Genomic DNA, 144,179 nt, shown 5'->3' with positions numbered 1-144,179 from the left:
AATACATTCTTCATCGGTTGCGGGATGAATTGACTATCACCTAGATCAGGGGTGCCTCAAACTTTTTGCGCCCCAGAGCACATTCAAGAATACCGGTTGGACGGCGAACACTATTTATTTTTTCAAGGTGAATTAGTAGTTATACAATATAATTTAACATATAAAAAATATTGTTGATATTCTGGTGTAAAATAAGCAATGTAGAAAATCTACAACCTATAAAAACTCATTATGAATCTCAAAGTTAGTACGATTTTTGTCGAATTTCATTGGTGTTCTATCCGTACCTGAACAAGATCTGAAATATATGCAGATAGTTCAGTTAAATTTACTTAGTAAGTAAAAATATTTATCAGCGATGAACATCATATATGCTTTTTGATAGCTAATAGTAAAAATAAGAACATTTTAATATATATAACATATATATATATATATATATATATATATATATATATATATATATTAATTGAAGCTTTTTTATCGCTGTCATTGAACTTGTTTCCATCTTTTTTAATCGCCCAGTAGATTTGAAAAAATATATGGATATAATGAAAAATCTCCAATGTCATGGCTTACTACGTATCTTGGCTATGCTTAATTTTCATCGTCAATTACAGGATTTTTTTAAACTAAGCAAGGTGCTTTTTTTTCTTTCTTTTACACAATAAAAAAGAAATACGGTACATACACTCAGTTTTAAACATTTAAATAACTTAAAATTGTATTTGAAAATAACAGCAGTAGTTCTGTAAAAGCTGCTAAAATAATATTGTAACTTAAAAAGTGCATGATTTGTTACAGTTTTTAAATAAATATTTAAAGTAAACAACTTGTTTACAGCGAATATTATGCTGGTAGTTGTAAGTAAAGCATTTTGAAGTAACATCCGTAATTTAACAAAAGTTGCTAAAACAAGGTTGCGGCTTAAGTAATAGGATATCATTCAAAGTGTATGATTCATGAAAAATACTTCGAAAATATTAGCAGTATGTTTTGTTACAGGGAATGTTATGCTAGTGGGAGAGAGTAAAGTTAAAGTAATTTAAAGAAAAATGTAACGTAAATATATTAAGATACTTTGTAATTCAAAAAATAATAATAATAAGTGAAGTTCCTCCAAAGAAAAATTTGAAATCTTAACGCAATTGTTTCAGTTATTCGAATTAAATTTATTTTACATTGTTTCTTACGAAAAACTTACAGTATCCGTCGATTACTTTAAGCAGTCTAATGCATGTGTGTTGAGTTCTTTTTATGTCAGTGCAATCTTCAACAGTTTTAATAACTGTTAAACAGTTTAAATCTTCAATTGCTTAAATAGTAAATATTTCTTATTTTTCCAATTTAGATTCACCAACTATATTGAAGACCGATGCTAATTTCCAATACCAAAGTGTTGTTTATCTTGCTTATGCATTTTTTGGCAATAAACGACACAGAATGCGTAAGCATGACCGTAGGTAAGTGCATTTGGCAGAGCGACATATAGATATTTCCTTTTTCGTTAATAAATTAATCATTAAGAGAAGTTTCTATGAATTCCTTGTTATTTGACTGTATAAAATATTTAAAATAATATGTATTTTAATTTTTTTTTCATTTCATGCGGAGATTTTACAATTTTTAATTTTGACTGTTAAAATGTGAAACGAACGGCTTTTTGTCATAAGAAACGCCCATAAAACAATTTTATTATCAAACTACTAAGTATTTGACTTGATTTAGCACATTGCGTTCCGATAACTACAATTGATTTATAATCAAACATGCGGATGATCAGCACATAAATGCCCGAAATTTAACCTTTCAGAATATTTCAAATAATTTTAAGTAATATGTAGCCCCGTCATTTTGAGATTTTCCATAAGAAGGGCAGGCAAAGGGTATGTAATCGATGCTAATTATATCAAAAATTAGCAAAAACCACGTCCTGCATGTAAATGCATTAATTTCTCAAAGCCTATATCAGCCCTCAAAGCCTTCTCAAAGCTCTATTGCCCCTCTTGCCCCCTAGCTGACGGGTCTGGAATAATGAAATAATGGTAAGTGAGAGGGTAAAAAATCGTTCGGAAGACAACGTTAGTCATGAAGCCTGCAGCGAAAACATGTCATTGCATGAGGCAAATTTATGAAGGAGATACAACTGATTATAGCACAAGTTGTCCATGGTTTCAATAGTTTAGTAGCAGAGACTGAAGCTGTGTGGAGGTAAGGCAATATGTAGACATCCTTGATTTATTGGAGAAGAGGATCAGGTTATTAAAATTGGAATGAACACAACTCTGCCACAATTAGCCGACACTTTTAATATCCACAGACCAACAATTGAAAGACGATTGCAAACGATGAATATCAAAATACAGTTGCTACCACGGGTGCCATTGGGATATTTTGCAAAACTCAAGACAAAATTTCCAAGATCTAAGCAAAAACCTAACATTATGTAAGATCTCCTATATCTCCAACTTTTACTTTATCGGTCGAGCTAAATGTGCTGAAGAGTTGTCATGTTGAAGACTATTGACCAGTATTCAATACCGCACTAGCATTGCAGTTGTTTGCTGCAACTTTCAACGTCTACAGTAGAACAATTTAAGATAAACTGAAAAGGACCTAGTCCCTGGAAATTCCACTAACTGCATGAGCTTGTCCGTCCTAAAGTGACGATAGTTGACTATTTGATTCAAAGACTGCACGGGGATGCTTTCCCCCGACCGAATTTTGCAGAAATATCCATTTTCTATCCACCATCTATTTTGTTTCATGCAATAAACATTGTTCCATATTTCATTCCCCCTTAAATCAGCGGTTTAAGTTTTTACAATAAAAACGCACATTAAAAGATACCAAATCACATACACTCAAATCTGTTTTTGTGCGGTCTTTTTCATGTGCTTTTTTTTTTTTTTTTTTGTGCGGCATATGAAAATTTTACACAAATTGGGACTCAATTGACTAAATTATCTTTAAAACAAGTGCTTAATAGTGTAATTTTGAGCGATTTTTTTATGCAATTATTTATCTACCACACAAAAACAGGTTTGAGTGCACAAACATTGTGTTTAACTCAATAATCTCCTTAATTCACCTAGTTAAATACAACTGATTAAAAATATATTTTCAAAAAAATATTTTAATAGAAACGAGTCGCGTGTAAAATGAACGCAACTTGAAACCCCCAAATTTAAAACATGATTGAGTAGTATCAACTGTTCACTCAGTAAAAAACTAAATGATATTTTATTATTTTTTTCTTTTCAAGTTGATGACTGAACATTCTTTATAGATTGCAATGAAGTTTGAAAAAAAGAAAAAAAAGCAACTAGCATGTCCTTTCCTTATAATATAAAACTTCAAAATGAATGGTAATCTAATGTGTATAAGTTTTTCAAATTTCACTTGGTAATATTTCATCTAGCGTCTGACTTAACATTGTATCTGCATTATTGTCGCTTATAAATTATTATTATTGCCTCATGGAGCTGCATTATTTTTGTTGGCATGACAACTGCCATATTGCAAATAAAATGTTACGTGTATTTCAGTACAACAACAATTCTATTGTGTGAGCAATATTCGAAATGAAATTCTTGAAAGATTTTAAACATAATTTAATCTGTTTTCTTTATCGTATATTTCAAAGCTATTGCTGCACTATTTAGTGAACAGATGAACATAAAAAAACAAGTTGAGATTTTTTTGCCTTCATTGATAAAATTTCATCACAATAAGATTTTTAGTGTTGACAACATCACATGCATGTTACTTACAAGCTGATTTTAGCAAAGTTTTTACAAACAAGGATATTGGAGAACGCGTGGTCATATTCCGCAAAATTAAACAGCTGATGTTACATCATCCAAATATGTCCCGGTGTGATTCCAGTAAAGAAACATTCCTTAAAAAAGTAGTGTCATTACTTCGACAGCGTCAAATATTACGAAGATTTACCTGAAAACAATATCTCAGATTAATTATGAGTTTCGAATTTTGTACTTTTGAATTGTTTACTCATATACGTATATTAACTCACAATGTATCGTGAGTAACTTAAATGTCAAAAATATCTTTAGTAAAACAATCATATTATTTTTGGAAATCAACCCTAAAAAATATCATTAACAATTTTTTTTAACTGATCAAATTAATTTAAGCGTAAAGATTAAAAACTTAAATAACAGATTTAAAATGGCTAAAACAATTTCTTATCACGTACATTTTCAAATGGAAAGGAATTACAATATATATCTGATCAGGATCGCCATTTAAGGGATCCAGGAGGGGAAATTGCCACCTCCCCCTGGCTTTGGCAATTTAATGTATTTGCACTCAACTGAGAGTAATTCTGGTGCGTTTTCATACTACACACCATTTAAAGTCAACGAAAAAATTCGAATTAACGGGCCAATTTCGTATCTAAAACCCTTTTAAGAGTGGACTTTTCGATACTCGATGTTGATAAAGTTATTATGTAAGTTTTTTTGTTATTCTTCATTTCATTACTTTTATTATTATGCCATTTATTTACAAATCAAAAATAACGTAATCTCCCAATCAGTTCAAAATATTTCACAAATAAATAAATAACATCCAACGTGGTTAATCGATTAATACATTTCCTCTTTCAGACGTTAAAGAACTATAATAAATTAATAACTGGAAAACTACTGATCTTTAGGTTATGTTTAAAACCATAAATAATTATTTAAAAACAAAACAGTTGAATAAATTATAAGTAAGCTCGCAAGTAGATTGAAACGCATATTGGGAGATATATATTTCGTAGAATAAGAAAAAATTCAAGTTATTGCTTTAGCTTCCAAAACGTTCAAATTGGAAGAGTTATCTCTTTGAGAAATTCTTCCCCTTCATAATTACTTATAAGATGCATTTTTATTTGTTCAAACTCAAAAAAAAACTTACGAGGGTTGATCCAAAAGTAAGGTTTCCATTAATTTTAAATTCACAGTATTGTCTATTCTCATTGAATATTATCACTGGAAATAAGAATCGTTGCTCTATTTTATAATACATAATCACCATCTTTTTCTATGCATTTTTGTAGAAGGTGCTTCAAATTTGTATCCCATGTCATAGAAATCCGCCGCTATGCCGTTGAAGAAGCATTTCACTTTTTTTTTGACATCGTCGTCACTCCAAAAGCGTTGACCTTCCAATTGTTCCTTAAACTTGGGGAACAATTAGCCAAAAAACTGTGTTTTAATGACGATATTATGTGTTATAACTTAAATATTTAATAAATGTAACTTTTTAATAAATAAACTCAAAACCCAAAACATTCGAACAAAGTCTTAAAAGAACCCATGATCTCATCTAAAAACTTCAAGATCTTGGGGGATAACCCAAGCCCTGGCGATCCTGTAACAAAACCTTATTTGCTGCCAACCAACCATAGCACTAGTTGTCCGCTTTTTTTAGTTTTTTAAAAAATGGTTTCTAGTAGTTGGAACGAATTGTCGCAAATCATAAGGCAACATCTTCCTCAATATCGAAATAATCATTCATGTATCGCACAAATGTGCTTAACTACGCATTGTCTGTAATACTAATTTTTAGTCTAAGTTCGTCGTTGGTACTGTTATAATATTGTAGTTCAGAAAATTTAATGTGCTAACCTCCTTGCCCATATCATCTATACGACGCATGACTTGATTTCAAGATAAAGATATTGTATCGACCATGTCATTATGGTTATTATTGTAGGGTGATTTTGCCAGTGGTTGACCACCTGCCAGTAGTTGACCACTCGAGCACTAATATGTACAAAACAAGAATAAATAAGTAGATATTTTTAATCTGATTGCTGGAACTAATATACAGCATCCCATGAAGTGTTCTCTTATAATTTATATTTGTAACTATAAAGTTTTGAATGGAGGTTAGGACGGTACAATTACAAACATATATAAAAAATTTCAAGAAAATCACCTTTCCTACTAGTGAGAATTGTCATGAGAAAAAATTATTAATCGTATTCCTCGACGTTACATTTTATTCTTCAGGTTCATTTAATGATATATGCTGATCGTCCATGTTTATACTAAGTTAATAAAAAAATTACATCAATTTACTAATCATTTATGCTGGGATTGAAGGGTGGTCAACAGTTGGTTGTCTAAAATGCAATTAATGTTAGTAGTTGACCAGAACGGTGAAGTAATGAACTTATGTTGGTTTTAAAGCTTTTTTCTCTAAACCAAAGTGATAACAAACATTTTTTAGCTTAAGATAAAATATAATGCTACTTTTGTTCAAAAAAAAAAGTATTTTTGCAAGTAATTAACTAGCCGCCTGTCTGCTGAACCAATAGAACCAAAATTTATGATACGGTTATTTGAATAGATGTTCTCCTAATTGCGAAAATTTTTAACAACGTAGTACTAACACAGATTAGGTTATAGTAAACTAATTTTGGAAATTTCGAATTGCAAAACCCACATTTTTCTTGCGCAAATTGATCTGCGTATTGAAAAACCTCAAATTGCGTCGTAACGAGTGACGTGTGACAAAAAACTGCAAAGATGAAAATTGTTTATCCTAGTGACAGTATAAAAGAGAAGCATTTTGCATAACTCACAGGGTGAGAATAGTAGAAGCACCAACCACTAAACATAAACATCATGTGCAAAGTGTAAGGAAAAAATCTTTGAAATGCAGAGTGGAAAGCGTGTTTCTTCAGTCGGTGCTTAAATTTTCGAACAAACAATTTTCGTCACATGTCGATCGATCCAACGCCATTTCTGGTAAATCAATACACTGATCAATTTGCGCAAGGAAAAATTTGGTGCTGTCTTTTGAAATTTTTGAGATTGTATCACTGTAACCTCAGCCCGAGGTATTATGATATCACTGCGTTGCTTAAAATCATCAATCTCAAACGCATTCCTTGAAATAACCGTATCTAATATTTTGGACCGATAGGTTCAGCGAATAGGACGCCAGGACTCCGTATATAGGGAAAGTTAATTTTGGACACCCCGTAAAAACTATTAAATATTTTTCATGTAAGGGTTACTCAACAGTAATGTTATAATATTTAAGCATTATTCTGGCAGCTATGCCGAATAGATTCGGGTCGACGGTAACGTTCGGGTCCTGCGGCGATTTACATGATGGTGAGGTCATATCTGCTTGGAGTGGCTGCTATGGACTTGGCGAAAAAATAAAGAGATATCGCTAAGTTGGCATCATTTTTGGCAGCTTATTTTTGGCGCCAAATTTGGTAAGAAATTGCTAAATGTGGCCAAATTTAGCGACTTTTTAAATTTAATAGGTTATTGCTTGCAAAGTTTAAAAGTATGTGCGAGTGTGGATTTTTTTAACTATCGCTTTTAATTTATTTTGAGTGTTATCCGCAAAATTCACTTATCCGCGGTTACTATGTCACCCTATTCTACAGATAATTGGGAGTTTACTGTACTTGCACTGATCACTCATAATACCAATGCATTATTTTTAGTAAATACTTAAGCATTATACAAGCGGTCTAGGGTGGCTAGATTCTCCGCCTGAGGTGCCTTCGGCGTCCCATATATCAATGACGTCATATGCGTTTGTAGTCTATAGATTTGGCAATAAATTTAAGATATAATGTAAAGTTGGCACCATTTTTTTGGTGATTTAGTTTTGGTTTAGTCACGAAGTTTTCACGACAGTTTAACCTATTAGTCATCACTGTCGTGTAACCATCATCAAAGTCACGTGATATATGTCATGACGTCATCCAATCAACAAGCAATCAGGGGCGACCTTTAAAGGAGCATAAGTACATACAGGCATGCATCCGGTCCGATTTTAATAGTGTAGATTTCAGATTTAATAGTGTATAAAAAGTGGTCAACTACTGGCAGATGCTGGTCAACTACTGGAAGTAAGTGGTCAACTACTGGCAAAATCTCTTTTTTTAACTTCTGTTCGAAATAACTTGAAAAATAGTAGGTAAAACAGAAAAATGATTAGTAACCGTTGATCTTGATAGTTTTATAGACACATAGAATTTTATTAAATTTTTTTCCAGTTTTTTTCCTGTGAAGTTAAGTAGAACTTGTAGAAAGTTCCACTAAATGGTCAACTACTGGGGAATCACCCTATTTATATTAGATAACAATCAATCATAAGTATGGTTTAAATATTTTCTTCCACTAAGTACGGTTTTTAGAGTTTGAAAAAATTCCTGAAAACAACAATTTCTCAACTTTTGAAATTGTTGAATTGTTTTCGCGTGCCACTACTAATACTCCGCCGTGCCACATGGCCATCTCTGCAAACACAAACGCCAGCAATTTAACTATGCTACGATCCCTAATATTCGTCAGAAGATTCCAGTCTTTTATGGAAATATTTCCATGGCAGAAATAACGCGGAAAGCACAATGCAAACATCGTTCAAAACGTTCGTGACATGTTAAACAACTGCCTTATTACTGGGAATGTATGTTCCATGCCGCTATTCAAATGACGTCTCGAAAACAGTCACATGTATTGCAAAGCAGAATATGAATGTCTAACATGATATTTGTTGGTTAAGGTACTCAAACAAATAATGTAAAACAGGACTCTCACTTCGTAATTCTTGCCCCAATTTTTCAAAGAATCATTAGGAAGACCACGATGTTCGGGAAGAGAAATATGCTTGCTTTTATGTAAAAAAAAATACTGGGAAGGCACCCTACTGCATTTTTTTTTTTTCAAAAAATTATTTTTCATCCATTGCTATTGCAGCTTTTTGTCACATAGCATCCGGAATAAAGGGAAATCAAGTGGTGAAAGTCGGGCGGGTATGGTGGGTGAGGCAACCCCCCGATTTTTTTTTTTTTTTTTCAAATATTAGTCATCAGCAGTGCGGTATTGCACTTTCATGTTTCAGAATCACTCCTTTTCCGTTGACACTCCCTAGCACCCACCACTTCGTAGGAGGTCTTAGTATAGTTATTGAAAACAATCGCTCATTTTTATTAGAAAAAAATTAATGTTACGTTAGTCTTCAACTTAAAAAACCCCAATATAAACCAATTTACTGGCCATTTCAATCTAAACGGAGTGCATGACTTGAGCATTCTTCGCAAGATGACTTTATTAATCATATAGGCAACAATGCATCGATGTCGATTGTGATGCTTTTATCTTTCCTATACGCATTTGTTTTGATCCAAAACTAAAATTACAAAAGCCACAAGATATTTAATTTGCTCTAGAGAGTCATTTTTCAAGTTGGTTATTTTTTCTTCAAAATTCTTTGATATTCTGCTGTGAATCTAGGTGAATTATAGCCTTTTTTATTTTCTGTCGTTAGGAATAGTTATTTTAAGCATTCCAATTTGCGAGACGAACTTTGAGCAATTTTCTCTTGTGAAATCACTTACACGCTTAAAAGCCGTGCCAAAATCTAAATTATGCAAAAAAAAATTCATATCGTCATTAGTAATTTCAGTATTAAATGATGAAATATCATTTTCGAAAACACTCCAACTACTTCTGGAGATCAACGTATCTCCGCTTCAAATTTTGAAAAGATTCGACCTAAAATATCTGTACTTGAAAGAAGCATACGCATGGATTGATAGGTGGATTGATAAACGGAGAGATAGATAAATAGACAGATGGATAGAAAAATGCTTAAAGACCAAGCATAAATACATACATACATAAATACATACATTAAAAATTACGTGCATAAAAACAGTCGTTGCTTTATTTATATAGAATACCCTATCGTGTATTCGTCCTTAGTTTTTAACTTTTATTCGGTTAGTCAAAATTATATATAAATCTGCCACATAAATACGTTTGCAATTTTTTTCATCGCGATAGTTTAAAAAAAATGATTTTGAATAGAGTGAATCAGGGGATATCGCCACAACTGGAATAGATACGGAAACACTCGTTTTTCTTGCAATTATTGGTATAAAAAAGTCAAACGCGCGGTATAGGTGCAAAATAATTTTTTTTTTATATCAGTGTATGGTATGGGTTCCGACTAGATGAAAATAGTTTTCGCCCTTTAAATATCGTTATTATGCATGATTTTGAAGTCAAAACTACGCGTAAGGTTTGTATCGAGTAAAGTTACGTCACCAGTCACAGACATCCTTAAGACATTGCTCCCTGGTTCTCTGTAAAAAAAAAAAGTGTAAGGTCAGCAGTATTAATGGGTGTAACGTTATACGAGTTCTGAAGAGTGTAGCATTAGTGCTTTAAAAATTCAAATTGTTGGAGGAACCTTGCACTATGGTTTCAGTAGAATTCAACGCGCATGCGCAAAGATCAGAATCGGCGTAGAGCAGGTAAGCTCTTATTAGCGGAACGTAAACCGACCTTTGTAAGCCGAGTGGTAAAAGATCCTGCTGTGCGAGGTATGTGAGATTTGCTTTCAGGGTTCGAACGTGACTTAGGTCACTTCCTCTCTTAGTGCAACAAAAATGTCATGTTTGTATATTAAAATAAAAAAAAATTGGTGTATATTGGTTGTTAAAAGGCATGAACTTGATAAATCGTTCAAGAAAGTCAGATGAAAGCTTAATTTTCGGTAATGTGTAACTTTTCAAGCAATTTCTCTGCAAGAATACAAAAAAACTCTGATGATGAGAATTCAAGCACATAAACCATTCTTCGGAGACACACTATCGGCAAATAGAAACGCCCCTTGTCTGAAAATATCAACGCAATTAACATATTGGAAGCTGACGCTTCCTCAACGAATCCGGAGGAATTGTGACGTAAAAGTGCTTGAAAGTCGAAGAAAAAATAATAATTTCCAAAATAACTTTTTGTACATTAGATCACCGCTCATTTCATTAACGCGACAGAGACTGCAAATATTCACTGCATATTGCATTCAGCTGTTTCGAGACTACTGGGAGTTAAGGTGTATATACAGGGTGTTCCGTTTTAACCTGCAAGACTTCCAATTGCAAAAATGTTCAAAAAATAATTCCAACACAAAAAATTTGGCATTAATACGACCAATATTCACCGAGATATGAAACGCGGCGTTTCGTGACTTACATCACTTTACACTTGTCGACAATAACATCTTTTGGGGGAACATATACGAATTAACAAGTGCTGAAAATTATATGTGTACATATTGTGTTGTTTTTCAAATCGGTTTAGGTTTTGTAGTGTGTTTTTTGCGTATCATGGTATCAGGGGCGGATACAGGCTACCATTTTAGGGGGGGGGGTCATGCTGATAAAGCCCCCCCCCCCCAAAATAAACCTGTGGTTTTGGGTGCGAAAATTTTCTGAGACTGCTTGGGTGTCAATAAAAAACACCAAGTCGGCTAGAAATACAGCACCAAGTATGACATAAACTTTACTAATTAATTTTACAAACAATTAAAAGAAATAGTATTCCAACTATTTACTTTTAAAAATAATCAAGGAATTGAAAAAAGTATCAAATCATTTCCATTTTATTCATAAAGACATGGGAGCCGGTTCGCCAACCGGTTCTCATGTCTTTGTGTTGAACACAATGTGAACGGATAATATGGTCGACGTTTTAGGGGGGGGGGGTCATGACCCCCATGATCCTCCCCTTGTATCCGCCACTGCATGGTATAGCATTTGCATTTATTTTTGAATAGCAATGAAAAATTCAAACACTATGTTTTTTTACTTCGACTACCTGTCATTCTTCTGAAAGGGCGATAAGTTCTGATCTCATCTTCTACATGGTCCCTTAAAAACCTTGAACTCGAATATATCCTTGAGTTTTGGTCGCACAAATGTTAGGGGAACCGACAATGTTTTGGGAAATTCCCTAGAAATTTCCACATGATGCTTCAGAAACGCAATTTTAAGACTTATTTTTTCTTGGTAATTTTAAGGGGAAAGAGTGGGAGATTTGCAGAGATTCTTCTCCCTCCCGAAGGCGCATTTCAAATCTCACTTTGGTGATGTTAAAAATTTAGAGGAAGCACTTGTTCCACACCAGAAGTTGTTTGTAGTTGAAGCTCTAAAAGTATCATTGCATTCTATGTTTGCCCCAATTAGGGGTGAAATGGTGAGGGAATTACAAACAAGTTTTAAAGTTTCCTCTAGACATTTTTGGAAATTAAAACGCTAAAAATGCAATTTTAAGGTTTTTTTTTTTTTTTTTTTTTTTTTTTTTTTTGACGTTAGGGACGGAGGGTGGCGAGGAGTGCGGGAGTTCTCCTTTGAAAATTTTCTAGAATTAAAGGCCTAAGAACGCAGTTTTAGGCTCTCTTTGTATTCTTCAAGGAGGTCATGACCCCTTTTTATACCCGCAATTTTCCGCCACACTTGAACTTGAGGCCACGTTAGAAGCTATCACAGGAGGCACGTTCCCCGGGGTTTCTAAGGGAGAATCTGTAAGTTGGCTGAGGTATATTTATATATGACTAATACCGAGCCCTGGAACTACCGCGTAAAAGGCACAGAGCTCCAAACCACTAGACGACATTGGACGGCTGTGAACTTTCTAAAGGCCAAATCATTGTCAAATTATGTTTCGAATATCGGAATGAATTATTACCAAGTGTATAAAACAAATCCTTAAACTTGCATAGTCCTGCTCCTTGACATGATTTTTCACAAATAATACATGAATGCAGTAACCAAAATCTAAGTTAAATTTGAAATTATACTGAATTTTATGTCCTATAAAACAAAGTCAGGTAAACAACGTAGTTTGAGATTAATTCATAAACGCTAATAATTATTCAAATAATAGTGTCGCGTAAAATGTGAATTGTTATAGTTCCTATGGAGATGATAACAGCCAGAAACTTTAATTTCTTTATCGGTTTTCGATTTTAGAGTGCATTTCCTCCATTATCAACTATTTTGAACGTGGATACTGATAATGATTTATAAGCTTCATTTGAAATGTATGAGACGTTAGTCTTGAGTTTGGAGTTGTTTTTGATTAATCGTGCATATGTTTTCACATCTATTATCTAAAATCTCGTGCTATGAAATCATTTTAATGTGAAATCTAGAAATAATACTTACAATAATGATCTCTTTAATGTTTCTTTTAAAAATAGTGCGTCACATTTTGATGACATCTGCTGTAGGAAACGTTTGAGACTCCAAACGCCTGTTGCCAAAAGACAAAAGTTATTTTACTGCTCAAAAATTGAATAAAAATTACAATTGAAGATTCAATTAAACTACCCTAATTATTAATCTATCGAAAATGCGTTTGAAGTATGAGTGATACTACTGGTATTTCTGCAAGATATACTTTTTTTTTGAGCGTTTATTTCGTGCATTTACACTCATGCGCAAGATAAAGTAAGGAAATAGCAGTAACTTCACGAAGCGACACTAGTCTGTAGGTAAAAAGGGAATACTTATAAAACACTATTTTAATGATAACGCTTGTTCATAATAATTAAGTTACATTTACTGAAAAATTATTATTTAGACACGAATAAATTAACGCCTACATGTACTTATAGTGGGGTCAGGTAGCTGAAAAATATTTCACAGCTGGCTACTAGTACGATCTTTTGGATTCAGATAGTACATGGGTAGACGAGTCCAAAAAGCCCGGGACACACACAAATTTTTTTGGCCCTCTAGCGACGTTGATGACGTCAACAATATGGCCGACAAGTTTTGTGATGCGAGTCTACATTTCCCTCTGTAACTCAGATTTTTATTCTGATATTAACATATATTATTAGTGATTCTAAATCAGTAGAAAACATGCTTTCTAACGGTGTGTTTGACATTATCATTCGTGCTCAAAAACCCAGAAATATTTGAAAGTTTAAAAAAAATTGATTTTTATTTTGATTTTTTGAGACATTAAGATAACTTGGAATTCGGTATATGTAATAAGCGCCATCCTTCAGGGTCCGAATGATTGCAAGATCTTCTCGGTTTGGTTTGCCCTGAATGACGTACGTGTTTATTTAATTAGAAAACAAAAACATAATTACATGATAAAAACATATAGAGACACATGATCCTGGTTACAAAAAAAATCGTGACTACATATGAACTGAATTCAATGGCCAAACAGTACCAGTTCTATGATAAGGCGGGAAAAAGAAGTTGCTTATTTTGGAAAAGAAAGTTAATAAGCGAAAGAGCTTTCCTGTAGGCCTCTTTATCGATGAAGATGAAGCGCTTCCATTGCGCTCTTAAATTACTTGAAATCACAACATGGAAATTTGAGGTAAATCTGCAGTGGAAGAAGAAGTGCTCAAAGTCTCCAAGTTCCCCACAAATACAGTAGGGAGATTCAAGGAGGTTTCTTGTGTGGAGGTAAGAATGGGTAAGCCCATGGTTAGTGGTGAATTGGTTTAAGGGAGAACTTTGAAGTCGAGACAAAGAGACAGTGTTGAAAAAATCATACGTCCAGCGACCATTAGATGAATGGTCCCAGTATGATTGCCAGTCTTTGAGGAGAAATTGTTTGATGTCTTTTTTGAGTTGACTCATTGGGAAGGGAGTAATGAGGTCAGTGGCTGAGTTAGTGGCATCTTTAGCGAGTTGGTCGGCAAAGTCGTTTCCACTATTGTTGGAGTGGCCTTTTATCCAGGAGATAGTGACAATATGACGGAGATTAATTAATTTAGACTGGAGTTGAAAAATGAGCATGGACTTGGGTTCATAGTTGAGGAGGGCTTTGATGACCGATAAGCTATCGGACCTGATGTGGAATTTATTGTTATAGCAAAGTGATCCATAGAGAAATGATCATGAATCCAATCGATGGCGAGATGTATGGCTTGGATTTCGGCCTGAAAAACAGAGTTGTTTGGACGAAGGGTCTTAGAACTTGAAAATATAATGTCCATTTCCTTCATAGCGATGAAAGCGCATGCTGTACCTGCATCTGTCTTGGAACCATCCGTATAAACATTAATAGGAGAATCATCATTTGATTCAGTGATAGTGAGCGGAAGAATAAATTGGTGAAGATTGCTGTTGTAGTTATGTTGATTCCTTGAAATTAATTCGTAATCATCAGCTTGAATGGTATGGTCGTTCAAAACTGAGTTGATGCGGAGTCTTTTAGTTTTGAAAGTGATAGCGGTGTATTTCAAATGAATGTGGAGAGGAGGAATACCGGTGAGAACATTGAGGGCACCAGTTGATACTGATCTGAAACATTTAGCAATTTTGAGAAGAAAGGGCCTTTGCATTGAAGAGCGAAGCCTGTAAGATGATCTAGGAACATTGTCAAACCAGATGCCACTTGCATAATCAATTATCTTAGAGATGACGTTGTTGTAAATAAATGTTAAAATAGTAGAAGAAAGATAGCCTTTAAGACTTGAAACTCGACAACATTTTTGGAGTGCGGAATGGGATTTTGTCCGTAGGTGATAGAGGTGCTGGATAAAATTAAGATTTTGATCAAAAATAACGCCCAGATATTTAAGAGAGTCGTTGAAACGAATAGAGTGTTCGCCAATCTTGATTGTAGGTGCCCTTTTAAGTTTTATGGAATGGTTATACTGAATATGATAAGAGTTGGTTTGTTTGCCGAATAGCAGGGCGGAGGTCTTTGAGTGTGCAATAGAAAGATTTAATTTGGAGATCCAGGAATTAAACAGTTCGAAGGAAATCTTCGCAGTGTCTTCAAAGCACTTTCTGGTGGTCCCGGAGACAAGGAAAGCTATGTCGTCCGCATATGCTTGGACATAAACATTTTGAGGATATTGGTAGTTGAGAAGGATATTGGTAAGAATATTCCAGAGAAGAGGGCTCACACAAGATCCTTGTGGGCATCCTTTCAGAAGCGTGTAGGAAGCAGAGTGTCCTGGTGTCCATATTTTAAAATGTCTATTTGTAATGGATTGAAAAATGCGAGAATTAAACGTAGGATCTATGTCATACTGAAAACGTGTAGATTACTTTTTGATCATCAAACAATTACCTTTCTAATGGTATATATAACTTTTATTATGTTAAAAACAGTTGCTGTTTTCAAAATAGTATAGCATAGCACATAAAGTGAATATAGTAACAATGAAATTAATACTGGTTCCAAGTAGAGTAGCTTCAATAATGCTTAAGTAACTAATGTAAGTATTGTAATTTTTAATGTATATGTAAATAAGTTCTAGCTTATTTAGGGGTATTCGTAGGATTGGTTTCAAATAATGGGTACAAGAATAAGAAAAAAAAAAGAATGTACACTATCATCCAGAATCAACAATACATTGTCAGGAACAGAAATGTAAGACATCCAAATAAAATAACATCTTGCTGATATATGCAATAATAAAAGAACTTAAATAAACGTATAAGGCACAAATTATCTAGAAAACTGTATACACGTGTTTCGGGGTTATAAGGAATGCTTTTCAATGCTGAAGATGTGAGCTTATGGAAGAAAAGACATCCGACAAAAGTTTTGTTAGATGGGTAAAAAGAGAGTCCCTAATAACCCTAAAACATCTGTATACGATGTTCCTACTAATTCTTGCCTTTATACGCTGTTTTATATTCTTTTATTTTTCAAGCACAGAAGTATTTGTTCAATTTTTATATGCAATAATAACTAAATGATTTTTGAAAATTTTCTTGCAATCACCAATCGCTTTAGCAACAATGGCCTTCACATAGACAAAGTTTCGTACATCGTATGTCCATTTTAACACATTTACAAGATGTGCATCGCTTGCGGCAGATACAGGAGGTAAGATGTATAGAGTGTTTTGAAAGTTCTGGAATTGTTGTTTACACATACGTTTTTTAAACTTCTTTCATTATTGCATACATCAGCAAGATGTTATTTTATTTGGATGATTTACATTTATGTTTTTGACAATGTATTGTTGATTCTGGATGATAGTGTAAGAGAAAAGAGGGCACATGTGATCATGGTATGTTTTACTAGGATAACGTCAAGCAAAAAATCTTGAAAAATTCTCAAGTAATGGATACCAGTTCTACTTCTTGACCAAGTTTTTAGAGCAATAAGCCAGTTTATATTCCTCTGGTGACAACTTCTTTATTATTATTAATTAAAGACTTTTTCTGTACCTGCTTTCTCCGTCATAATTTTCACACTTTGCTTCCGGTTGCCGGGTTAAATTTAGCCCGGTGAAACTTAACACACTTCCGCTTTTCAATTGTTGTCAGAAACAATGAAATAATAGTAATCATAAAACTAAAGTTTTGTCGATAAATTTCGTCTATAAATTTCGAGGCTAAACCTAAGCAAGCACACATTTGTGGGTTCTGGCAATTAAATTATTATATAAGCTAAATAAAAGCCTTTAAAATAAATATTTTTACTTATGTGAGATTCCTTGCGTGCTAACGGCACAATGCGTCAGGCCGCTCCGCTGTAAAGACGTTTAGAACGGACTTTTGGAAGGGACGTGTGGTAACAGGGCGAGAGACGAAGATATTGGAGGTGGCCAGCGGAAGAAAGGGTTAAAATATGGTGTTTGTTGAATGTAATCGCTTTCTCTATTGGTTTAAAAGAAAGAACTGTGCTTATATCTTATTGGAAGAGACATTTGCAGCTTTCCACGGAGTTCGCGAAATCTCTTCTTTAATCCACCATCGGACTTAGGAGAAAGCTTATTGCTAATTGAGAAACATCATTGGATGCTGAAAATCTGCCCTCTATTCTATTTAAAGAGCCACAGTCTTGTTTATCAGGTCTTCACTACTTTTCTTTATGTCTTGCTGTATGTGTGTCCCCATGTTTCGTATTAAACGTATTTGTTTATGTTCAGCTGTCTGAATCTCTGCTTTACACAACCTTTCAACAGCAGAGCGTGGTTAGTTCTACGTTTCACCCAGCTACTAAATCACTGCAGTAGCTTAGTAACATGGGGGACGAGATAAAATATTCCGTTGAGCCTTTTGACGGAAGGAATTTCTCTCTGTGGTGCAGGAGAATGGAAGCGGTTTTCGCAGCAAAGAATTTAGAGGTGTATTTGGAACGTGAAGCGGATTCTTCGAAAGCTAATGAACTTTTAGCGAGTAAGAAGGCCTATGCCTTGATGTTATCATTTCTTAGTGATAAAGTTTTAATTTCGCTTTCGGAAGAAAAGACTTGTGCTGAAGTAATTGCAAAATTGAAATCGATCTATGTTCGAGAAGGAGCGGTCAGTCAGATATTGGTTAGAAAGAGAATTTCAACTTTGAAAATGAAAAAGGACTCATTCATGCAGGAGCATATTGATGAAGTGAACAGGCTCGTTACCCAACTAAAATCGTGTGGCATGAAAGTGAGTGACATGGACAGTATTGTCTATCTTTTGATGTCTCTTCCAGCAGAGTATGACGCATCGAAATCTGCAATAGAAAATCAGCCTTCGGAGAACTTGACTTTAGAATTTGTTTGCAGTCGTCTTCTGGATGCTGAAGCGCTGATGAGAGATCGTCGAGTCTCGGAGCCCAAATCGTGGAAAACAGAGTCATCGAATGGTGCAGCCTTTTCTACAAATCATCGGGTAGTGTGTAACAAGTGTCGCAAAACAAGGCACATTGCGAAATTTTGTAGAAGTAACATAGTTTGCTACCAGTGCGGAAGAAAAGGACATTTTAAGAGGAATTGCACAGTCCAGACAGGAAAAAATACTTCATCAAAGGATGGAGCAGTTGCAGTGACTTTCGCTGTTGGCAAAGTAGAACATCGATCATTTATAGTGGATAGCGGATCTACAGTTCATATGTGTGCACATCGGGAATGGTTTGAGGAGTTAAAACCATCCTCAGGAACTGTGTCATGCGCTGCAAAAACCAGTAAACTGGAAGTAAAAGGAATAGGAACTATTCGCGGTGTATTAAGTGACGGTGTGCAAGAGATCCTACTGAAAGATGTGCTATATGTTCCAGAACTAAATGGAAACCTCATTTCAGTGAAACAGATACAAAAAGCTGGATACACTTTGAGCTTCAAAAATGACGAAGCAGTCATTGAAAAGGGAAGTACAAACTTCGTTTTGTGCAAGCTGAATTCAAAAGGTCAATATGCAAGTGATTTTGTTCCCTTCATTTCAAATTCCTTTGTTGCAGAAAAAGATGGAGATGAACTGTGGCATCGCAGGTTAGGACACTCCGGAAACCATGTTCTGAGCAAACTAGGATTACCAACAAGTAATATATTTTGTGAAAACTGTGTTAGCGAAGCAGTCCGCGAACCCTATAGGAATAGGAAACCGAAGAAGAGAAAAAGCTCCCATGATGACAATCCATTCTGACCTATGCGGTCCGGTCAACCCACCAACTCAAGCGGGTGAAAGGTATGTGTTAACATTAGTTGATGATTATTCTCGTTTTTGTGAAGTTCGTCTTCTTAAAAAGAAAAGTGATGTTCCCGTGGAAATCAAAAAGTTTCTCAAATTGAATGAAAGCGTTCGAAAAATTCGTTGTGACAATGCTCAGGAATATGTTTCAGGTGAACTTAAAGTGATAGCAAATAAACTCGGAGTTACGATAGATCCCTGCCCCCCCCCCACTATACCCACGAATTGAACGGAATTTCAGAGCGAATGAACAGATCACTTTTTGATAAAGCCCGTGCACTTTTATATGATGCAAATTTACCTAAGAACTGTTGGGGATATGCCATTCAAGTTGCAGCATATATTCATAACAGAATCCCTAGTTCAAGCATAAATGATATGTCACCCTTTGAACTAAAATATTCCCAGAAACTGGATTTAAATCAAATTAAATTATTTGGTTGTGATGCTTATGCCAAAATTCCTGATACTCGCAGACAAAAATTAGATCCGAAATCTAAACGAATGATCTTCATTGGATATTCTAGCATTGGATATCGATTAATGGATCCTGATACGCACAGAGTTATTGTGTCACGTAATGTTCGCTTCATTGAAAATAAAGTATATGTGCAAGATAGAAGTAATTCACCAGACGAGTTCCCGAAAGGAGAAAGAAAAGACGAGGAAAAACACGACACCGAAGTAAATAAAGAGATAGGAGAAAACGAAATCAAAGTTCCCGCATCTACACCCCGACGATCAGAAAGAGAAAATAAGAAGCCAGAACGATATGAAGCAATGTACACGTCAGAAGAGACGTTGACCTTTTATGACATCTCAAAACTACCGGAAGAACAACAAGCCCAGTAAAGGCTTATGTAATGGATGTGAAAACAGCTTTTCTGAATGGTGAGTTGCAAGAAATTGTTTTTATGGAACAACCGCAAGGATTCAGTGATTCAACTGGCAGAGTGTGCAAATTAAATAAAAGTTTATACGGATTAAAACAAGCTCCTAGACAGTGGTTCTTCAGATTTTCGCAATTTATGTTAAAAATTAATTTTAAGCAGCTAAACTCGGAACCGTGTATTTTCATCAGAATTGTGAATGGAAGAAAAATAATAATTTGTTTATATGTTGATGATATTCTTATCGCAGGATGAGATGATTCAGAAATAATGATTGTGATTAAACTTCTTCAAAATGAATGTCCAAACTCGAACCAGCTTCAGAATTTTTAGGAATTCGTTTGGAATTTACTTCTACTAAATTAGTGCTAGATCAAAAGGAGTATATTCTTAAACTATTGAAGAGATTTAACATGAGTGAGTGCAAGCCGAGTGCAACACCTTTAGAAGCAAAGTCAACTTCAGCTGACTTTGAGGAAGGAACTATCTTCAAAGGACCTTATCGTGAACTAGTTGGATCTTTATTGTATCTTGCGATGACAACACGACCCGATATACTGTTCGCTGTGAACTGTCTCAGCCAATTGCAGGAGAATCCAACAGAATCGGCTTGGAACGGACTTAAAAGAATTTTACGATATTTAAAAGGTACATCGGATTATAAAATTGTGTATATTAAGTGTTGTGACTCTAATGTTGATTTATCTATGTATGTTGATTCAGATTGGGCATCAGATCCGCGTGATCGTAAATCAGTTTCAGGTTACGTTATTTTTTATAAAAAGTGTCCAATTTAATGGAGCGTGAAGAAACAAAGTTCAATAGCTGTTTCTTCTACTGAAGCTGAGGTACTCGCAGTTGGTAAGTCTTTAATAGATCTAGTGTATTATAAAAATATTGCATGTGAATTTCTTACTGTAAATAACATTGTCATATATAAAGATAATCAGTCTGCAATGAAATGTATAACTAATGAAAATAGTTCTGGTAGATTGAAACATATTGATGTTAAGTTAAAGTCTATTAGAAATATTTTAAATGTTGAAAATATATATATTGAATATGTTTCTACTGATAAGCAAATTGCTGATATATTTACTAAGGCTCTTCCTTAATTTAAATTGCATGAACTTATGTCATTGTGTTCTTTAGTAATAAGCGATTAAGGGCGGGTGTTGAATGTAATCGCTTTCTCTATTGGTTTAAAAGAAAGAACTGTGCTTAAATCTTATTGGAAGAGACATTTGCAGCTTTCCACGGAGTTCGCGAAATCTCTTCTTTAATCCACCATCGGACTTAGGAGAAAGCTTATTGCTATTTGAGAAACATCATTGGATGCTGAAAATCTGCCCTCTATTCTATTTTAAAGAGCCACAGTCTTGTTTATCAGGTCTTCACTACTTTTCTTTATGTTTTGATGTATGTGTGTCCCCATGTTTCGTATTAAACGTATTTGTTTATGTTCAGCTGTCTGAATCTCTGCTTTACACAACCTTTCAACAGTGTTTATTATTAAAAATTTGATAGAAGAAGTAGGCGATATAGTAAAAGCTGTTCGTACTAAACAATATACCGCCTGTTCCTTCTATAAAATTTTAAATTTAAACTTTACAGGCTGCTTTAGCATTAACATAAATATAAGTATATTAAGATGAACTGTAATTTTTGAGCATTCTAATCATGTTATTAAATACTTATTTTATTTCATACTTTTTAGTGCGAATCAAGCTGATGAAAAAGTCTCTAGATTTAAAATTTTTTAAATATTTTTTAGTAGATGCTGATGATCTTTTGACGCTGGTTTCTTCGTATAAAAACATATTTTAAACTAATTAATAAGCTAAACTTAACTATTGCAAACCATTATAGGAACATTCAAGTAAATTTATGACAATGTTTAAATTTTTTAATTAAATTAGAAATTCTTTATTTTTGAAAATTAGTTCTGAGGTAGATGACAGGGCACTTGTGAACACAAGATGTAGAGGCGTATGTGAACAGTTCCCATATCCTCTCCGCAATATAAATATTAGTGTAGGGCTATTATAAGTTTTAAAAAATTTTATAATAGCCCTAATAAATTAGAGTAATATAATATTTGCAAAAAAAAAAAAAAAAAAATATTTTCCTTTAACTAAAAACTGAAGTTTAAAATAATTTTAAAATTCGTCATTATATTATGCATGAAGCTTAAACGCACTATATAACAAGAATAAACTTTACATAATAAAATATTCTTTTGTATTGTTTAGTTTTATAAGTTTTTTTCTTGTCGATCCAGTAATTAGAACATGCTACGAAACTTTAAAATTTGACATTGGGCAGGGTTATACAGTTTGAAAAACATCTTTTCTTATTGACAGTAACCCAATTCACAGTACAATTTTAATTTTGATAGTAGGGGTTACCAACCCTTCAATGTTATTGGTATATACGTATATGTTTCACATATTTAAGAGTTTTTTCGTTGAAATATGACGCTTGTCCTGCATTTTGCAATCGTGTTCATATATGCACCAAGCTTGTCCACATGTACCCCCTATAGGGGGCACATGTAAACAATTGAAGACAATTTTTGAAAATTGCATAAAGTAAAGAAATATTTTTTAAAAAAATCTGAAAAAATTCCAGGGCACAAGGTAAAGACTATTCAATCACGGGGACAGATTTGCTCTAATAAAATATTTTTAAAAAATTAAAATCTAAAGACTTTTTCATCAGTTAGATTCGCACTAAGAAGTATGAAATAAAATAAGTATTTAATTTCTTGATTATAATGCTCAAAAATTACAGTTCATCATAATATACTTATATTTACGTTAATGCTAAAGCAGCCAAGAAAATAAGTAATTGATTTCTTGGTTATAATGCTCAAAAATTTCAGTTCATCTTATTACATTAATATTTACGTTAATGCTAAAGCAGCCAGTAAAGTTTGAATTAAAATTTTGATAGAAGAAACAAACGGTATATTAAGATAAATAAATACCTTTGTGCTGAATAGTAAAGACAGACCAAACAACGTAAGTAGAAGCACAAATTTGTAAATTACAGCAGACACGTGTTTCGGCGTTACAGGGAACGCCTTTTTCAATGCAAAAATAATGAGCTTATGGATGAAAAGACATCCGACAAAAGCTTTTGTCGGATGTCTTTTCATCCATAAGCTCATTATTTTTGCATTGAAAAAGGCGTTCCCTGTAACGCCGAAACACGTGTCTGCTGTAATTTACAAATTTGTGCTTCTACTTACGTTGTTTGGTCTGACTTTACTAAACGGTATATTGTTTAGTACGAACAGTAGGGTGGAACGAAAAAAACAAAGTTTTTATTTTCGAATTGTAATAGTGCAGAAAAGTTGCGATTGGTGAAGACTTACAAAACAAAACAAAAATTTTTAAAATAGGATAATATCTTCCGATCCCGCAACGAGCCTAAAAATTTGAAAAAATGGAAAATTTCATGTGTTTTTAGCGATTTTTTGAAAACTTTGCTCCAACGTTTCTTTTTAATACTCTAAGACGGAAAAGTTACGATTGCTGAAGCCTTCAGAAATTTTAAAAAACATATTGAAATCAAATAATACCTTTTGATCCAGGAACAAGCATGAAAAGTAAAAAAAAGGAAGAATTTCATCTTTTCTTAGTGATTAAAAATAAAATTGTTCTTCTTGTTTTTTTCCCCGGTGTTACAGGTAAAAGTCTTTTTAAAAAACCCTATATTACACATAAACATAAATTTATTCCTTGACTTTTGAGGTATCTTCTAAACATGCTAATCTTCCATTCTTTACAACAATGAAACATTTTCAAATAATAGAAAGTTATAAAATATTAACCAAATTTACAATCCAGTATACAAGTCTTATTGTTTTGCGTGTTACTTGTTGAAGCTAATTTATAATCAGATTTTTTGGAAAATTCGAGCATAATTGATCTAGATTTCAATGTTGCTCTTTTGTAGCCATCTCTTGATTTAAATCCACACTTTGAGTGAAGCCTCCGTCACTAGCTTCACACATCTTTCGACAGCTTGCGTATGGCAGGGGAATAGTTTTATATCCCAGTCGGGTATAGTGCCTGTTGCAATAAGATTTTCAATGTCTTTGTTAGGAATTTTTCGAAGAAAAGGTGGAGAAAATAGCTTTGTCGTGTTCCAATCAATAATCTCTGTGTAATCTTCTGCTTCGAAATTTAGAGATGGAATGACAAAGTTTCTAATGCTTTTGCCTTTAGAAACAGACTCCCTGGCTTTTAAGACGTTTTTAAACGCTAGTTCTCTTATGTGCCTCCTTTCATCAAACACCATTGCCATTAATAAGTTTTCGGGATGCGCAAAGAAAGAGTTTCTTTCAATGACAGAGTAAACAACTTGTTTTAGATTGTCAAGTAAGTATCGACAGGTTTGAACTGTTCTGTAAACATGAATGGCACCGTCTGTGAAATTTTTGCGGTTCTTTATTTCAAACCAGACCGGCATGTAACATCTCAAAATAAATGTCACTTGGTTGTTCTTCATTTGAAAGATCAGATTCATCTTTATGACTAAAACGCACTCAGTAACTTTTCGTTTTAAGGCATAGGCTTTTCTTTGAAATCTTTTTTTCAACCTTTTTGTTTCCTTTTGGTCCAAAGTTCCAGTTTTTCCTATGCCATGTTTCCTCTGAAGATAGAGAAATCTATGTTCAGAGATCGGTATCTTTCTAGATTTTTCACACGTACATTTCATGTAAATTGGACATTCACAAATGTCTAGGGTCTTTTTACAAGTGCAAATAACATTCATTACGCACTTACACGCAGAGACGTCAAAGAGTTTCCTTGCTTCACTTTTAAATTTATCAATCCTTTCTTTAAACTTTGGTTTATCCTTGTCTCGGTTGTAAGATCTCATGAAATTGAGAAATTTTTGTAGAAGATATCAATGAGCTGAGCAATTCTTTTCAGGGAAACTGTAGGAATCGAGGCCTTATCAAAGATACATTTAAACTTTTTGCGCCACTATGTCCTTAACAATGGAAAAACTCACTTTCGTGTTATTGACTTTTCTAGCTAACTCAAATCTCTCTTGAAAGCAACTTTGAAGTACATTTTTATTAGTAGGGAGCTTGTTTGTTGGCAAATCTCTCGGGTGGCCAAATATAGGGCACTGAAAGGACTTTCTCGTAATTATTTTCTGTAAAGATGGATTCATGATTGAAACACGTTTAGCAGAGCAAATCGACTTCACACGCACATTAGAAACATTTAGAAATACTGATTCCAGCACGACTGCTTTATTCATTTAAGTAAGATACCTATAGACACAAGCCAACTAAAAAGCTCATAAATTCAAGATCGTGAGGCGCTAATGGGGTATATTAGATGCATACACTGTACTGAGCGACATAAACAAATATGAGTCTCGCGGGATTAAAGGGCCATGTGGACAATTTCACAGGGAGGCTAATACTAAACTATCACATTTGTTTTATAAACAAACGTTCTTCCATTAGTATTTCATACCTAACTTATGAGGATCGTTAAACTAAAATTTTAAAAAAAGCTGAAAAAAGGCTTAAAGTTTACATTTTTTCAAACATGTCGGTTCGTTGCGCGATCGGAAGATATTGTTTTATTTCAAAAAGATATTTTTTTTTTGCTTTGAAGTCTTCACTAAACGTAACTTCTCCGTTCTGCAGCCTGAAAAAGTACATTGAACCAAAAATGTTAAAAATTCGGAAAAAACCTGAAATTCTCAACTTTTTCGATTTTTTAGGCTTGTTTCCGGATCAGAAGGTATTATTCGATTTCAATTTTTTTTTTTTCTGAAGGCTTTACCAATCGTAACTTTTCCATCTTAGAGCCTTAAAAAGAAGCATTAAAACAAAATTTTTGAAAAATCACTAAGAAAACACGAAATTTTCCATTTTTTCAAATATTTAGGCTCGTTGCGGGATCGGAAGATATTATTCGATTTTTAAAATTTTTGTTTTATTTTGTAAGTCTTTACCAATCGCAACTTTTCCGCACTATTACGATTCGAAAATAAAAACTTTGTTTTTTTTCGTTCCACCCTAACGAACAGCCTTTACTATACCGCCTATTTCTTCTATCAAATTTGTAATTTAAACTTTACTGGCTGCTTTAGCATTAACGTAAATATTAATGTAATAAGACGAACTGAAATTTTTGAGCATTATAATCAAGAAATCAATTACTTATTTTCTTAGTTGCTTTAGCATTAACGTATGTATAAGTATATTAAGATGAACTGTAATTTTTGAGCATTATAATTAAGAAATTAAATACTTATTTTATTTCATACTTTTTAGTGTGATACTTTTTAGTGCAAGCTGATGAAAAAGTCTTTAGATTTTAAATTTTTTTAATATTTTATTTCAAAGTTTTTTCTTTTTATTACTTAAAACGAAAAGACTTTTGCACGAAAAAGTTAAAACGAAAAAGCATACATTTGTATTAAAGGCTTATATTTAGCTTAAATAATAAGTTATTGGCCAAAATCCACAACACACTCCCCTCTCTTCCGCTGGCCACCCCCAATATCTTCGTCCCTCGCCCTGTTATCACACGTTTCTTCCAAAAGTCCGTTCTAAACGTCTTCACAGCGAAGCAGCCTGACGCATTGTGCCGTTAGCACACGAGGAATCTCACATAAGTAAAAACACTTTTTTTAAAGGCTTATATTTAGCTTATATAATTGAATTGCCAGAACCCACAAATTTATGCTTGCTTAGGTCTAGCCTTGAAACTTATGTGCGAAATTTATTAACAAAACTTTAGTTTTATGATTACTATTATTTCATTGCTTCTGGGCAAAAATCGAAAAGCGGAAGTGTGTTAAGTTTCACCTGGCTAAATTTAACCCGGCAACCGGAAGCAAAGTGTGAAAATTATGACGGAGAAAACAAGTACAGAAAAGGTCTTGAAAAAAATTGGTAATATTTTTTGAGAAATTAAGAAATGAAAAAAAATGTTCACATGTGCCCCCTTTTCCCCCATATTTTTTTGCTTCTTATTCGTGTACCAATTGTTTGAAACCAATCCTATAAATACCTCTAAATAAGTTAGAATTAATTTACATATACATCAAAAATTATAATAATTACATTTGTTACTTAAGCATTATTGAAGCTACTCCATTACTTCTTGGAACCAGTATTAATTTCATTGTTGCTGTATTGACAATATGTGCTATGCTACATCGTTTTGTAAACAGCAACTGTTTGTATTATAATAAAAGTTATACAGTGCTGGTAAAAAAAAAAATTGCATCACCCTCGCATTTTCACAACAATAGGATTATGTGAGAAGTTTTTGGTCGACCGATTAACGATGAATGTATGCGAAATTCTGCAAAACTTATGAAATAAACATTTAGCAGCAGGAATCCGATGCTGTTTCCGGGCCAAGGCAAACCGCTGACCCCAAGCTCATTTTTTCATTTCTGAACCTGCGTGTGAGTTTAGAGAAAAAAATTACTTAAATCCATGCCAATTTAAGTCTAATGGAGGAAAAAATTTTTAAATTGTTACTTACCAGTTTTGTCCTATGGCACGAAGCAGAATCATCCTGGAAAATGACGTTTGGAACTGAAGTAAAGTGATCCCGGATAGAAGGAAGCAATTTCTCCTCCAAAATGCCAATATATACCTGAGCGTTTACTGTTCCTTGCACAAAGTGAAGCCCACCAACTCCTTGATCAGAAATACATCCCCATATCATCTGGGACACGGGATACTTGACTGTGTTGAATGCAGTCGGGATGATATTCCTCTCCTTAGCGGCGCGGGTGATGCAACTTTTTTTTACCACCACTGTATATACCTTTAGAAAGGTAATTTTTTGATGAACGAAAAGTAAAATACACGCTTTCAGTTATATGTGCCGGATTCCAAGTTATCTTGCAAAATGTCTCAAAAAATCAAAACAAAAATCAAATTTTTTAAAAAACTTTCAAATATTTCTACTTTTTTGAACATGAATGATAATGTCAAACATACCGTTAGAAAACACGTTTTCTACTGATTAAGAATCACTTATAATATATGTTAATATCAGAATAAAAATCTGTGTTACAGAGGGAAATGTAGACTCGCATCACAAAACTTGTCGGCCATATTGATGACGTCATCAACGCCGCTAGAGGGTCAGAAAAATTTGTGCCCCATGCTTTTTGGACTCGTATACTCATGTACTATCTGAATCCAAATTATACTTAAGAAAAGAAGTTTAAACAGTGGTAGTTAACTTGAATATGAGAACACATGAAAATATGTAAAAATTTCAAAATGAGTTTGAGTAACTGAAAAAGTATTTGATTTCTTGTTTAACAGTGGTTGTTAAAATTAAATGAGCATTTGCCTTTTTCTTCTTTTTTTATTTTTGTTCTGGTTTCAAATTATCAAATAATACTGAATAATACTGAATTATTAATTTTGTTTTTCTTCATTTAGTAAAGCTTCATAATAACGTCTTGCGTTTTGATATCGCTACCGTTTTGTTAAAACCAAATGTTATTCTAGCTAAAGATGGTACTGAAAGATATAATCCAATCAGAGCTAATTTAGAAAGTTCTAGTAAAAACTGTTGATAACTCATCGAGCAACACATCTATAATGCAAACCATTAACGAAAAGGCTAGTTGTGAAGAAAGGTATCTGATTTTTTGATGTTACAAACTCAAACCCATATCTTATAGACTTGATTCACATCGTAGACTCATAAAATAGTTTTCTTTTCTGACGATTTTATAATCTTGGATTCATGATATATACAAGTAAAAAAAGTAATAATTAATAATCATGGTAAATTATTTAAGAAGTCTTTAGAACCTCCTTTACGTTCCTGATTGTAAAGATAAATATTTTTCCAGAGTTTATGTTTGAAAACTTATTATAGTGATTAATTTACTATCTAGTAAGTTCAATTCCAGAAAACAAAAGTGTGCATGTCACTCAAATAATGTTTTTTTTTTTTTTTTTTTTTTGTAAATTGTTTTATTTTATATAACATTCTTTTCAGAAAACTTTAAAATTCAATATTTTTCAAAAGACTTTTTTAAAGATGATGAATTTTTTGGATTCCGTTAAAAAAATCTCGAAGCTCGAATATATAGATATTGATGAAAAATAGCCCCTTGTATCTCCGAAATGCGTGCGTGAAATATTTTTGCTTCAATAATCCTGTTTTTACACGATTATTTTTTTTTGTATTTTTTGCATTTTATTATTATACTGCGCGATAAAAAAAAAAATCTGATCTGAATTTATCTGAAATAACGCTTGCTAATTCTTATGCAAATTGACCTACTGAATCCAAATATGACCACCGTTTTCTCCATCACATCCCACTTTTTAAAAATAGTGTCCCCTAATGTTTTTCAATTTCCGACAGTTTCATAGATATTATTTTTATTTGAAGGGAAAGGGGGCATTGCAGTAACCATTAACACTCTTCTGAAGAGCTAGAGAGGTGCAAAGTTCAAAAACATGAACATTTGGCACACGTTCAAAGACTCATGGGAGTATTTCCTTCTAAACTACTTAAAAATCATCAAAACCAATAACTTCCCTACCGTTTTGTTTCCAGTTTTTTCTTTTATTTTTCGGCGTAACCCAAAGTAACGGACTCATTCCTATGAGCCCCACGTCCAAAAAAATTTTCACGGGCAAAGTGAAATGGGATATATGTTTACAGTTTGCACTGCCAACGTGTAAGAAGCATAACTAATTCACTTTACCTCACTTTCCCCTACCGCGAAAATATACAATACTATTTCATTTATTTCGGCTAGAATTGAAGTTAAATATACTTTTCAATCGCTTGGCAATCACTTGCTGCAAGTATGGTAAATGTGTTAAAAATTGGCCAGTATTGTAATCTAATTTTTCTCTGCTGAAGATTTGAGTACGTCAACGTAAACAGTTATTTTCCGTGAAATTAAAAAACTGAAAATATGCTGAAAATCCACGAGAAATAGCTTAACATAATAACTCATACCGACAAAATATCATCAGTACTAATAAAACTGGAAAACTAAATTTAGCTGCAATTAAGAGAGGAAAAAACGCATTCAGATGAGTTCTTCTGTGGAATATAACTGAAAACTCATTAAAAATAGACTTTGCTTTAAGTTCAATACAAGTAATCAGTAAAGGGGCTTCGTTTGCGACATAAAATCTATTAGAACAAAATATGCTTAGTTCACCAGATCCTTACATAGATCTTGGATAATATTTCACATCGAGAGTTACATCGAAGGAATTTATTGCCAGGGAAACTAGTGGGACTAAAATCCATACCTTGTCGGCTGCAAGTTGAAAAGGAAAATTACTCTATCAAGCCTTGATTTCATGTTAAAATTAAGATTTTAAAAATTCATATGTACACGCAAACATAAAACCATTCTTTCTAGTCAAATCGTCCTCAAAACACTCAACCGATGACAAATGCTTTTTTTTTTTAGTTTTATCAATATCGAATCATTACAACATAACAACCCTTTTAAAATAAAGTTTTAAATGAAGCTAAATTTAAAAATAGAAAAAATTATGTTCAACTTTTTCTAAGAAACACATTTCTGCGATTAGGAGCAGTAAATCCTTTGAATAATTTTGCCTTGAGAAATAAAAATTCTACTGAAATTCTTTTTTTTTTTTTTTTTGCTGAGGCAAGCATCAAATTTTATTTATTTTTTCAATTATTCAGTCATATTTATTTCATTGTTCATTATGCATTTCTAAAACAATGTTCATTTTAATTAAACATTAAATTTTATACAACATAACTTGTATTTTATAACTTTCAGTTGCAGTATTTGAAACCGATTATCCACTTGCAAAAGAGGTCATTGATAAAGTTTTTGAATGGTACGCCAAACAAGAATATCCAGATATCGACTTTGAGTACTTTAATGTTACTATTGAAGATGGTCAAACCGAACAGCAAAGTAAGTCGCTGAGACCTATTTACTAGTTAATTTATTTTAACTTTCATTTATTTCTTTTTAATTTTGGAAATTTATTTAAATTGTTTGTGCTATCGTCATGCATAAAAAGTTCTTTTCAGAAACATCAGAAAGAATAAGTTGACACTGGTAATATTTATATACAACTTGTCCCCGTTTAAACAGCAAGACCTCTATTTTCGCAACCGTTAGTCATAAATGCATACTCCCAGTTGCAAAACTGGTGAAAAATAGAGGCAGAGTTAAGATTATAAAAGTTTGACTCAAAAAAAAAAATCTTAACTGTGCTCGTTATTTTGAGCATTTCTGCATTTGGAAGTATGCATCTATAACTAACGGTTACGAAAATAGAGGTCTTGCAAGTTAAATTGAGACACACGGCATATGTGTACTGCTCTCTCGCGTAAGGAAGGTGTATAGCAAAAGTTAACGTCTTTCTAAGTGATTGCTTGAATAATTTACTTTTTGATGAGGTAGAAGAAAAAAAAATCATTTTCAAAATGAATTTTCGGTTAGTAAGGTTTAAAATTATGCTTAAAAAAACCAAAGCTTTCATCTCATAACGGGAATCAAACTTATATTCAAATATCGTAAAATTATTTATATTAAAAATATTAAAATAATAATTAACATATGAGGCAGTGAGAAGCAAAGGAATGTAAGTGCCAAAATTTAAAAATTGGAGATAACCTGTACAAATGGTAGGTGAAGCTCTCCTTTGTCTTGAGGCAAGAGATAGTACGAGTAGTCCTGGTATGTGCGGCTATACAGCATGATTTAGAAAAACTTTTCAACGAAAGCCTACCTAGGACCGGAACTTCAAACGCGTTTTACTCAAAACTTTAAAATGTCCACTTATATCCTTTTGCTTCTCACTGCCTCATATTGAAAGTAATAATTCAAAGAACTTAGAAAATTATCAATTAGTAGTGTCTATTTATTCAAATATTATTTTAGTCATTTTCAGGTAATAGTATGGTCCAAAATTGAACCAGTATTACAATGAAAGTTTGTATTCTTTCTTTGTTGAAGAAATTATTGATTATATTGCATTCTCTTTTAACCTCAAATAAGGTGTAAATATGTTTACATAATAAATATGAAATGTTTGTATTTGCTATGCTCATAGAAGTGAACATGATAAAATGAATTCTGTCTCAGAATAATAAGGTGCAGGTAGTGTGGGGTAAGGATAAAAATCACTAAAGCAAGTATTAAATAATTACAATAGATTTGACTAGAAGAAAGTGAAAATCATATAGTATATTTCTAATATTGATTTAAAAAATGGTTGAAATACGTTATGCAATAACACAAAACATTCTCTGTTTCAAAAATTACGTAAATGATTTCCTTCAACCACAATTGTTCATCAGACTACTTGAACACTGATTTCAAAATTGGGCAATTCACTTCGTTAGATAAGATCACAAAATAAATTATCCTGCTATGAAATAACGAATATCGTAAGTTCGTTTAGAAATTTTATGAATATTCATCAATTTTCGCCAATCAAAATGTTTTTCAAGCAGATAAGCTAACAGATAACTTTTCAGAGGAAAAATTTCTCACTTAAGTATGATGAAGTTTTTAGGTTTACTATCTAATTTAAGCTATAGATTGAAAATAAGATAATATTTTTTTTAATGTAAATAAATCAAATTTAAGCAAATTATTGCATCTTTTATCCACAATGGAGAATGAAAAATGTCTTCAGAACAAAAAAGAAAATCAAAGACTTCAAAACTTCTTCAAATATTGTGCATAAAATTAAATAATACATAGTTGCAAAACGTTTTGCCTCAAACAACGGTTAGTCAAAGTAATCTAGCTTAGGTTCAGCGGTACAAGAGTTACTTAGCCACAAAATATTTCGTTATTATGTATATTGACATTGTATTTACAATTGGGTTTGATCTTCAAATCCACACTGTGTAAAATCACATGTCCAAAAAAAAAACTTATTTTTTTCACTCTTTTTTACAGTATGTGAAAGAATATTAGCTGCTAATCCCACTTTTATCATCGATACAACACGCAGACCAAGAGATACTGGTAATCGTGCTGGAACCTTAGCTAAGAGAGTGGCTAGGAAACAGGGTATTCCAACGGTAAGCGCAACGTATGGCAAGATGAAAGGAGTTATGGAGTGGAAAGATTTAACTGAAGCTGAACAGCAATATTTGATTCTCATTCCTCCACCCGGTTACATCATTACGCAGGTTGTGAGAGATATCGCTTCGCATCAAAACATGACGACAACTGGTGTATTATTAGACAAAAGCATCGGTAAGAGAGCGAAATATTTACTGAACTTGTCACTACTTTTTTGCAAAAGATGTTTTTTTTTTGGGGGGGGGGGACAGAAATTTACAAACGAACCAGTTTACACGTTTGCTTTCACATCAGTCAAAAGTGACTAAAATCACGGCCTCGCTAAAACTGAACATCCCATACATCCCATTCAGTCCATATCAGTCATCAGGGACTGGCACTAGACTATCCGTTCCAGGCTCGTTTGTTATCGATGACTAACAAAACAAAATAAGAAATTGAACTAAAAAATTGCAGTATTACTCATTTCAGGATCGTATCATTAATTTACTTGAATATTACTCATTCAAAAGCTTCGATGTTTTTTTTTTTCAATTTTAAAAAAAGGCTGCCGTTTAAAAAATCTACAAAATAGCTTATCTGATTTAATTTTTTTCTAGGCATGTTCAAATTTTGTGATGTGGAAAAATACTATTACATTTAGCATATTGCAATGAAACAATAAAAAACAAAAGTAAATAGAATAAGTACGAAACGGAAATATTTATGGGATATTATATAACTATAAAAGTCATAAATCCATTCAAGCATCCTTATTCTGTTGATGCAGGGCTTTTCAAATTTATTTTATTATTGTTTGCATCAACAGGCTATTTGTAATTAAATTTTTTAAAACGTATAATTTCTCCACTTTTAATTTAAAAGTACCATGGCAGCAGTGAGCAACGAATTAATAGTTTCGCAGCTCCTGTCTCACTGTTCCCTCAATTCAAAATATAAATTCAATAGCTGCCATTATCAGACAAAGTAAAAAACATCATTCTACTGCTAAAAGAAACGTTAGTTATTAGGCTAATGTAATATTATTAACAGCAATCTGTAAAGATTATCTAAACAGTGCAACAAATAACGGAGATTTTTTATTTCGATGGGTTGAAACTAAGCTGGCATAGTTATTTTTCTTACATGATACTTGAAAAAAAAACTTCTTTCTTTCTTATTGTTCACAATATGTCGACCTGACTCTTCAAAATTTTTAGAAGGTTGGAAATATCTCAACAGAAAATAATTGATGTTGTCTCACCTGTTCTCTCTGTCTCACTGTTCCCACATCTGCCCTACTTTTTTTCATGCTTTTTGAACTACTTTGTGTGTTACCTCACAAAGATTGTTTTTTGTTTTTAAATAATTGTTCTTTACTTTACGCTTTAAGAGCAAGTTTTTGTAAGAGTCAGGCAGGTCATATACATGCTATTTTTGATTTCGCTAAAACTTTACAGTGGCTTCTTTGAATGATTTTAGAAGACACATATTTTTTCTTTTCTTCCAAAAACGTTTTTTGTTACCCACAAATTTCCGAATGTTGATCCCAACTTAGGGTTTTTCTAAAATAGACATTTTTAAATATTCAATTATCTTAGCGCATTGAGCATCAGCAAAAGTAATCTTTGTGATTACAACATGATATTTAGTGCCCAAATGAAATATATCGTAAATTTTATGGCTGGTCTTCAGTGGATCCTGGCAGGGGTGGTTAAACTGTGCCGAAGAAAGTGCAAATGTGTCATGTTTGAGGCATACTGGTTACATGCACTGAGATTCAACCATAGGTTTTGCGAGCAATTTGTGCAGTGATATATATGAATTATTAAACAGGCTCATTAAATGCATGGTTAATGCTCACTGCTGCGAAAAAATAGCAGTTTTGTCATCAAAATATGATAAGAAGTGGCCTTTTTAGAGGCCTATATCTCAGTGCACTGAGGGTCAGCATAGAACTTACTGCCTAAGTTTCAAACTAGAGTATGTGTATTTTCCCAATCAAGTGACAGAACTATGGTCAAATTCTTTTCAAGAACACAATACTCATTTCAAAACAGTAGAATGAACTATTTAGTTTTCAAGTCAATCAACATATCCGGGTTTAAACTTTCCTCCATGGACTTCCAGATAATATTTAAAAAACTAGTTTGATCAAAAACTTACCATAAAAGTGTTATAGACTTGCAAATAGACTGATTATGCTTACTCGCACACTTTTTTCTTTGCACTAAACTACAATGATAGGAAATAATTACGAAATCCTATTTTATTACTTACTAGCCGCCTGCGGCGACCAGCTGGTCCGCCTTTTTACGCCATTCGCCTTTTTGCGCCAGGGTTGCCGCCTTCGTCTGCTGCTTAGACAATTTAGCGACGGTATTAATCAATGTTTTTCTCTATACATCAGTATTATCATTCGCCTTTTTACGCTGATGTTGTCGCCTTCGGCGGCTGCTTAAACAAATTTCGTGGCAGTATCAATCAATCTATATCTATCTATATCATTAGTAGTTTGAATAAAATATTTTCTCCGTCGTTTGGAATATTTTTAAAGGAGGGGGAGACACAAACGACGTACTCTTTATGCAAATTTTTTCGAAAAATAACAAAAAGCACTTCCACTTTTATGTGAAAGCATTGTTTTTTCAAAGTCATGGTGTGTGTGGGGGGGCACTGACACCCCGTTGAAATTCCTTAAATGACGGGCATGCCTTTTTCTTGCTGTCCATCTACTATATCGACCTCTATATTTGTCGATCTATCAATCTATACGATCTATGCATATCAACCGCCTGAAAGTACAATCTTTTTTTATATATATAAGTATTAATTCGAAAACAAAAACATTTTTTGTCCACTCAACCTCTATCTATCTCTATATCTGCCTAACCTAACCGCCAATCCAAAAACAAAGATCATGCAAAAAATCGCGGGCTTTATTTATTTAATTAAAATAGCCCGCATAAAAAAGGCTCTTTGTTCCCCGCAGTGTTCAAAAAGTAGCGCTTGCAAAAAGATAAAAAACTAAAAAAAAAAGTGAAGAGAAGGCAAACGATTTCAGTTGGATCACGTGATGAGGTAAGTTCGGAACCAGCCGGCAAGCGAGCAGCTCGCGTTGTGTTCTGTCATTAAAAATATTGTAAAAAAAAACTATTGCGTATTTTTAAAAACTTTTTTCTTCTAATGGGGGCGGAGTGTTTTTGCTATTACCCACTAAAGTTTTAGATTTGAGGGTTCAATACTTTTTGCAGGATGGGTTTCGAAAATAATTAAACCCAGAAAAAAATGCAAAATAAAGGTTTTTTCAAAAATTTATAAAAAATACAAAAATTGCTCTATCTTCAAAATTTCTTCATTCATCATATTTAAAATTAAATTTTCTACAGTATAGTACAAAAAATATTTGTGTGGTGCGATTGTGTCGGGGTCTGTGAAGTAAAAAGTACTAAAAAGTGCAAAAAAACACGTAAAACATTAAATAAGTTTTTTTTCTAATTAAAATATCAAAAATCGAAGCCCGAGTTGCACATTTTCGGCAAAAACAGCACCTGTGTACCAAATTTCATCTTTCTAGGCCTTACCGTTTTCCCAGGATGCGCGCCACAAACACACACACACACAAACATCTTGTTTTATTATATGTAGGGTCTGGTGGGGTAAAGTGGTCATAAAATCGTAGGTTTTCAACTTTGGTGGGTAATAAATACAACAAATTATTTAAACACTTCAACTTTTTTTGCTGTTATTTTACATTGCATTATTAAAGAACACAGTACAATGAAGTTTAGAAGAAAAAAATTGATTTAATTAGTTTTATAACACTTTCTTTTCCCTTTGTATTTATGACCACTTTACCCCATGGGATGGGGGAAAGTGGTCATAGCATGGGGTAAAGTGGTCATAGTTAAAAATAAATGCAAAAACCATATTAAATAACCCTAATATTTGTATATTTCAGTTATTTTTATGGTTACAAGTATATGCACTAATATATGTGTGTATACACGAGTATATCGTGTAAACATGAGTAAACACGTTCATATATGAGTAGATACATGTATACATCAGATACATGCAACCACGTGCCTACTTACGTATATACGTGTATACACGAGTATGTAAGCATGTATACGTGATTACCTAAAGGAGTGTTGACGTGTCTACACGAGTATATATGTGTCATGTTTATATACGTGTCACGTGTATATATGCGTATAAACGAACGTCATATGCATGTATGCACTTGTATCTCGAGTATATACGTGCATACCTGAGTATATATGTGTATAGTAGACGTATATACGCATATATGTACAAGTGTACATGTGGGTACATACATATGTGTACATAAATGTATGTACGGGTATACACGAGTTAATGCGTGGATGCATCCAATGCGTGTTTGTACATGTCTACTCACGTATATACATGTATATATGGAAGCACGAGTATATAAGTATGTATACGTGTAAACACAATTATATACCTTAAAAGACGTATATACGTACATTTACGTGTATACACCAGTACATATATGTTAACGAGGTACGGGGAGATATACCGTATCTCACGGTGAGCAAGACCCACACATTAAGGGGTAAACACCCAGCTGAGCGGAAGCTCAGTATGGTGACCTTCCCCGGCGCAATAAGCACCAAGCCCGTCCGTAGCACAGACGACTATCAACCGCCGCACTCAGTCCCGCGGGGGGCCCGCTACGCGGACCCCCCGTGAGATGGAACCTAAGGCCCACGGCTAAGAGGTGGGGTGCGTGCGGAGAAAAGTACATATATGTAAACAAGAGTATATACGCTTATATACATGTATGCCTACAGAGTGAATCCAAGCTCTTGAGCAAAAATCTAAGGGGTGTGAGAGGGGAGGATAAAAAGCAAAGAATAATAAGGAGCTTATAGTCGCTGACGCGCTACATGCACACAAAGTCAGAAACTGATGGACGCAAAATAGGTCACAAACTTTTTACACAAAGATGATTTTACTAAAAATTTTAGTTTTTAAGAAATATTTGGAGCATTTGTTAAAAGTTGCGGCCCGTAGTAGTTCTAATACATGCAACGCGACAAAGGCGCAGCGACGGATGAAAGTTTTTCAAAAGTCTCGTTATTAAAACAGAGAGTGCTTTGTGATTGTGACGCATGTATTACAGCTGCAGGCCGCAAATTTCTTCAATCGCTTTAAAACTTTCTTACGAACTAAAATGTTGTGTAAAATTGTCTTAGTGTAACAAATTTGTGACCTGTTTTGCATCCATCCGTCTTTGGCTTTGCATGCATGTAGCGCGTCAGCATTGTGTTTATGACCATATGTTCCTTATGATTCTTGCTTCTTATCCTCCCCTCTAAAACCTTTTAAAAAAATTTCCCAAGAGTTTAAACTCACCCAGTATATTTGTATATCATATGCTTGTATGTAAGTATCTACTCGAGTACGTGTCTACCTGAGTAAATAAGTTTTCGTATACATACGAGTAAAAGCAAGTATATACGTGTATAGTCGAATGTATATCTGCATAGACAAAAAATACCCATATCGCAGGTACCCATATAAATATTTATTGGTGCATTTACGTGAATACGTTTATATACGAGCCTACACGAGTATATGCGTATGCATACGTATATACTCGCATATTTAACCCCATTTACTGTAAGAACAATACATATTAAGTGAAATTAATATTTAATTTATATCTGCCTTATACTTTAAGATTCAGTGACATTAGAAGAACAATATTCGTTAAGCCTAATATTATGATCACTTTACCCCATCTTACTGAAATTGTTGTAAAAAATTATCTAAAATATATTTAGCTAACTGCTAATGAGTGAGCAATCTTAAGACATGTAGGAAGCTTTCTGTGCCGTCAATCTGTTCATAATTCTAACAAACAAAATTTCCCAAAAAAGTTAAAAGAGGTGTTTAGATTTTTAAAATTTTCATATTTACGCAAAATATTTTTTTTTTTGCCAAATAAAATTTTGCCAGTTCTGAAATTTTGTATTCAAAATGTAGTTTCTAACTCCCCGAACCTAAAATAAAATTTTCACATTCATTCGAACACTTATTTCCAAGCTATAGTAATTTATTTGACGTATGACCACTTTACCCCATTGACCACTTTCCCCCACCAGACCCTATAGATGATATGATAAAAGCAATACTATGACATTATGAAACAAGGGTATAGTTGCATAACTGACTAGTGGGACAGTAAAAAAATACAAGACAAAGCATTGTAGCTTGAGTACAACTAACTGAATGGGTCGTTTACTCTTATGCAATTTCCTCCTCTTGAAGTGCATTTTATGAGCCTGCAGAGGGTCAGCAATCAGAGGGAACCATTGCCTATAGTTACGTCACTTGTTTGTGAAAAGACATACACTCTTAGTTTGAAATGTAGGCATCAAGTTCTATACTAATCCTCAACACTGAGATACAGGCCTCTAAAAAGTACATTTTTCATCATATTTTGATGTTTTTCTTTCACTTTGCTTCTAGTTATCATATTATAAAGTATGAGAGTAAGCATAATCAGTCTATTTGCAAGTTTATAACTTTTTTATGGTAAGTTTTTGATTATACTAGTTTTTTAAATAGTATCTGGAAGTCCCTTTAGGAAAGTTTAAACCCGGATAGGTTGACTAAATTGAAAACGGAATAGTCATTTTACTGTTTTGAAATACGTATTGCGTTCTTGAAACGAATTTACCCATAGTTCTGTCACTTGTTTGTGAAAATACACATACTCTAGTTTGAAATGCAGGCATCCATTTCTACACTGAACCTCATTGCACTGAGATAAACTGCACTTTTTTGCATTTTTCGATACAAAACTGCCATTTTTTGGCAGCTCAGAGGGTGAGTCATGCAACTAGTGAGGGTATTGAATAATTTATATATATTCTTACACAAATTACGTACAAAAACCATGGTTGAGCCGGAATGCAGGGAACCAGAGGGCCTCAAACATGGCACTTTTTCTTTTTTTTTTTCGGCCAAGTTTGATTACCCCAGAAAGGCTGTACTAAAGGTCAACCACAAAATTTACGATATATTTCAATTTAGGCACTAAATGTCATATTGTCAACACACATTTAAAAAATCGCTGATTTCGAAAACCTCTACGTCGGGCTCCACTTTACGAATTTTTACAGGTCCCTAAGAAGTTTTTCGGAGGAAAAGATAAAATATGTATCTTCTAAAATCTTCTAAAGAATCCACCATAAAAATTTGGCCAAACCCAAAAATGGTGTATATTCGAACACCCCATTTCTACCCGGTTCTTATAAAAACTGGCTCTTAAATACTAAATTACGGTGTACTACGTTTCTTTTAAAATCTGACGTCTTTTCTACTCAATTCTATCAAACTTATATGCAAACTTTGTATTCAAACATTTTTAATATTTCATTCTAAAAAAGTAACTAAATATTTCAGTAAATTATGAAGAGAGTTTTTTTTTATCTGTCTACTGCTACAATATATTATTATTTTAACTCTATTTTCAATTCAGTGCTTAGTTTTTTAGTGCTAACATATTAGCTTATTTCTCCTAATTTTTTCCTTCAAAAACCAACTTGTGATACTGTACAGAGTGACAAGAATTAACTTAGACACTCATAATGCACTATAATTTTAATGCTAATGAAAATATTAAGACCAAACTTCAAAATTAATATGAATGCATTATTTTGCAAATTTTCAAAGTGTCTTAAAGCTAAAGTGTCTACTTTAGCCTTTATAGTTTTAAACGTGTCACAAAATTTTCGGCTACCGGCCGCAACTCACTTTCTGATATTTTATCCCGTTCCATGCTTAAGCATTTCTTAAGGATGCCAAAGTTTTATGCGTTTTTAGAACTTTAGAGACAAAAAATGGACCTTCCAACAGAATTTCGCACTTGCAGACAGAGCTACAGGCACTCAAGATTGGTGCAAGACACATTTTCCGTACTTCGTTGGACCTCAAGAATGGCCACAATATTCCCAGATTTGAAAACCAGTGTGTGTGATAAACCTCATAAATCTTTGGCATCAATTAAGAAATCCTTATGCAAGGCATGGGACAAAATATCAGTAAGTGAGTTGCTGCCTATAGCCGAAAATTTTGTGACACGTTTAAAGCTGTATTATGGCTAAAGGTAGACATTTAGAAAATTCGTAAATATATTTGGTGAAACAATGCATTCATATTTATTTTGAAGTTTGGTCATAATTATTTCATTAGCATTAATGTTGTGATGTATCATATGTGTTCAAGTTATTTCTTGTCACCCTGTATTTAAAGTATTACTATTTTTGTACTAGTTGCTTCAAGTGTTGAACATTAAATACTCTATATTCAGTTACAAGAACGATATACAAGGCTGAGTCGAAAGTTTTTCGCATTTTCACCTGCAAAAGAAATGCACAACGAGCCTCAGCTAGTGGAGGTGTCGACTGATGGTAAACAATCGACATTGGGGGAAGATTGATGGGAAGGACAAAGTTCTGCTGGTAATGCTCAGGTGCTAAAACTCGGCTGGTGTTTGATAGCTTCCAGCAAAACTTCGTTATTGTCAACATATCTTGGTTTCTCTTCAAGGGTCGTATCACCTTCCTTGAAACGCTTAAACCAATTTTGAGCAATGTACTCGTTCACAGAACCTGGACCCTCAACATAATTAATTTATTTTGCCGCTGCCCTTGCATTAAGACCCTTTTTCCACAGGAAACGCAAAATAACACGCTAGCTTATCATCCGCCATTTCGAGAGACAGCAACGTCTTACACAGGTACGAGAAATAATCACTGCAACTGATGAGGATTACCAAGGTCAAACTCCACTCTACCATTTTAGATCAGCTGCGTAGGAACTGTAATTTGCATATGTTACATTCAGGCCTGCCAGTCCAGAACAGGGAAAATACGAAAAAAACTTTTGACTCAACCTGGTATATGTGTCAAAATAGTGTTATTTAGTTTCTGAAGTCAAATTAGTCTCTACAATATTTATTATTACTGTTGGTGTAATTAAGAAACATTTTGACAAAAACACAAACCCTTGAATCAATTGATCCTAGGGCATTAAAGAGAAGAACTAAAGGCAACTTTCATGACATTTTATTAATTTTTTTTCATGCTTGCTTGCTCAATATTTTGTTTACATCATTTCAACATATATAATATTAGTAATTGAATAGAGAACCTCATTCATAGCTTTCTTGTAAACGTTACTTTTCATTTCCTTTGTGTAGATATGGATCAAAAATCAGCTACTTTACTACAAAACATTGCAACTAGAGCCACTATTCTGACAGTAGAAGCAAAGCGTCAACTGGTTCAAGAACAAATACTGAAAATGAAATCAAGTGAAACTTCTTTTTATTTCGTTGTCGGTCCAAGGAACACTATTAACTTAGCGCTGGAAGTTGTAAGTAAATTATCTTGTTCTTAAAGTTCACTATCAAAAATTCAAGCTATGAACAGAAACAAAGTAACGTTTCAGCATTACAATTGTTTTACCACAGCCATAATTTATTTGAGTGAAAATGAAAGAATATTTCCAGTTGATAAATTGATTAAGACAAACATCTGAACTGATGCATTCAAAATGAAAGCTACAGAAACTAACACTTTGAGATACACGAAAAACTCTTTTTGTGCGGTAAATAGGGACCACATAAAAAATCGCATAAAAAACGTTCGTTCGTTTTATAAATATTATCGTCAATTGAGTCCCAATCTGATTGAAATTTTCATACACCGCACAAAAAAAAGAAAGAAAAAAGATCGCATCTCAGAAACTGACCCCCCCCCCCCCTCTCTCTCTCATTACAGATGTATAATCTTAAAATGAAATATTCATTGATGATATAATGAGATAGGAAAAATTATTAATTAGATACATTAATATTCAAAATATTTTTCCTTTTTGTATATGAGTCATTTATGAGGTTGTACATAAATGCACTAAAGGAATACTGGAGCTCTTTCAAACGTTTGCATAAACTTAATATGTAATTGTGCAAAGGATGCTTTGTGGCTTCATTTTTAACTCTTCAAAATTTCAGCAAAAAGCTATAAAAATGTATTCAAAAAAGTTACAAGTAGAAAAAATGCTCACTTCAGAAAACTGAAAATTATTCGATTAAATCCGATACTTTTGCCAAATGTATTAAAATAGTTAGAGTGATAGATTAATCACTAGTAAGCATCTATTTTCCAAATTATGATGAAGTAATTTGACAAAGATAGAGCATTTTTATGTCTAGTAACAAATGTAACTTAACAAATATTGCGCAAATATTTGACGCCCAATTTTTTAGGGAAAAATAAAACAAAATGTAAATTCAAAGACCTAATTTATTTATTTTTGAATTCGTGATGTGATCTACTTTTATACAAAACTGATCGTGCAGAAAATAAAAATGCTGTTGTACTGAATAAACAATAAATTTCAAAGAAACTTCATCTCGATCAGCCAACAAGATCAATTGTACATTTTTTAATTCATTGTCGCTAGTCGGAAATTTCTGCTTAAAAAGTAGTTGTGACTCAGTGTCATATATATCGAATACTTAACTGATAAACAATTCTTCCTTTCCAGAATATGAAATCTTGCAAATTTAGAATAACCCGTTCGTATATTATTCGGGAATGCAAAAGTAAATTTAAAGGAAAAAATAAGGAACCAAAGATTCTTCGAAAGGACAATACAATAATGCATAAAGGCTAAAACATAAATACAAAAGCTATCAAAAAATTTCAAAAAAAAAAAAAAATAATAATAATAATAATTACATATTTTTTTCAATATATATATATATATATATATATATATATATATATATATATATATATATACTGTTAAAAAACTTTCCTGAAAATAACGGATAAAGTACCGGCAGCAAAGTTGCCGTAAATATTACGTTTCCGTTCAATTATTTTCCGTGACTTAACAGAAGTTCCATTTCTCATTTCTCCGTTTAGTTCTGTTCTTCCGTTTATAAATTCCCCGTGATTTAACGAAAATTCCATTTCTCTTCTTTCCGTTGATCTATTTTTCCGTTTTTAAATTTTCCGTTCATCTATTTTTCCGTTTTTAAATTTTCCGTTGATCTATTTTCCGTTTTTAAATTTTTCGTTTATCTATTTTTCCGTTTTTAAATTTTCCGTTCATCTATTTTTCCGTTTTTAAATTTTCCGTTCGTCTATTTTTCCGTTTTTAAATTTTCTGTATCTTTACAGAACTTTCGGTTCTTGATTTTTCGTTGCGCTATTTTTTCGTTTCTCATTTTCACGTATTTTACTGAAATTTCATTCTCGTTTTTTTATACTATCTTTAAAATGATATATAATAGAAAAATAGATAACCATTCAAAAACTATATATATTTTTTAATTTGTATTTATTACTGAAATATATTTTAAGTGAAAATTTTGTTTGATAACTTACCTGCCATACAGCTCTTTTTCAAGCATCAATCAAGAAATTCAAATGAATCAAATTAATCAAATAGTTCCAGCAGAAAAATTGATGGATTTGAATATAATACCAATTATCCCTGCTGATACTGTTCGATATCCCCTTCGTCGTACATTGTCTGGGGTGTCATGGAAAAGCATATATGAAAAATAGAATATTTTTATTTCCGGAATGAGTCAAATAAAATACCATTAAAAACCGGTTGACTTTATCATGGAATAATATACCTGATTGGAGAGTATACCAATTAACTGTGTTTAAAAGAAGAATCATTGACATACACGTGAAGAATTTGTGGCTCCAGATGATGTATACCCCTCCCCCACCCCGGTGATTTCCGCATTTTTCACTCATTGGAATAACAACAAAGGTTTTTAATGCATAATCATTATACTTAGGCTAAACATATCAATCAGTTTGTTTTACTCAAAATGTTTTTACAAGAAACTTGCAATAATCTCAAATAAGTTGTTGGATGAGACTCTAATAAAAAAAATTAAGTATTTATATTTATTATTATGAATGAAATCCCGAAAGGAGTAATGAATGTTTCCAGATTTCTAAGTAGTCAAGAAAACTTATTCTTGTCAAAATTTTAACGTATTTTCAAAGATTAACAATCTGTTATGCCTTTTCGCAAAAAAATATAACAACAAGAAATACTTTTATTTAGAGATTTAAAATGTTTATTTTCAATCTGTCAAAAAAAAAAAAAAAAACGAGTGATTTTTTTTTTTTTTTTTTTTTTTTTGTCTTGTTCGCACACCATGGTAATCTCCGGTTGATACGAAATGTTGGCATTTAACGTTTTAATGACTTTCAAGAATACAATGCGTTAGAGCAAAAACAATAACTTTATAATAGAATATAAATTCTAAATCAGCTACTGTCGGAATTCTATCAAATGCATATTAACAAGAAAAATACATTGTATACATGTACAAAGATATTCAACAATACTTACATGTGACCAGCGGTGCTAAATTTAAGTATCTCCATTGCATCTAGATACAAGTAATCCAATAAATAGCTTTTATTTTAAATGGATAACACGAGATCCTAAAACTATTCTCACCGCTAGAACACACAATATGACTAACGAATAGAATTGTTCGAAGTATTGAGCAAAATAATACACCGCAATAATATTCTAATACTGACTAAGTAAATCCCACAACAAATCACCTGCGGGATCAAAACACATCTGCCTGTCTGAAAATGGCGCGAATATTTTTCCCAACCTACAAAGCCAAAGGCGTAAAAACAATTTCGACATACGAGTATATTACTCTCCAGATATGTAATGGTAAGCTATCTATTTTGTCTACAGCATCTGAGTTGTTATTCCAAATAAGCTTTTAATTAACAACATGTAACAGTGCGATTTAATAAGCACTATAAAAAAGTTATGTTTATCATAACTTGAAGGCTAATCAGAATACTAAGAAAGAACAGCACAGCGGCAACCCTGGAAATGGAAAAATTCCGTTTTCGTTACTTCATTTCGTGACATTTCTGTTGTTCTAAGGAAAAAATACGTTTTGAAGCCATTACGGAAATATTCTGTTAAAATCAGTCAGAAAACTACCTGAACTTTCAGGTTTTTTTAACAGTATATATATATATATATATATATATATATATATATATATATATATATATATATATATATATATATATATATATATATATATATATATATATATATATATATATATATATATATATATATATATATAATCTATTTGCTTTCAAAGTTTATAAGTTCTTATCCCTTAATGTACACTGTTAAAAAAATTTCCTGAAAATAACGGATAAAGTACCGGCAGCAAAGTTGCCGTAAATATTACGTTTCCGTTAAATTATTTTCCGTGACTTAACAGAAGTTCCATTTCTCATTTCTCCGTTTAGTTCTGTTCTTCCATTTATAAATTTTCCGTGATTTAACGAAAATTCCATTTCTCTTCTTTCCGTTGATCTATTTTTCCGTTTTTAAATTTTCCGTTCATCTATTTTTCCGTTTTTATATTTTCTGTGTCTTTACAGAACTTTCGGTTCTTGATTTTTCGTTGCGCTATTTTTTCGTTTCTCATTTCCACATATTTTACTGAAATGTCATTCTCTTTTTCTATCCTATGTTTAAAATGATATATAATAGAAAAATAGTTAACTATTCAAAAACTAATATTTTTTTAATTTGTATTTATTACTCATATATTTTAAGTGAAATTTTTGCTTGATAACTTACCTTTCAAGGCATCTATCTCGAAATTTGCACCTTCAGATGAATAAAAATAATCGAAAAGTACCAGCAAGGAAATTAGTGGATTTAAATATAACACCAATTTTTGATGCTGATGCTGTTCGATATTTCCTTCCACATCTCCTAGTACATATTCTGGCGTGGCATGGAAAAGCATACTTGAAAAATAGAATATTTTTATTTGCAGAATGAGTCAAATAAAATACCATCAAAAACCGGTTGACTTTATCATGGAATAATATACCTGATGGAGAGTATCGCATACCAATTTACTGTGTTTAAAAACAGAATCATTGACATACACGTGAAGAATTTTTTGCTCAGATGATGTATATCCCCCCCCCCCCTCGGTGATTTCCGCATTTTTCACTCATTGGAATAGCAACATAGATTTTTAGTGCATAAGCATTATACTTATGCTAAACATATCAATCAGTTCGTTTTACCCGAAATGTTTTAACAAGAAACTTGCAACAATCTCAAATAAGTTGTTGGATGAGATCCTACGGAAATAAATTAAATAATTTATATTTTTTATTATAAATGAAATCCCGAAAGGAGTAATGAATGTTTCCAGATTTCTAAATAGTCAAGAAAACTTATTCTTGTCAAAATTGTAATTGTATTTTCAAAGATTAACAATCTACTATGCCTTTTCGCAAAAAATATAACAGCAAGAAATACTTTTATTTAGAGATTCAAAATGTTTACCTTCAATCTGTCAAAAAAAAAAAAAAAAAAAAAAACTGAGTGATTTTTTCTGTCTTGCTCGCACACCACGATAATCTCCGGTTGATACGAAATGTTGACCATTTAACTTTTTAATGACTTTCAAAAATACAACGCGTTAGAGCAAAAACAGTAACTTTATAATAGTTCTATAAATTCTAAATCAGCTACCATCGGAATTCTATCAAATGCACATTAACAAGAAAAATACATTTGTATATTAACATCTACAAAGATATTCAGCAATACTTACATGTGACCAGCGCTGCTAAATTTAAGTGTCTCCATTGCATCTGGACACAAGTAATCCAATAGCCTTTATTTTAAATGGATAACACGAGATCCTAAAACTATTCTCGCCGCTAGAACACACAATATGACTAACGAATAGAATTGTCGTCGACGACGATGAACGTCGTCTAACGAATAGAATTTCGAAGTATTGAGCAAAATAATACACCGCAATAATATTCTAATACTGACTCAGTAAAACCCACATCAAATCACCAAGGCGATCAAAACACATCTGCCTATCTGAAAATGGCGCAAACATTTTTCCAAACTTACAAAGCCCAAAGGCGTAAAAACAGTTTCTAGTACTAGTATATTACTTTCCAGACATGAAATAGCAAGTTATCTGTTTTGTCTACGGCATCTGAGTTGTTATTCTAAATAAGCTTTTAATTAACAACATGTAACAGTGCGATTTAATAAGTACTATCAAAAAGCGATGTTTAACATAACTTGAAGGCTAATCAGAATACTAACAAAGTATAGCACAGCGGCAACCCTAGAAATGGAAAAATTCTGTTTTCATCACTTCCTTTCGTGATATTTCTGTTGTTGGAAGGAAAAAATAAGTTTTGAAGCATTACGGAAATATTCTGTTAAAATCAGTCAGAAAACTACCTGAACTTTCAGTTTTTTTTTAACAGTGTACTTCTTAATAGAATTTTCTAATAATATGTTTTCTGATCTAAGGCTGAAGCTAATAATATGACGGGAAGAGAATATGCTTGGTATTTAGTCTCACTGGTAAGCATATTTTCCCTTTATGCACGAACAGTTATGTAACATTTTCATTATTACAAAAATTTAAAATCTTATCTACTTTTATTGTGTTATTTGACTTCTAAAACGTATTTTGATGTTTCAAAGAATTCATTAGTAATACTTTTTAACCGACTTCAAAAAAGGAGGTTATGATTTCGTCATGCGGTTTTTTATGTATGTTTTCGGATTATTCCAAGACTACTGGACCGATTTGAAAAGTTCTTTTTTTGTTTGGAAGGGTATACTTCCCAGATGGCCCCATGGTAATTTGGTCTGGATCTGATAAGGGTTCTCGGAGAAATCGATGAAACTTTGAATTTCCCACGTTGTGGATACGTAATCTAGAGTACGTCAGCGGGCGGAATACGTCGCAGGTAACGTAACGGGTGTATTTCCGTGACCGGCGTATTTTCACAGCAGAGGGGTTTGCCTTCGTCTTGAACGAGAATTATCGCGGCATATGGATGATTAATTTTCGCCGCCTGTTAATTTTTACTTATAGGTGTTACCAATGTTTTACTACGTAGCAAAGAAGTAAATTAAATATATTTTGCTACTTTAATAGCTGAATCAATTACCTTAATATATTTTTTAACTAAAATAACTTAATTTATTCAATAAATGTTTTTTTTTTTTTTTTTGATAATTCAGTTTTTAAACATATTTAGCGTTTAATCCAAGGGTAATTGAATACAGAACACAACTCCGCCAATGATTTAACTTATATTTTTGAATAATACGTTGTAACTGGTGTCTGATTTCTCAAGTTTGACCAGTATTCTAGATTTACTATTTTACAATGCCGCCAGTTTGTTTTGAAATTAGGGTTATACTAATTAGCAGTCTTAAAAAAAAGGAGGACGTTCTGAACTTGTCGGATTAGTTTTTTCTTTGTACAATGTTCTGCAAATACTCGAAGACACCTGTACCCAGGGGCGTGCACGAATGGGGGGGGGGGCTGAGAAAGAACATCTGTTGCCCTGGGTTTGAGAATGAAGGGGGCCCAACATTTTTAAAACTAGGGGTGAATTATAAGGGTCAACAATATAGAGAGGGGCCCCGAAAAGTCATTTGTAACGGCCCCCAATATTTCTGTGCGCGCCTCTGCCTATACCGATTAGGAAAATTCTTTTTTTTTTTTTTTTTTTTTTGAAGCGGTATACTTCCCCGGCGGTCTAATGGTAATCAAGTTCAGGTTTGATGAAATTGAAGGAACTCTTCAAATATCATACTCAGATTTAAAGCTATTTGTACTTTATTAACTTTGTATATCGTCTCACTTAGTGAATCGGTTTCTATGATTTTTTTTTTTTGGATAGGTGGTGCTCTAACTTTACTCTAAGGTTCCAAATCTTTGACTTACCCTATTTACTCTTTAGAGAAAAGTTATGGGTAAAAAACAATAAATTTCATGTAATTTCCCTTACGAACGATTAAATATAAAACCCATTGTTAAAAAAAATGCCATAAAACAAAGGTATGTGTTTTATTTACCCATAGTGAAATAAAGTACTAAAAAACATTATTATTTAGAGTAATCATAATGAAAATTTTGAATCAAGGATTCTCTGAAGCAAACATAAAATTCATTCGAGTGGAATTTCTTATCTTCATCTATAATGGGGGCATTTGAAGAACCATGCGACTTTTATCACGAGTTACATGACACGCATTCTTGTGAAACATAAATTACAATTTACAATTTTACAATTTATAATTTACAATTTTACGACTCGCAATTTGCAGTTTATTTGTAGACGTAAACATTTAAATGGTTCTAACTAAATACTGAATCCAGTCTATACTTTTCATTAGAAATGAGATGTATCAATTGTTGCATTTCTGCTAATGCTCGTTCATTGTCAAGTCATGACTATGCTGAGAGCTATGTATACTCGTCCTTTCGCAAAGTTCTATTTTCCTAAATCAATGACAGCTTTATCGAGGGTTGTGTGATACGTATTGTTGTGAAATATAATTTACAATTTACAATGTTATAATTTTAAAATTTACAATTTTGAAATTTTAAACTTCAAGAGATTTCTGTTGTTTTTTTAGTGACTCGTGCATTTGCTTTCAGAAAGTAAACTTTGATAAAGTCGAACTAATAATGAAGACAAAATTTCTTTTGTATATAGTTGCGCATTTGAAAACTCTTTCTTCACAGTCGTCGGAAGTCTCGAGACGCTGTAGTCTATTTCTTTTTCTATCGTGCTCATCTTAGTTGTTTTCAGACTCATGTGCTCAACGTTTTCTTACTCGACATGCGCGTAAGAAAGGCCTCAACGTCATGTACGAAGTCCTACGAAATTATTTTATATTTATACCACTAAAAAGCAAAAAATAAATTACTTTTAAATAAAAAAAACCGCCTTCAAAAAAACATCAAGGAACTAAAAAGCAAAAAATAACAGATTACACTTACATACTATTTCCTACCCAAAACTAGAAATGAAATTTATTTTACAATTCCAGTACAAAAATCAATTAAACTAAACACCCAATTAAAAATTAAACAGATTTTAATTACTATACAATGAATTATTTTAAATACCTAACTAATTATATATGATCTCTTAATTTTTAATAACCTATTGAAGTCGGGGCCTCCTATAAACTACTACCTAACGTAACTGAGTAGGTTTAGTTTTAAAGACTAATTTCGTGTTTAGTTAAATTAGTGCTTAGTTCAGGATTTGGTGGGTTGTCAGTTACGTTAGGTAGTAGTTTATAGGAGACCCCGACTTCAATAGGCTATTAAAAATTAAGAAATCATATATAATTAGTTAGGTATTTAAAAAAATTCATCGTATAGTAATTAAAATATTTAATTTTTAATTGGGTGTTTAGTTTAATTGATTTTTGTACTGGAATTGTAAAATAAATTTCATTTCTAGTTTTGGGTAGGAAATAGTATGTAAGTATAATCGGTTATTTTTTGCTTTATAATTCCTTGGTGTTTTTTGAAGGCGGTTTTTTTTTATGATTTAAAAGTAATTTATAAATAATAAGAAATATTTTTGTGGTATTGAAAGACTCATTTTTTCATTATTCTAACTTAACAGATACTTTGTTTTGAAAACATAGGATCATGTTGAACCATCTTGCAATTGTAGAAATCTCTCGGCATTATGGATGTCTCCAAGACCAAAAGGGAAAAAGGATAAAATTGAGAAAATAACCAGAAACTTCCAGTTTTCCTCAGAAGTAAATATCTAAACATATTTTCAATTTCAGGTGACTTTTTGAAGTACGATAATGAACTAAACACCACTTGTGTGAAAAACTTAAATTTTATAGTTTTCCCTCCCCATTGGTTGAGTCCCTGACTGCTAATTTTCTTACTAAAAAAATATTAAAAATAAGTTTAGAAAAGAAACCTTTTAAAAGACAAATGTTTTATCATGATATGCGGAATTACAAGCATGAATTAAATAAGTGCAAATAACATCATGCTTTTTTTATTCCCATAAATTTAATTAATTTCATGCTTCTTTAATTCCTAATTCATATTTCAAACTGCTCTTATGATCGGATTAAATTACGAAATATAGTTTTAGTTTTAAATCAATAGTCAATCCACAAAACTGATTTATGGAAAAACAACTCCTCCAAAAATAATTTGAGTGGGGGGGGGGCTCTAAAAAGGCTACATCAATAATAGCAGAGGAGATTGCTTTTGTGCATCGTAGGGTAACACTTTATACAGATATCACAAACTGAGAGTCATGGCTTTCATATTAATAAAGTAAGATATCAACTAAGATCTAGTTAAAGAGAACAAAAAATATGCAATCACAGTATTTTTTAAGCAATAAAAAGAAAGGTTTTCAGTCGAAAAAAATCTTTGGGGGTTTGAAAATGATCTTTTAATAGAAGAAAAGCTTTTGAATTAGAAACAAAATACGTTTTCGTAAAAGAGCTTTCATTATTACATAGGGATACTTATGATAAAATATGCAGTAACCGTCTATTTTTTTTCTAGGAGTTGAACAAAAAGTGTATTCTTAAGAGATTAGTTTAATGTTTTGAAAACCAAGTTTGTAAGACATAACACGTATGAAAAAAAGTTTTGTTATTGCTTGATTGGGGGAAAAAACATGGTCCTAAGTTTAAAAAAAAAGGGGAAAAAAGAAGGAGAGGGGTATTAAAGAAAATACACTTGTCATATTAAAGTTTTACCTTACATTAGCCAATGAAATTTAATATGTATTCACCTTCATTTATGATTCTTTCTCACAATCACTGACGTTGATGTTTGCAGGGTGTGACAGATAAGGCAAATGGTTCCCTATGCATCACTTCAGGAAAGATCAAAAGGAAAAAACCACGCTTATCAACCCACAACTCGACTAGAATTGCTTTCTGATTTTTGAATTTTATTTTCAACGTCAATTAAATACTTTATAATAATGCACTAAAATTTAAAGCTCTAAATGCTAAGTCCCAAAAATTGAGCAATGATCAAATTCAAATAACAGAAAAAATACGAGTACCTGCCATTAAAGTCATATACACTAGTATGTTCCTGATCGCATTGATAATTACATATTCAGTTTATAATAATTTATATTATTAGTTCTAGTGGTATAAATAACAAGTATTAGTAAAGTTTTCAATAAAAACACGCCGATAGCTCATTTTTACTCATGATTTATTTTTAAAATCTATAAATATTAAACAATAAGATACTGTTCTTATGGCGGGGGAGGAAGAAAATGGAAAATACTGTGTTGGTGGTGTGTGAAAGAACTTGTTGAAGAAACGCAGACGAAAAAAGCACTCACATGTCTTTTAGGAGCTAAATTAGCATGTTACGGTTCACTTTAATTTTATCGTGGTGTATTTTTCGTAGTGAACCAAAGTTTTATTATGCTAAAACCTATTGTCACGTAAATATTTTTTCTGAAAAAACTATTTTAGCATCATTATAAGAATTTGTAGGCGTTTATTTATGATGAAGGTTCAAAACCACCCACACACAGAGAGAGACAAGCAATTTAATCTTATAAAGAAGCAACAATGATTTTTCGATTGTTAAGGAAAAACGTTTTAACAATTAATAAAAATTTTAGTAGTAGCAGAAACTGGCAGACTGCGATCTGGGTCTGGACCGCAGAAGTTGAAAACTGGACCACTAAAAATATTTTTAAAGCATAAAGTGTATAAATACATTTCTTTAAAAATATGTTTCCGTAGATAGCAGTACATATGGGCTCCACTCTGATAAAAAGTGTTTTTTTTTTTTTTTCAAACACAAGAGCGATCGATATCTTTAAGAAAGGTGTTGCAAATCAAGAATCTTCCAACCATTTTTGCTCTGATATGGTCATTGCAATACTTTCAAATTCATGCCGCATTTCACTAGGGAGATTTCAGCAAGATGCCAAGTTTTCGCAGAAATAGAGATGCTGTAGCTTACCTTAAAATAATCTTTTCAAATTTCTCCAGTCGAAGAACGAATAATACATGCTATTGTCAAAGCCAGATTAAAGCATGGGCACAGTCCCAGGGCACCAAAATCAGGAGGGTGCCCCGGCGCAAAACCTATATCTAAAGTTTTAAAAACGGAAGTAATTTCATATCGCACTTCAACAAGATGTAAATATTAAATAAAAATAAAAAAAACGAAAAATATAAAAAAAACCTCGTTCATAAATTAAAAATCCAAAATATTTCAATGCTTCAATGTATTGTATAAGCGAGGGAGGAGTGAAGGGGAGGGAGCACCAAATAGTGTTCGTGCCCAGTGCTTCCAAAAGTCATAGCCGGGGCATGGCCTTTTTCCGCCTTTCAAAATCATAACAGCAGATGAAGATAATAGCTTTGCACGAAGACATTTACTTGTAGACGTATAAAACTGCATCCGTCGACGAATTTTGGAGTAACCATGTTTCGAAAAAATATTTAAAATGTTAGCCATTTTACTGGCTATTATGTTTAGTTCCATATAAATGAAACTTCCTTTTAAAAAATGATTTCGGTGAAGAATAAAAGTGAATCAAGAGTCTTCTCGTATAAGTAGTTGCTCTTGTGAACCTCAGATAATTGAAGTGAAAATGCAAATAAGAATTAGCAAGAAATTTGTTTTTATTATTATTTTTCTGAACCTTCAAGAACACTTTTAAAAATATCCGGACCCAATATAAAATTACTTGTAACCTCTGTTCTAGTAGTTGATGACACTTAAAAAAATTTACTATTCGAAATGGTTACTTGGTTTGTTACGAGAGGGCAGCACAAGTTAATGAATGATCAAATCTCCGTACTTAAAATGTAAAATAATGACCGAAATCTACAGAATTAATGTATGATTATTGTTAATAGTTAGTAGACTTCTAATTACAGCATTCTTTGAACATTATCAAGCAGTAACAGAGGCTACTAAGAAAAGAATTTTTCGCCTATAAGTGTTTATTATCTTTTAAATAAATATTACAACAACCGCTCTGAAACTTTCTAAAACATTTTTATTTAAAATTGTAAAACAAAATTTTTCTTGATTAACAGAGAGTGAATAAATACAGAGGCGTTTTTGTAGGTAATATAAAATTCCTTAGGGGCAAGTGCGCCAAATAAGACCAACCTAAGGTTCATGGCCCATATCTCGGTCATTATGGATCCAAATTTTTCATATTAATCACATTACTCATAAAAAAATAAGAAAAATTAATTCCACATAAAATTTAAGTTTCAGTTATGTTTTTCAGTAGTTTTAACAATGAAAGGTGATTTGAGACAGTGAGAAGCAAAGGGATGTAAGTGGACATTTTCAAGTTTTGAGCAGGTGGCGGCTCGTGCCTTAATTTAGTGGGTGTGCCCGCTGTGTAAAGCATTCACAATAATATTTATGCAGCTAAAATGAAGAAAGCTATAGTCAGTAATGCTGGGCAACAAAATATAGTCCTTTTGCAGTTTATTTATTTTGAGCTTCTCTTCAGGCGTCAAAGTTGAAATTGATGTTTTAGTAAATAATCCACTTGATTTTTTTTTTTTAATTTCAAGGTAAACAACCTAAATTTAAAGACACCCAACCCATGTAACTAGTAATAAACAACACACAGTATTAATCAAACTACTTTTACACTCTTTATACCAACAACGATCAAGTTGATCTTGCAGCAGCAATGATTTCGATTTAGCCGCGCTTCCTTATATCACATTTCAAAATTGGTAATAACATTTTTTCTAGAAACAGTTTCCTTAATTGATAATACATTCTTCTTTTTCAAAATTAGAATTATCTTTAAATTTATTGTGTGAAACCACATCACAATACCTAGGGGTCAGATCACATTCAAAGTTCAATGTTTTTTTTTCTTTGCATTTAAATAAAATATGTATTTCTTCGGAATCTTTGCATGCGCTTACTGATCCATCAATGTTTTTTTAATGCCATTAAAAAAATCAAAACGCTTAAGAATATTTCAATTTTAACAAAAATTATAAGGCTTATTTGTTTTTGCACATATTTCAAAAATCTTTTTTGCTAAATGATCACAATAATCATTTCTAAAAAGCTGTACATTTGTTTGTTCATCCTATTAATTATGTAAAAAATCATGAAACTTCCATTGTAAATCTTAAGAAGGATATAAAAAACTCTCAATATTTTAGTAATTTATAAAGTTCTTGTCCACTGCACAATTTTGTTAAACATATAGTATTTGCAAAACGTATTACTTTGAAGATGTATCTTCAATAAAAAAAAAAAAATCCTCAGCTATTTCAATAACATGGAAACGCACAAAAAAAAAAGTTTGAATTTTGAGATCTTGAATTCTCAAATTATGCTTTTCGCAATCGCGAATTGCTATAGGACCCAGCTCGTTGGGTTTCTTGTTTCTACTAATGGCTTTTATCGCAACCATAATTTGAGTTCAAGACGTCAAAATTCAAATGAATGCCAGGGGCTGGATATTGTGTGCTAGTTACTGTTTTCATGTAAAAAGAATTGTGTGAAGTCGAGAAGGGTCGTTTATAAATAATTCGATTCCGAAGCACATGGACACCTGCATTATAAGCATAGAAAAGTAAAATCAAAGGGCGGATGTCATCCAACGGTCAAGTGAAAACAATAAGCAATTCGTGATTGCTCAAAAAGAAGTTCATCGAAAAAACGCACACCTAGCGTAAGTGACCTAAAGCCAATATTTTTTTAAATAATTAAGCTAGTGCGTTGAAGCTCCCATAATTTTTGAAACAATCTGAAGTTTTTAAATAAACAAAACTCAATAGTTTGGTCATTTTTGAGGTAATGTAGCCGCTATGTCTTTTGCCTTTAAGGACTTAAAACGATGTACCGGGTCAAACTGAAATAACTCAAGTTTGTCCGCGATAGAATAATTTAACATAGAAAATAAATAAATAAAGCCTATTTTACGATTAATACTTATTACTTTAGCCAACTATCAGAACAAAGAAGAAAATTGAATAGATCTCATCGAATTGAAGCTGTTTTGTAAAAGTTTCGGATCAATTCAGAACTTTTATTAGCACCACACTCAAAACCAACTGACCTGTGCTACTCGAAAATAAACTCTCCATTCAGAAATTCCAAGAATTCCTCTCCTATTAGTTCCAAGAAGAAAAATAAATAAATAAAAATATGCATGAGATGCGATAAATCCATAAAATTGTAAATCTCATTTCCAGATAATAATAGCCGGATTAAAGACAGAAGAGGGACGGGGGAAAAGAAACCATTTTTTCATTCACGTGGGCTCCCTTTTTCTTGCCCTCCGAGCTGTTTTCTCGTACAAGTGACTCTTCCTAGTAAAGCTCCCGTGTATGTTGTTTTCTTACTGGAGATATCAGAGCAAATATGCTATAGTTACATTGATGTTTGTCATTATGGACATTAAAGCGCTTTAAAAGCGTTTTTTAACTGTTCTTTTTTTCTTGGCTTTTTCCTTGCAAAAAATATGATCTAACTGTATTTGTAAGTCTAATAAAAAAACTTAAAAAGAAAAACATATGACACAAACTTCTTACTCAGGAGGGAAGTATATTGCACACTGTATTAGGAATAATTGTTTTTCGAACTTGTGGTCTCGTATGCGTCATAAAGCAGTAGAACTCTACTTAAGTTGGCCATCAAGACAGAATAATTTGCAATATCTAATGAATTGTTTGCACAGAAGCATTACACCCTGACTATCTGGGTGCCGTATTCCTGTGCATCAATTGTCATTGACTTTTCAGAAACAAAATCCGACGTTTCATCTGCAAACCATTTACTTAATTCTTTAAGTATTAGCATTTCTCCGTTGCAACATTTTAATTTATCATCTTTTTCCCATTTTACAATGTAACACATGCATAAAAACGCGATTTTATTCACGGTGTAAATACTAGAGTTCACGAAATATTTTAAAGAATATAGAGTCAAATATTTGAAAGTGTTGACTAAAGTTGACCTACCAGAAGTCTTACACGCAATTACCTATCTTCTAAAAATGACAATCGCTTAGGAATACAAAACTCATATCTTAGTGGTTTCATGAATGTCTTTTTTTTTTCAATGGAAACTAAAATCCAAGTCTTTTACTAGTTCTACAAGTTGCCCAGAAACTGAGCCTTATATATCATTTCGATTCACTAAATGTTAGTTAGACCCTCCCTCAAACAATGTACATTTTAACATTTTCTCAAGTCAAACAGATAAAGCGTAAATTAAAACGAAGGATTTTTTTAGAGGTGTATAAGTATTCCCAGACATGTTTCTAAGTGCATGTGTGAGCTCAAATAATGACTAATGATTTCTCTTTTTCAGGTAGAAGTGGCGTTTTATTACGACTTGGTCCTTTTAACTATACAAGCAGTCCGAAAACTGATGACTAACGGTGAGTGGCCATCACAGCTCAACTATGGCTCTTGCTCAATAGACGGAAGAGTTCCGCCCAGCGAACAAACGAATTTCAATCTCTTAACTGCTCTGAAACAGGTAACATTCGATTATACTCAGCATAGTCTATGGTATACGCAATTTATCGTAAATCTATTATTATCGCAATCGTATCGTGTTATTATCGTAAATCTTAACTCGTTCCAAACTCGTTGCATATTTTTATAGCATTTTTTAAATTAATGCATTTTATTATTCCTCCCAGTACCTTAATTTAATTTGAGTTTTGCTTCCTTAAGTGCAGATACATATAATTTTGAATATTTGTGTCAGAATCTCGTAGATGTCTTCACAGCTTCTATAAAGCAGTAATAAGTCCACATTTCATCAACCAGATAGTGTTAATGTTAAAGTCACTAGCTAAATTTTCTGAAGATTATTGTGTTTACTTATCAAGCATTAGATATGATTCGGCGTAATATAACTTAGACACTATTCGTCAATCAATTAAAAAAAATCAACGTACGGTTTAGTCTAAAAAAAATTCAACTTGGGGTTGCAAAATACTTTTGGTTCAAAAATGTACTCTCATTATTTATGGTGAATATACCACATTTTGAACTTTTGAAACTAGATAAGGCTTTTTATATATAACTTTTTTGCAGAAAAGTAATATATCTTTAGTGAGGAACAATGTGTTTCAAACAAAATATTAATAAATCTTGAACTTTAAAGCATTAAAAGTACCATAAAATTTGTAAAACATTTTATGGTTCACATCGTTAACCATTGCATGCTTTAAGAAAAGCCTCAATGCTTAAATGAACATATCCCTTCCCTTCCCCCCCCCCCCCCATACAACTACAACTGGGTAACTTTATTCAGAATTCCAAAGCAGTGTAAACATTTATCCAGTATCGAAATTGGATGCAATCTGCTTAAGCTGCTTTCGTGCAATCATATTGAAACAAGAAAAAAAAAGAAGAAAAACGTTGGTTCATAATTTCAAGTTCTTTTTTTTTTTCATAACTTTTACTAGTTAATTTAAAGTACTGTTGTTTCAATACTACATAATTACAGTACGAACAAGAATCATTTTACAGTACAAAATTTAAACATGACGAAACAATAAAGAAATTAAAACCAGTTCTTCATTTATTTCCTTTCGTCAATTTAATTACATTATGAAATAAAAATCACGGCAAAAGAAACAAAAACCTGAAATACAATTACATATTTTCAAATTATTTTTGCTCCTTTTGTAGATAAAGATACACAATATACACAAATCGAAGAAAAGTCGTCGCATATTTCCGTTTTTACGTTCTGAAACGCTCTTTGCAGCTCCAAAACACATAAATATTTTTTCATAGCAATCTTTCTCTTTACTAGAACATTGCGTTTTTTTTTTTTTTTTTTCCTTTTACAAAATTAATTCGAAGAACTTTTTTGCAAATATCAAGAACTATAACTTATTATGTTATGATTTATAAGATGAGTAGGGAACACTAGCGCAGCCAAAAATACCTTCTGAAGGGGGGGGGGGTGATCAAAAACACTATTTGGAGGGATTTTTTATTGATCAAAAATACCTTCTGCAGAAGATGTTTTTTATTTTAAAAAAAACCTTCTGAAGGGGATTTTTGATCAAAAATACGTTCTGAAAGGGATTTTTTGATTAAAACAGCCCTTTCATACGCATAAACTACTGTATTACAATTTGCATTTATGTTAAAACCAATGCCTCTGGAAGGTGTTTTCACCCCCAAAAACTCCCCCTTCGCTGTGCCACTGGTAGGGAATGTTTTGACGATGGCAGCAAATTGTTCAAGAAAAATGCTGAACATTTACTTATTACATGCAATGTACCGCTTATATACTTATTATTTATTCAAAGCGACATAACAACTACAATAGCATCGAAAAGAGCGTTTGCTCCATAACACCATAAAATAACAGCAATTTCAGAATTAACGTAAAAATAATTTTTCGTTATTGGCATAGTTTCTACAGTGGAAAAATTTAAAAAAGATTATAGTCACATTTATACATAACTATGTTCATAAGTACGTAAATGTGATTCCCATTATTTCAAAAAAATACTTAAGTTAAAAACTTAACGTTTCTGAATGTTAACCTTGGAGTACATTTAAGTAAATTTATCCGCATAATAGAGGTGCGACACCAATTACAAAACCTTGATGTATGAAAAAATCGATGCTAAAAATTAAAATATCAATCTTGATACATCGACCAAAAAACATGGTTGTTTTCAAGCATCGACGTTTTAAAGCATAAACATATTTCGTACATATTTTAATGTATTGCATATTTACATACACAGCAGTGACCTCCAATAAATGTATCTAAGTGATTGAGTAAATTCATTTAGCATTGCTTCAACAGGGGAAACTAGGGAGACTTGACCCAATTTTTGACTTTTTTTTTTTTTTTTGTAGAATAGTTAGGACGAAATAAAAAATATGCATAAATAGTTTGCCATTTTGCGCATTATTATGGCTAAAAATAATAGCATAATTCGTAGAAATGGTACAAACAAATTATATTCTTCACGTCTGCAAATGGGTCAAAGGTCCCTAGAGTTAGGGAGACTTGACCCAACACATAGGGAGACATGACCCCCCTCATGAATGTAAGAAGACTCATAGATACTGAGATCAAAAACGCAGGTTTGATGGTGTTTTTTGCTTTAATAAGTAATACTTGAAGTGAATGAACAAATATTCACTCTTTAGGTGAAGTGTTACAGATTTTTATTAATCTAATCTTACTGTACTCAGCAGAAAAGCAGAAGTATAACTCAAAACTTTATCAGCTAAGACCTAAACAGTATTTCAGTTATTTTATTAAGAAACAAACCATTGGGCTTAAAGATCATTAGCATTTTAGTTATTTGTCAAATAAAAGCAATTTATTTGACCAAAATATTTCAGTAATTCTTTTAAGTAAAAACAAATCCCCCTTCCTATTCACAATATTAAAGTTATTGCTGCTTAAATTAAAGCAAATCATTAAGGTATAAATCACAATATTTTAGCTATTCATAAACGAAAATTCATTAAGAAAACATCAAATTATTCTTTGAGTCAAGTCTCCCTAGTTAGCTTGAGTCAAAACTTCCTAAGTAGCTTTCTCTTGTTTACCTTAAATGTTTAGCAACTTAGATCAATAAAATCAAATCATCAGGCCTAAATCACAATATGATATCTATTGAAAAATAAAAGTTCATTGACAAAACATCAAATTAAACAAAAACATCAAATTGGTCTTTGGCTCAAGACTCATTAGTTAGCTTAGGGTCAAAGCTCACTAGTTAGCTTTCTTTTGTTTACTTTAAAATTTGAGCAGCTTAGATTAAAGTTATATACAACTACTGTATATCAATAGATGGCTAGAGAAGTGGCTGAAACATGTATGCTTTTAAAATTCATTTCCCTCAAAACTGGAGGATAAAATCTAAAAAATTCCAAAATCTTCAAAATTTTCTTTTTAGGTGCAGTATCGTTTAACACTGAATTTCTTGAAAACCACTGATAATTTTGAAATGCAAAATACTCTTGTGTTACTGGTCAACCAATAATGTGACTAAAATTTTCCCTAAATATCGTTTTCATGGAAAAAATCCTCCATGGATCAAGTCTCCCTATGGGTCAAAACTCCCTAGTTTCCCCTACATCAACTTAAAATGGAAATTTCAGGTCTGACAAAGCAAAACCAAAAACAAATAATATTAATTATAAAAATATTTTCCTTCTTAGATTAGGCTATACAAATAAATAAGTAGGGTAGACCGGGGCACGTTTACGCATATTTATTTTGACACCTAACGTGGTTCTGTTAGTGTTTTGAACATAATGTCTTACAATCGTTAAAATAAAGCAAATTTATTACAGACTAAACAGTGTTTAAAGTTAAAGTTGAAAGGACATGAAGACAACTTTATATGATTGTAAGCTATAAGAGACGAATTGTGTAACTTAATAAAAAATTAAATGGTAGTTTTTAACACTAAATAGCCGGAAAATACTAAAAAGGTTTGAGACAATTTGGAGCGAAAAAAGTGTCAGGGGCACGTTTAAGTAAGATACAGTAAGAACGTGCGTATAAAGGTGCTCCGACGTCAACGCGTAAACTTACCTCATCGCCAAGTTTGGATTTATTTTTAACGTGCAAAAAAAATTTAATAACACTTCAGTTCACACAAGTAAAATTTTCGAAAAAGGATAAAATTCTGCTAATTTTTATGTATTTGTTCTTTTTTAACTAAGTGTTATTTATTCATAATAAGCTTCAAAACGTTCAACACAAAATTTACTCAACTTGGTAAAAAACCTTTACCAAGTTGAGTAAATTACCCTTTCTGTATGCTAGACCGAAGCTTGACTGATGCTCAAAAACTAGTGAGAATATTTTCTAAAGAACAGCATCAATCTGTGTTATGACTGTTGGCTCTCCAGTTATAATTCGTTTTGAAAATAGGGCACTGCGTAAACGTGCCCCGGTCTACCCTATCTGATAATATAAAGCACGAAACATAGAAACATGAATGCAAATAAATAAGAAAAAATTCATAGTATTTTTTGGTTTTGTATATGAATGAAACCAGGAGTGAAAAAAAAAGACATTCAACGATTATTACATGCTAGTTAGAGCAATAATTAAATAATTTAGAAAACAGTAAAAATAAAAACAGTTCAAAAATGACAGTAAAAATAAATATGTACCACTGTGCATGCCGTCAACTGAATGTAAAGAAATAATTGTGGAAATTATATTTCAAATACAAAGTTTATTAGAAAATAATATTGTTATAAAAAGGAGCTCTAATTATGCAACACAAATAATTAAACTAATTGTTAACTTCGCGTAACACATTTTCAAAGTTCGGGAGCATTGTTTAAACAGCTATCTTAAAAATGTTGAACTGATGACGCTATTGAAAGATAAAATTTAGTTTAAAACTATTTATTAGGACTATTTACAATAAACTAAAGGAATCTCCCACTACAATATTTCCAAATTCAAAACGTCAACTACCCTTGGAATTCAAAAACTCGGACTCTCAGACTGCAATAATACTTGCAACCTTTAAAAGAACTTAACGGCGAAACAAAGTTCTCATTTTGAGATCATACAAAATTTAAATTGGAGTTAAAATAGACTTACGGTACAATTGAACTGAAGATATATGATATGCAACAAAGATATCATGTACGTTTCATTTTGTTGCATTTTTTATGAGCATTTACGGCTTGAAAATTGTAAAATATATAGATTGATATAATTCTAACAAAACATCATGAATTACAATCCCAATTGTTTATAGGAAGCATACGAAGGAATGTTTGGTCAGTTTAAAATCCAAGAAACAGGAAGTCATCAGGAATTGGAACTGTTTATGCGCAAAGTAACTTTCATTAACAATGTTATAACACAACCCAAAAGAGTAAGTACGTTCTTTCATTTTCTTTTTTTCAGAAAATTAATCAGTTTCGTTTAGTGCTTGGGAACATCATTCTAAACTCATTTTAATGATTGTTTTTAATACCATATAAAATGTTTTAATTTTGAAAAGATCAAAAGACAGTTTCAACAACGAGTAGAAACAGATTGATTATCGTTCAGAAATAATCGTTTTAACTTACATTTTCCCCAACGTTTCTCTGCAATATATTAAAATAAATCATAACTTCCAGCTTGGAGTTTGGACTTATGGACAACCTACAGGAAAGATAACATTTGAACCAGCAAGCGATCTGAAGGCTTTTTCTGCTATAACTGTGTACCGTGTCACAACATTGTCGGTTAGTATAATTAGCCACTAGTATACTCACTTATACCAAAAGTTATTACTTCTCTCACCATAAAATATTTTTCAGCATCACAACGTAATACTAGGGTCTGGTGGGGGAAAGTGGTCAATGGGGTAAAGTGGTCATTCATCAAATAAATGGCTGTAACTTGGAAATAAATGCTCGAATAAGTATAATTTTTTTATTTTAGAGCAGGAAAGTTAGAAACTACATTTTGAATACAAAATTTTACAACTGCCAATATTTTATTTAGTAAAAAAAATATTTTGTGTGCATATGAAAAACATAAAAATCTAAACAGCTCTTTTAACTTCTCAGGGAAATTTTGTTTAAGTGAATTTCGAACAAACTGAAGGCACGGGAAGCTTCCTGCATGTCTCAAGAACACTTACTCTTTAGCAGCTATCTGTATTTATTTTACATAATATTTTAGAGCAATTCAAGTAAGATGGGGTAAAGTGGTCATATAATTAGGCTTAACGTAAATCGTTGCTCTACTGTCACTCAATCTTAACGTACAAAGCGGATATTAATTAAATATTCATTTCACTAAACATGCATTGTTTTTACAGTAAATGGTATGAAATAAAGTTTAATTCACGAACACATGCGTATGATACTACTATATCTGTACATAAACACGTATAATACTATATAGATGCACATGTCCGAATAAATACGTTGCTTTACGTAAATACGTATATGAGCGCGCCGACACGTGTATATACTTGTATATACATGTACAATATATTTGTATACAAAAGTATATACGGGCATGGAGAAGCATACATGTAACTACATGCATACATGAGTCTATATGTGGGTATACATGTCGGCCCGAGTATATACTCGTATATGCGTGTGTACACGAGTATGAACTTGTAAACACGAGTGTAAATACTTGCTTTTACCTGTATATAAACGATTATACACCGGTATTTAGAGTTGCAAGTATACAAAAAAAAGTCATTTACATAATTGTACCAATAAATACCTACATGGGTGTCTACAAGAACATTTCTATATAGGTATATATTCGTCTATACACGTACATACTCGATTATCTTTACAATTATTTTCTTTGCGCGTCTGTCTGTTTATGTGTCTCTAAACCTATTTTCTCCGCACTGGCAATGTCTTCCATGTCAATGCTAGTACCGTTGGATGCAGGACGTTCAAATTAAGCCATTCCGCTCTGTTTCACCCCTCTAAACCTTAAGTGGACGGATATCCGGGTGAAGAAACTTGAAATTAATAATTGTCAAACGCAGTCGGTTTCGAGTCACCGCAGGGAACGAACGGGGCTGGCGAGCGAAACGAGCAGGGGCAGAGCTGCCTACTCTATAGCATTAATTTCTGAGCGCTTCTGTCTGTGGCTGTAACCCAATCTCCTACGGACTGGCAACGTCTACCAGGTCAATACTGGTTCTGTTGGATGTAGGAGATTCAGGGGAATCCATTTCGCCCTGTCTCACATCTCTTATACTTAAGTAACCGGAAATAAGGGGCCGGTTATTAAATCATCAAAAACATTAAAGGCATCAATTGTCACCCGCCGCTGGTGGGGGAACAGGGTTGTCGAGCAGAGCGAGCAGAGGGTGGAGCCTCCTGAAATGCGTAACACTTAACACGTAAATACTTGGACACATACCTATATACTCGAGTATACACGCGCCATAAAAGCATCTGATATATCCCTGAATATATAATCGTGAATACATACACTAGTTGACACCTACATACAAGCATTTGATGACACGCGTATACTAGTGTATACACCTAATTTACATATATACAACTATATGTACTTATATACGTCCATACTGGTGTATACAAGTACATATACGCATTAGACATATAAACGTATATTCATGCATACTCGTGTATACCCGTATATGTACGTATGTACACTTATATGTACGTGTATACTCGTATATGTACGTGTATACTCGTATATGTACGTGTATACTCGTATATATTCGTGTACATACGCATATTCTCGAGAGATATACATTCATGCTCATGATGTTCGTTTATACAGGTATATATACGTCAATACGCGTAAATACTCGTTTATACTTTACCAAACACATTTCCACATGACACATATATATTCGTGAAGACTCGTGTACGCACGCATATGCTCGGGTATACACGTATATACTCGACTAGACATGTACTTAACTCGCATCTAATGCATAGATGCATATACTCATGTATATACTTGTATACTCAAGTATGCACGTATGTACTCGTGTATACATGCATATACTCGTGTTTATAAGTGTAATGATTATAAATAACCAAAATATATAAATAATGTGGTTATTCATACTGGTTTTGCATCTTTTTTTAAGTATGACCACTTTACCCCATGCTATGACCACTTTCCCCCCACCCCATAGGGTAAAGTGGTCATAAATACATAGGGAAAAGAAAGTGGTATAAAAGTACTTAAATAAATATTTTTCTTTCTAAAATTCAATGTATTGTGTTCTTCATTAACATAATGCAAAATAACAACAAAAAAAGTTTAAATGTTTAAGGAATTTCTTTTATTTGTTGTCCACTTAAGTTAAAAAAACCTTGATTTTATGACCACTTTACCCCACCGGACCCTATCTACTATATATTAAAATCTGTTCGCGTCCGTCTGTCTGTCTGAAGATCTATCTTCTCGAGAACTGCTGCGAATCGAGAGTCAAACGAGATACCGATAAATTTAAAATTTTCCAAAGAAAACAATAGGACCAATCTCGTAATTGTGCGACTTTAATTAGCGGAGATATTAATTAAAACGTTAATTAACATAACGTTATTCAGGAATTTTTATTTCTTTCCTGTTGCCATTTTGCATATACGTGAGCAAGTAAAATTCCAATAAATGTTTTTTTTGGCTGCTGTCCAAATTTTAAAACAACGCTTCCATCTAGAATTTCATTTTAAATTAGTTTAAAATTGGTTGCCCTATTCGGACATATCCTTTATTTTATCGTCTGTCTTTTTTTTATTTTTTACATTCAGTGTTCTTAACTCTTTTCAGCATATGAAAGTTTTTTTTTTAGCTATGTTTATTGATTGTAGTGTAAATTTATCATTCACAGGCCTCATATTTTGGTACACTTAGGATGTGCGACTAATTATGTTTATTTTGTTGGACTTTTTCCCGTCACATTAATGAGTTTTCGAATTGTAACAAGTCTCTTTTTCTTTCCTGTTTCTATTTTTAAAATACAGTTTATATCGCTAAAAGAACATGTTACATTAAGATTGTTTGGATTTCTATGTGAAAAACAGAGTTGAGCAAAAAAGATTGTTTTTAAGGATTTTAACTAAAGCTAAATTGGAATCTGATGACTTGGTATTAAATTAATGCTTATTAGTAGTTATTTAGTCTTGGTGCTTTAGTTTCACGTAATCAACCAGAAAGTATCTGTCATTCTATGTAAAAAGCTGATGGTAATTGTTCATAAATAGTTCAGATATACGTGAAATACACCGCCATATACCGCTAATGGGCGGTAATTTACTGAATATAGTTCAGATATAGTTTATCAGATGTAATTCATTTTAACGTGAGCACAGATTATAGTTGATAATGCATATATTTTCATCTTTTGTGCTAATTGAAAATACTCATAACTTGTATCATTGATAACTATGATTAACGTTAAAGAGATTTTTGCCAAAAATATGCTCTACTGTTGTTTTGCAAACCTTGCATTACGCTTATTTATTTACTCCTTAGCGCTTTAGACACTGATGTCAGAGTAATACAAAAACATCAATTGGACATCTCTTTCATTTTTTAAGTAGCCCGTGCAACGCCGGGCACGCAGCTAGTACTGTATTAAAACTCGACCTTAAGCTTTTTTTTTCGGTCCTGTTGTACATACAGTAGACCCTCATTTTATGCAGGTTTATTTTACATGGATTTGAATATACGCGGTTTACAATTTGAGGTCTTTATTTTGCTTAATGTGGATGAGTTTTGATTTTACACGTATGCGGCATTGCAAATAGAGAAAGTTTTCCCTTCCTTCAACAATTTCACTTTACTAACGCAAATCGTTTAGTCTGCTGATATCTGCTGTTCACATTCGAAATGACAATTAGTAGTTGAATTTCTTTGTTATAATACGTAATTGTCTTAGTCATAATAAGAATCAAATTGCATCGCTTGGCATCTATTTTCTCTAGTAATTTTTGCTGTTTGCACTCACTACAACTTTTACAAATATTTTTTGAATGCTTATAATTTCTAAAAACTCTTTCTATTCCAGATTTTACTGCATTTAGTTTTCATTCATACTGTCTTCACATTTCAATAAATTTCAGTTGCATTAAAGTAAACTTAAAATTATGTATTTAACGCTGGATAGAACCTATGAACTTATTTATTCCTTTCCAATTCAGATTCCCCCTTTTGTGGTAAAGAATGTAGATAAAAACGGTACAGTGACATTCACTGGTTATTGTGTGGAGCTTTTGGATGATATCAAGAAAATTTTAAACTTTGATTACACAATATTTGAGACAGAGGATAAAAAATTTGGAACCATGGATGATAATCTTCAGTGGGATGGCATGATTCGAGATTTGATAGACAAGGTAAGTATTTCTCAAAATAACAATAAAATATTAGATTAAAATAGGGTAAATAGCTAGTTATGGGCATGGTTAAGGTTTTTCTTCTTCTTCTTCTTCTTTCGGAGTTTCCGGAAGAAAATAATGTTGAGTACTGCGTACAGAGCGCTTTGCCTCCCTTTCGTATCTTATTTTGAATTAAAAACAGTAAGGCAGATCTTTTTATAGCCGTCTTAAATATATTGAAAATTGTTTAGAATTATATATATATATATATATATATATATATATATATATATATATATATATATATATATATATATATATATATATATATATATATTTATTTATTTATTTATTTATTTATTTTTGATGGATGAAGCAACTGAATTAATATGAGTATAGTATGCAAATAACTGAAGTAATTTGACAGTATAAAAGTAGAGCAAAAAGAGGACGGGATCAGAAGAGGGCGAGGATAGCCCTTCCGCATCCCGGATCCTTAAGCAAATCCATACTAAAAATGTCATTTGAACATAAGTTATTAGCCTTTATAGTTTTTATTATAAAGTTCCTTTGTTTGATGTTTTTACTACAATTCCATATTACGTGCTGGGTATTTTCAATTTTTTGGCAGGTCTCTCAGATGGGGGTATTTGATTTCCTTAGTTTAAATAGTTTTTCTTTAGTTAAGAAGGAATCGGTTAGGATTCTATTCAATTTTGTTTCTTCCCTTCTGTTCTTGATCCACTTATAATTTTCATTGATCGAGTTTACAATGTTTCTGTATTTGGAGAAATATTTTGATCTCTCCCATATGATTTGCAACTCTTTATTCCTCTCTTTTTTTATATAATTTCGCGTGTCATTCCATGTACAGATAGGAGACATAGGTGTTAGGGAGCATGATTCTGCTTCTTTGGCTAGTTTGTCCGCTTCTTCGTTGTCTGGAATTCCCTAATGCCCAGGGACCCATACTATTTTGATTTTGTTCTTTTTTGAGAGTTCCGATAAGTGGTGTCTTGTGTTGTATACCAGTAGGTCTTCGTTTTCGTTTTCTTCTTTTAGTGCTGTAATGGCACTTAGGGAATCGGATAAAATCATATTTGGGGAGTCATTTTTAATAAGGAATTTTGCAGCGTACCAGATAGCCCCTAGTTCCGCCGTGTAAACTGAACAGATGGGTGGGATTTTTATTTTCCTTTTTAATCCTTCCTTTTTGTTATAGATAGAGAATGCTGTATTATTTGATTTTGAACCATCAGTGGCCCAGATGTTATAATTGGGGTGTTGTGTTTTGAATTCTTCGAAGGTCTGCCTGATGATGTAGTCTGGGTTTGGTTTTTGAAATTCTTTGTTTTTCAGGGTGTATTCGATGTTGCTGATGTCTGTTTCCGATTTTGTGTATTCTTTACATATGCAGTTTTGTTCGCCCTGGTTTCTCTTTCTATTTTTTCAAGGTTAGTAACTATTTCAAACATGTGTGGTTGGTTTTTTTTTTTTTTTTGGAAATTTTTGATTGAAGTGATATATTTTTTATTCTTTTTAAATTTTTGTTTGCTGATGTATTTTATGTAATTCCATTTGATGCGGGTTTCTATGTTTTCTGTATCTGTAATGATCCTGATTAATTTATTTGGAGCGAAGGTATTAACCCCTAGTGCTTTCCGCAAAGCTTTATTTTCTGTTGTCTCAATTTGTTTTTGATTCGCTTTTGTATCTTTGACTCTGATCGTAATTCCGTAATTGGCTTTAGCTATAATTGTTTGCTTTGTGACGTTGAGAATGTTAGCGTAACTAGCGCCAGATTGAATGCTCCCAAGCCAATTTATTGCATGCAGCATTTTCTTCATTTTTCCATTTAGGTAATTCGTATGAACATTCCACTTTAGGTTGTTTTGAAAATATGCTCTTAGGATTTTGTGATTTGTTGTCCACTTGATGCTTGTTCCCTGTAGGTTAAATTTTGTGGAGTTTTTCGCGTTTTTAGGGGACAAGTCAATTAAGACGGTTTTTTCTGTTGAGATAGTTATTTTGTTTTCCTTACTCCATTGTTCCAGGGATAGTAAGTTTTGGTTTAGCTTTTCCTCTGCTTCGTTTTTGTTCTTCCCGGATACAATGATTGTCATGTCATCTGCATAGCAAATTATTCTACCTTTCTTTATATAATTTCCAATGTCGGAAATAAAACAGTTAAATAGAAATGGTGATAAAATTGACCCTTGGGCTATTCCTTGGTTAATTATGGCTTTTTCTGAATTCATGTTGTTCCAGCTTATTATTATCTTTCTATTGTGGAGGAAATTTTGAATCCATTTTATAATTTTGTAGTCTATTTTGAATTGTATGAGTTTTTGTATCAGCTTTGGTATCCAAACGTTGTCATAAGCTCCTTTAATGTCTATGGCGATGGCGTACACAAATCTTTTTTTTTTCCTCTTAAGTAATAAATTAAGTTGTAAAGGTCGTAAAGATAGTCTTCCGTACCTCTTTCTTTGACGAAGCCATATATGTAGTTTGGAAACACTTTAGTTTTTCTTCTGTTGATTCTGTATAATATTATTTTCTCTATTAGTTTACTGATATTTTGGGTTAGTGCAATAGGTCTATAATTGTTGATCTGTTTGGGGTTTTTCCCAGGTTTCTTAATTGGGACTATTTTCCAGTCTTCGGGAATTTTGGCAGTTTGTATGCTTTGATTAAAGACGTTTCTTAACATTTCCAATCCCTCATCTGGTAGAATTTTAAGAACTTTGTTCGAGATTTGGTCTAAGCCTGGGGCTTTATCCCTTGTTGTTTTTAAGGCTTTTTTTGTTTCGTTAATAGTAATTTCCTCAGACATTTTAATTTCTCCTTCTTGTTGAGAAATGTTGACTGTGTCGACCGTTTTTTCTGTATTGTCACTGTTAGAGAAATGTCTCGCAAATAGATTTGCCTGTTCTTGAATATCTGTTACTTTGGTTCCATTGATTTCTATTGTTAGGTTGTTGTTTGTGTATTCCTTTTCTAGATTTTTTTTTAACTCTGTTAACTGTATTGTAAAGCTCTTGGGGGCTGTTTATTTTATAATTTTGTTTTCTCCAGTATTCTCTTCTTGCTTTTTTGATATGGTGTTTGAGTACGGCGTTAGCTTTCTTGTAGCTAATCCAGTCCTCCAAAGAGGAGGATCTTTTTGCTTTGTTTCTCTTCCTATCTCTGTCTGTCTTTAATTTTGCGCATTTTGAGTTCCACCAAAAGTTGTTGTTCATTATTCTGTGACTTATGCTAACATAATGTTGTTTGAGCGTTTCTTTTATATTTTTGGTTATGTGGTTGTATTGAGTGTCTATGGAATTTAGTGGAGAGTTCGTGGGAAGTTTGTTTTTTAGATCCTCTGTGATGTTTTTCCAGTTTTTGTATGATTTAATGATGTAGGTTTCACCTTTCTTTTCTATGTTCGTTTTTATTAAGAATGGGTAATGGTCGCTGCTTCCATGTTCATCTAGGCGTATCCATGAGAAAATTTTACTATTACTGTTTTCTATTTTTGCTAGATCTAGGATGCCATCTTCTTTGCCTTTATTTATTCTGGTTGGTATATTTTCGTTCAATATATGTAGATTATTGTCTAGGGACCCAATTTTCTAGCTTTTTCCCACTAGGGGTGGTAAGCCTGTCTCCCAAGCTTTGCGTTCTGCTATTAAAATCCCCGACGAAGATTGAAAATTTGTCGGTTATATTGTTGAGCTCCCCGATCGTCGTGTCAATGAGTGCTCCTGGAGGTCTATAGCAATTAATTATTTTAAAGGTCATTTTGTGGAGAACTACGTGGACTATCAAGGATTCCATGCCATGGATGTCGCAAGGAATACTATAAGAGGGTAAATTGTCTTTGACATATGTACATACTCCTCCACCTTTATGGGGAAAGTCTTTTTTCTTACTGTAAACTGTGTATCCTTTAAGTCCGGGTATTTTGCTGTCGGGTAACCATATCTCTTGAATGCAGATGAGGGGGGGGGGTTGGACCAAGCGACAATGAATTTGAGAAAATCAATGTTGGCGAGAAGCCCTCGTAAATTCCAACAAAGAAGAAAAATAGACCACGACGACATAATAATGACAGCAAAAACAACAGAACACAAAACAGCGAGACTAAATATCTCCCGTATCTAATTCAATGTCTTCTGTTTGAAATTCGTTTTGTTCGAATAGGCTCGAGTAAGGTAGTTCGGTGAGTGATCCCTCGCTTGTCACTGAGTTATTCAGTTTGAAGATTTCTAATTTTATTTTCTCTATTTCTGCGCTTTTTAGGTTGCAGCTTTCGCATTGATGTGATTTAATTTGATTGGTTAATGTTATCAAGACTTTTAATTTTTCGATTTCAGCTCTCAGTTCTTTGATTTCCTTATCTTTTCTATCTAATTTGTCGCTAAGTTCCGTTATGGTGATATTTGCTTTGTTTTTTCTTTCTACCTTGTTGTGCTTCTTCGCAGGTTATTCCGCCTTGGCAACGCTGGCCCAAGATTTATCAGGGATGTCGGTTTTTAATTGTGTTTGGGTGGCTTTTTTGATTTTTTCTTTGTATACTGGGCAGTTTTTGTCTGTTGATAGGTGATTGCCATCGCATCTTATACATTTGGGGTCATTTTCGCAGTTAGCGTGATCCCCTCCGCATGTCAAGCATTTTGTTTTTCCCCTGCAGTCTTTCTTTTGATGTCCCAATTTTAGACAGTTATAGCAAACTTTCGGTTGCTCAATGTATTTTTGCGCTTTGTATATGATCCTCCCGATTTTTACTTCTTTTCTGTCAGTTTTCCCAAGCTCTTTGACTAGAATAACTGGTATCGGCTCTTTGGATCCTTTCCTGTTGAATCTTATTATTTGTGCTATTTGAACTTTGTCCTGTGTCAAGTATTCCGCTATTTCTTCCAATTTTATTTCTGTGTCGACATTTTTGATTATGTACTTTGAGGTTACAGTCTCGTCAATTATTCTGGTAATTATTTCCGTGTTGCAAATTTCTTTGGTTTTAGAAATATTAATCACTGTATTTAAGTTCTTAGTTGTGATTACTAGGTTTTGTTTGCCTGTAAGATTGATGGTGTCATCCGCGGCAATTCTCTTATCTAGTTGCTCATTGAGGGTTTTAGTTTTATTTGTGGGGATTTTGTTGACAACGCCTGTTATTATCAGTTTTATTGTTTCACAACCATTTTGAATGCTATTTTGGCTTTTTTTACTATATTTATTGCCGGTTCATAAACGTTATTGTCAGTTTTTATTTCTTTTTCTCTGCTACTTGCAGATTCAACATTCTCTACTTTCCTTTTGGTCGAGTTTTTCATGTTGAACTCTCATAATAAAAGAAAAACGGGACTTACCGAATGTGGTTCTAATAAGAAATAAATCAGTAGAGTTACTTCCGCACGTGTCGAACGTGCAGACAAAAATATAACAACTCCGTACGCAACCTTATACAGGTTCCTCCTTTCCAATGCAACACTCCGTCACGCACAGCCGTCAACCAAAGTTCTTAAGGTTTTTCTTTTATTAATCTGGATTGCTGTTGTACTGTTGCGGTTCTAGTTCGTGGAAAAAACTAATTCTTACGGTGTTAAAACTTACAAATTGCGCTTTTGTAGCTGCGAAATTTTCATTAATTTTCAATACTATGATTTATTTATTTTTTGAAATAAATTAGAATGCACATCCGCTTTGTTATGGTCACAACTAAAAACTGTTAATGTTCATGTTAGCTGGATTCACTTATTTTCAGAAAATACACAAAATATATTCAACTATATTAAAACTCTTAGTTTTCTTACAATATAATCAATTTTCATCTTAACAACTCGAGCAACATTAAAATTAGAAAATGGATTGCTGACAAATATGTTCTGAAAGGTTCATCTGAACGACAAGAGAAAAAAATTAATTAATAAATAAAATAAATATAACTGTTCTACAGCTGCATTTTTTATTTATCGTCTGCAAAAATTCAGATGGTCATTTGTGCCAGTAACTGAAATACTTAATTTTACTTGACTAGTAATAAGCATGTCAGCGTCAAAGGATCTTAAATACATTAATTACTGGCAAAAATACACATGTAAGACAAAAAAAGCTAAAGAGTTCATGCCGATAAAACTGAGAGATCTGTTAAAAAACATCAATGTCTGGTCCTAAAGAAAGAAACCCTTCAAAAACTTAAATGCAAAAAACTAACGTTACCAAACATTTCCTGAAGTACCTGAAATTGCAATACCAAATATTTCTTGAAGTTCCTAAAACTGCGATTTTTGGTGTCAATATTGAAAATTTTTCTGAATATCTGCAATACCGCAAAGGGCTGGCAAAACGATAAGTGTCAGAGCTGGTTCATGTGGTTCAACAAGCGAAGTTTTCCGTCCCGGCGTACCAGACTTTCAGAAAGGTTAGCAACATGCAAGAGAATCATTATACTAAAAGGTGCAATACAAATTTGGAAAATTTGATGAAATATGAACATTTAAAGCAATTAACTTCTAATCTCGCATTCGCAAAAGATATCAATTTATAATTTTCAAAATTTCTTCGGCAATAAATTTGGAAACTTAAAAATTAAAATCCAATTGAAAGTCATAAAAACTTTAAAATATCGGCTACATTTCAATTATTCACGGATAGGTTACGAATCTAAAGGGATCATTCGCAAATTTGCAACCCTTGCCTGTAATCGTTCAGAGTAATTCGCGATAAAAACAGGTTATTTGAGAACGATCCCTTACGACTCGTCACCAATCCGTGAATGATTGCAATTCGGTTCATTAGGTTGCAGATGTCCGTTTTTATGATATTCAACTGGATTTTTGTTGCCCAATTTTTCCCAAGAAATTTTGAAAGTTACAAATTGCTATCTTTCGCCCATTCGCAGTGAGAAATTAATTGCTTAAAATGTTCATATTTCATCAAATTTTCAAAAAAAATGTTTTCAAACTCTATAATAATTTTTTTGCATGCTGTCAAGTTTTCTAAAAGCTTGGAACTCCCGGGCAGGAAGATCTGCTTGTTCTAAGCCAAAAATATGCGAACAAAGTTGATATTTTTGAAAGAAATGCTTATTTGCGTGAATATAAGTGATACAGTCAAGCCCGCTTATTGGAATATCGATTAAAAGAATATCCCGCTTAATGTAGTACATTTTCAATGTACCAAACCGTTGATGCCTATTATTTTAATCCCGTTTAATGGAATATCCCGCTTATTCGAGTACTTTTTCGTGGAAAATTGGCTAGTTCATTAAGCGGGCTCTACTGCATTTTCTTGAAAATGTATAAAATTATTGTACTTATTAATTAAACTGAAATCGCTGAAATTTACAGCTTATTAGCTATTGACGATGAAGATTATCGAAAACAACGTTTTTTTGTTTCTCCAATTTGTTGCTGGACCCATAAATACATGGGTGATTTAATCTTTATTAAAACATGTCAGCTAAAACATACCTTTTATGTGACAAAAGTTACAGAGAAATTGTTCTTGTATTTCTCAAGAAAATCTTTAAAATGTAAATTTTTCTTAAGTGAAGCAGTTTTTTGTTGACATATGCATGTGTGTGAAAAATATCGTAGAGCTAATGTCTAAAGTAGTTATGACAATAATTAAAATCGTTGTCATATTTACTATTTTTTTTTCTGAATATAAATGACTATCATCCGGGAATTACACTTATTTCAGATAGTTTTGCACGATATTGTATATCATATATTTGTGCTACAGCCCTGTATTTCTTAATATTTTTTTTACTACAGAAAGCGGAAATTGCTCTTGGTCCTATTTCAGTAATGGCAGAGCGAGAAACTGTGGTAGACTTTACTGTACCTTACTATGATTTGGTAGGAATCAGTATACTTATGAAAAAGCCGTCTGTGCCATCATCTCTCTTCAAATTCCTCACAGTTCTCGAAGCTAACGTGTGGGCTTGCATTTTAGCAGCATACTTTGTTACTAGGTGCGTAAATGCGGAGCGTAAAATACTTTTTTTCTATGAAAAATGTTAACTATGTGTTTTATTTAATATTGTTAATTTTGGTTTAGCTTTCTTCTATATTTGTTTGATCGTCTAAGTCCGTACAGTTATTACAATAATAAAGAAAAATATAAAGATGACGACGAAGATGAAAAAAGAGACTTCAGCTTGAAAGAGAGCTTATGGTTTTGCATGACTTCTTTGACACCACAAGGTAAGTTTTCAATTCATATGAGCATCCGAATAAAACTCTGTACAATTCAAGAACAATATTTCGTTAAGAATTTGAGTTTCAGGATTACATTTGCGATGCTTCCATACAATAATTTAAATAATGTCTGTAAAGTAATCCTTCATAGTTATTAACCCTTTCACTACCAATATTTTTATACTGTTTTTTGATGATATAAAAGCAGTACAATTGTCTTGCATTTTCTATATTATCTTATAACAGTTAATATGACAACAATGCTCTACTATGCATTCAATTGTTATTCTTGACGCTAGAATTGAGTGTGTGTGGAACAACTTCAAAGGAAAATTTTGTCTCTATAGTTTCTAAAATTTAAAATGTTAACTCTTCGTTTGAAGGTTGCATAATAATTCTTTCTAGCACAAGATGAAAATTTCATTTGGTTGTACAAAATAAATTGTTTATACTGCTGGAGCTGGATCCATTAATAAAATCTCTGTCTATCATTACTTGTGTGCTTGTGTTTTGCACAAAGATGGAATTATGCAATAAAACAATTACATTAACAGCACAATCGGCAACATTTTACATTTCAGAGCTCATATAGAGCATTTTAAATTTTTGCACATATTCATATTGTCTCCTGCATGAATATAAAACGAGAAAAAAAAATCTCATAAACAAAATAATTTATTCAAGGAAACAAAACTAGCTCTTTCCACGAAGTTCTATTCTGCTAATACAATTTATAAGGTGACAAGAAATAACTTACACGCACATAATACACCATAACTTTAATGCGAATGAAACTATTACGACCAAACTTCAAAATAAATATGAATACACTATTTCGTCTATTGTATTTACAAATTTTCAAAGTGGCTACCTTTAGGATTAATATAGAGCTTTAAACGTGTCACAAAATTTTCACCTCTGGACCGCAACTCACTTGCTGATATTTTATCGTATGCCTTGCATAAGGATATCTTTTGGGATTTCAAAGTTTTATGATGTTTAGCACACACCCTTGTCTCCACGATGGATCAAACAGAATAATCCATTGGGTTCAAATCTGGGGAATACGGTGGCCATTCTTGAGCTCTAATGAAGTCCGGAAAATGTGTCTTGCACCAATCTGGAGTTCCTTTAGTCTGTGTGCGGGTATGAAATCCTGTTGGAAGGTTCATCTTTCGTTTCCAAAGAACTTTTGTGACCAAGGTAAGACAACATCTTTCAAAATGCGTTTTCGATATGTTTCTTGACTAATTTTATCCCCTCATCAACAAAAACAAGCGATTTTTGCCACTAGCGCATATCCCACCCCAAACCTGAGAAAGTCCTGTAGACAAGGTTGTGTGCTTAAACTTCCTAAAACTCTGGCATTCCTAAAGAAATCCTTATCTAAGGGATTGGATAAAATATCAGTGAATGAGTTGCGGCCCTGGGCCGAAAATATTGTGACACGTTTAAAGCTCCTGAAGGTAGCCACTTTGAAAATTTGTAAATATATCAGACGAAATAATGCATTCATATTTATTTTGAAGTTCGGTCGTAATATTTTCATTAGCATTAAAGTTATGGTGTATTATGTGTGTCTAAGTTATTTCTTGTCACCCTACATTTCCTAAAGTCTAGATTGCAGCTGAGTTTCCTATATTTCAATTGCAAATTATTATTTGAAAAGTATACAAATAAAATGTTTACCTTTGTGAGAGTAACTAAAAAATATATTACAAAGATCAATAAGAATTGTACACTTGTTTCAGAATTACAAATAACCCTTTTCACAATGCAAAAAAAGAGCTTACTTATGAAAAGACTGTAGATAGAAGCGTAAACATGCGTCTTCAATTTTTACTGCTGCATGCAATTTTGACGCAGTTTTGTTTTTATCTTATATTCATATCTTAGTCCCTTAAACAGTTTTTAAATTATACATTGCAATGTCATTGCCTCCTAGGTGGAGGTGAAGCACCGAGAAATTTGTCAGGAAGATTGGTAGCAGCAACCTGGTGGCTGTTCGGATTCATCATAATTGCTTCCTACACTGCAAATTTAGCTGCCTTTCTTACAGTCTCCCGTCTTGATTCTCCTATTGAATCTCTCGATGACCTTGCTAAGCAATATAAAATAAAGTATGCTGCACAGAAAAGTACGTCAGCTGCAACCTATTTTGAAAGGATGGCTTATATAGAAGAGAAATTTTATGAGTAAGAGTTCCTTATTGCTTGTATTTTTTCTTATATATCTATTTATCTATAAACACAAACACTTACACTGTGCTTAGTTGTATGTATATATATATATATATATATATATATATAGGTAGCCCTCGTATAACACAGTTAATTCGTTTCGTGTAGTATTGAAACCGTGTTATACGATACGAGACTTTTTCAAAATACCTTTTTTGCTATTTTTTAAACTAATCATGTACATAGTAAACATCATACCAATATGTGCCGTGGAATGAAGTTTCCACTGCTGAAGAGTTCTGACTTCACCTTTGTCATTTTTCTTTACCATTTATCTGTGTTATAACCTTGTCTGCTTGTTACTTTGATATATATATATATATATATATATATATATATATATATATATATATATATATATATATATATATATATATATATATATGCAACTAAACACTATAAAATAAAAGGAGGAAATTTTTAAGGAATTTTTACTAGGCGACTCAAGTTTATCATAAAAGCTGTAGCATTCCCAATAAATTTCCCCTTTTTTCAAAAAATATATGCATATATCGTTGCCTCAAGGAGGTATTTCTGTAAGTACTGTTTGTTTTGAGTTGACTCTATAGGACTTCTGATTTAAGAGGAAGACGATATGAACCTAACCGTAAGTATAATATTAACTCCGAAGTAAAAGGGGTTTGGGGGTTTCCTCCAACGGAAAATTTTCGAATTCGTAGTCTTAAAAACGCATTTAAGAATGCAGTTTTAGACGACCTTTTTGATGATGTTAGAGGGAGGAGAGATTTGAGGACCCATCCCAGGAAGTTTTTTTGATTTGTAATCTTTAAAATGCATTCCGTCTTTCGTAATATTAAACGCTCCGGAGCGACCCTCTTCCCTCGACCATTTTTCGAAATTGAAACCTTAAAAACGCAAATATTATGTCCAATAATGTTCAGAAGAGCGAGGTTCGGGGGTTCTCCGGCGGGATTTTTTTTTTCTTTTTTTTCAATTGTAGTGCTAAAAACGCAGTTTAATACGATCTTTTCGTGATGTTTCGTGGGGGAGGGATTTGAAGGCCCGCACCAAGAAGTTTTACTAATTCGCAAGTCTTAAAGATGCATTCTAATTGTCTTTTATAATTTAGGGGAGAAAAGGTTTGGAGTGCTCCCCAGGAAATTGTAGCTCTAGAAAGGCTGTTTTAGACGAATTTTGATGATGTTAAGGGGAGAGGAGATTAAAAGGCCCATCCCAGGAAATTTTCTAATTTATAGACTTAAAAACGCATTCTAGACTATCTTTGCCCAAGTAACATAAATCACGTTACATCACGTTGCTCAGAATCGTTGACATCACGTTACTGGTAACGTTGATAGAGCGAAAATATGTCTCGTTGCAAAACGCAAAAGCAACGGTTTTAGTAACGTTACATCAACGGTTTCAGTAACGTTACATCAACCTTTATTTATCACGTTACATCACGTTGCTTTTAAACGTTGTATTAAGATTTTTTTTTTTTTCAAAGCTTGAATTAAGTTTTTTTTTTCTTGGTGAGAATGGAGGTGGGTTCATTGAACCCTTAATTTTTGATACAGTAAGTATTCTGTATTTTTTGTTAATGCAATTAGTGTTAATATACTTTTATAAAATATTTGTTTTTTTTTCTTTTTTTTTTAATTTATAAAATGTCTCATTCCGTTTAAAGGCGTTCGAGTATTTTCACACTGTTGCTTCATTCACAATATTTTGTAAGAGCATTCCTGACATTTAAAAATAAACAGAGCATAACATAGCATAGCCGAATTTACATCAATTAGAGTTCTATTAATAGACAAAATTAACGATATTACTGCAAATTAAATAAAAACTTTTTTCATAAATAAATCCTTGAAAAAATAATTATTATTGTTACTAAAGAACTCCAGAAATATTTTTCGAAAGGCATGAAAGTTTTGAAAAAATCCTCTTACATCAGTGCTTTAAACAAAAATTTAAAGTATTATTACTAAAGATAATTTCAGTTATATGACAATTTTTTTTTTCAAACACTTGCTACAATTATTTCGTCAAAATCATTCTGCAAAAAGCCGATTAAATGAGTAAAAAATGGTATCATTTATCGCTTTTATAGCTTATTAATGGAACATATCCCCAAGCTTCAGCCTCTTTTTAAGAAATCAATGAATAAATACTCAAATAAAAACATCTAACATAATTCTTTCAAACAATATTATAAATAAAAGTACGGTGGGAAAAATACTCAAACTCCGACCAACGGCGGTTCATTAACTTCATAAAAATATGTAATAACACTTTTTTTTTAATTAAATAAGTATATCAACAATAATACACTAACAATAATACAAAGTACTTACCGCTAAAAGTGATGAGAGATCGTGATTGCGAAGCTGCAAACAATGGCGGCATAGCAAGCCAGAAGTTGTTTACCGAAAATGGCCACTAGGATTCGGAGGTTGCCGAAGACGAGGCAAGGTGCAACGAAAAGTAATGATAAGTAACGTTTCTTTTGTAACTGTTTGTCAACGTTACAAATTTAAGAAATTTGCAACGTGATGTAACGTTTCAAAATTACGCTTTTTGTAACGAATCGATAAAGCAACGTGATATCACGTTGTGTGGGAAACGGTAACGATGTTTCAACTAATTGCAACGTGATGTAACGATGACGTAACGTTTCAGTGTTACTTGGGTTGGTTTAAGATTAGAGGTTGATTCTAAGGTCTACTCCCAAAATGTTTTCAAACTGCAAATGTAGACAATCCATGATTCATGAGCAGGTTTTCTTAAAAGCATTTTATTTTGTAGTGATCCATAACCCTGCCTAAAAGTTGTGAGTTTCCGTAACACAGCAGACAAATTCGTGGAAATTCGTGACCGCGAAAAAATTATATAGTTCGCAATCACGAATTGCGATAGGACCCTACTCGTTGGGTTTCTTGTTTATTCAAATGAAACGGAAATGGTCCAGAAATTTGCACCCGCGGTGGTACTGGTTACTTTTTATAATAGGTAGTACGAGGCATATGCATATCCATAAAAAAAGAAATGGTAATTAGGATGTGGTAATAAAAATTAAGATTTTATGGCCGATATCCACCAGGATAATAAGCATAAAGATTATTTACATCGTGTAACGTCATGTATTTTAATTTCTTATCAAACTCAAATGATGGGTATTAGGAATCTGGAAATATTAAAGACGATTGGATGACATTTTGCTGTTTAAGTTAATCTATATTGGCGTTTTTTAATTTAAAAAAAAAACATAATTTGTAACCGTGACGAAGAAAATTTTGCTCTCTAAATAAAAATTAAAAACGATTGTCGTCATAGTAATCTGAAAAATCAGAGCAGTATCAATTTTGTTAAAGTGAGGATAATAAGCTATTCGTGATTACTCAATAATAACACTATGACAAACTACAGGACTACTGCAAACACAAGGAGTGTGCAAAATGAGAAGTTATTTATTCGTTGCTATTTTTGTTGGAACGTAATATTTAGATGGGAATCCAAAATAAGGTGTAACGTTCAAAATTGTAAAAATAAAACACATTTTAAAAAAATGCAATACAACTTACCTATTATTTTTGGAGTGCGTTGAATTTTTTCCTTCTGTATTTCGATTTTTTTCTTAATTTGAGGAAGAAAAAGTTTGCTACCGACACCAATAATGGAAATGAATTGTACGACCTCAGAGACGCACACGTCTCCTGTAGGAGCACCTGGCACCATCTAAAAATGTGGCGCTGTCTACAATGGCCCTGCTGCGGACAACCCCTCCCCTGAGTAATAAAAGCAGAAAAACATCCCAAGTGTCACTTTCCTATATGGCCCTGGGTCTTGATATGGCCTTCCCTCAAAAACATTCCTACTTGAGAGTGGGATGATTTCGAGGAAGGTTTATAATGGGCAACTCATCATTGATGACCCACTAATCTTTCGGAAAGTCACAATAAATGTTTGTTTACACGCTGCTGGCAATTTTCACGTGCCGAGGTTCCCTCTGGTGTTTGTAAAAAGATATGCAAGCTACTTTTGCTGCCCCAAGTATCGTTCCTGTACACAGATAGCACCGAAAAGCTTATCGGCTATCATCAAGGGAAGCGTAATGAGGTGGGGAGCATCGATTGCTTTATCTGTCGCCGAGTGCGAGATGGCCCGGTCCACCCTGGGTCTACGGACAGGGCTTTTCCACAAGGGAACAAAAAGATGAAGTACAAGTCAGCGGTTTTAAAGAAGACGAGGTTTTACAAAGATTAGAAATCACTTTACAAAAATTCGTAAACCAATCTTGGATTTTCCAATGTCGCCCAGTGGTTCGATTTTGCATCTTCTAGGCGACAGGTTTTTTTTCACTACGCGACATTGGTGTCCCGTAGTGAAAAAAAAAAACTGAAAAAAAAAAACACTAAAAAATTGGACCTGAGTCCAATTTTTTAGTGGACATAATACAGTGCACCTCAGGATTGTTGGTGCTCGTCCTTGGACAAGTCCAAATAAAATACCTCTTATAAACTTTAGAAGTATCGGCTTCTGTTATCAAGTGTTCCTGAAACAAATATTTTTTGAGAAGCGTCGTTGTTTGTTTACACTGAAAAATCGATTTCAACTAAAAACCCCACCTAAACGGTAAGTTTGGAAGTCTTGATCTTTTGTGGAAACCTGGTATCGTTTGTGGAAGTCTTGATCTGCTTATCGTGTATACCGCCCTCCTCATTTCCTAAGAGTTAGATGTTTTTACTCTTCCTCGGATTGCCAACAATGCTGAGGTTAACTATACCTTCCCTTTTGTTTTCTGTCAAAAATTAAAAGATTGTTTCTTTTAACAGGATATGGAAAAACATGTCGTTGGATGACTCGTTGAATGAAACAGAACGTGCGAAGTTAGCTGTATGGGATTATCCTGTAAGCGATAAGTATACCAAAATTTGGTGGACAATGAAAGAAACAGGACTGCCAGAAACATTCGATGAAGGGGTTGAAAAGGTTTTAGCCTCAAAAGGGTCTCAAGAAGGATTTGCTTTCATTGGTGATTAGTTATATAATATTATGTTTTTGTGTATGTGATTTCTTAGTGATTATTGAAATAATTTCAACCAACATACTAGTACTAAATCTTTAAACGAAGTCATTGCTTTGCAAGAAATGTGTTTTATTGAAACACCTGAGACCTCGAGCAAATCAAACCACTCAAATTTGTAACTGTCCCTACGAAGCAAACTTAAAGAGATTTCACCATGAGCGCCCATACGGGAGGGGGGTGGTGGTAAGTAGGGGCTCAAGTCCCTCCCCTCCCAAAAAGAAAAATTAAAACTTCCTTACTTTTAGTACTTTTTTCTTTGAAAAATGTGAAAACATTTCTTCTCCAGCCATTAATGAATAAGTTATTAAAATTGTCAAATTTTAAGAATTCAAATCTGTACTCATATTGGTTTCTATGGGGAAAATACCCTGCTAAGCCATGGGAAAAACATCTGAGCCCCCCCCCCCTTAAAATTTTGCATATGAGCGCACATGAAATTCCTCCAACATTTGTCAGTAATAGTAAGAAATATAAATTTAAAAAAAGAAAAGTTTTTTTTCCTATTTATCTTAGGAAAACAACTTACAATATAATTTTACCTTTTGGAATGAAGGGTAAAGTGAAACATATAACATGACTGAGCTTTTTAACAATGAACAAATTGGAAAATTGTTTTGAAAATTACAGTACATAACGAAAGAACATTGTATTTTAGAAAAAAAACATGCATTGAAACATAATTTTTTAATTTTCCCCCCAAAATTTGCACCTTGAAACAAAAAAAAAAAAAAAAAGGTGGAAAAATTTCACCTTTTTTTTTGTGGCAAAATGAAAAATAAAATGTTTTTCTAATGAAATATTTTCTATTCTATTATAAAAACTATTTTTTATCAAATGAGTACGTAAATAAAAGATTGAAAGAATAAATGAAAAGATGATGTAACAATAAATGAATAATTAAATAAATTAATTAATACATAGAGAAAAATAAATGAGTGAATAAAATAGTGAATTAATAAGATAATAAGTGAAGGAAGGAATATATAAGGGAATTACTAAACCAAGGAATGTAAACTAATTAATTAATGAAGGAATATGTAAGTGATTTAGTAAATAATTGAATGGGTAAATGAAATCAACTATTTCACTTTGTCCCTCATATACTTCACTAATTGCACAAAGGGCTTAAACTACAAATAAACTTAATATTAACTAAATAAATCCGGCAATGAATATTATTATGTCTCAATTAATATTTAAAATTTTAATAACGAGCTATATCATTTTACAATAACAAAAATAATATTTTTGACTTACAACAAATTATTACAATATGAGTATCAGTTTTTGAAAATTGCCTGTATTACCATATGCTTTAATGTTCAGGGGTATTTTTTTCCTAACTGGTATAGTCTACATGTGCTGCTACATAATTAAAATATTACCAGATCGGTGGAGCTAAAAGGAGAAAATATTTCACCATTTCACTTGGCTCACATTCCCTTACTTAATGGTCGTCTAGAAGGGTACTTTTACCCCTCCTAATTCTTCTAGTATTGTTAAGTGGTGTCCAGCTTGAGCATTGCTCAACATGAGATACGCAATAGACTCACCTGAATAGTTTTCGCTCGCTCAGGTCTTAAGCTGGAGTCTTAGTTGGAGACTTGTGTTGACCACTTTCTAGTCTAGACACCGATTTAGAAATTTTATTCATAGAAAAATTCAAGAGTTTCTAATTTTTTTATTATTATTCTTTATTTTTTTTTTTCAATATTGTGTAGGAAAAAATGCTTATAATACATGTATTTTCGTTTCATTAGCTGATTCTACTCAAGTCAAATATGCTGTTATGACTAACTGTGAACTTATATCTGTTGGAAGCGAATTTAGCAGAAAACCGCTAGCATTAGCAGTTCAGCAAGGCTCCCCACTGAAAGACCAACTTTCCAGTGCGTAAGTATTTAAAAATGAAATGGCAAAATTAAGCATAAAAAAATTTTTTTAAATATTATTTACAAATGATGAATCAATCATTTGTAAATATTGATATTATTAAAAAAGATGAAAAAATATTACTCATGCCTTTTCTTATTTAAACAAAATATCATAATATAAAAAATCCCAAACTTTATATACCATCCTAGAAGCAATAAATTTACAACTACCTTTTTTCTCAAGGTAATTAAGATAGAATGATTTACAGAGACCTACTTTTGGCAGAAAATGGAAGAAAACAAGAAGTAAGCAAAAACTAAATTTTGACAAAAATAAAACCACTAACACATTATTTGCATTATATCACTGCTACCACTGAGTTCGACAGCTAAAAATACTTGCTTTAGTAGCCTGTAATAAGAAAACTAGTATTTAAAATAGTTGCCAGATGTAAAAAAATAATCTCCCATTTCTTCAGAAAAAAGGGGATGTCATAATAATGTAATGAAACTTCGATTATCTGACATTTCTTGATTACATAGTACATAAGTGGGACTACTCAAAGCAGGGGCTATGCCTGTGACAAGTACTGACACATTCTGGTACAATTTCACTGTTAGACTTCATTACAGTCTGGAGTAAAAGACGGATTCCATAAAGCAGCATTTCATAATATTTCCAACTGCTCGTTTTCAAAAAACAAGCCTACAAGAAATTAAGGAGCAAAATTTTTATTGACATTCATTCAGCCTGATAACAGCAGTTAACAAAATAGTAGACGTAGAACGATGTTTTCGCAAAAACCATCGCAAAAAAAAAAAAGAACCCTTTACAAAAATAGTGACTGGTAAAAATGCTTATTGTACCAAAATATACAGATACATTAATGATTGTGAATATCTTTACGACATTTCATTTAACTACTTCTGAAAAAGCTTATTCTCAGTCCCTGGTTCACTTTTTTCATTTTGGTGCTGTTTCTGTGTTCTTGCTTATTGCAATTTCCAATTTATATTGATTGTTTATTCATGAATATATATATATATATATATATATATATATATATATATATATATATATATATATATATATATATATATATGCAGCATTTTAAAGCTATTAAATCAGAGAAAGTTGGAAGGGCTAAAAGAAAGATGGTGGAACAAAAATCCAGCAAAAGTTGAATGTGACGACAGTGAACAGCAGAGTGATGGAATCAGCATAGCAAACATCGGTGAGTGAAACTTCTTAATCGTGATTTTGATTTAAACAATACTGATAATTTGCTTATTTACTTCATTTTTTTTCATAGGTGGTGTGTTTATAGTAATATTTATTGGAGTAGTGCTGGCCTTAGTGACACTGGCAATAGAATACTGGTTCTATAAGAAAAGAAAACATCGTAACACCAGAGTAGTTACTGTGGATACCTACAACAATAACAGACGTGGAATACGTTAGACTGTAATGATGTGTATATTTTTAATCAAAAGTCAAAATCTTTTTAATAAAACAAAGAAAAAATTGTATATTTCCTCTCCTGGAATTACAATTGTTAAAAAGTATTAAGAACTTTCTAGTTGTTTCAATATTTTCAATAAATATTTCTTATGACGCAAGAATAAATATTACTATCACTTAAATAATATCAGTTGTATTGATATGCATTGCTATGTGAAAGCATCATTGACTATCAAGTAAGAAGTTTTGCATTTGAAGAAATTTGCAGTGTGAAGACTTGTTAATAGCCAGAAACTACTTTTAAACTTTTTTTTAAATGCTTATACATACAACTTTAAATCTTCTCCCTAAAATTTGCTTAAGCTTTTTAACAGCTTTTGGTACATTTGGCTTAGTTACTAATTAAAAAATATTAGCTGTGTCTGCGTAGAAGCATTTTTCAATGAAAATAAAATTTCTATCTTCAAATATATGAGCATAATGATTGAACTTTTGAAGTTTCATCCAAGATTTTTCCTTAATAAACTTCAGATACATAACGGTAATGGACTCCTTTAATTTAAAGTAATTTTTAACTTTCTTTCCTTTTCATACACTATGCATGACTATAGATTAATAAAATTGGTAAAAAAAGGTTTAAAGCAGGAGGGAACAACAATGGATATGAACTGGCAACAAAGATCTTGCTGGATCTACTTTTACAAATCTCTTTCGGACATTAAAAAGAATGCAAATCCTTTGGGAGTAGCTTGTTTTCATACAAATACATACAGTAACCATAATTCGGAGTCATCATAAATTACACAAGCAGTTAGAAGTAAAGAATGTTTTCCGAAATGCTGTTGGAACATAATTTAGGCACAAAGCGTTTATGTGTTTCTTTTCTTTTTTTTAAATTTTAATAACGCCAAGCAAAAATGCCTAGCTCACAGAAAGAAAGTAAAAATCAAAAGTGATAACTTTTCTTTACAATGATAATTCAATCAATTTTTAAACTTGCCTTTGCTTGATAATTGATAGTTAGCTAAAAAAAAAAAAATTATTTTTAATATTCTTTAATACTAAAAAACAAGACACCTCTCTTTGTTCCAACCTTTAAATGCTAACATTTGTTTAAAAATGTCAGATTTTTCTTTCACTAACATTTATACAAGAAATAAAGCAAAGTTATAATGTAAAAAAACTTTATTTCAAAGATATATCTGTATATTTAAAATATTCAACTATATACTGTACATACATATGAAATTAGCTCTAAAAATTAAAATATATATATCTAAAATAATTTTAATTAATAAAAACAGTAAAATCTGACATTTTACATTATTAAGGCATCAGTTTGAACACTTAGTTTCACGTTAGTATCAGTTAAAAAACTCTGCAGCATAATAAAAAATAGTAAGAAAATGAAACATTCAAGTACACATCAAGTATAAAAGTTTAAAAGATGACTGATGATTTTATAAAATAATGATATTTTAAAACACATATCATGATGATAACAAGCCACAAGGGAATCCTAAGAAAGTCAATGAGCAAGGTTCAGGCTACAAGGCTACAGTTTAGACATTAAACTGCAGCAAAATATGTTTAACTCAATATCGAGGTTTAAGAAATAATTTTTGTCGTTAAACGAATTCCATGTTAAATAAAGTGTACTAAATTGCACAGTATACTTTCTGGACCACTATATCATTTGGCATTCACCGATTTTTCATGTTAAACGTATTTCACTGCATTATGTTCTTCACCCTTGAATTTCAAAACACTGTCAGATGATTATTTTAAAAAATACACTCAGTGCTGTAGTTGGAAAAAATATTTGGAGGAACACACCTTTTCTGTTCAGGTAGATGTCATGGATGACGAATTTTGGCTATGCCAAAATATCATTTACTCCAGCTGCAATTCAAAAAGCATGGATTTTTTCAAAAACAGTGAGTGATTTTAAACCTATTTACATTGGTTTCACACCAACTACAACAACAAACTAAACATATTGGAGAAGTGCCCCCTTCCCTCCCCTTCAACAACAGCACATACTACACACACAAACAGTCAACTCTCAAAAACTTGAAGTCCCAAGGGGACAGCTAAAACGTTCAAGTTACTGGTATTTTGAGTTATGAGAAGTTCCCACAACAGTCTCAAGAGATTGGGACGAAATGAAAACTTCGAGACAAAGGAATATTCAAGTTATAAGCTTCAAGTCATAGAGATCTGACTGCATATACAGGGTGTTCCGTTTTAACCTGCAAGACCTTCATTTTCACAACCGTTACTCCTAGATGTATACTTCCAATTGCAAAAATGTTCAAAATCAGATGTAGAGTTAAGATTTTGAAAGCCTGAAGCAAAAATAAAAATGAATCAAAAAATACAAAATTTAACTTTTTATATGGGCTTTAGGTCCCCTAACTAATATTTAGAGAAATAATCTCAATTGAAAACTATTATTGACACAAAAAAACTTCACATTTGTGCGACCAAAACTCAAGGAGATATTCCAGTTCAAAGTTTTAAGGGATCATACAGAAGATGAGATTGGAATTTATTGCCCTTTCAGAAGAATGACAGGTTGTTGAAGTAAAAAAAAAACGAAGTATTTAAATTTTTCATTGTTATTTAAAAACAAATGCAAATGTTATGCTGTGACATGCAAAACCACACTACGAAACCTTTAACAATTTGAAAAACCACACTCCACGCATAGATATAATTTTAAACATTTGTTAACCACTATATTTTCTCCGAAAAGGTGTTATTGACGGGGACTCAAAAGTGGTGTAAGTCACAAAATACTGCGTTTCATATCTTGGGGAAAATTGGTCAAACTAATTTCAAACTTTCTGTGTTGGAATTATTTTTTGATGGAGATTATTTCCCTAAACATAAGTAAGGGACCTGGGGCCCATATAAAAAGTTAAATTTTGTATTTTTGACTGATTTTTATTTTTACTTCAAACTTTTAATATCTTAACTCTGCATCTGAGTTTGAGCATTTTCGCAATTTGAAGTATACATGTAGGACTAACGGTTGTGAAAACAAAGGCTTTGCAGGTTAAAACGGAACACCCTGTATATACAATACACAAAAAACAATACAAATAGAAAATTGCATAAAATGGCACTACCAAGTGAGAATTTCCAAATATCCAAGCCTATCAATTCTATAGCTGAAAATAATTTTTTAAAACTCATTTCAACTACTAAACAACCTGTCCAGAAATAAAATCTGAACTCTGTTGAATCTTTGATTTTTTTGTTCAGTAAATCCTTAAATTATATAAAAACCTACTTAACAAAATACCAAACAAAACTTTTATGTGTGTGAAATAAAACATTTCCAAGAACAAATGGAAACAAAATTATCCAAAATCCATAAAATTGTGGCTTAGTCACACCTGAATATTATTTTCATAACAAAATAAAACAGACAATTTAATATAGAGAACAGACATTTTGAAACATATATGACAACTTAATCACCAAAATATATCTGAAAAGTTATTAAATAAACTAAATAGATAATACAGGACAAAAGTTACAATTGGTTTCTCTTGAAAGAGTTTTTTTTTTTTTTTTTAAACTGAAAATTGGAATTAATGAGAAAATACTGCACTTTTTCAAAGTTGAACTTAATAGGATAACTTTTGTTTGAAATTTCAAGTGGATTTGCTATCCTAGAGCTGAAAATCATCACAGACAATTCATAAGACATGAAAGCTTCGTAGAATCTTTTTGTTGTGAACATGAACTGTTTCATGGTGTTGAAAGCATGACTTCAGAAATGTTTTTGCCTTAAGTAATTAAAAAATTCCAAAACTAAACACAAAACAATGAGAGCATCTTTAACTAAAATTGTAAACAAAGTTACAGCCTATGCCTAATGATGACAATATCAACAATGAATTGGACGATTTTTGCAGAGAGGTTTTAAGTTAGATATGGAAAAAATTTTTTATGATGCAGATTTGTTGGATACACATTTTTCAGGGTGCCATGAACATCAAGATAATTTGGCAAATTCCAAATCAAAGATAGACTGGTACCTCATAGAGATCAGAACACAAACATTGGAAAGAGAAGTGTTAAACAAATAGCCTATTATTCTTAACATCCTACAGGATGTAAATACAAAATACCCAAATATTACATTGGGAATTTCACAGTTAAACCTTTTGATTGCAAATGTGATAATTGGCAGGAATTCTTGGAACAGCTTGAGGGAATTGATCATCAAAGATATATATATATATCTGAGGCTTATTAATTTAACTTTTCAAAATCTTTTTAACACGTTTGGCAATAAAACGCATACAATGTTCATTAACAACAAAACATAGTTATGATTAACAATTGAATTGTAGAAAGAAAGATTTGGTAAAAATGAAAATATCTATTGTTTTCATGTTGAGAAATTTTAAAGTTTAAATCCTGTAACTTTGAGACAGTTTCATGATACCTGTATTATTCAAAATGGAAGCTTTTGTGCTGCTGGAGTAGAACTAAATAAGTATGGGGAGATGTATAAAAAAGCAACAGAAACTTTGTACAAGGAAATGAGTAAAATTACAACAACATGTATACTTGTACAAATAAAAAGTTAAAAGAGTTTAAAAGAACTCTGCAAACAGCTGTTTCAAGGTTATAAAAGCAAACCCCTTCATCAGTGCAAGAAAAAAAATTGATCACAAAGTCTGACAAGGGACAATTGAACTGAAGTGACATGTTCATTGAAGTCATAGTTAAGTTAACCTCTGAAAATATTATTTTAAAACATAACATTTCCAGTGAAAAAGAGAATCATGACTGTACAAAGGCATTGGAGATTTAAAATAAGAAATAGAAACTCAGAAGAAAACCTCTTTGTTTCAGATTCAGCACAGATTCACCAAATAGAAATAAAAAAATAAAGGATACAGAAAATAACAGCATTACAAATGCTTCCAACTGCTGTCAATCTCACTTAAAAATGCATGAACATATTGTTCAAGTGAATACCATGAGATAGAAAATTGCCCATTATCTGTTATATGAACAAAAAGTTAATTTTCTGTGAATGAGTTTCAAATGCATAAAGAAATCATAGTCTCCAGGTTCTGTAAGGATTGCATTTGTCACTCAAAAAAAATGGGAGCAGAAAATGTGACTAATATACATGCATACAAGAGAAGATGAAATAAAAATTCAAATGGAATGATAGGAAAGAAAAATTAAGACAAATGATATGTATGGCATCTATTCTACAAATGTAGTTCTAGTCAGGGGGAAATAGTATTCTTTTGCAGACAGTTGAGACTTTGCATATTCAAAACAAAAACATAAATTGCAAATTATGCGATTATTTGATTCCGGAAATGAAAGGTCCTTCATTGATGGATACATATATCATGAATTAAATTTAAAGCGTATAGGACCTAACAATTAATTTTTTTAGTGTTCAGTTCAAAAACACAGCAAAATGAGACATTGAGAGAAAATGAACAAGTGACCTTGAGGAGTTGTTTCAAAGTCAGAAAATATTATTTCTTCAGAACCGATTCAAACTTTGTGCATTTCAAAAGCCATTAATCAACAGTTCTGAAAAAAGAACTAACTTCTTCAGTTTAACTCAATTATAAAGAGCGCAAAGGAACGGCTTATAAATAACAAGCTTATAACAAGTGCAAAGAAACCGATATTTGTATTTGATACTTGAATATTTGTAATTGCTCATTATAACAAAGTGCCCATAAAAATTTAGTTCATGAAACAAATCTAAATTCAGCATAGTTGCTTTTTTCTTCTTTTTAATCACTGTGTTCCAAAGAAATTGATTACTTTGCTTTGAAATGTCTGCATGTTTTTTATGTCATTGTTTTTGAGGAATATACATGCACACACATGAGGCAGTGAGAAGCAAAGTGGCAAAATTCTGCTACCAGGACTTTATTACATACAATGCAGCCCAATACAAAAATTTTAAAAAAAGAGAGAGATTTTGAAAAAATAAAAATAAATGCAACTAATAATTTTGCTTGTTCAATCATGTCATTTACTAAGTAATGAATATATATATATATATATATATATATATATATATATATATATATATATATATATATATATATATATATATATATATACATATATATATATATATATATATATAATAATAAAAGTGAAAAATATTGAAAAGACCACACCAAGAGCCCATAAATGCGCAACGCAGCAAAACTAAAAAGCCAAGTAAATATAAAATTAAGCAATCAGAATTTCAAATATTAAACAAATAATAAATAATAAATGATGATAAAAAGGAAAAATGCAGACAGCTATTAAGTAGGAATAGATAAAGTGTGAATTCAGAGCTCATCAGCCGTGGAGGATTCATTAATTATGGTCAAAAGACCAAAATTTTAACTATGAACTAGAAGAGAATGTTTAAGCTCCAGTACATGCAATATAGAAGAGTAACAATGGGCAAAAGCACCACTTGCTAAGCTAAAAACAATAAACTAGAGCTCAAACCTAAAACTAAAAGCAGGGGGTTTCGCCTCGACTAATTAGGAAAACAAGTTCTGATAAAATTAGCCTTCCACGGGACAGTACCTGTCTATAACAAAATTGTCTTACCTTGAAATCCACTTAAACACAGCCCAATCCATTGTTCAACCAATGTATTTTTATCAGGTTCATCATAATTAAAGAATCCTCCACGGCTGATGAGCTCTGGATTCACACTTTATCTATTCCTACTTATAGACCAAGAGCTGAGCCCCCAAAACACGATTTATCTCTTTTATGGCTTGTGACCGGTTAAAATAGTAAAAAATGCAATGAAAAAACTTTGGCTCTAATGCCCCCCACTAATTTTGGGTCACACGGCTGCGTGGGTGGATGAAAGGTCAAAAAAAAGAAAAATATTAAAGTGATGAGTTAAATGGCTAAAAATTATATAATAACATTAACTTAATAAGAAAAAACACGTAGCAAATTTCTCCCCCAGCTATGTTGGGGCAAACGTGGTGCCCCCCAGGGGTAAAGTATCGATTATTAAACTAAAAAAAAATGATCACTTTCATGGGGGGGAATTTTACAGGGTATTAGTTTCATTATTTTGATTGCCAAAAAAAATTCCCCCCCAGTAACTATGGGTCAATTTGTCAAAAAAAAATTTTTTGTTCCTCTTTATTTAGTCCAAGTCGAGTATTATTCGAACTTACGCATGACTGTTTAAGTTGCAAAAAAAACCCAGTTTGAACGTTTATTCGTTAAAAAAAACTCGTAGCAATTCTCCCCCCCCCACACACACCTATGGAAGGGGTTGCTACGCGGTGCGCGGTTTTACAACATGGTGCCCCCCCAGGGGTGGATTATGGATTGATGAAATTAAAAATAAATGATCACTTTCGTGGAGGGAATTTTACAGAGCATACATTTAATTGTTTTAAGTTCAAAAAGAAAAAAAAAAATCTTTCCATCTCCCCCTCCAGTAACTATAGATCAATTTGTCAATTTTTTTTTGTTCCTCTTTATTTGGTCTGAGTCGAGTACTATTTGAACTTTAGCCTGACCGCTTAAATAGCAAAAAACAAAGCTTGGGTGTTTATTCGTTAAAAAAAAACTTGTAGCAAATTCCTCCCATCTATTTGTGGGGGGGGGGATTGCTATGCGGTGCGCGGTTTTACAATGTGGTGCCCCCCCCCCAGGATTGAATTATCGATCGATTAAATAAAAAACAAATAACTGTCGTGAGGGAATTTCAGAGTATACATTTAATTGTTTTAATTGCAAAAAAAAAAAAAAAAAATCTCCCCCTACCCCAGTAATTATGAGTTTATTTCACAAACAAAAGTGATTTAATGTTAAAATTGCATTAACGATTTTTTTTTACTTGTAAATTTTAATGCGTTAATCCGATGCGTTAAAAGAATTTTTAAAATAATAATTTGGTAATTCATATAGATTTATTTACCTTCATCATATTGGTTGTGATAGTGTCTATCTAGTTTGATAAAAATGTTCCTACAATCTCGATGATCTGCTTCTGTTAAGAACTCAGAAAAATCTAAATCACGGAATCTCAGTTTTCAGTGTTTTCGAATCTTTGAAACTTTTATTCCTTCAAATAAAGTTTCTCCCAAGACATTCAATCTTTTATCTAATGGCTGGCTACACTTAAAATTACCCTTTAAAACACTCATAATATAAAAACATCAAAATTCATTTTTGAAAAAAGGATTTTTTTACGTTTTCAGTTAAGGATGCGGTACAGCGTGCTCCGAAAAGAAAAACCAACAGCTATAACGACTTCACTGTGTTGGCTACAGTTGAACACTGATGTACGGACGATGAATTGCTTCCTTTCATTTTGAAAAATATTTCAAAATTTCTAATTTAAATTAAAAAAAAATTTTTTGGGGAGGGGAATTTTTTTTTTTTTTTGCTACAATCAAATGTAAACTCTGAGAAAATCCCCCCTCTCTACGAAAGTAAACTTTTTTTTATTTAATCAATCGATAATTCACTCCTGGGGGCAACAAGTTCGCCCCATAGCTGGGGGGGGGGATTTTCTACCTGTTTTTTTTTTTTACCGAATAAATAATTGCAATTTTCTTTTGCAATTTAAGAGGTCATGGGAAAGTTTGAATAGTACTCGACTCGTACCAAATAAGGAGAAACAAAAAAATTCTTTTGACAAATTGACCCATAGTTACTGGGGGGGGAGAGATTTTTTGGCAATCATAATAATGAAACAAAATAACCAACCCCATGAAAACGATCTTTTTTTTTTTTTTAATTTTAACAATCGATATTCACTTCTGGGGGGGGGCTCCCACATTCGCCCCAACATAGCTGGAGGGGGGGATATAATTTTCAGCCATTTCACTTATGTTAATATTTTTCTTTTATTTTGACCTTTCATCCACCCACGCAGCGTGAGACCCAAAAATAGTGGGCGGGGGGGGGGATTAGAGTCAAAATTTTTAATTACATTTTTTTATTATTTTAATCGGCCACCCGCCATAAAACAGATAAACCGTGTTTTGGGGGCTCAGCTCTTGGTCTACAGGGACGACGTGTTCGAGCTGAAAAATTCATTTTGTGTTGAATAGTCCATTTATTCAGGAAGGCTATAGGCTATATAACATTGCGCTTTGACTAATAGCAGTGGAGCAGCAATAAGAAATGTAATGAAAACGGGAAAATTTATATAATTGTATAAAATGTTTGGAACGCCGAATACACGTACATTTTTGAGGTAGACCGTGCAACGCCGGGCAATGCAGCTAGTAGACTCATAATTGCTGGGGAGGGGAGATTTTGTTTTGCAATTAAAACAATTAAATGTATACTCTGTAAAATTCCCTCCACAAAAGTGATCATTTTTTATTTAATCAATCGATAATTCACCCCTGGGGGGGGGGCACCACGTTGTAAAACCGCGCACCGCGTAGCAGCCCCCTCCATAGGTGTGTGGGGGGGGGGGGGATTGCTACGAGTTTTTTTTAACGAATAAACGTTCAAACTTTGGGGGGTTTTTTCCAACTTAAACATTCGAATAATACTCGACTTGGACCAAATAAAGAGGAACAAAAAAAATTTTTTTTGACAAATTGACCCATAGTTACTGGGGGGGGGGAATTTTTTTTGGCAATCAAAATAATGAAACTAATACCCTGTAAAATTCCCCCCCCCACGAAAGTGATCATTTTTTTTTAGTTTAATAATCAATACTTTATCCCTGGGGGGCACCACGTTCGCCCCAACATAGCTGGGGGAGAAATTCGCTACATGTTTTTCCTTATTAATTTAATGTTACTATATAATTTTTAGCCATTTAACTCATCACTTTAGTATTTTTCTTTTTTTTGACCTTTCATCCAGCCATGCAGCCGTGTGACCCAAAATTAGTGGGGGGCATTAGAGCCAAAGTTTTTTCATTGCATTTTTTACTATTTTAACCGGCCACAAGCTATAAAAGAGATAAATCGCGTTTTGGGGGGTCAGCTCTTGGTCTATTAATAGCTGTCTGCATTTTTCCTTTTTATCATCATTTAATATTTATTATTTGTTTAATATTTGAAATTCTGATTGCTTAATTTTAATATATAATTAATATATAATTAATATTTTAATATTAATTCTATAATATATATATATATATGCAGTGAAATCCCGTTAGAAGGAATACTGATATAACAAAATATCCAATACAACGAACAAAATGTGTGGTCTCGTTTTAAAATCCGTTAAAGTAATGTATAAAAAATCTTGTTTTAGCGAAATAATTTTTTAAAAATTCGTTTCAACTAAATGTTTTTCTCAATGCCAGTTTGAATATTTTTTACTTATTGCTGTTTTCGGAAATTAAAAAACGACTTTCACAAGTCGTAACGTGAAAACTCCGTTTGTACTTTTGAAACAGAGCCATTCAAGGTGGAATTCCATTCAGGCTGAAACATAAGCTGACGTATGACAACAAATGCCAATGGCTTTTCTAACGGTCAGAATCTCGTACAAAAGAAAATAACCATTTTTGTCAAGACAACCAATTAACAAAAGGGACTTTGTGAAATATTTTTTTCCTTGTTTTTTTCAGAATAAATAATGTTTAATTATATTTTAGATACTTAGTAATGGTAAATGTTGTAAATTTAATTATATTAGAGTGGACATTTGCAAAGTTAACACATTTATGAAAATAAAGAAAGTTTTAAGACGATTCCTTTATAACGAAAAATTTCATCAGTCCCTTGGAGTTCGTTGTAACGGGATTTCACTGTATATATATAACGCAATAAAAAACCTTTTGAAGGGTTTACTTGAATAAATCCAGGCCCTTTATTGCTCACTATAACTCCGATTTCACAAATTTCATCCTTATGTTTCCCTATAAAAGCAACTATCCTTTGTTACTAGTGTAACTTGAGTGGTGTCATTATGGCTGCTTGGCATTTAGGTTGTTGGTACTGACACAAGTTCATATTTCAGTTGCAAATTCCCATTCAATTTCAAGTATAAAAATAATAAAAACAAAAATATAACTAATAAATGTGCATTATTCTCCAACATTCTGTGCATATAACTTTTTTTCTGCATGAAAAATAATTAGGGCAATAGAGGGTTAAGAAAATAGCTGTGGGGCGCAATCAAGAGTTTTTTTTCCAGACTTCTTCTTCTTTTTTTTGTAAATTTATATTTTAAAAGAACAATAATAATTGATGGTAATTGTTTTTATACAGTGTTCATGATGAATTTGAAACATGAAATACACTGTTTGGCATTTTTCCTTTCAACAAGCTAGTACTTGCTTTCCTTTCTAGTACTCGTATGCTGTAATGATATTTTAAAACACTTGAAAATTCTTTGTTCCTAAAAAGGAACCACAAAAACAAACTTTTGGAAGAACATGAAAGATGTTAACAGATTAAATTTTTGCATGGAAAGCAGGACGAGGGGTCATTGTTTTAAGCTATTCAAATCTCAGGCTAACTCGGAAATAAGGAAAAATTACTACTTTAGTAGGGTCGTGGGCACTTGGAACAGCTTGCTGGAAGAGGCGGTAATGAGCAAGGGGGTGGATAGCTTTAACAGGACATTTGATCTTCATTGGGGAATAATAAATAGACTAGGGTCAGCTTAACTGGGAACAGAGCCTGTTGCTGGTCCTCACAGTTTTATTCATATTTTAAAATTTTCATTTTCTTCTAATTTCTTCGGTACATAGCAAGATAATACAACATAACATAGAATCTATGTTCCTTTTTTTCCAATAACACAGAAAAATTTCATTTTTAGGTAATATTCATTCAGATTGGTTTAGCACGCTTCATATGCCTCCATTAGGTATGACTTAGGCACAAATCCTGTTTTACCTTGTAGTTCTCCTACCCACCAAGCATATGAATCATACTCTTTGCTGATAATATGGATAAGATCCCCACGATAAAAACTTAACTCAGATTCATCAGCTCCAAAACAATCCCACAATCCCACATACCATTCATTATAATTGAAAATATTTGAACTATGCAAAATGTCTGCATCAGAATAGTCTTCATCTTCCTCAGGCACCTGAGTCACATGATCCTCCGATTTTTCCTCAGAATTTTCATCTACTGTCTCATAAATATCTTCAGCAGTATAAACTGCATCAGTTTTTGAATGTTTCTGCTTGGTTTCAAGAGGAGCATTTATTGTACAAATTTTTCCTGCATTAATGGAATACAATGAAAAAATCAATATGTACTCATTAGCAATTTAAATAATAATTATTAAATGATATTTTTTATAGATAATTATGAAATACCTCCTTAAATTTAATCATGACAAAAAGACATAAACCAACTTGGTGGATAATTTTGTACTAACTATTAGACTGTTAGCTTTTGTAATTTTCATACAGTTTCAGTACTGAATGCAGTACATATAAACATTTGTACAATTATGACATAGAAAAAAACATACAGTCTAACTTTGATATAAGATCATCCACACATAAGGTCACTTTCCTTTGGTCCCGGTTCAATGAATACGAATTCTATGTTGTAAATTATCAGATATACGGTCAAAGGTCTTGAACAGGAGTACTAGAACACTGTAACCACTTATAAGGTCACTTTTGCCTGACTTTCTTTGGGTGATTTAAATGTTACACAGATTAAATTTCAAGAATTTTCCATAATGAACAATCTTTTATTGTTGAAAAGTAATGCTTTGTGCCAGCATAATATAGAGCGCAGAGAGTACAGTGGAAGTGGATATAACGACAATGATGCGAAGTGTTGACACAGACACAAACACTCACTCAGACTATAAATGCCTTAAGAATTTCTTTAAAATGATGTGAGAGAGTTGATTGATTTTTCAGAAAATTTAAATTTAGAAAATACCATACAAAAATGAGAAAAACTGCAACAGTCTTGTATTTTGGACAATTTTGAGCAAGAAAAGTTGTACATCAGTACTTTGCTTGAACATACTTATCAAAAAAATTATTTTGATTATATATTGAAAACAATAATTTCATTTATTGATTCCATTAAATGTAAGTGGTTCAACTTCAGTAAATTTTAAAATAACCAGAAAATTTTAATGATATTCAATTTTACAGAGAATTATACTATTTATACACATGATAGTAGTAAGAATTAGTTATAAGGTCACACCGCTTATAAGACCAGTTTTGGGAAGTCCCAAGTAATGAACTTATATTGAGGTTAGATGTATATATACACATATGTATACAGAGCAAGTCTAGATTCTTGGGCAAAACTTTAAGAGATGTTAGAGAGGAGGATAAAAAGCAAGTACCATCAGGCACAGATGGTCGCAAATGCAATGCTGACAAGCTACATGCACAGAAAGCTATAAAATAATAGATGCAAAACAGGTCACAAATTTATTATAAAGACGTGCACAACATTTTAGCTTTTAAGAAAGGGTTAAACCGGTTGATGCAATTTGGGGTCAGCAGCTGTAATACATGCATCTCAACAACAAAGCACTCACTGTCACAATAACAAGTCTTTTTTACAAATTTTCATTAATCACAGTGCCTTTGTTGTGTATACTAGACTATTACAGGCCATGACTTTTAACAACTGCTTTAAACATTTCTTAAAAACAAAAAAGGTGTGTACAATTGCCTTTGTGTAATATATTTGTGACCTGTTTTGCATGCATCAGTTTCTGGCTTTGTGTGCATGTAGCATGTTGGCATTGAGCTGCTGATCATATGTTCCTTATGATTTTTGTTTCTTATTCTCCCATCTAACACTCCTTAAAGTTTTTCTCAATTTAGACTCATTCTGTATAAGCAATAACTTAAAAGTTAATCGATTTAAGATAATTCACCATAATGAAGAACATATAACCAAATATTTGGATCAATTTAGGAGAACTGATCTGAATTTCTTTAGCACTAAATCAAAGGCTGTGGTGGCCTGATCGGTAAAGGATTGAACTCATGACTGGAGGGTCAAGGATCTGACGGCTAGCCTAAGATCCTCGCTGTTTGCTAATGGTTACTGGGGCATGCAAACTAAGTTGTGGTCATGAAGTATTCCTATTCCAAATCATTACATCTGGGGGTGCTAAAGTACAGGTTGTCAGTGGTGGATTACGGGCATGTGGTCTGGATAAAAAAAAACAGAGCTGTCCCTGTGTCAAATCGCAAGTAGTGGCAGGTACGGGGAACCTAATGCGGAGAGTATAGAGAGCAACTAAGTCAATAAATTACCAGCAATATATAAAACTTTAAAACTATGTATTATCAAAATTATCATTTATTATGTGTTACTTTTTCTCCAACAACGCCCTACATTTTAGTGAAGCTTTAAATGTCCAATAGCTTGGGGAAGCTGTTGGTTATTTCCATGCAATTATGTGCAACTGATAATATGTGAAACAAATTGACTCCCCCTCCCCCCCCCCACACACAAACAATAAAAAAAAAGAAAATGGAATAAGATGTAGAATATTAAGCAGGTAACTTTCTGAAAGGTTAAAATTTTACACTTAGGCAATGAACTGTGAAAACAAAGCATGTGAGACAATGAAGAAACTTAGGTACCTTTTAATGCACTTTCCAATGAATAACTTATTTTAGACTAACTAATTTGCCTTGAAACTATTCTGATGAGGGAAATAAAATTTAAAAATGTATAGTCTTTGAACTGTGACTAATATTTGTCCCAGGTTTAAAAGAAAATGAATACAACCGAAAAATATTTCCCTCTGCACTAGTTGCACATTTTGTTGTTCATAAAAAAAACCTATATGGTTTGTTTAAACACAAATCAGCATAAAACAAAGAAAATAACTTTAAGTTAATTACTTAAGGTAAATAAGTTTTACATAAATTACTGAACCCGTTATGTATCACTCTTACTTCACTTACTTTTCAAATATTATGTAGATCAAGTCATTTCCATTTTAGCTTTGTTTATAGTGTAATTTAACCCAGATTCACACATGATATTCTGTTTCACCAACTAATAAGATAAGTCAAATTTTATCAGCATAAAACTATGTTATATTGTGGATTACCATCTGTCTCTATATTTCTCTTCTTTTGATTTTTTCCCCAAAAATGTTTAAGTAATTTAAAAAATTTGAATACACTAGTAATTAGAAAGTTAATTTCAGATTGATTTCTAGTTGGATTTGAATAATAGATTGGATGATTACTAGATATTTACCTGAATCTGATACTTTATTGTTGTGCTGCACAGCTTGAATCCATTGCAGAACATCTTTTTCAGATGTTGCAGAAAACTGGAAAAATTATAAACATACTTTCAAACTTCTGAAATAAGAGTCATGAATGTTTACAGTTCCTACAATTAATTAAATCATTTTGTAATAACTCAAACTCTTAATAAATTATATATAACATATTTTCTAAACTGATATATGATCACAACTGAGGAGAAGCTTTCAAAATATTTCAACACATTATTTAAAAAAAATTCCACACATTAAGAACAAATTAAAAAGTAACAGGTGCCTTAAACTTACATTTGTAATAAAAACTGCGCTCAATGCAGTGTGCATTACTCTATTTAAAATGAAAATTGTATAGAACTGTACTAAAAATAACTTAACGCATAAAATTCAATGTAGGAAATAACATTTAAGATAAAACTTTGTATTATAACCATCATTTCAGGAACAAAACAAATACCAGACTTTTTTCTTGTTGCCATAAATGAGCTTTCTGATATATAAAATGATGAACCAACTCGAACTGTTATTTAATTTCTTAGTTTTTATTTGTTTTCGGATAACCTATAAGATTGTTTTTTGTAGAAACAATTACTGTACTCAACAAATCTATTTCAGATCATGAAAGGCCAAGATCAACTTTAAGAAGAAACTCAATAAGAATTTATGTAACAATTTTAGAATTAAAATATATATATATATATATATATATATATATATATATATATATATATATATATATATATATAGTTACCCTATTTACAAAACCATCTAACTTTATTTAGAAAAAAAAAATGGAGTTACAAGGTTTTTTAATTTAGGTAATGATGTATCACTCCATCATTGTTTTAAATTGTCACTTGAGGAGCATGGAATTTAAAAAGCTTTTGTTAGCATAGCATGAACAGATTTGCTAGATGTGATAGCAAGAAACTAATGAAAGTAGCAAAATGCCCATTAACTGTATCCCATTTAACTATATCATAAACCTTTGGAGTGGAACAGGCAGAGGTTAGATATGTTTTCAGCAAAAAAAAAAAGACATCCCTTAACCTACAAAAAACATAATTTATAACTTATTTGTATTCAATAATTTATAAAAGAAGCTTGAACTTAGGGGACATATGTCCCATAACAGTATTTAAAGGGTTAATGGATGGAGGAGGGTTTGCAGTTTTAAATTATACAAGTTCAAATCAACGAAAACATTAAACGGATTTTGTTAAGTAAGCACAAAAAATTCTTTGCTTTAACCCTTTGCAATCTGCAATATTTCTAAAGCATTTTACCCAGCAGTTATGAACTAGAAGTTCCTTTCCTTTCATTACAATATAATGCAAAACTCAATGAACAAGTGAATGTTCACAGTGCCTTGGTCTTGCTGATATCTAAATGCAAGTCATTGCAGGGCAACGGGACCACAAAGGGTTAAATTACTTTCCAAAGTATAACTTGAGTTCAAACATTTATTCACTGACTCAAATTACATTTTAAGCTAAATCAGAGCTTAAAAATATTTTTAAAAAAACTATTACCAACCTTTTGCACTTGAAGCCGTTCTTAGTCAATTTTCATTTTCACTCAATTTTCTTTTCTCAAAAAGTGACATTGAAATAAGTTGATAGCCCAGAATCACTAGTAAACCTAAATGTCTCCTTTAAACTTAAATGTGCTTAGAGAGGACATCCAAGTGTTAGGCTAACACTATGTCTTCTGAGGGGAAAAAACAGATTGCAAAGAGTTAAAAAATGAAAGATATTAAATATAGAGGGGAAAATCTATTACATTGAGTACTTGGTTTCAATATCAGATTTTGAATGAAAACCAGAAGATTAGAAAAATCAGTATCAACAAGGAATTTTTTGTAAATCTAAGACAGACCTAATTTCAAGATGGTCTGTCATGAAATTAAAACTGAAAACTTTTTCAAGACTCTTGCTACTGAATTTTCATACAATACAAACCTGGTAAGTTCGTTTTCCTGGACATACAAGTTCAAAGCAGTGACTATACTTTTTGCCATCTTTATTATCTTCTATTACAGGTCTAGCTTCATATCCTTCAAGAACAATGCATCCTTTTTGCTTACGATCAGAGGTTTTTTCAAAATAATACAAAATTCCATCTTTAATTGCACACCATCTCTTCTGAAATGGATTTAACCACCCTTTTATTGCATCTGTTGGGAAAAATTAAGCAAGAAGATTAAAACGAACCAAATCTTACACTAGAAAATCACTTTGGCAAAAACAATTTCCAAATTTTGTAAGAAAAATCAGAAAAATAAAAGCAATACCAAGTAAAAATAGATGGAAAATCAATAAATTAGCATCTTTAAATTCCACAAGTTAAAACAAGTAAAAATAATGAAAGAAAAGTTATTTCCCACAAATTTGGGAAGATAAATTTTGTACAAATTTTAATAAGAAGGTTTAACTTGGCGTCCTGGCAGTGCTAGATGTATGGGAGCTAACTGAAGCCCTATGTGGCCACTTTTGGAGGGTGGTGAATTCTTTTTTTTTTCTTTTTACACTTTATATAAAATTATAAAACTTCATAGGAGATGAATTAGGGCAGTATGGGGACAGATTATAATAAAGCAGAATTTTCTCCAGAAGCAGTGCTTTGGTCATAACAGTCGTTATATATCACGTATTGCACCCAGGTATATAAAATGACACAACTCAAAATTTTGAAAAAAAAAAAACACACTAACTATTGATTTAAAATCAAAACTTATAAAGTTTTTCTTGACTCAAAACTTGCATAAAGTTAGCTGACATAACTGGTGCAAGGTGGCATAAAAAACTATATAATTAGAGACATATCATTAAATTTTCATAATTTAGAAGGGAAAATCTTTGAACTTTAAGTGTGCATTATTAATTTAGGTAACAAAATTTAATCAGCAAACTTCACATCGAAATGTTTTGGTGGGTACTGTAATGTTTGAGACTGAATCACTTTAAACTAATATTGCATAAAACCTCGGTTTTCTCCAATGCTGTTTTTTTTCTTTTTTTTTTTTTAGTTGCTTACTTTCCTTGCCATAGGGCAACATGCATTAAAATTAGCAATATGGCTTATACATGGTGTTTCAGTTAACTGTTTCAGAACTCCTGAGAAGCGTAGAGTGCATCATGACAGCTTGAAATCATGAGGCAGTGAGAAGCAAAGGGATGTAAGTGGACATTTTTAGGTTTTGAGTAAAATGCCTTTAAAGATAATATGCTAGGTAGACTTTCATTGAAGTTTTTTCCTAAATCATGCCGTATAGCAGCAACTATCAGGACTACTAGTACCATCTCTTGCCCTAAGATAGAGGAGAGGTTCCCCTACCATGTGTACTGGTTATCTCCAAATTTTTATTTTTGCCACTTACATCCCTCTGCTTCTCACTGTCTCATATAGCAATGCAGAGTTGGGAATGCTTTTCTCAAGCAATGATGTACACAGAAGCACCATAAAGAAAAGAGACAGTAAGAAAAAAAACTCTTTTTAATAATAGATCGTCGCCTCAGAGCAACAGTAGGCTATATTGGTGTTATTCCTGGAATTAGATGTCTTACTGTTGCTCTGAAGTGACGACATGCAAAAAAAGCAAAGAGTACATAGATCAAAGTAAGAGTTCAAAATTTTTTTCCACTGGCTACAATGTACACTTTACGTCTTCAGTGCATTGAACTCCGAACAGTCTGGAGTACTCCTGGCATATCTCAATTTTGTTGGATTGTGAAATCATTTTCGATTCCATATTGCTATATGATTTTAATTTGTCACGATACACCCTACGCTTTTTAGGAGTTCTGAAACTGTTAACTGAAACACCCTGTATGTTACATATTGCACCCAGGCATAAAAAGTGACAACTGAAAATTTTGAATAAACATTTGTCAACTAACAAAATTCATCAGTCGGCAAATATTTGCCAACTGACTGAATTAAAGACTAAATAATTATTTTTTGTAAGCAAATGAATCAGGGCCGTATACAAGTGGAGGTTCTTAGGGTTCACCCCCCCCCCCCCCATGAAACGTTCGGTTTGATACTTAAACATTTCCTTATATTTAAAAATTTCCAAAGTCTTCCGTAAAGCTCTGCATGAAAGTTTTCAAACCCTACCTGAAATTATTTTCTGGTTACAGCCCTGAAATGAATCAACTTCTTGGAAATCTTACCTATATTGAGAAGTGGGAATTTAATCTATGCAGTGACGTTGCTACAGGGAGGCAGGGGGAGGGGTGGACAGCCCTGGGTGTCACCCATCTAGGGGGTGACACTCAAAGTGGATTTGCAAGTTTTTGAAAAATTTTAAGTAAAACTGTATTTTTAAAACTACAAATTTGAAACTTTTCCAAAGGGGGGGCTCACAGACCCCTCTTCCCCACCCCAAATCATGGGGTGAATGTTATACTCAGAATTATATACATATTGTTGATACTTAGACCTAATAGTGTATTCGTTTAAAACAAAAAACTGAACCCCATTAACTTCATTGTGTTTGAGATATGTTGAAAATAATTAAGGGGCCATCAATTTCATACATCCCCTTACCTTTTTTCCCCATGAAGGCCATGTAGATATGCATCTAGAGCGTTACATTAGCCCACTTAAAAGCTCGCCATAACACAAATGTAGTCTTTTTCTGAAAACTATGAATTTCAAATTTTATGTTTGCACAGAACATTAAAACCTTTTTTTGTGTGTGTGTGTGTGTGTGTGCTTGTAGGGGGGGAGGTGACACCACACGTTACCTTCCTGGTGTCACCAATGCTAGGTATGCCACTGCACCTATGTATTTGTAAGCTCATTATGAGATAAAAAATAAAGAAATAAAGTTATCGTCACACATCAAGACGTTTCTGCCTACCTCTCTTCTTCTTCTTATCTAAATAACCAGATTTTTCACATGCACATAAATCGCTAGCAGCAACTTCTGGAACACCTTTTGCTATAAAAAAAAGTTAATAAGAGGAATAACCAATCATTAATTAAATTAAGGACAAAAATAAAGAAAAGATAAACACACTGATCACAATAGCTTTGAAGCATTTTGGAGCACCGTTTTGCAGCAGAAAAAAAATGTCATTTTGAAACAAACAAAAGTTCTTTTAGAGCAGCTCTGTAAACATCTATTACTGATCAATAAAAATCAATAACTGGTTATATTTCAATATTTTTTAATTATTACTACAGAAAATGAATTTCATTAGAAATTTTGAAGCTATTTCTTTTATTTTTAAATGCTTTTAATTATTTTCAAGTATTCAGCAGTCCAAAAAAGTTTTTCAAATATACCCTAAAATCTTCAAAAGAAAGCATAAAATGAAGAAACATTTCCTGAACAATCAGCATTTATACATTAACATTTTTTCAAATGATTAAATTAAGATACTAGACTCTCTCAAATTATGAATAATTTTCATTTAACTAGCAAATTATGATGAGAGATGTTAAACCACCTAGTTTCACTAAATTTGAAACAAGATTAAAGATCCAACAAATAAATAAATAATAATTAATGAAACAAGTTATATACTTATAAAATAATGATTTTCTAACAACACACTTTTGCTTTGGTGGTACATTTTTCAGGCAGTAGTTCAACTTCCAATTTATCCATAATTTATCTCTAAAGCTTTACTGTTTATTTGCATCAATTGGAATTAACATTTTATAATAAGATTGCAAAATTTATGAAAACATTACGAGGGAAAACGATTTGGTTTAAAAAAAAACATTTAAAAAAATTTTTTTTAAACCACGATGGTTTAAACCATGCAATCTTAAACTTTACAAAAACATTTGAAAAGAAAAGTAATGATAATAAATTTGACATTCATGAGCATAAAAAAATTATCAAATGCAAATAAAATACATCAGGTGTAAAGGAAAAATCACTCTCTGTTAAACACACGCTAACAACAAATTTTTACTGTACTGTAACAGAAGATCAAATTCTGCCTTTGAGATTTTCATAGCATGGGTTTTACTTCAAGCAAAATATTTTTTAATGTAAAGAAATTGGAAATATTACAAAATGCACCCCGACCCCCATATTTTATTTAAAAGAACAATATTTCTTGAGTGATCAAATACAACAAACCTTCATCAGATGCATAGTCTTCAGATTCAGTGAGAGAATGATTTTCAGATATATCTTTATCTTTTTCACAATCAAAATTTTCTGGATTAAGAGCTAGAACAATAAAAAATGAAAATAATAAATAAATTATTTGAAAGCAATGAAAAAAAAAGCAAAAAACCAAAATCAATGCAATTGAGGCAATTAAACAGGAATGGGGAAGACACAGTTTTAATTTTTTTTTTCTTCTTTTATTCAAATTAGGTACTATTTCAACGCAGGGCATTTTGAGATTGTGCACAGCATTTCAATATTGTGTAAAAATTAATGCCACATATATAAGGTATTGTTCGTATTTTCATATAATCCTTAAAATTCTAGTATAAAAAGTTATTAAAACACTTACAAAGCTAAGTAATAACCTGAGTATAAACAGTTTTGATTGATTTCCCATATCCATAAATATGTTATTAAAATGACAAAATACATAATATAAAAAGAAAAGACAATAATTAATCAACATTTTTTAAGTTAGAAGATTTATAACTTAAAATTATTATTAAAAATTATAATATTACAAGGAACCTCAGAAAATCAGCAAAACTCCTGACAGAAACATCATATTCGAATTAATGGTAATGAATTTTCTTGAGAAGCGTGAAGCTAACTTCTTTGCAGAATATCTGTTTTTGCAGAGAAAGTTTAAAAAATGTTACATAGTTGGCAGTCCTGCTAATGCATAAAAGTTGGTAAGTGTGCAATAATCACAATAACTGATCAATCAAATTAAAACGCGAACAAAAGCGGTAGTTTTCCCGAGCAATTGAAAATATAGATCAGTTTTAAAAAGAAAAAAAATGAGAACACAGGAAGAGGGAATGCTTAGAAGTATTTTAAAAGCAATAAATTGGGGGGGGGGGGGGGGTCAATTCAAAGCATAAACAAAGATGGGCAGTTTTCCTTAGTAATTTATTGAACTTTTAAATTTCAATAAAAAAAAACAATGGGCTTTGAAATTAAAGGGAAAGAGAGGGAGATGATTGAGAAAAACTATACACATTTTTCATTTTTTTAAGGATTTACTTTTAAAAATAAAATTTAAAGCACCTTGTCCAAATAATTAAGAATTTTTGTTCAAAATTTACCACTTTTAAAGGTCCTTTGCAACAGGTCACTGAAAAATAGAACTTTTAAGGACCTATGAGTACCCTGAGAGGGGTCAGGGGCAGTCAATCCTCTCCCCCTGTATTCGAGAAATCAAATTTTACATGTAAGTGGACAGCATTCTTTTTTTTTTCTTTTTTGGTAAAATTTACATAGAGATCCATAGCTCCCCCTCCCCTTCTCATTCCCTGAAAAAATTCAAAATGACAGGCTTGAATATCTATGTTAGAAGTCGATCCATGTTTAACCTGTGTGGGGTTTAACCTCGATCTTTCCAACTTCAAGTCTAATATGCAAGGGCATACTTCCAATGACAAAAAATGGTCAAAAAAGATGTAGAGTTAAACTATATTAAGAGTTTGAATTGAGAAAAAAAGGTGGAAAATATGAAATCTAACTTTTTATATGGTCTCCAGGTCCTCACATTCATTGGTTTTTTATACAAATGCTCATAGTATTAGGAACAAGATGGAAGAATTGAAAAGCATAATAATAGACGAGAGGTTAGATATTATTGGAGTTACCGAGACATGGGCTACCGAAAGTGATGACGATTTATTATCTATTGCTGGGTATAATTTGTTTAGACAAGATAGAGTAGGTAAAAGAGGTGGTGGGGTTTTATTTTATGTCAGAGACACTTTAGCTTGCAATGAGTTGGTAATTAATGATAAACCTAATGAGATTGATATGATTTGGCTGGAGTTGATGAGCAATAAGGGCAAAAAACTATGTTCAGGGAACATTTATAGGCCACCCAACTTAAGCCAGGGTCAAGATGAACAGATGTTTAGTATTATTAGTGAAATTTCTAGCAAGGGGTCAGTCATCATAATGGGAGATTTTAATTTTCCAGGAATTGATTGGAATAATTTTTACCATAGTAATAGCAGAGAAGAGGAATTTTTAAAAGTAATTGGTGATTGCTTCTTAGATCAAATTGTAACTGAGGGTACTCGACAGGACGTGATTTTGGATCTAGTTTTCTGCGACATGGAAGGTTCTGTTCAGGGGTTGTGTGTAAGGGAACACATTGGAGTTGGTGACCACAACAGTATTAGGTTTGGGATTAAAATTGATATGCACAAAGTAGAGAATTTTAGGTTTGTGCCCAATTTCAGAAATACTGACTTTGTGGCACTTAGGCAGAGTTTGAAAACAGTTTTTTCTTCTGAATTGGACAATAGCGATGTGAATCTTCAGTGGGCAGAGTTTAAGGAATATCTAGCGAAAATGGTTGAGGATTATGTTTCCTTTAGGAGAAAGGGTGTCAACACTAAAATTTGTCCAATGTCGTTCTCCAGGGAAACTAAAGATGCTCTAAATTACAAGCAAGCCGCTTTTCATAGGTTTAGAGAAACTGGTCACAGTGCAGATAGGCTCCAATATTGTAAGGCAAGGCGTAAATTTAAGTATTTGGTATGGATTCAGAAAAGAGAGTTGGATCAAAGACTGGCAGATAACATAAACGGGAATCCCAAGAGGTTTTTTGCATATGCTAATTCGGGGAAAGTTTGAAATAATCATATTTGGCCACTGGTTGATGAGCACGGAATTTTAATTCAGGATGATAGTGATATTGCTAATGTTCTTAATAACTTTTTTCGAGTGTTTTTAACGATAACTGTATCACAACAGTTGACACCAACAAGACACAAGCTATAGTACAGCTTCAGGACTTTGTATTTTCCAAGGATGACGTTTTACTTCATTTGAAAAAAATTAAAGAGACTAAGGCTCCGGGACCAGATAATATTTATCCAAAAATTTTAGTTGAATGTGCAGAGGAATTAGCAGATGTAATCGTAAATATTTTCAATGCTTCTTATAACTCGAGGACAGTGCCAGAGGACGGGAAGCTGGCTAACATTACACCGCTCTTCAAGAAAGGGTCTAAAGGGAGTGCGGGAAATTATAGACCTGTGAGTCTAACTTCGGTGGTTTGCAAAATTTTTGAAACATTGATGAAAATTAAGATAGTAAATTTTCTAGAGACTAATAATCTATTGACTAGTTTTCAGTATGGTTTCAGGAAAGGTAAATCTTGTGCAACTAATTTATTACATTTCTATGACAAAGTTACCATGGCTTTGAACAATAAGAAGCCTGTAGATGTTGTTTACAATGATTTTCAAAAAGATTTCGATAAGGTACAGCATGTTGCTCTACTTAGCAAATTAGCTGATATAGGTATAGGAGGGAAAACTTCCATTTGGGTAAAAAACTGGCTGACCGGAAGGAAACAAAGGGTAGTTGTAAGGGGAAATTATTCTAATTGGAGTGAGGTCTTAAGCAGGGTTCCTCAAGGATCAGTGTTAGGGCCTGTTTTGTTCACTGTCTTTATGAATGATATTCACAAAAATATTTCTGGGAACATGAATTATTTTGCTGATGATGTCAAAGTTATGGGGACTGTAGAAAATGAAGAACAAGCAAATCAGCTGCAAGAGGATCTAGATCATATTACGGAGTGGGCTGATAAATGGGGTACGGATGTTAATGTTGGGAAATGTCAAGTGCTACATTTAGAGCATGGAAATAAGTGTACAAGTTTTTATTTGCAAGGTTCAGTCATTAGTAAGGCAGACAAAGTTACTGATCTGGGGGTCTTAATAAGTCAGGATTTAAAGTTTAGCCAACAGTGCAGCATTGCTAGTAACAAAGCCAATAAGATGCTTGGGTTTATCACTAGATCTATTCCAAACAAATCTAAAGAAGTTCTTCTGCCCTTATATAGAAGTTTGGTAAGACCCCATTTGGAGTATGCTATTCAGTTTTGGTCTCCTTATCTTAAGAAAGATATTAATGTATTGGAAAGGGTTCAAAGGCGGGCTACAAGGCTAATAAATGGACTTTCCCACTTAGATTATGATTCCAGGCTTAGAAGGCTAAAAATGTACAGTCTTGAGCAAAGAAGAGACCGAGGGGACATGATTCAGTTGTTTAAATTTATTAAAATGAAACATGTTACGGGGCTGAAGTTTAGCACTGAAAACAGGACAAGAGGTCATTGTTTTAAGCTATTTAAATCTCAGGCTAACATGGATATTAGGAAAAATTATTATTTTAGCAGGGTAGTGGAACCTTGGAACAGCTTACCAGAAGAGGTGGTAATGAGCAAGGGAGTAGATAGTTTTAAGAGGGCCATTGATCTTCACTGAGGATTGTAAATTGACCAGGACCAGTCTAGCTGGGCCCAGAGCCTCTTGCTGGTTGTCACTTTTGTATTTGTATTTGCATTTGTATATGGAAATCATCTGTTAGGGTGATTCCACAGTAAAATTGGGACATTTTTACACCAGTTTTTCTTTTTTAAGTTCTTTTTCATTTACCACAGCTTTGAACAATCAAGAATTGGTTAATATTATCTTATTTTAAATCCTCTTATAAAACAATTACATGCACAATATAATTATTCTCAGTTTTTCATGATTATTAATTTTATGAAACTTGTAACTTGTGTGAGAACAGAAAACTAAAATTGTCACACAAACGTTACAAGTTTCATAAATTAATAATTAATTATACAAAAAGTGAGACAAGAAGTAATTATACTCTTTATGTTATTGTTTCGTAAGAGGATATGAAACAAGAAAAAACAGTCCAACCTTGATATCTTGAATCTCCTTATCTTGGAACCCTTGATGATTCAAAAAAAAAAAAACAAGCTGATGTGCACATCACATGGCTTCCTTTCACACCAATTTAATGTCATTTCCCCATTACTGGCAGTTTTAATGTGATTCAACAGTTTACTCTCTAAATATCACCAACAGTGGCCAAATTAAAATCAGATTTAAAAAAAAAATGCCAACTTTGACGCCAAGTTGGCAACAAAACTTGGCGAAAAAAACACTGGCAATATAGTGTCAAGTGTCCGCCAAATTATAACACCACTAGGGTTTACATCGAAATTAACAATGATTTTCCCCCCAAAAAAAGAGCAAAAGACTCCTTTAGAAATACCCGAATGCAACCAAAAGGAGAGGTGCACAAGTAGACCTCACTAGAAGTCTACGTACCAAATTTCAACTTTCTAGGACATATCGTTCTTGAGTTATGCGAGACACATACATACATATGCACATACATAAGTACATACTCATTATAATTAACTCAGGAATCGTGAAAATGGATGTTTCACGTGTCTATACCTTCTTAGGCCCTTATCCAAGTGTGGTAGAGTCAAAAAAAACTCAACATTCGTTCGGGGATGAGTAAAATGGAAATTAAGGTCAATTTTTGAGTGAAATTTTTTTTGCGAATACAATACTTCCTTTTTTGTAAAAGGAAGTAAAAAAAAACAGCATTTTACAGAAAAACTCTTATGTATTTTTAAAAGTTATTTTGAAAGTTGTCTTTCAAAGCCCTTGATAAGTCAAAATTTTTACACAGTAGTAAGTTTTAAATGATATTTTTCATAGGTAATTTTTGTAGTAGAATCAGTTCTTGTAATAGAACCAGTGTTTATTTTTTTATTCCTTTTTCCAGGACGTATAAGAATAGGAAATTGGAGCGGTAGGGGAATGTAGATATCAGAGGGGTGGTGTAATATTTTTTATCTCATTGTTTTCTCCAAAGGTTACATTCATTGGAACACATGCCCACTTAGAAGACAGGAGGTAGATTTTTTGAAGCTGACAGCTGACCAGTTTTCAAGCGAGAACGGTAAAATGTGTCCCTTATTATTCTGCATTTTTAAACTTCTACAAAATGGCTAGTGGTAAGCTTAAATTGAATGCACTTGAAGATAACATAAGACATAAGAATGTTGAAGTTTGTAGATGACGAAAGAAAGGTTGAAATAGCTATTCATATCAAAATAACTTGTCAATTGTTATGCAAAGTATATACATACATATAAATAATATATTTGTGAGTAAATGTGAGAGTTACTACTGTAATTTTCAAAACCTTAATAACCTGAAAACTCATCTCGAATTTTTTTCTCATCCCTAGAAATTCGAGATATTGAGGTTGTACTACGTTAATTAAAGCCTGAATTTTTATGCAGAGCTGATGAAAAATAAATTTGAAAAGAAAAAATAGTGTAACAAGTGTCACAAATGTTACATTGGAATTCTCTTGTGTAGAAAAATAACTCAAAAACAAAAAGTTAGACATTAGCATGACGAATATTCATTCAGATATGAAATGCAGAGCTTTGTGGCTTGAAACAAATTTTGCATCTTCTGCATTTCTTTAGTAGAATGCACCAATGATAAATGGAGTAATAATTTTTTTTAAAAAGCAAATGGTAGCAATTGTCATACTTCTAATTTTATCAATGGTAACAGCAAGAAGCAAAGAGCCAAACTTTCAAAAACACATACCATTTGTGGGCAAGATTCCAAAACTTTCTCCATTCATATCAATATAAGGCACAGGACTTGATGATGTGCATGATTCAGCTAGACGTCTTTCATCTTTTGGTTCAGTTTCATCTTCTGACTTTGAGCATAACTGTATCTGTAGACAAGGGTAATCCACTTGAATTGCATGCAGTTGAGATAGTAAACTTTCTTTCTGAGAATTAGCCAAGCTTGTTAATGCTTCTTTTTGTAATGTGAAATACAAAAACCTATAAACATCTACAAGGAAATGATATTATCAAGAGCAATCATTGTACAACAATACAAATAATATACATATTAAGCTGTACAATAATACAAATACTTAGTCTGGTATCATAATCAAAATTTGAAAGTCTCCATACTAGTCTAGTTACCCTTCTTTGAACCCTTTCCAATATAGAAATATCTTTACTGAGATAAGGAGAATAAAACTGAACAGTATATTCCAAATGAGGTCTTACTAAACTCCTATCTAAAGGGAGAACAACCTTCTTGGATTTTTTTTCAAATAGATCAATTGATAAACCCAAGCATTCTGTTGGTTTTGTTACTTGTAATGCTGCATTGTTGACTAAACTTGAAACCTGCTTTATTAATACAACTTGAGGCTTCAATCTTTTTAATTCAAAATTCTTAATGTTATTTTTAAACTATTCAGAGAAAATTAAAAAGAAAACATAATATAATAAGTATGTTTTAATTATTCATAACATAAGGGATAGAAAACCAAAAATTCATTTTTTTTTAAAATGTTGGAAAAATTACTTTTGTATCAGTAGGAACACCAATTTTGTATCTGAAAGATCAGTTTGGTATCAGGTGAACTCACTGTTTTGAAATATAATTTTTAATTTGTAAAAAATCACTAGCACAATTTAAAAGCAAATACAAAGTATTTGTAGCAAAAAATACAAAAATAACTTTTAAAACCTAATTTGGTAATTGTATTGTCACTTAAGTGTGCAAGAAAAGACATTTGCTCAGTGTACAATTAATCATAATAGTATAAGGGTCAGTCAATAGATAACGAGGCAAAGGACATTACAACTAAACTGTGGTATTGGGAAAAATGGAGAGGGTCCTGAAATATATTTTCTGATGAGGCAAACACGATTTGTACATTTCACCCACTATAGGGCATTTTGCATTTAAAAGGGAGGTGAAAAAGAGCAGCCGATGCATCCAGTTGTTCAATTTTGGAAAGCAAAACGTAATGGGGGTATCAAAAGAACAACAATGGGGTGCTGTGCATTTTTTAAACAGCAGAGGTTGTGGGAGGAAATAGAATTTGTGTGTCGGTGAATGGAAAGAGTTTATAAGGAACACTGCATGTAATCTTATCAAGAGTTCAGGAGTGGTATGGGCAAATTGCAGAAGGACGCAAGTCACTTTCGAATGACAAGCACAAAGCCAATGCAATAAAGGAACTTTTGTGGAAATTTAAGTGGGAAGCCAAGAAGATGAACCACCATCCCTTACAGAAGAAATCTATCCCCTTGTGATTTCCACATCGTTGGGGAACTCAATAATGCTGCATTGATATATTTGTGCATTTCATTTAATATCATGCAATTTCCATGTGCCATTAATTGGTTCAAATGTCACCCGGTACCAGAGGAACTTTTCTTACAAACCTTAGGTGCAGCCTGTAGGTAATGTTTGAAACATTCTTTTTATTTAAACAGGCATCATGTTTAAATAAAAAAAATCTAACAATCAACCTCCCTGCTTCAAAAAAAAAAAGTTTGAAATTTCCAAAAATTTCCAAGGGAACAAAACAGGACCTTTCTTTTTTCTCCCAAACACCACAAAAAACATCGAAAATTTCATTTTTAAACTTAAATACTGAAAAATATATAGTGGAGTGTTCTGAACCCCATGTCTTTGTGTACCGTGAAAGATGGCCTAAAATGCATTTTTAATACTTCAATTCCGAAATTTTTTCAGGGGAGAATTCCTGGACTTTCCTTTATGGAATATAAAAACTGAAATTGCAACATTTTATTTGCAGTGAAAAACAGTACTACACTGATGATTTAAATTAGTACTGTTAAAAATATATTTTGTGTACTCAAATCAGTCAATTTAGTTAAAGGATTTCAGTAAGGTAATCTAGGCAGAGAAAAGCAACATTTTTGTCAAAAAAGCGTGAAAATTAAAATGAAGAACAAATTCTTAGAAACAGAGAGCTCAACTCTATGTTCAATCTTGTCACAATTTTACCATTCATTTAATCTTTTGCCAAAGGAAAAAAAATATATATTTTTTTTTACTCCTTATCCAAACATCATAGCAGCCATAAAAATATTTTTAACTTTGCTAGAAATAACTGGAATGACTTGTTATCCGCTGAGAGAGAAACAGTTCAAAATATTAGATACACCATGAAATGAATGACTTTGCAAATGAAAAAGACCAAAACAATTACTGTAGTATATTATTTTTATATTACTGTAGTACATTATTTTTATATTATTTGAAATTTAAATTTTCCATAGTAGTTTTTTTTTTCCTTTATAACGTCTTTTTATTGGCCCAGTGTGGTAAAAGGAAACAATAGGGACAACTTTGGGTCACTCTTTGTCACATACGACAGCTCAATCCGTTCATCCAGTGAAAAGTTGTCAATACAGAACGAAAAAAAAATTTACTGTAGAGATTGAAAACTCCGCCCCTCATACATACATATATCTAAGGAAATAAGGGGCGGCTAATTTCAATATTGCCAAGAGTGCCAAAATCGTTGCTACGCCTCTGGGAATAAGGGGTAGAAAAAAACATTGAATATGATAAAATTGAAATCGATTAAAAAATATGAAAGAAAGTCTTCAACAAGCATCATTGGTAATGATTCTGAAAGAAGACTATTGGTTAACATTGTGTTTTGTTAAACTTTTGTGGTTCATTTGGACTTTTTTCTGAAAGAAGAGTATTGGTTAACTTAACTTTGTTTTTTCTTTTATTCATACATTACTAAAAGAAGTCTGTTTGATTTAGAAGCACACACACACACACACACACACAAAAAGCTGATAGACAGACAGGGCCGGATTAAGGATTTCGAGGCCCATAGGCATTAGAAGTGATGTTAACTTAACTTTGTTTTTTCTTTTATTCGTACATTAATAAAAGAAGTCTGTTTGATTTAGAAGCACACACACACACACACACACACAAAAAAAAAAAGCTGCTAGACAGACAGGGCCGGATTAAGGATTTCGAGGCCCATAGGCATTAGAAGTGATGGGGCCCCCCCCTCACACATGTATTATTTCTCTAGCCTGTTTTTCTGTCACCACGCAAAATCTTCCTTATTCCTTTATCAAATTTCGTAATTTACCCCCATTTTAAAGCATATAGTTTTAGGTTCTGACTACAATTTTAAGTATTACCAATAATGTTAATTAACAATTAAGAGTTACTCAAATGTGTTTAAATTTACTTTTCATTTTAGAGCTAGAAAAAAAGATTTATAGATCATTACTCAGTAAAATATTGCTGAAGCATTTATACCATTATTATTAACGTTTGCGGATTTGAGGGGGGGGGTGGAGAGGACAAGAGAATTGTTTCCCTCCCGAATAGATTAAAATAACTTAACTACACCATTAACTAGATTTTAAGTTAGTTCTTCATAACATAAGTAAGAACTAAAAAACGAAAAACACACACATACCTTTGATTTTGTTACGAGGGAGATGTTGCAGACAGAGGTCAGCGCAAAAAAATAGATAAAGCTCACAAATTTCGAATTCAAAGGTACAAAATGTCACAATTTGTTCACTACTACTCCCGTGGACAGGTAAACAGCAGTATCTGCAGAAATGAATTTTTGAGATATTTAAAGAAATTGGTGTTTGGATTCACAATACTAACAATAGCGAAATGTTAGAGTTAAGACATTTATATCGCGCCTTTTTTGCAGTGTAAACCAAATAAGCAAGCTTATACAATAAAGCTAAAGTACAATAGATGACAAAAATGCAAAAAAAAAAAAAACTTGCAGTTACCTGCCCATGGTAGAATACTTTTGATAGAAAAAAGTGATTTTTCTGTTTAATTGCCCTCTTGTTTTAATCATTATAACAATCTTTCAAAGTAATACAGAGCATATTATTATACCATTTTAGTGAAATTATATAAGATTTAGAAGTTAAGGGGCTTAAAATGCTAAAAAGGATATTTTACCACCACATTCGAAGTAAATTAGAACATAAGATTGCATATAAAGTAGATTAATCGGCTTTAAGGGCTTCTTTTAAAACATTTTAAAGGAACCTCACAAAAACTGTTTAACAAGACCTTATAGGAGGGAGGGGACACTTTCGACTTTTTCCATGATCATCTCAAAAACTATTTCTATACCCGTCCCTGATAGTTAATTAAGTAAATATTGGTAAAAAATATATATATCTTGTTGCAAATAATATGCTGACAGCAGAAATGAATGCTTAAAACGAATTCTTGCTTTTTTTTTCTTTAAATTTTTATCAGTAATTGTTTTCTTACCTTTCTCATTGGAATCTTCTTGTTTCTTAGAAAAATATTTCAATATCGTTGTGCTTTGATGCTTGATTTTTATAGCAAAAAAATAGACACTTCAATACTAGTATAAAATATCAACTCAAAAATCAGCTTTACACGGGAACTCCACTTTAAAGTTTAGTTACCATGCACATAAACTGAAGAGGACCAGGCTAGCATCTATGTTAGAGTGAAACCTCTTTTATTAAACCTTAAAACCACCACCTTTTATTCTGGGGAAAAGTGGTGTGGAAATGATAAAAAGAAAAAAAAATGGTTTGCAGGTGTCTGGCCATAAGCTCCTACAGAAAGAAGGCGTTCATCAGAAAAGGTGTATAGAACTCTTTTCTCAAAAATTATTAGATGTCACTAACTCTATCCCTGTCCAAGGCAAGAGAATACAGCCGCTACACGCGTTATCAATCCTCCTAGGGGAATTTCTTTGAAAACATCTCAATAGAGAATAGCTATTGGCGGCGTGCGGCGCGGTATAGGGGTGTAAATAATAAGTGACCCTGAGAACTTTTTCTCATGAAAAGTGTTCTTCCAAAGAGTTAAGAATTTCGGCAAGTGCGGCCTGAATGGACACAGCCGAAAGCGCTCGTGTTTCCGCAAATGCATGTGTTCATAGTTCTCTTTGATGACTGCCGATGCTTCATCTCACTCAGACCACACGGGAAGTCTCCTGAGAAAATCACTTCTCGTAAGGAAAGGCTATTTTCGTATATTTGGACCTGATTGGAAAAAATGTTAACTAATGGGAATTCCCCCCCCCCTTTGCTTTGAACAAAAAAGGAAAAAATGGTCGTTTCCAAAAGGAGGCAGGCTATAGGGGGGGGGGGGAATCCTGCGCTATGCAAATTTTGTTGTTTTTATACCTCATCTGGGGATGGGGAGGTGATGTTTTTGAAACTCAAGTGTGGTAAAGTGGAGTGTGTAGCCCCAATACTGTATACCTTGTGTATTGCACTACTGCACAACCTTCTTCAAATTTGAATGGGAAAAATTTCAATAGTTTCTGTTTTATTGATTAATATTGAAGAAACTGAAATAGTACTATACGTGACAAACATGTACACGCAAAGTATTACAAAAAAATTATCACAAAATGTTTCAAAGCAAACAATTCTTTTGGGGTGATGTAAGACACTCCAAGCGTTAAATCATCGATACCAGCAGGTGATAGAAATTTGACTGCTGGTCACGTTTCACGTCTGATTTTATACTCGATGTTTTTCCATAACTCGGCAACTATCGGTATGTTACCGCAAAATATCGCTTTGTACCTTTCTGTACATTTTATTGTGTCATTTTTAGCAGTGGCTTGTCACTGGAGGATAATTTGTGGTGTCACTCCAACCCCCCCCCCTCCGCCCCTCCCACCTTCATACACAGAAAAATATTTTAATAATTTAAGTAAACTTGAAGTTGATTCAATTTTCAAGCATGTAATCGCCACCTGTACTCTGTGAGAACGAATATAGTTAAATTTAGTTAAAATTTGATAGCTTTTAAATATGAATATTTATGTTTTAGAAAAAATTTAGTTATTTAGGGAAATATTTTTATTTTTCATAAATTCTTAAATCCATTTAGGGTGCCATCCAGGGTGATGCCCCCTCCCCCTTCGTAGTGACCGCTACTGAATCTTATTGTTTGCTTTGCTTTTCTTTCTTCCTTTTTCTCTCTCTCTATCTTTTTTTTTTTTTTTTTTTGAACCAATGAACACTGGCCTGGTCTCCTTAATAAAAAGAGCCCCTAAACTGATCAAGTTGCAATCATGTTGTCAAAACAGTATTTTCTAAATTATTTTGAATATTCACTTCAGTTCTTAGGTTACTAATCTAATTTGTTTCATAGGTTTGTTTCTTGAAAAGAAGCTAACTAAACTAATTAATGTCTTCTATTAGAATGAGGGAAAAGAATTTAACATTTTAAAATCATTCAACATTATAAACTAAAAAATGGACTAAATAACGCCTACGAATTTTGTTCTCATACTAAATGTGTAGTTATTGCAACGAATACTGTATTTGCTCATTTTGATAGAACGGTCATTTTAAACTAAAATGTGCCGTTTGCCATCATTTAATGATCTGGATGCCGTCGGGGCACAATAACGGATTTACTCATCTTGGTTACTCATTTTTTCGGCTCAACTTGTCTAACATAAATATATTTTTTCATGTTCAATTTTAAATCCCTCTTGGGGCCATCCCATTTGCCACATTTGAGACATGGTAAATCTGCCACTGTCAGTAGAAGACCATGGTCTCCTTGACCTTCGAAAAATGAATAACAAAGCTTCCTTTCGGTGGGGGCCCATAGTTGCTGTGTGTGCCCCGAATCCCACATGTCTAAATCGGTTTCTGTTTGACAGCAGTAAAAGAGGAGATAGAGAAAAGAAAAAGGAGGGAGCCATATTTTGTTTTTCTTTTCTTTATTTTTGTCGAAAAGAGAAATTTTCTGAAATATTTTCAACTTTAAGATTTATCCGGGGCCCCTCAGAATATGTCGGGGTCCCTAGGCAACTGCCTACATTGCCTATTTAGTAATCCGGCACTGTAGACAGACAGAAATAATTTTACATTTACTTTTTTTTTAAATAAAGTATCACCCACCACTGTCAAACGCTTACCTTTAAGAAAATCTGTAATACAAGAGTCAACGCTCGACATTGTTCAAAAACCTCATGAATAAGAATTAAAATGTATGATGCAGAATATTCTATAATAATAAGGAGCTAACCACTGCCCACGTTGTCCATAGTTGCTACTACAAATAATAAAAACATCTTCCACAATAATAAAAACAATGAAAAGTCTTCGTGGTAAAACATCACAGCTGGGGGGGCGTTACCCTCAGATAGAGCACCGGATCAACCGGATCTTTAAGCACTTGTGGTATAGTGCCTAGAAACCCTAGAAAGAGTAGTGTGCCGATCGACGGGGAAAAAGTGAGGTCAGATCTGAGGAAAATCCAGATGGCGCTGCGCTCGAGGAGTACGTTATGCTCCTCAATCAGACTCGTTTTAAATCAGCGATTGCATGCTGATTTCGCAGTTTTAAAGCCCCGTTTTTCGGATTGAACTTATTTCTGCGCAAAGGACAAATTCTGTAATAAGTGCTATTTGTTACATGGGTGTTCATTTATTTTTTGAAGAATATAAAATTACCTTATGCTAATTTATCTTCAATGAAAATAGTAGAATATAAGGGGTCATTCATTAAATACGTAAGCGTCCCGAGGGGGAGGAGGGTTGGAAAAGCCTGTACGTACCTTGGGAGGGGGGGGTCAAACTCATTCTTACGTAATATTTTCCAAGTCGGTATTTCACATTAGAAATTGTGCGGTCAACAAGTGATTTGGCAGAGATTATGTTCCATTTGCGTCTGGAAGGTAAGAAACGTGTTAGGATAAGATGTTTTTTTTATTTGTTTTACAAAGAATGAATACTGTAAAATATAATAAAAGAGTCGCATTGTGTATGGCATGTTTTATTTTTTATTAATATTACATCAAAACAAAAACAAAAATAAAAAATAATTTGAACTTTGACATCTTGAATTCAAATTATGTTTTTCGCAATCACGAGTGTGTGTGTATGTAGGCGTGTGTGTTTGGTATGTGTGTTTAAGTGGGGGGGGGGGTATGTGCATTTGTGGGTAGTTGTGTGTATGTGTTTGTGTGTAGGTGTATGTGTGTAGGTGTATGTATGTATGTATGCGTGTGTGTATGTGTAGGTGTATGTGTAAGTGTATGTGTGTGTGGGTGTGCATAGGTGTGTGTGTAAGTGTAGGCAAGTAAGTGACGCATCCTGGAGAGGGTTTTCGCTAGATGAGCAGCATCGTGAGGCGGCCGGCCGACGGTGGTGCTGCAGAGGGTGTTGGCGGGAAAATAAAATGATAGGACCTCAAAACTGTCAAGTGAGAACAATAAGCAATCGTGATTGCTCAAAAAAATGTCGAAAAAACATTTAGTTTAGATTCTAACTTTTCAGTAACTATTTCTTTACGCAAAAGGTTTAATTTAATAATGTGAATTTAATAACGATTACAGTGATGTAACGACTCCAAGATTTGTTATTTTATCATTTTGAAAAACAAAATGGAATCTTACGTACCCTTACATGGGGGGGGGATCAAAAATTGTCAAAATCATCCTTACGTAATTACTGAATGGCCCCCTAAGTATTCAATAACTGCGCGTCTCTTATTTCTCTACTAATAATATAGCTGAAAGTCTCTTTGTCTGGATTTCTGTTCGGATTTCTGTCTGAATCTCTGTGACGCGGATAGCACCTAGACCGTTCGGCCAATTTTCATGAAATTTGATAAAGTTAATTTGTAGCTCGGGGGTGTGCACCACGAAGCGATTTGTCGAAAATTCGATTTTTTTTTTTTAATTTCAATTTTAAGAACAGTTTCCGGAGCAAAATTATCATAAGATAGACGAGTTAATTACGAAATTATCATGACGTGGAATTCGGATTTTAAAAGGCAGAAATTCAAAAAAAAAATTTTTTTTTTTTTAAATATAACTTACGTCTTCGTTGATTCCGTTTGTCCGAAACTCTTATGGTCGGTCGCTTGGAGATTTCCAACCTATTCTCCAGACCTATAAACTGTAGAGGTGATCTACCATATACCGTGCCCAAGTCGGGCTCTTTCTCATTTAGGGGCCTCATTGACGCAGGAGTCGCTCCTTTCTGCTTTAAACTCATGCTGGCTACATGAATGGGGCTTGAGTCTCCCAAGTGGCATTAAAAACAACAACAAACTGCGCCCTTAGCCATCTCGACTGATAATACATATGCCTTAAAATATAAGTATCCAATTTTCAGTCAATTGTTTAAAATTTTGTTTTGAAAACATCCTTGTCTTTGTGTCTACTTCAATAATGATCTTTTTATCGTCAAAATTATTTTCCGCATAATTTACATTATATACAAAAACTACAATATTTGGAGATTTTTTTAAATTTCATACAAACCCAATATTCGTTAGGCAAATTAATATGAACAATTTCATTTATAATAGATTTTTTACGTGGTTATTTCAGTTTCATCTGCGGAAAGATCAAGTTTTATTTTTTTTCAAACAGGGAACATTTTTCTTAACTGCATAATTCCTGATGGACCTTTTCTTTGGTAATTTTTTAATAAAGTATGTTGGCAGATTTGGGAAAATTGTCGGAATTGCCTCATCTTTCAAAAAAGTTTTTCCCCGAGGAATCAAAACTTCCTCACCATTTATAATATGCTTAAAATGCGTTTCAATAAAATGTTTTTCGAAATACAGAGCACAAATTGAGCAATATTTATCAAAAACTTTATCTAACCTGGGAATTAACGAGCTCCACTTTAGTTTTTCTTCATCTGCTGGAGCTTTAAAAAGCGTAACTTTTTCCTTACATGTTTTGTACCCACTTTCAACTTTGATGCCTCCATTAAAAGCCTTAAACGCTGTTTCATTAAATATTCACGAAATAAAGATAAAAAAGAGAAACGCGGAACTAAATTGTAACAAAATCCCGCGTCTACTAATGTAAACACCGCGAAATTGAATGTGCACCTCGACTGCACTGCCATCTAGCGTTTTTCATACAATTCGTCTTCAAGAATCGCAGGGAAAAAAGCGCCTGTCGGCCCACTACTCTTTCTAGGCACTATACTTGTGGGTTAGATTAGAGTCCCTATATGAAAACGTAGTTTTCAGAGTTGCGACAACGCGGCATCATTTTCCTATTGGTCGAAGACCGCCTGAGGCAGTGTTTCTTCTTCTCCCGTAGGATTAACATGGAGCGTATGACAGTGCTGTGGAAAAACCCAGAATCTGGAAAATTAAAGGTGAGTCCAAGATTTTAATGCTTATATTACTGTTCTACAATGTTCGAATTATACGTGTGTAGCTTTACTTGAGTGAGTCCATTCCTATTTCTTTAACTATCGCGTAATTATATCAAGAACATGTGTTCCGGTGTGCTAAAATTCCTTTCTGACACTTTATTTGGGTCTTTTATAGTTAGTTTTCCTGTTAAATCAATTATTCCAATCACAACGTTATTGAAAAACAACACTTTAAGACAAGGCAAAAGTTTAAATTGTGTAAATTAAATTTTTTTAACGATAGATCTCTGTATTCGGTTTGGCGCGATCAATTTCGTGCTTGGCGACGAGTGGAAGTAAACAAAACATACACTTGTGATGCGAGGAGATCTTAACTTGTGATTTGTATTATAAATGCTGTATGTTGCAGAAATTTTTATTTTAAATGAATGTGACTTGATATTAAAACCCATTTTAACTTATGTTTTAATGTTAAGGTTTTTATTTTTCCTGATCATTTCTTCGACAATAATTGACTCATGTATCGTTTTTAATGTTCCTTCAAGCTATTAAACTCCAAGTTAAATCTTCTCTTTATGCAACGTAAGTATTTACAGTGTCAAATTTTTGTTTTTTGAAAGGAGATGCTGAGGAAATAAAATGCTTATAAATTATAGAACTTTCAATGCTTGCTGGCAGTATTTTTTAATACCATTTAGATTTAAGGAAAAACGATTTGTTATGATTTTCTGCGAAATATTTATTTCACCGACCTATATAACGCAATTCTCTATAAACCACCGCACAACTTTTCAGAAGTAAACAATAGGTTTTAAAGTTAAAAAAATCCCTCTGTTTTGTTTTGCACGCATAAAAATTGTTAGGCAAATTAAATTTTGAAACAGTTTTTCATCTTCCCATCATAATTCAAAGCATTTAGATGTAAACTATTATTCACAGTAAAAAGAAAATACCAGATGGCTCTTGAAAATGCAGCTGTTATGCAAACCATGAAGCTACAAGAAATGCAAGATAATTCACTTTCTTTTGATTGTGAAACATATTTATTTGTGAATAACTAATTCTATAATTAGTGCTTTACTACTCATTGCAGATAAAACCCATTCTGAAGTGCCAATATAGATATATTCTGAATATTAGTTCCAAAATTTGTGAAACGACCTATATAACGCCAAAACCTGTATAATGCAAAAGCTTTGGTCCCAAGGTGTGCGTTATAATGGTCTTCTACTGTAGTTGAAATTTGTAAAAGAAATGTCAATTCGATTATGAAATTAATGTAACCACATGAATTTGCCAAAGCATTTGAGGTGGATATGAAGTGCAACAATTGCTTGACACACGGCACAGTTTTTATAATTTTTTTAGTTTGAGCGAGCCAATTTAAAATGTACTATTTTATTAAAAATTTAATGAACTGTAGGTAATTTTTTTTTTTTGGTAATTTACTCTTTTTTTATTCAACAAGCATGTCAGTCGCTGTGTGTTCCATCATAAACAGAAAACTGAGATGTTCTAAGTTCGTTTCAAGTAGTGTGTTGCTACTTTTCATTATGCTCTAATTAGGGTTTACTAATTTTTAGGTTGCCTAGTTATTTCCTTTCCATGCTACTTTTTCTTTATCACCTGAAGAATAAAGTGCTTGCTATCACCCCGCTTCAGGTTAGTAAAAATTACCATTTTTATTGAGAAAATGATTTTTAAATAATTATGGCCATGATTGATACATAATTAAGTTTTAACAAGTGTTGAATTACCTTTGAGATCAGGACCGTTATCATGGGTTTTTGAGATTGTAAAAGTCCTCCCAGCCACAGCTCTTGTTTGTCAGAAATTAGGTACATTTAAAGTTTTGCTGGTTGAAATATCAATACTTTTATGATAAAATGCTGAATCAAAGATTTTTTAAGTGAAACTTTTTATACGAGGGCATATGATCCAACCTTTTTGTGTGACGAAAAGTGGTTGGGATAAGCAATGTCGGTTAGAAGGGAAGCAGTGGCTTGGTTGCCTTCAGGTATTGGAGAAAAGTGAGATATTACACTCTTCTCGCTTCCTTTCTCATTTTGTATGGTTGCATGTACTGCTTTCAAGCAGCGCGGAGATCAATATGTACATTTGTAGTTACTTACTTTAGTTATCGTAAACAGATCAATTCTCTTCTAAAGAAGGAAGAAGATGATCATTATCAGTGGACACATGTGTATAATTTTATGTAAAAATATGAATAAGAAACACAATCTGTTCAAAAATGTTTGATGAATAGTTAAAATGTTTCACATCTATCGTGTGTCATTATGACACAACCTGTTTCTTGGAACTTTAGAAGAATTCTACTCTTCTAGATCAGCAGAAAAATAAAGTACATGAAGCTCTCACCCCACGTCAAGTTCGTAAAAATTTCGATATTTGGTGGGAAAATGATTTTTAAATAATCCTATCTCGATTAATGTGGAGTTAAATTTTAACTGGTGTGGAATTGCATTTTAAAATAAAGGCTGTCATCGTGGGGTTTTGAGATTATCTGTAAAGATCAGGGTTCGAAAATATCCGATATTTTGATATACAGTCGAGTCCCGACTTACGCGAGGGATGTGTTCCAAGACCCCTCGCGTAAGTCGAAATTTCGCCTTGTGGAAAAAGATATGTGTAAAAACTTTTATAAACATAACCAATCATTTTAGACACGTGTAAACACAACCTTAAACAGTTAAAAATCTTTTCTTAACCATACCTTACTGTTTCTTACATAAAGAACTGAATTTTCATTTGTATTTAAAAAAAGCCGTTTTATTCAACATAAAATACTGCTATGATGCACAAAAACAATGATCAATGGGAAAGAAAGACATAAAATAAACCAGTACTGTACGTACGGCATGTAGTAAGGAGAACAAATGCATTATATTTGTACTGTACAGTTGATTCAGTAATGATATTTGTAACTTAAAAAAAGTGAAAATGATGATTTATGCTGCAGTTATTCTGATATATTTTTAAATACAGTTGCTTCATTGGTTCTTTTATCAAGTTTCCATCTATGGCATTATCCCTCTTCCTGGTTTCTTTAATTTACAATAAAAAACAGCTTCCATTTTCATAATTTTTGCATTTTGCGTGGGTACTATTACTCGGTGAACTTCTATGGATTTCCTTTTCTTGACTTTTAATTGTACGTATGGAAGATTCACTCATACCGTCATACCTAATTGTTGTGCTACCCTTCGAAGCATTTTTTGGTTCAGTTTCAGCTTTTCAAGAAGCTTTACCTTTTCTTTAATTGTCAGAAACGTTCTGTTTTTCTTTCTATCTTCACCAACTTTAAAAAAAGCAGCGCTCCTAGGTCTCGTTATATTTTGTTAACGTTTGCATTTAGAATGAAAAAAAATAATGGAAAATGATAAGTAGTTATTTATATAAGCGATAAAAGACTAGTACAGTGTGGTTACTTCTGCTCTCAGTGATTCTAAAGGGATGAAGGTCCGTTCATGAAAACAACTTACTCACCGCGGTTCCTTTCCGAAAATTTTCATGTTGCGGGCGAGGAATTCGCGCTAGCTCAAAAATTCTTTACTGTTGAAAGAATCGTGTTATAGCCATTGCGCATAAGTCGGATCGCTTTGTAACGGGAGTCGACTGTATATTGGATATTTTGATATTTATCCGATGTTTTCAACCAAGGCAAAATAAAGTGTTTAGTAACTGCTTCCTTAAATCAGAGTTATTTTTTTTTTTATATTATTATTATAATGCATCAACTTTAAAAGTAATTTTTCTTTCATTATTTATATTCATTTATTACATGTTCATGATTTTGCCTCACCCACTCAAAAAGTAATTCAATTGCATCCGAGTTCATTTCAACCACTCATAAAAATAAATATTCAATTTATCAGAGCTTATCTTAATTTGTTGAAGTCCTTAGAAAATCAATACTTTTGTCAGGAAATAGAACATTGAAATAAAGGGGAATTCAAATGCTCTAAAACAGTGTTGCCCAACATACGGCTTTCAAAACTGATTCAAGTGGCCAGCTGAAATATCAGGTATAGATAAATGATTTTACTAAAACATGTGGCTTTATTTTAAAGAATTTAAACTCAAGCATCAGTATATTGCATTCTCTATATTTTTACTTCACTTAAATTTATATATTAAAAACAAACAAAAACAGTTTATGATTAATTTCTTTAGTATGCACTCACATTTTTTCAATCACAATCACAAGTAAGCGCTTTGATGAGGTAGTGGCATTCACGTAAAATAAGATAGGAGTTCAATTTTTTTTCCCCGCAATCTTGACTAAAACCATTAAAAAAATTAATTCATAGTTTTTTGAAAAGTACTCAGGACTGCTGAAATAACACTTTCTGGAATAAAATTTGTTCAATATAACTGTACCATGTGATTTCATTCTAGGATTTGTAGGACCATAGGAGCTATTTGTTGGTCAAAAATAAAATAAAAAATATTAATATTACTCAAATAATTGGAACCCGTACAACATGCCCCACTGTCCAACGTGCCCCACCTCCCCCTACAATTTTGTTGTGGATATTCCTAAGTGAGGTGCAGGAAAAACAAGCAAGTTTTCTCACGGTCCCTAAAAAATTTAGAATCACGAACGTTCATTACTTGTTTTAGTCATCATAAATTGATGATTTCTCTTCTTAAGAGCAAAGATGATGCACAGTAACAAATATGTACATAATTTTATGTACATAATTAAATGAAAAACAATCTATACTTGTCAAAAGAGATTGATGAATTAGGTAAAATATTCCCCTGTAATATGTGTTTTACTTTTTCAAGTGTTTTTAAAACACACTCTGTTATTTGAAATTAAATTTTACAACACACTTAATGCAAAGTAGTTGAAATACAGCTCTATTTCGATTAAAGTGTGTTTATTTATTTTCCATTTATAATTTTATGAACTAGTTTAAAAAAACATTCCTGCCAATTGTGCTCAGCCGTATTGATGATTTAGCACATTTGAAGAGTTTTACTTCTGCTTTTAAATTTATTTGCCCTTAATGTTTTTTAAGTTTCTTCCAGATATTCTGCAACTTGAAGAAAGCTCAACTACCAGCTGAATTATAGCCCTGATGCAGATGTTCTAGAAAACTCATGATAGTATTGTACTGTTCGCTTAAAGAATTGTATGATAGAATGATCTCCAATATTTAGTTTACAAGGATGTCCAGAAATCATTTTCCAAGTTTTCTTAGCTTGACAGCTTTATCAAAACTAATGAAGTTGTTTAAAAAAATAATAAACTTCCATACCTAATATGCCATTCATGTTTCTTATGCTTCTTATTATGCTGATGACTTCAGGAAATTTGTTGCCGAAATGGTCTTTGGACTTTCAACAAAGACATACAAACCAACAAAAATTCTGTGTTTAAATGCTAAATAGTGTAATTAAATGAAATTTTGATCTTCTTCATACAAACAGTGCTGTATTTCTGATTTGTCACGCTTAGTATCATTTTTATTATCATTCATTTGTATAATAATATTGAAATGTAAAGAGGTAAAACAAACAATAATTTTGCAACAGAAATTGAGAAATAGCTGGAATTCTGTTTTGATTCTCTAAATTTCGAGTTTTGAATTTGTTTTGTAAAACAAATGCTTGTAAGGTTTATGCTTGTCTGTCATGTAAAAATATTGTTTTCAATTTAGAGATTTTTAATAAATTTTTCGGTATTCAATGCAAGGCTAAAAAATTTAGGTATACATAAAATTATGAAAGATATATTTAGGTTTGTTTATTTCAGCATTAAATGAACAGTTCATTGACGCTTATTCTCTTTGTGTAGTTATCCAGAAATCCTCCCCCCCCCCCTTTCAAGAAGAGATTTTTCTCTCCACTTAAACTACAGGACAGGATTTGAATAACTGCAAATAACTCCAATTTTGAAAGGGATAGGTAGCAACTGTTATCTTAGTCCACTTCCGACTGTAAATGCACCTTCTCTGTTTCTGACTAAATTCTGGAAGCATTTTTCAAGATGTTGGATGGTTTCATCCATCCATGATACAGGGTAATGAATGGAATTGCAATCTATATGAAAAATCTGAACAAAAAATTCAATTTATTTCAATCAAGGGTTTTTTTTTTTTCACAAACATTCACTTTACAAATAGTATAAAAGAAAATAAATTACACGCATCAGTATATTTTGCCCTGTCTAATCGAAACTCCCTTATTGAGTAAATGGGAGTAAATCCTATAACAAAATTTATTTTCTTTATGCTTATAAGTGACTGAAATTTTTGATTAAACTTGTGTTTTGTCCATAGTTATTAGTTTTAGTAAATGATACTTTGGAGTAAAGAATTTTTAAAAATTTGATAATAATAACCACATTTTGAACATGTGAATATTTTAAAGTTATGTTGCATTTCAGAAAACACAAAGATTAATCTTTGCTTATTTTGTTACTTAAGCAGTTATTGACAATAATAGTTTGCCCCAAAATCTATAAAAACTACAAATTATTTTTTGGTGCCCTGAATTTGATTTTAATTGCCTCATTGAGAAAAATGTCTTCGTTTTCTCTTTTTTTTTTTTTGTGTAAAAATGTTTGAAATTCTATGTTTGAAAAAAAGTTTACAGATGTAACAACACCAAAAAATAAATTGAACATTAGAGACTTTTGTTGTAATCTTTATATGGTAATGACCTGAACTGTTAGTATGGAATGAATGAGTTTTCTTTATGCTAAGTTGTATTTAAAATCTCTGTCAAAAATAAATGTAAACATTGCTTTTCCACGAACATTGAAAATAAGTACAAGTCCACTACTGGTGCTAGGATTGATTTTTTTCTTTGTTTCATTAAGAAAGTGTCTACTTTCTTTTCTTTATAATATTGTTTTGATTTGAAAATATTGTTCAAAATGTAAGTAATAGATGCATGATGTGATGCAGAGAAATAAATAAATAAAAATAGATACATTTGTTTCTTATTCATATGAGTTGAAAATAAGTAATGTTTCAAACTACACCCCCTCAACTCCTCAATTTATTTCTGTATATTTCTATCTACATCAAATTAAAGTAATAATATTCAACTTTATTCAAATTAATATTTTAACCAAGAGTGCCTACTGAACCACTAAAATATTTAGAGGTTCTTGGTATTCTTTCTTTCTTTTTTTTGGGGGGGGGGGGATTACCTCGTTTTGACCATCTACCTATTTCTAGTATTGAACTTTCAAATTTTCCTTTGCATATTTATCTTTCAAATTTTTAATTTAATGTTTAACTTAATCACATTTAAATCAGAAAATTGTACAGGGTAAACTTAAACATGCAATTTTAATTAGCATTTTTTTAAAATAGAAGACCATTTTAATTAGTGATATTGCTTTTTAGATGGTTACAGGAAATATTTTTAGATTTAAAACTCTTTACAACGTTTGCCTTTCCGTTCATTCATTTATTTTCATTTTCTTACCTTTTTTTTATCTCTTTATTCATTTTGAATCAATTAAATTCTAACATATGGAGGTGAGAATTCACATGCTGCTAACCAAAAAAAAAAAAAAAATTACAAAAAAAAAAAAAAAAAAAAACTGTCGACAGATTTATATGGATATATTTTTGCTGAAATTAAAAAATAATAAATTATCACTTAGTTTTAACTGTAAAAGGCATGTGACAGCAAAGTTGCACTTTTTGAAGATTAGCCCATTAGTGACTGAAGTTTTTAAATTAAACTAATGTTTTCTTTTTCGGATGAAAATGCTGAAAATTTTGTTTTAAATAAAATTTATAGATACAATAACACCAAAAAGTAAATTGAACAACAGAGATATGTGTTGTTTACAACAACAACAAGATTACAACAATAAGATCATGCTATTGATCTGAAAACTTAGCATGAAATAAATGAGTTTTCCTCATGCTAAATTGTTTTCAATTTTTAGTTTTTGCTTTGTCATAAAAATTCAAAATAAGTACAAGTCCTTTTTTGGTGCTCTGAATTGTTTTAATTTTGTTTCATTAAAAAAATGTCTACTATCTAAGTACCTTTCATTCTAGTATTGTTTTGGTATAAAAATGTTGTTGAAAATTTTAAATAATAGATAGTGTACTTTCAAGAAATAAATATAAAATAATGGAGACATCTGTTTCTTATGCATATAAGAATGTTGAAAAAATATAATGTGTCAAAATAGACCCCCCCCCCCTCCTTAACTTCCCAATTTATTTCTGAATATTTCTATCTGCATCTAGTTTCAAATAAAAATGACCTCTGATTAATATAATTTCAGTTTTCAACTTTATACAAATTAATCTATTAACTAGGTGTACCCACTAAACCATTAAAATATTCAGAGGTTCTTAATCTTTTTTTTTTTTTTGGAGTGAGTTGTGGCGAGATTGGATTCCCGCAGTCCCACGTCTTAAGGGGTTCAACGGCCTCTGATATTAAAGAAAAAAAATTGAAAAAACCTAGCACTAAGACTTATTTAACGTTACAAATATACACTGATGGCCTCTGGGGAGAGCTATACAGATTTTGTTGCAGGAGGCCTAAAATGTATAGATCCTGGCCTGGATAGGATACCTTGTTTTAAGCTTCTACATATTTCTAGTATTACTCTTTCAAACTTTCCTTTGCATATACATGGATGCCACCCCCCCTAACAGTACTCCCCCCCCCGTATGTGGGCATCCCAGGCATATATTTCCTTTCGGAATTTTTAAGCTAATGCTAAACTTTGTTCCATTTAAATCAGAAAATTGTATATTTTTCCTTTTGTAGAAAAAAATAAGTAATGCTTTTGATATCAATATAAGAAATATTTCTATGTTCAAAAATCTTTATTAAGCTTAATTTAATTTAGCAAAAACAAGCAATTTTTTTATGTTCGTTATTTGTTGCTTATTTATTTATTTTCATTTTCTTAATCAGTCTTTATTCTTTCATTCCTTTTGAATCAATTAAAGTTATTATATAATTTTCGTTGTCTCGGAATCTTTTGATTAGTTTAAAATTGATCGTATTAAAGAGAATAAGATTTTAGAAAAATCTGCTCTTAATTCTGCTAACACAGGGCCATTTTGTCTTTTTTTAATGTTTGAATCAAAATCGAGCGTTTCACTTATTGAACAGCATGCATTTTCGAATCCGCGTGCTTACATCCTTCAGAACCCGTTTCAGCCACTCTTTAGGCTCCCGTTTGCGACTATTTTTTAAAATGAAACTCAAAAGCGAACAAAGAGCCAATCTTGCAGCTCGGCGGCAACCCTATTTTCCCCCTGTAACCGGTAGCGCTTTCCGAGCGTAGCTGTTGTCGCAACTCTGAAAACTACGTTTTCATATAGGGACTCTAGGTTAGATGCACAACTTCTTCTTTTTCTTCTGGAGTTCCCAGAACGTACAGAGCGCTTTGCCTCCCTTTCGTATCTTATTTTGAATTAAAAACAGTTGTGTTAAGGCAGATCTTTTTATAGCCGTCTTAAATATATTAAAAATTGCTTAGAATTATATATATTTATATATATATTTATTTATTTGTTTATTTATTTTTGATGGGTGAAGCAACTGCATTAATGTGAGTAAAATATGCAAATAACTGAAGTAATCTGACAGTATAAAAGTAGAGCAAAAAGAGGACGGGATCAGAAGAGGGCGAGGATAGCCCTTCCGTATCTTGGATCCCTAAGCAAATCCAGACTAAAAATGTCATTTGAACATAAGTTATTAGCCTTTATAGTTTTTATAATAAAGTTCCTTTGTTCAATGTTTTTACTACAATTCCATATTACGTGCTGGGTATTTTCGATTTTTTGGCAGGTCTCGCAGATGGGGTATTTGATTTCCTTAGTTTAAACAGTTTTTCTTTAGTTAAGAAGGAATCGGTTAGTATTCTATTCAATTTTGTTTCTTCGCTTCTGTTCTTAATCCAATTATACTTTTCATTGATTGAGTTTACAATATTTTTGTATTTGGAGAAATATTTTGATCTCTCCCATATGATTTGCAACTCTTTATTCCTCTCTTTTTTTATATAATTTCGCGTGTCATTCCATGTACAGATAGGAGACATAGGTGTTTGGGAGCATGACTCTGCTTCTTTGGCTAGTTTGTCCGCTTCTTCGTTGTCTGGAATTCCCTTAGACCCCTTTTACACGATTCCCGCTTTCGGACATCGGACGGCAGACATGTGACGTCACAAGTCAGAGGTAGTCAGAGGAAAATCGTTGCTCATTTACACGAAGGCGGAAAGCGGGAAGCGTATGCAAATTTCGTAACCGGTTCGGTGTTTTGACAGGGCGTCTGTTCCTGTTTGTTTATATTTGTTTCCGTTGAATCTTCTGTTATTTCCTATTATTCTTTTTTTAATTGTTAAAGAATGGAAGTGTTTTCCGTAAATGTTGAAGGTTTATTTTTTAGAAAACATGTCTTGGATAGCGCTGATTTATTTTTTAATCTTTTTTTGAACCACGCTAAAAAAAATAGAAGTAAAAAATTCTAAATTCGCCAAACAGTGCTTTCCCGTGTTTCGCGGTAATGGTTTACCGCTGTTTTTTTAAAAAACTGTGTGCATATTCAATACATAACATTAAGCCAAGCTAAAAAAATAAATAGAAGATAATTCTGGGTTCATCGAACAAGCATTCCCTCCCGCCCCCCCCCCCCTGAAATTCAAAGATTAATTTAAAAAATAGAATGGTCTATGTTCTAGGATCTTATTGCATCATGCTGTTGTTATTTATTTGCTTATTTTAATCAATTTCAAAAATGAGGTTTTTGGCTTGTGCAAATTATTCTCATACAGTGATGTTCCCATCTATTTTTCTGAGGGTATTCTCCCAGTAATCCATTACGCACAATATTTGTATGCGATCAAATCGTTGCCTCAGAGCAACAGTAGGATATCTTAGTGTTATTTCGGGGATTAGATGTCTTAGTGTTGCTCTGAGGCAACGATATACGTAATATGTCTTTATATGAAAATTTTTGATACTTGAAGGTATACGCTATATGTCTAAAAAATATTTGAGAGTATACGGCATACATGGAATATACCCTATGGGAACACCACTGTTCTTTTTTTTTTAAAAATTTTCCTTTCTTATAGCCGCTCGGAAAACAACAGTTGATAATTTTTGCTGTGTTACTGCTATTACATTTTCAGAACTCGATGAGGAGCATTTTTTCATTTAGTGATACAGTGAAACCTGTGTATGTTGATCCCTTTATTTTCTTGAAACATCATTAAAAAGTGTTGAATTATATAATTCGTTGTACAGCTCGAGCTCAATAATGAAAACTGTTAAGAATGGCCACCCCTTCTGTGTCCACATTTCCACTGAACGAAGGGGTGGCTTCTCGGAGAGGTTTCACTGTATAATAAAATGCTTGTAGTGATGTATCAAAAGTATATTTTTTTAGAACTGCTTTGCATGTTAGTGTGGAATAATAATAACAGCAGTGCTGAAATAATTTTTTTCGGTGGGGGGGGGGGGGGCTACATTTAACACATGTACAAATCTATGTGTTTGCAGGCCCGCACTAAGCCTGATCGGGGCCATCGTGCAAATGTCTTTTGAGCGCCTTTATGCATTAACGTTCAAGAAAATTCTAGTTAACTCCTGGGCTGAGGTTTTATAGACAAATGCAGTATTGAAAAAATGCGTTTGGCATTTATTTAATGTATCAAAAGGAAAGCAATGTATATATTTAATTTTGGAACACAGTGTACGTTTTTACCTTTGAGCAGGAATTAGTTATCTCTTCATCTCGAAGTTGTTTCGAGTAAGGGCGGATGTAAGGGAGGGGTGATCGGAATTGACTTTTGAATTATGACTTTTCTCTTGGAAACCTTGCATTGAGCTGTTGTAAAAAAAAAGATGGCCAGTTTCAGTTAATCGAAGCATTTTCCCCCAACAATTAAAAAAAACATCTTGGAATTTGATTGAAATAATTATTGCTTACTTTAGTCTGATAAGTACTTTTTTTAAAAATGGGAAACGGCTAATGTGCAGCTTAAATTTCTAATATTCGATTTACTGTCCATAAAGCAAGATGTCGATTTCTGGACTTCGTATTGATCAATATTTAGTTTGTTTCTGAAGCAAATGTTGCAAAATAAAACAAAATTTTGAAAAACCTACTTTATCGAGATAGTGGGTTTTTCCAAATATGCCTGCTAGAAAAAACCCAGGTGTGATTTTTCGCGCTGGGCCCTGCTTTAGATATGCAAATGCATTTTTGGAGGAAGAAAATATTTTAAATATCAAAGTTGTCGCTGCTCTTAATATCCCTCTAATCTCAAATTTATAAATAATTATTCAAAGTTTCATATGTGTCAAAACATGACAACAGAGTGTTGAATAGATTTCTAAATTGAAGTAGAGGATATTCCTTTTTAAAGTCTAAAACCAGGGTTGGGTTTTGGACTGTCCGAAACTGGTTTAGGACAGGACAGGTGGTTTTTACCGTCCAAAACTGTCTTAAAATGTCCAAAACTACGCTACTGCTAAAGGGGTGTAATTTAATCATTCGTACTTACTGCAATATTCGCAATGTATAAATATAGATATTAATGAGTATTTAATAATATTTTTCTCCAAAATATTCATTTAAAAAAATTTTTACTTAAAAAATTGCTAATAACTATTACATAAAAACTTCCTTATGTAACAGTTGGTAGAGTTATGAAAAGGAAATTCTCAACACTACCGAGACAACTAATTTCAGTTCCATTTATAACACAAAGGAATGTTATTAAATGTGCAATATTTAGGTGCAAAAAAAAAAAAAAAAAAAAAAAAGCTTATTTTTTTTAAAAATGGTTTTTGCAAATAACTTTTATATGATGTTTTAACGAAAATTATTTTTTAAATCATAGATTTAAGAAAAAAAATTGATGACTAACACTTATTTTATAGAACTTGGGTTATTCTTTTTTTCAGTTGATATTTTTAATATAGGTTATACATTCTGTAACTATACAAAATTGTAATTTATTGCATTTATGTCAATTGTGCTATATTTTGAAATCTTTCTTTTGCACACATGCATAAATGTTGAAAAATTTGGTTGGTAACAGTCAAAAAAATAATTTTGACACATTTTGTTCTGTTTTTGATATTTTCTCACAAAATCTGGTTTCTCAAAAATAGTTTTCGACACTTTAGGACTCGAGGGTTTTGAACAGAATGGTAAAAACCTTGCCAACCCTGCTTTTATTTGCACACATGCATAAACATAGGGAAATTTGGTTACTATTATAAAAAATGAATAAATAAATAACTCATGCATACAAATTGAAATTTTAATAAAGAATTCAACTTCCATGTAACTAGATTAAAATCAGCTGCATAAATAAGTTGAATGTTCTCATTGAATAAATGTTCAATATAAAACATTACTTTGATACATTTTATTCTGTTTTTGATGTTTTCTCACAGAATACAATTTTTCTAAAAATATAGCTTTGGACACTTTCGGACAGTTTTGGACAGGACGGTAAAAACCAGGGTTTTTACCGTAATGTCCAAAACCTTGCCAACTCTTCCTGAAACTGAAATCATTTCCGGTGAAATCAAAAGCTCTAAAACACGGAACCGTTGCAAGAGGCATTGAATTTAATATCTAAAACAAATATGTAGTCCTTCCAAAAGTTTTTTTTCTTTTTAAATACACAAATAGTAAAAGAAATAAAGGGAGGGGGAGGGGAATTGAGTAATTATGGTCAAGTCATTACTTTTCGGAACTAAAATGTTAACCTACATTATTGTCCGCAATACATAAATGTTACGCACATCTAAATAATACAAATGCACAAACTGTATTTTTTATATATGATAACATGAAGCAGTGGAATTACCACAAATTAAAAATCGCGGAAAGGCGCCAAATTTCGCAAAGATCTGTTGTAAGTTATGGAGCTGTATAAGGAAAACCTCTTATGGGGCGTTCTCCCCATAGGTAGACGAAAACCCTCCTATGTGTATTCCTAAGCATTACACAACCTCTGCACAAGATTTGATAAACTGTATTTGTGTAAGGAACCCCCCCTCCCATGGTTGTCCTCCGCGGGATGAAACCCCTCATGTAAATTCTTAAAAGTATCAAAGGACCTTTGTGACAAATTTGGCAAAAATCTGACCCTAATTGTGGATTTGTGTAGAGGACATAACACACACAATCACAAACATACATCATATTTTGTTTAGATATATAGATTTTACATTTATTGTTTATTTATTTAACTTTTTCCATGATTTAATTGAAAAATAATCAGTTTAAATTTTCAAAGAAACCAAAATTTAAAAGTTACCTGAAAAAATCCAGGTGATTCTTTAAAAATCCAGTTGGGTTTTTACAAATGCTAGTTTTACCGACCACCTTGTCTGGTGGTCAAAGAAGTGATTATGGATGGGAAGTTACTGGGAGGTCATGACACAGTCTGCACTATAGAAATGTTCAGAAATGTATCTTTAGGGTTTTTTTTTTTTTTTTTTTGACTCCCGCTACTTGCAAACACCAAAGGAATTGAATATAAAAACAACAAACACGAAGATAGATATTTTACCCTCAGCTAAGTTGATTAGCAAAACCGGAGGTTTAATTGTGAAGGATGCGAGAAGAAACTATTTAACATTGAAATTTTAGTCAGATAAAAGATATTGATGGTCATTTTTTATTCAATGATGGCAAGAAAAAAAAAACCTTGAAGATCCCCCCTCCTGTATACGAACAGAAAAATATCAGATAAATATAGCTTAAAATGAACATGCGTAACATGCATTGAGATTATTTTCCTTTCGTCCACCCACCTTTCACTCTAGTTTGGCGCTCGCAAGTAACGCCTATCCTTTTCCAATGTTGATGTAGCTTTGGAAAGAAAGATATAGAACAAAGTTTTTGCATTCAATATTCTTATTATGAAGCCATCAAACGAGTAATAACTTTTTTTTCAACTCCTGTTGAATGCTCATAGAAAATATTTATCAGGAAATTAAAGAAAAAAGTTGTAATTAACTTGTACACATTGTATTTATTTTTATCATTAAATGTAAATTTTATACCTGTGTGTCTTTTTTCCGTAAACTCGAATTTTTTTTAAAGACCGCATAAACCAAAAACTAGGGATGCACTGAATACCGATCATTAAGTTAAAATTCAGTCCTTATCTTCAGCTGAATACTGAATATTTTGCCAAAATTTGTTGTTGTTTCAACATTAAGTACAATTGTTGATTAAAAATAGGAGTGGAACAGAGCTTCAGCCCAGCCAAATCATGAACTGATTCAGCACTTAACAATTTGTCGTGAATATTTTTTTACAATAATTAGTACATATATTATTATGTCCCATAATAAGTTACGTACAATTATGCCCTAGAATAAAACACAGTAAATTTAAAAGAATCCATTGAACTATAAGCGGTCCCATAATTGAGAATATGTACCTACTTGGAAGTTGCTAAGAAAAAGGTGACTTTGCAACATTTGGTTGATAATTATTTAAAGATTTCTTCATTTGTTATGAAATGAAGCTATCACAATATTGCGTAAAACATTGTTTAAACACTTCTAGCTACTAATGAAAACAATGTCATTATTTTTATTACATACTAGGTGTAAGTAATATCACAAAGTATTTGTATGATAAACAATCACAATGGTACTTACTTGAAAATGTTTCGGATGTAACATTGAAAATCCAGTAAATCTTCTCATTGCCTCCATAAGCAAGAATAATATTATAATATCTTCTTTTTGCCAGCAAGATAATTCTTATGACAGAATATACAGAAATGATCCTGCCGATAAGAATTACCCAGCTAATTCGTATAGATGCTACGCTGCAGTTCCTAGCATGTTTAAAATCGCTTTTTTTTTCCAGTGCATGATGGTCCTTCATAAAAAAGAGGCTCATTCGTTTCGCGCGATTATCAATGATTTACGTAGCTTTGTTCAATTTCGAAGTTACACTTTGAAATTCACTTCATCAAAACCATTGCCGTAGACACAAAGATGGCTACCTTTTCCCTGATTTTAGAAGGTTTATTGTTACCATAGAAACGAAACCATGTGACATCAATAGCCAATCATCGCACGTCGGACTTCGCTTTTCTGACTTGGAGTTGTGGACGATCCACAACCCGTTCTCGACGAAGTCAGGCAGGTTTTGGAGGCGCGAAAACTGGTTTTCGAGCTCAAAATGACGTCACATGTCCGAAAGCGGGAATCGTGTAAATCGGCACTTATGCCCAGGGACCCATACTATTTTGGTTTTGTTCTTTTTTGAGAGTTCCGATAAGTGGTGTCTTGTGTTGTATACCAGTAGGTCTTCGTTTTCGTTTTCTTCTTTTAGTGCTGTAATGGCACTTTGGGAATCGGATAAAATAATATTTGGGGAGTCATTTTTAATAAGGAATTTCGCAGCGTACCAGATAGCCCCTAGTTCCGCCGTGTAAACTGAACAGATGGGTGGGATTTTTTTTTTCCTTTTTAATCCTTCCTTTTTGTTATAGATAGAAAATGCTGTATTATTTGATTTTGAACCATCAGTAGCCCAGATGTTATAATTGAGGTGTTGTGTTTTGAATTCTTCAAAGGTCTGCCTGATGATGTAGTCTGGATTTGGTTTTTGAAATTCTTTGTTCTTCAGGATATACTCGATGTTGCTGATGTCTGTTTCCGATTTTATGTATTCTTTACATATGCAATTTTCGTTCGCCCTGGTTTCTCTTTCAATTTTTTCAAGGTTAGTGACTATTTCAAACATGTGTGGTTGGTTTTTTTTGGAAATTTTTGATTAAGGTGATATAATTTTTATTCTTTTTAAATTTTTGTTTGCTGATGTATTTTATGTAATTCCATTTGATGCGGGTTTTTATGTTTTCTGTATCTGTAATGATCCTGATTAATTTATTTGGAGCGAAGGTAGTAACCCCTAGTGCTTTCCGTAAAGCTTTATTTTCTGTTGTCTCAATTTGTTTTTGATTCGCTTTTGTATCTTTGACTCTGATTGTAATTCCGTAATTGGCTTTAGCTATAATTGTTTGCTTTGTGACGTTGAGAATATTAGCGTAACTGGCGCCAGATTGAATGCTCCCAAGCCAATTTATTACATGCAGCATTTTCTTCATTTTTAAATTTAGGTAATTTGTATGAACATTCCACTTTAGGTTGTTTTGAAAATATGTTCCTAGGATTTTGTGATTTGTTGTCCATTAGATGCTTGTTCCCTGTAAGTTAAATTTTGTGGAGTTTTTCTCGTTTTTAGGGAAGAAGTCAATTAAGACGGTTTTTTCTGTTGAGATAGTTATTTTGTTTTCCTTACTCCATTGTTCCAGGGATAATAAGTTTTGGTTTAGCTTTTCCTCTGCTTCGTTTTTGTTCTTCCCGGATACAATGATTGTCATGTCATCCGCATAGCAAAATATTCTTATTTTCTTTATATAATTTCCGATGTCGGAAATAAAACAGTTAAATAGAAATGGTGATAAAATTGACCCTTGGGCTATTCCTTGGTTAATTATGGCTTTTTCTGAATTCCTGTTGTTCCAGCTTATTATTATCTTTCTATTGTGGAGGAAATTTTGAATCCATTTCATAATTTTGTAGTCTATTTTGAATTGTATGAGTTTTTAATCAGCTTTGGTATCCAAACGTTGTCATAAGCTCCTTTAATGTCTATGGCGATGGCGTACACAAATCTTTTTTTTCCCCTTAAGTAATAAATTAAGTTGTTAAGGTCATAAAGATAATCTTCCGTACCTCTTTCTTTGACGAAGCCATATATGTAGTTTGGAAACACTTTAGTTTTTCTTCTGTTGATTCTGTATAATATTATCTTCTCTATTAGTTTACTGATATTTTGGGTTAGTGCAATAGGTCTATAATTGTTGATCTGTTTGGGGTTTTTCCCAGGTTTCTTAATTGGGACTATTTTTGAAATTTTCCAGTCTTCGGGAATTTTGGCAGTTTGAATGCTTTGATTAAAGACGTTTCTTAATACTTCCAGTCCCTCATCTGGTTGAATTTTAAGAACTTTGTTTGAGATTTGGTCTGGGCCTGGGGCTTTATCTCTTGTTGTTTTTAAGGCTTTTTTTATTTCTTCAATGGTAATTTCCTCAGACATTTTAAGTTCTCCTTCTTGTTGAGAAATGTTGACTGTGTCGACCGTTTTTTCTGTATTGTC

The 144,179-nt window shown here is 32.4% G+C and overlaps 2 protein-coding genes across 2 annotated transcripts; one reads left to right on the top strand and one right to left on the bottom strand.

The window, feature by feature from the left end:
• Window positions 1–27,005: 27,005 nt before the first annotated feature.
• LOC129218906 (ionotropic receptor 25a-like) lies at window positions 27,006–88,158 on the top strand. The gene is made up of 18 exons (XM_054853226.1): window positions 27,006–27,048; window positions 28,567–28,689; window positions 30,921–31,061; window positions 33,066–33,368; window positions 42,433–42,608; window positions 48,636–48,689; window positions 51,795–51,914; window positions 58,483–58,653; window positions 63,902–64,021; window positions 64,272–64,379; window positions 68,805–68,999; window positions 76,748–76,947; window positions 77,034–77,179; window positions 79,119–79,368; window positions 84,210–84,409; window positions 86,224–86,356; window positions 87,445–87,572; window positions 87,651–88,158. Exons 1-18 carry the CDS (start codon window positions 27,006–27,008, stop codon window positions 87,797–87,799), a joined length of 2,760 nt encoding a protein of 919 aa, XP_054709201.1. The 3' UTR covers window positions 87,800–88,158.
• Window positions 88,159–99,082: 10,924 nt separating this feature from the next.
• On the bottom strand, window positions 99,083–122,919 carry LOC129218905 (src kinase-associated phosphoprotein 2-B-like). Its single transcript, XM_054853225.1, has 7 exons — window positions 122,781–122,919; window positions 115,598–115,855; window positions 109,122–109,214; window positions 107,886–107,966; window positions 104,980–105,194; window positions 102,991–103,066; window positions 99,083–99,999 (listed from the first exon to the last, which is right to left on the bottom strand). Exons 1-7 carry the CDS (start codon window positions 122,818–122,820, stop codon window positions 99,608–99,610), a joined length of 1,155 nt encoding a protein of 384 aa, XP_054709200.1. The 5' UTR covers window positions 122,821–122,919; the 3' UTR covers window positions 99,083–99,607.
• Window positions 122,920–144,179: the final 21,260 nt, after the last annotated feature.

Source organism: Uloborus diversus, chromosome 3 (assembly GCF_026930045.1).
Source record: "Uloborus diversus isolate 005 chromosome 3, Udiv.v.3.1, whole genome shotgun sequence".
NCBI classification, from domain to species: Eukaryota; Metazoa; Arthropoda; class Arachnida; order Araneae; family Uloboridae; genus Uloborus; species Uloborus diversus.
This window is presented reverse-complemented; position numbering and strand designations above follow the sequence as displayed.

What these genes read in the sequence shown, in the direction of transcription:
- LOC129218906 (XM_054853226.1), top strand. Translation starts at nt 27,006, where the DNA reads ATGACGGAGAAAACAAGTACAGAAAAGGTCTTGAAAAAAATTG. An exon ending in GACTTCTTTGACACCACAAG is followed by an intron (nt 77,180 to 79,118) that starts GTAAGTTTTCAA and finishes ATTGCCTCCTAG; the next exon opens with GTGGAGGTGAAGCACCGAGA. An exon ending in AATCAGCATAGCAAACATCG is followed by an intron (nt 87,573 to 87,650) that starts GTGAGTGAAACT and finishes TTTTTTTCATAG; the next exon opens with GTGGTGTGTTTATAGTAATA.
- LOC129218905 (XM_054853225.1), bottom strand. Translation starts at nt 122,820, where the DNA reads ATGTCGAGCGTTGACTCTTGTATTACAGATTTTCTTAAAG. An exon ending in TGGAATCTTGCCCACAAATG is followed by an intron (nt 109,215 to 115,597) that starts GTATGTGTTTTT and finishes TTATTGTTCTAG; the next exon opens with CTCTTAATCCAGAAAATTTT. An exon ending in AGATAAGAAGAAGAAGAGAG is followed by an intron (nt 105,195 to 107,885) that starts GTAGGCAGAAAC and finishes TTTTCCCAACAG; the next exon opens with ATGCAATAAAAGGGTGGTTA.